The sequence below is a fragment of the Hemibagrus wyckioides genome, linkage group LG18, assembly GCF_019097595.1.
Source record: "Hemibagrus wyckioides isolate EC202008001 linkage group LG18, SWU_Hwy_1.0, whole genome shotgun sequence".
NCBI classification, from domain to species: Eukaryota; Metazoa; Chordata; class Actinopteri; order Siluriformes; family Bagridae; genus Hemibagrus; species Hemibagrus wyckioides.
The window spans coordinates 19,425,001-19,537,500 of NC_080727.1; the positions used below are offsets into that span (position 1 = coordinate 19,425,001).

General features: G+C 39.9%; 5 protein-coding genes and 1 long non-coding RNA gene across 13 annotated transcripts in view; 3 read left to right on the forward strand and 3 right to left on the reverse strand.

Annotated features, from left to right (window-relative positions):
• ndst1b (N-deacetylase/N-sulfotransferase (heparan glucosaminyl) 1b) overlaps window positions 1-31,460 on the reverse strand; it is a 71,288-nt gene extending 39,828 nt beyond the window's left edge. The window contains exons 1-2 of one of the 2 annotated variants that reach the window (XM_058415295.1): window positions 31,257-31,460; window positions 12,593-12,689 (exon numbers count right to left, since the gene is read on the reverse strand). The gene's annotated coding sequence lies outside the window, so the exon portion shown is untranslated. The remainder of the gene's footprint in view (window positions 1-12,592; window positions 12,690-31,256) is intronic. The other variant, XM_058415296.1, reaches the window with a different exon arrangement.
• Window positions 31,461-34,842: 3,382 nt separating this feature from the next.
• On the forward strand, window positions 34,843-43,799 carry rbm22 (RNA binding motif protein 22). The gene is made up of 11 exons (XM_058416296.1): window positions 34,843-34,975; window positions 36,269-36,322; window positions 36,925-36,954; window positions 37,050-37,182; window positions 37,307-37,407; window positions 39,525-39,697; window positions 39,789-39,989; window positions 40,160-40,324; window positions 40,515-40,603; window positions 42,355-42,486; window positions 42,573-43,799. Exons 1-11 carry the CDS (start codon window positions 34,922-34,924, stop codon window positions 42,719-42,721), a joined length of 1,281 nt encoding a protein of 426 aa, XP_058272279.1. The 5' UTR covers window positions 34,843-34,921; the 3' UTR covers window positions 42,722-43,799.
• On the reverse strand, window positions 43,432-50,083 carry LOC131369539 (myozenin-2). 2 transcript variants are annotated; one of them, XM_058416297.1, is made up of 6 exons: window positions 49,936-50,083; window positions 49,698-49,779; window positions 46,929-47,083; window positions 46,562-46,712; window positions 46,291-46,471; window positions 43,432-43,588 (listed from the first exon to the last, which is right to left on the reverse strand). In XM_058416297.1, exons 2-6 carry the CDS (start codon window positions 49,762-49,764, stop codon window positions 43,432-43,434), a joined length of 711 nt encoding a protein of 236 aa, XP_058272280.1. In that variant the 5' UTR covers window positions 49,765-49,779; window positions 49,936-50,083. The 2 variants fall into 2 exon arrangements, with proteins under 2 accessions (XP_058272280.1, XP_058272281.1); XM_058416298.1 differs by lacking the exon at window positions 49,936-50,083 and adding an exon at window positions 49,867-49,915.
• Window positions 50,084-53,633: 3,550 nt separating this feature from the next.
• On the reverse strand, window positions 53,634-57,666 carry arl3l1 (ADP ribosylation factor like GTPase 3, like 1). Its single transcript, XM_058416069.1, has 6 exons — window positions 57,649-57,666; window positions 56,635-56,778; window positions 54,650-54,766; window positions 54,440-54,490; window positions 53,928-54,113; window positions 53,634-53,681 (listed from the first exon to the last, which is right to left on the reverse strand). The coding sequence occupies exons 1-6, from the start codon at window positions 57,664-57,666 to the stop codon at window positions 53,634-53,636; spliced, it is 564 nt and encodes a 187-aa protein (XP_058272052.1).
• Window positions 57,667-61,874: 4,208 nt separating this feature from the next.
• On the forward strand, window positions 61,875-85,768 carry rgs14b (regulator of G protein signaling 14b). 5 transcript variants are annotated; one of them, XM_058414670.1, is made up of 16 exons: window positions 61,875-61,978; window positions 63,899-64,021; window positions 66,850-66,871; window positions 68,151-68,320; window positions 71,443-71,535; window positions 72,693-72,836; window positions 74,165-74,356; window positions 75,211-75,334; window positions 75,428-75,471; window positions 75,590-75,787; window positions 75,877-75,953; window positions 80,281-80,407; window positions 82,213-82,294; window positions 84,332-84,381; window positions 84,606-84,708; window positions 84,777-85,768. In XM_058414670.1, the coding sequence occupies exons 1-16, from the start codon at window positions 61,919-61,921 to the stop codon at window positions 85,106-85,108; spliced, it is 1,941 nt and encodes a 646-aa protein (XP_058270653.1). In that variant the 5' UTR covers window positions 61,875-61,918; the 3' UTR covers window positions 85,109-85,768. The 5 variants fall into 5 exon arrangements, with proteins under 5 accessions (XP_058270653.1, XP_058270654.1, XP_058270655.1 ...); XM_058414671.1 differs by having other exon boundaries at window positions 61,876-61,978; window positions 84,792-85,766; XM_058414672.1 differs by lacking the exons at window positions 61,875-61,978; window positions 63,899-64,021 and adding an exon at window positions 64,397-64,550 and having other exon boundaries at window positions 84,777-85,759.
• Window positions 85,769-86,376: 608 nt separating this feature from the next.
• Window positions 86,377-92,411, forward strand: LOC131369441 (uncharacterized). 2 transcript variants are annotated; one of them, XR_009207267.1, is made up of 6 exons: window positions 86,377-86,523; window positions 86,790-86,885; window positions 91,489-91,577; window positions 91,671-91,742; window positions 92,101-92,157; window positions 92,374-92,411. It is a non-coding gene; the product is annotated as an uncharacterized LOC131369441 (long non-coding RNA). The 2 variants fall into 2 exon arrangements; XR_009207266.1 differs by lacking the exon at window positions 86,377-86,523 and having other exon boundaries at window positions 86,630-86,885.
• The last annotated feature ends 20,089 nt before the right edge of the window (window positions 92,412-112,500 follow it).

Sequence of the window (112,500 nt, forward strand, 5' to 3'; positions counted from 1 at the left end):
ACGTTTGCTTCCAAGGTTCTCCTGCTTTCAGAAGTAGTACAGGAGCCCTTAGCTTGGGTTAAAATAATCCAGTGCTCTCTGACGTAACATGAGAACAGAGATGACATGGATTCAAAGAGGAATGTCGAGTGTATGGAGCACATGACTGGAGGCTTGGACTAAGTAACCAGGCTGGAATAAGATGATGAAAACGTGGCCAAGTTCCTCACTGTGGAGCCTTGCAGCAGGGCAAAAATAACTAGTGTCAATCTTTTCGGCATATTCTGTAAGGCCCATTGCTCTTGGAAAATAAGAAGGAGGGGAGGCAAGAGAAAAGAAACAAGGGGTGAAGGAGAAAGATGGGAGGAGCGAACACAAAGCGAAAGGAAAGCCATGCATAATGCATCACGCTGACAGGAGCGCGGAGGAGAAGGAAGGTGTATTTACTCGATTGGATTTCAGTGGAGACAAATAGAATTGTCCTTCTCTGAAATTTATCACATCCACTCCCAATTACATGGGGAGAGTCACTCCAGGGTTCGATCTCTAACGGGGTCAGGCTTTACTGTATACCGTCAAGGGTCACGGTTATACAGAGGCTGAAAACAAACCCCTTATTTTATTAGCCAGTTGATTAACAGGTGAAGAAACTGCCATTGTGTGTGAGATTGCTGAGTTTTTACAGCATTTCTTTCTTTTTTTTTTTTTTTGGTCTGTACTACGAAGATTCCATAACTTAAAAGATCTAACTTTAGGCTATAGGAGACATGTAGCACAGATGTTTCTGCACAAATAAGCACAATTACTCCCGTTTAAGCTCTGATGCAATTATTCCTGTCTGGCTTTGATGCTAGGAATGTCAAATCTGTTTTTCCATGCGCTCAGAGCACCGTGTGGCGTTTGCCAACATCCGCATTTTCAGCATGTTTCGAGGGGGAAGAAGTGAAATAATCAGTACTAAAGCAGATGGAGCAAACATTAGCATGTCTACCTGAACCTCGCCTGCTAATCCGTTTTAAAGAAGGAACATTCAGGAAGTCTCGCAGCCCTGAAGCAGGCCAAAGTACCGCAAACTTTTGATTAGCTTTGCCTTTAACCTGAATGCACCACGCTTTGATCTCTGCTTTGACGACGGAAGATAAGTAGTAGTAAAACGGGGGTATAAACGTTCTCAGAGGTCGTCTGTGTGCGACTTTTGGACTTGTTCGGTGCGAGACTCCACCTTCTGATAGTCACCTGTGCCCCAGAGCATCACTCCGCATGACTCCACTGGCACTTGGCGATGCCTGGTGCTCCGATGCCAAGCCCTGCCAGCTCCGCCAGGTGGTTAAAGTCAAGGGTATAAATCTGTCCGTGAGGAAAGCTGTGTGTGTGCAAACACTGCTGCAGAGAATCTCTAATATACACCATCAGATACAAAACAGTGGTTCGGGTCCAAGACAGGTTCATCGTCTGCCCTACAGCCATAAAAAATTGTCGTCATAATGATTTGATGCTTTAAACAAATTATAAGGTAGAGTAAAATTATGCCCTGGTCCCAATGAATGGTAATCAAAGGCCAAGTAACTGAAAGATCCCAGATACACCTCACCACCATACCCCCATGTGGTTCTTCCTGCAACTTCATACATCAGAAGTCTTTCCAACTTTGCAGCACCAGCTTTGGATCAGCACCAGCTTTGGAACAGCAGTGAATCAGTGTATCTGGGGTCTGGTTAGGATCGTATACCTCTCACAGCTTTGTTTATGGAATTCATCTATCGAAACCCTCATCAGACCTCGTTTTCTGTTTGACTAAGCCCCCCCTCACCAAAACAATGCTCATGAACCACACAAGAGTTCTTGATGTTACATAAACGGCCGCTTGTATAACAAGGCTGGTTAGTGCACGTGTCCTCAAACGCATTTTTTCGACACCTCTTCATATTTTTTAATCCCCAGCAGGATGCTGAATGAATGGCTTTTGAAGATTAGCTCGATTATCGGAGCATCACGTACGTAACTGTCTCTGTGAATCTGTGAATACCGAGGCACCGATTTCAGAAAAGGGCATCTTGAATCTTGTATCCGAGAGGTCCGAGGACTAAGTGGTTCTAACGCAGATAGTGCTGAGGTGTCTAGTCCGGTATATTCAGGCTTTATCCGAGGATGAAGCAGGAAGCAGAGCCAGTGGAGGGAAATGAAATTAATAGCTCCTCTTGTGAATGCTCAGAGCTCACGCAGGTGAAGGATGGCTCTCAGTGAGCAGGCCTAAGGACCTCGCTCCCCTGCAGCATGCCAAGAATACCTAATGCACAGCTCCATTATGAGAGGAAAAGAGGTTACTCAGCGAATCAGATGATTGAGTTGGGACCAGAGAGGGTTAGAGAGAAAGAGCGGCAGCATTTCCACCGAACTTTGCAGGAAAAAGGGATGGGGGTGGGGATGGAGGATTTTATTCTGTACCCGTCATGGCCTCTTTTCTTTCCTACGAGAAGCATGTCGCAGTTCTGAAAGCATACACACGGCCTGCCAGCCACTACAATGATTTATGAAGGGAGTGGAATGAATTGTTAAAGCGTTCATATAACAGCTTGAGGGTCATTATTTCATTCTCTATGTGAATGTATTTACTTTTGAAATAAGAGCGCTGGGGCGGGATGTGTCGAGAGGTGCCAATAATTTTCACAACAACTACAGTGTTCCGCACCCTCGTCAAGCTGTTCAACAATCAATGGCTTTTTATTAGGGAATGCGGAATTAAGACATACTTTCCTTGTGTCCCTCATTCATCTTTCTTGTTTCATTCCTTATTTCTTTCTCTCATTCTTCCCTCTATCTTTCAGTCTTCCTCATATCCTTGTTTTTCCTTTTTTTTCCCTATTTAATTCCTTGTTTCTTTCCTTCCTTGTTTCCTCTTTTCACTCCCTGCTTCCTTCTTCCCCAGTTTCTTTTTGTTTCTTATTCATTTCCTTCCCTACTTATGTTTCCTTTTTTTTTTTAATTCATTCCTTTTCAGTCCTTAATTTTTACTTGCTTTGCTCCTTCCTTCTTTTGCCATTTAATCTATTTTTCTTTCCTTGTTCCTTTCATTCTTTCCCCCAGTTCAGTCGCTGTTTCTGTTTCCTTTCTTTCCATATTCTTCTTTCTTTTTCATCCATCCAACAATGAGTCATAAAAAATAGTTTTTTTTATTCAATTCCACAATTTATAGATATAACGGGAGGGAAAAAAATGAGACAGTAGAAGAACTGTTCCATTAGGTTTTCATTACAGTGAGTGAACAGTTGAGTCATCAAAGCACTGATAACTGATGATCTGATCTTATGAGAAACATCCATCAGGCAGGTTTTCTGTCCATACGGCGAATAAAACGATCCTGAGCATAAATTTTAATATGCATAGTAACCTGGGAACTTTGTGCATCAGGTACTTTTAGCTGCGAATGACTGTGTGTGTAAATGTGCAACTCTTGACACTTGCACTCTCACGTTGGCACTAAAACTGTTTTAGCACCACGGGGGCAGTTCGTCACGCTCTCCGAACCACACGTCCCGAAGATCTTTTCTCCGATCAGTGCAGTTTTTTTTCCCCGACGGCTCGGGGTTTAACCGGAGCAGAAATCTGCATTGCTCGAACGCCGCCAGTCTTCCTTATCGAGTCGGGCAGCTGCACTTCATTTCTATTTTAGCTTCACTTATTCCATGCATCCGTCTGTGGTGGAGTTGTCTTTGTTAGTTTGTCAGAGCATATAAGAAACGCTCAGACGGGAAAGTACCCGAGAGCGTGACTTTGATTCCTCACTGAAAGAGCAAACGTTTTAGCTCTCTGTTCAAGGTTTGTGCAACAAATGATTAATATTGCAGAACGGATGATTCAGACGAGGATGCAAGACGGCAGAAGAAAATTAATAAATAAATAAATAAAAATCCTTCATTCATGATCATGCAAAGGAAGGAAGGACCCAATATAATCGCGGTCCAATGAGGCCGGAATAAATATGTCTGTATTTATGGCATTCTGGCCAATAACAAATTGGCTGCACTAAGAAAGCAGGCAGGTCTACAAATTTTAATAGGAGTACTGATCGATACCAGGTGCTTGCTCCATTTACGGAGCCAAAAATGGACATAAAACAAGTTGAAGCACTTGCAAAAGTGGGTCAGAGTCCTGTTGCTTTACAGCGCCTGGCCAGTTGGGGTGAAGTGGGGAGGAAAGAGGGGAGAAGGGTTGGGGGATGTGGTTCTGGCAGATGCCTTGCCCTCGTCTCCCTCGGTATTGCTCAGAACAAGTAGAACGATCCGATCGAGACGGAGCCGATCAATTATGTGGGCACCAGTGGAGCCAAAGGCCGGCGGAGCGGGCTGACGCCAGCGGCAGGCGTAGGCTGGCATTCCTCCTGTCACAACCACGCTCCACATGGAGACGCACCATCTGGCACACTCGAGTACGTTGGCCAGGGTATGCGGAACGCTGCTGCCCAAAGAAAAAGCTCTGGGATCTCTCCCATCAGTCATCCGTGTCCGTTTTAAATAAACGTCAGAGCGACTGATGTGGTGTGGAAAAGTCTATTAAATTCCACTTAAATAATTGTCTGTTGTACGCCGTGTGCTGTGATTTATATACACAGCAGCTCCAGGAGCTGGCTCAGATTAGAGGAATCTCCATTTCCTCTCTCCCTCTCCATTCATCTAACACACCGTCTAACAGGACTTCTTCGGCTGTGTGATTAAAATACTCGACTGACGAGGTTGTCAACTGCTTAATTACAGCACAATGACAAACACGAGACTGTGATTAGTTCATTCAAGAGCGGCGCTTGTACTATACAGAATCGTGGTCGTTCACTGGGACACGAGACATTGTGGTCTATCTTTAACCAGTCAAGACAGATTTGTTCCACTTTACTGATTATTTGTTGTAGAGTTATAATAATATGGATTTGCACCGCTGTCCATCATGTCATGTTAAGCATCCTCCTACGCTGTTTATTGTTTTAATTTGAAAATATTTCCGTGGCATCCCTAATAAATATAATTATCCTTTGTAAACCTCATATTTGACTGATATTTGCCATGTCACACACATTGTTGGATTTTATTTCAATTTAAAGAATTCAAAATATTCTCCTTTTAGGTTGAGCGTGAGAGTGACATGTCTAGAGCATGTGGGATGGGCGGGGCTTCCTGGTGAGATCGGAAAATGACCGAGAATCTACGCAATCCTCGCAAGCACGTGAGAACAAACTGCATAAAAGTTGGTCGGTCTGATGACCAAGCTTCCAAGTCCTGCATACATTCCACAATAAAACTGAACAAAGTGATAATTAACAGACCATCTTTCGAAAGCCTAATCTCATGTACACGTGTCCATGGTTGTGGAGGGAGGTCATCTCCTGCGGTTGCGTAAGCCGGATTCAGAGCAGCGCTCCACGAAATGGCCTTCGCTCAGCTTCAGTTCTTTTCCCCTGTGCCGTCAGTGTGGTTTATGCAGCTGAACGTTTAATCCAATCCATCTCTTCGATGATCTGTTTAATCTGCATTTTCTCCCGCATGGGCCACATGAGGGCGGATTATCAGCCGTGGATTCTTCTAGGAGTTACGAAAACCGCTGAGGTTAAGCTTGGTTGAAGCTTTTAAGTCAGAGGAAGTGGTTCTGTGATCAGTCCAAAAATTTTTTTTTTTTAAATTACGTGAGCTGTAAAAGAATCTGAGCCATTCGCTAGCTATCATTTTAGTCACCGAACACAAACATTTTCCACGTAAGGCTTGTTCAACAGATTTGGTTTGATTTCAAATGAAAATCAGAGAGTAGAATGCTGACTCAAAATAATCACTCTTTACAGCCGTGGTGAGCAGAAAAGCATCTCAGAACATACTTTAGCTTGATGTTCCGAAGTAGTGGATTGTTTCATGCCCAGTGTAGCCTCAGATTCCTGATCATGATTGACAGAAGAGGAACCTGATGTGTTCAACACATTCAACATTGAACACTGTCCATTATCCACATCTTCAGCTTCGGAATCTGGTCCAAATATGCAAAAACCAGCCTTGCGTTCGGAATGAATACAGAAAGAGAATCTCATCAACATCTCCTACTCCTTCTGTCAGGTTCCTGCGCTGATGGTAATGTCAGCTCGGGTATTGGGCTGTCAGCAGGAAGTGTCACACTAGGCCTTGCACTTTACAACCATCACGCGGTGAGAGAACTGCTGCCACCTGGGTCCTGTCAAGATGCTGCTCGTACAGAACATGTCTCTGTGGTGTGTGTGTGTGTTTGGTGTGTGTACGGTGATGAATCTGCAGGGCTGAACTACACCGGCGAGAGAAAGCCAGGTACATCTGTCTGCTCTCTGGTGCATATTGTCCTGCTCATCAGAGTCAGCAGAGTCACACCGGACAAACCCGAACCCACCTTCAGACCCCCAGGTTGAGAAGAAGCGTCTCGGCTATACACCCCGCCCATGAATTACACGACGGAGGAAAGAGATAAGACTGCAGAAGAACATAAAGGTGTCAGGAGGAACATAAATCAGCGTCCGGGCCGTCAGCAGCGGTTGGCGCTCTTAAAGCAAACGCCATCAATTCTGTGAAAGGACGACGGGATTAGTATTCACGGACACATCCTGCTCTCTGCGCCAGAACACCTGCGAGTCTGCATTACATTTTCAAAGATGAAACAAAAAAAAAATAATAATAATAAATAAGGACAACACCAACGGTACCTGCACCGGTTATCTTGGCAGAGCACCAGGAGTCGTATACTGAGACGGTGGAGGGGAAAAAAGGCACAAAAAATCTTCTTATTAAAAAAGTTCTTATGTTTTCATGGGCAGCTTGTCTTATGGTACAAAAAGACGGGTCAATAAAACCTCGTTAACAAACAAACGGTAGGAGCTCCCTAACGAGCGGTACTTTAATAACGTGACGAATAAAGGCTTCATTCCTAAGCAATGATAGGAATTTTACACATCCACAGTGTATTTACAGTACATTACTGTTCTGCCACTCATTCATATTCATAAATATATTTTTACATTTTCTTTATATATTTTTCCTTCGCACATACAAATAATTGTATTCCCATTTTTATTGCAACTATTTTTATGTCGAAAAGCATTTCACTACATTTACAGTGGTGTACATATATATATATATATATATATATATATATATTTTATTATTAAGAATTATTATAACTGTATACTTATACACATACATTTTATTATATGAATTACTACTCCGCCCACTTTCGCAGTGCATGAGGACTCTGATTGGTTTGATGCATAATAAATTATTGTTCAAATCATATGCTCAGTCATCAGAGCTCAAATGAACTGGACAGGAAGGAAAATTTTGGAGCAAAGTGTTAGACAACGACATCATCACCACCACACTGATATCACAATGTACAGATCCAAAACTATTTATAATCCACGCTAAGGGCTACTGAAGCTGTCCCTGAACGGACAGGATGTCTGCCACCAGACGGGTGACAAATTAAAGGAAAATATAAATAAGCGGGTTTGTTTTTTGCTATCACATACATAGCAATTTAAAATGATAATGGGTGTGGTCTCGTCAGTGGTGACTCTGCCCACTTTTGCAGTGTATGAGGACACTCTGTTTGGTTGCATATTAAATTATCGTTCAATCATATGCTCAATCATCAGAGCTCAACTGATCTGGACAGGGAAGGAAAATTTTGGAGCAGTGTTAATCATCATCATCATCATCACCACCACCACCCAACTATCACAATGTTTATCCCTCAGTTACAGATCCAGATTTATAATCCACGCTAAGCGCTACTGAAGCTGTTCCGGAAGCACAAGATGGCTGAACTTTATGTTGCATTTTGTCATAATTTAATTCGTCACTTTCCTGAAAATCAAACAACTTCTGTAGCGTGAAATGAAGCACATTTAACACAACTCAGCAAAAAAGAAATGACTCCATTTCAAATTGCCAAATATCCTTCCTAAAGGTCCTCCTGGTGAATTTCACAAACAAATTAAACAAGGAAAGAAAATTACTAAATGTGAGTCATGCAGCAAAACGAACACGATGAGCTTCCCTGCTATGCTGTACGTTCAAAAGTATGTGGACGCCTTGGCATCGCACCCATGTGTGCTTTTACCCTTTTAATACAAGGCTACGCAATAATCAGGGCTATTTTTGCATCTTACTTGCACACTTACGGCTTTTTTGTTACTTCTGAAATAAATTTGGATTTTGGTCGATGTTTTCAATTTTGTTTTTAAACTTACACAAGACACGAGTTGCCTTTCAAAGACAGCAGCACCCTCACTACAAATCTGGAAAATACAGCTTTTATGTAAATTAGGTTGCAAGTGTGAAGTGTTCCTGATTCTCAGGGAAAAAGTCTTTTTTTTTGTTTATGCTGTTAATGACAGAGCTGTTAGTAAAAAGAAGCAGAGTAAAGTGGTAACAAAATGGAAGACACAAATCATAATGAGAAGATGATCTAAAGTTGCACTTTATGTTCTATCAAATTATCTACATTTCTATTAAGCAGATAACATTTAGCGAAGCATTGAGGTTAATATAGCTGTAGGAAAGTTTTTCAGTCAAAAAATAAATAAATAAAAAATTTCTTTTGGTCTGTTTTCTCTGTGGGAATCCTGAAGGCTTTACGTTTGACCTAGTTTATATAAAATCTGTATTTTTTACATTTTTATTTCGAGTGCTACTTATCTCGAGCAAGTTTAAAACAAAATAATCATAAAAAACCAACAAATTTATAGTTACTGAAAATTTTAAATGTTTCTGAATGTCACGTGTATGTAAATATTACATATTAAATTGTACTTAAACACTTTTGTCCATTTTCCATCTTCCAAGCCAACTTGGATACATCAGAGGTCAGGAATGAATAGTATGTTTCAGTGTACACCCTAAACAAAAGATTATTGTAATGCAACCAAAGCAGCATGACAAGACACACACACACACAAAAAAGTGCAACAAGACCTGACTGTTCACGCCTTCAAGCGGATTCAAGCCAGGAGGATGAGATGCAGATCACACCGTCAGCGCGGCAATAAGTAATGCCTCTCTCTCACCTATAAATAATTCAAATTGCACCGATTGCTTTGAATTATTCATTTAAGTTTATAATTCATCTTCTATCGCAATTTCCCTTCATGAGGGGAGAAGAAAAAAAGAGGTTTATGAAAGATGAAATGCTACGAGCAGCGACACGGGATCCGTGCCCGCCGGCTCTGTGTGGGGAGAAAGCCGTAGGTCCTCACATCACCTTTTGGGTGATGGTTATTTAAAAGAATGGACAGGATGTCTGCCACCAGACAGGTGACAAATTAAAAGAAAAAATTATAAATAAATAAATAAGCGAGTTTGTTTTTTGCTAGTATGACTGTCACATACAAAGCAATTCAAAATGATAATGGGTGTGGTCTTGTCAATGGTGACTCCGCCCACATTTGCAGTGCATGAGGACTCGCTGATTGGTTTTGTTGCATATTAAAATATCGTTCAATTATATGCTCAGTCATCAGAGCTCAACTGAACTGGACACTGAAGGCAGATTTTGAAACAAAGTGTTAGACATCATTGACTACATCCATCATCACCACCACCAATATTACAATGTTTATCCCTCAGTTACAGGTCCAGACAGATTTATAATCCACGCAAAGGGCTACTCAAGCTGTCCCTGAACGGACAGGATGTCTGCCAAAAGACGGGTAACAAAATAAAGGAAAATAAAAATAACTGGGTTTGTTTTTTGCTAGTATGACTGACTGTCACATACAAAGCAATTTAAAATGAAAATGGGTGTTGTCTTGTCAATGGTGACTCCGCCCACTTTTGCAGTGCATGAGGACTAACTGATTGGTTTTGTTGCATATTAAAATATTGTTCAATCATATGCTCAATCTTTAGAGCTCAACTGATCTGGACACTTAATGAGAATTTTGGAGCAAAGTGTTATATATCATCATCATCATACCAATATAAATCCCAATGTTTATCCCTGATTTATAATACACGCTAAGGCCTACTGAAGCTGTCCCGGAAGCACAAGATGGCTGAACTTTATGCTGCTTTTTTTCCTTTAATTCGTCACTTTCCTGAAAGTCAAACACAACTTCTGTAGCGTGAAATGAAAACACATTTAACACAATCAGCAAAAAGGAAATGACTCATTGGCATCTATCTGCACATGGTCCTTCCGGTGAATTGCACAAACAAATTAAACAAGGAAAGAAGATAACCAAATGTGAGTCACGTAGTACAACAAACACGACGGGCTTCCCTGCTACGCTGTATGTTCAAAAGTATGTGGATACCTCAGCATGACACCCATGTCTGCTCTTATCTGCTAACATAACGGGACTACACAATCAGTATTACTTTGCATCTTACTTGCACACGCCATATATTTTGCATAGCTTTCATTTACAATGAGCATCTTTTATTCAGTACCTCAATATACTAATTATCTCTTGTACCTTTAAATTCTAGTTTTTGCACACTACTTATCTCTTATACCTTTAAATTTTTAGTATTTGGTATTTTTTGTAATATTTATTTATATTTTTTGTTATATTTTGTACCCTTAAATTCTAGTATTTAGTACTTTTTGTTATTTTATTTGTTATATTTGTTATATTTTGCACCCTTAAATTCTAGTATTTAGTATTTTTTGTTATATTTTATTCTATTATATTTTATATATATTTGTTATATTTTGTATTTGGTTATTTTTTTAATATTTTATTTTATTACATTTTATTTGTATTATTTTTCATTATATTTTGTACACTTAAATTCTAGTATTTAGTATTTTTTGTTATATTTTATTTTATTATACTTTATATATGTTATTTTGTATCCTTAAATTCTAGTATTTGGTTATTTTTTTTTATATTTTATTACATTTTATTTGTTTTATTTTTTTGTTATATTTTGTACCCTTAAATTCTAATATTTAGTATTTTTTTATATTTTATTTGTTATATTTTTTGTAATATTGTTTACCCTTAAATTCTAGCATTTGGTTATTTTTTTTAATATTTTTTTATATTTTGTTTGTTATATTTTTCTTACATTTTGTACCCTTAAATTTATAATATTTAGTATTTTTATTTTATTTTTTATTTATTACCTTATTACCTATGCTTGTGGATACTGATGGAAGTTGTAAATTTTCCATTGGGATGAATAAAGTATCTATCTATGTTTCTTATAAATAGATTTGCACACATTCATATACTCTATATACTATTACTATCCTTAAATCTTTTCCTTTCTTTTGTTTAAATTATACCCCTACAGTTTGCCTGAGCCTCACCTAAGCATTTCATTGTACATGGGATTTAGTCCCCAGTAGAAAAAGCTCCACTCTTGTGGGAAGGCTTTATACTAGATGATGGAGCGTGGATTTGTGTTCAATTCAGCTACAAGAGCATTACAAACTGGTGCGCAGTTCAGTCAGGGTTCTGTGCAGAAAACTCGAGTTCCATATCTTCACGGAGGTTGCTTTGTACAAGAGGGGTATCATCGTGCTGGAACTGGTGTGTGTGCTGCTTAGTTCCAGAAGAGAAACTGCGGCGCTGCATCGTACAAGGATGTTCCATACGACTGTGTCATGCGTTGTGGCTACAGTTTGGTGAAGAACCATGTAGGTGGGTTTCGATCATGGATGCGTGTCCATATATTATTATTTATATCTGATCTGCACTGTAATAAGCTGCTGTGGTATAAGAGAAATAAAACAATCATTTTCCGGCTCCGTAATTTCTCGCAATATAAATATCGTATTAATCTCTTTCACACGTACGCCAGACGTCGAGTGTTGCGAATGTTCCTTCTCCAGCTTTTGCTCTCGCTCACTGCTTTTGATTTCTCTCAGCTCCAGCACAGTGAGCAGCAGCCCTTTTTTAGGTCATTCAGGTCATCAGGACATTTCAGGTCTCTGAAAGGCGTCTTTCAGGAAGTGGCACACGGCGTACCCTCACACCGATGTGCCAGTACACGGCTCGGTGTGAAATTTTAAAGCACCTGGCTACACATTTGTTTGGGTCAGGAACTGTGTGGAGGAGAAAGACATTGCTGTGGGATTTTTTTTTTTTGCTGTGAATACAGAGCTGCTTAAATTGGCATCAAGGAGCAAGGTCAAGAATTATGAATTAGTGTAACTGCAACTGATCCTGTAAAGCGCCGAGCGTCAATGAAACTTACTAGTGTTTCACTTTATTTCTTGTTATTAGAGAAAACCCTTAGGACGACAAATACGCTGGCACTCTCGGACACTCGCAATGTCGGGTTCTACTATTGTCAGAATCCGAGGCTACACAGGACACCAGGACACACAACCCGGACCGTTGGAAACGAGATAAAACTTCTTGCTGGTCCATATTTATTATTGTCTAAAATCTCAAAATATACTTTCCCCATACTCTGTATGTGTGTTGTGATCTTTAGCTACAATGACTGCGAGATTGGCTAGAGATATTTGCTACTGTGAGTCATTGTAATAAAAAAGAACCCAGATTCTCAGGTCATCGTAACTCCTCACTATCCCAAACCAATAAAGCTATTCAAGCTGCTTGGAGATTCGCCTCCGCATCACACCGGCTAATACCTACCTCCAGAAAGTCCTTCTGCTCAGATCTCATCAAAAGTGTCTGCTCCTGGAATTCTGGGTCTGTACTTGAGTTCTGGGAGCCTCCGCAAAAGGCATTCCTGCAAGAAGAGAAGAAAAAGTAAATCAATTAAACAGAGGAGCATACAGACTTCAGAAAGATTAGCGCACAAGCGTGAAAGACGTGTAACACGGATGTATTTACAGCGTGTTACGCAACGCCTCGGCCTTTGTTTTACGGAGAAAGTGGAAGTGATAAAGACAACAGTACGGGGTATGAATCACGACAACGTTCACCGCTGCAGAGTTGCAAGTCTCAGTGAGATCCAGGCAAGACAAACAGGAAGCGGGACATGAGGGACAGTTAATAATTCAGATCTTGTGTCTTGCTCTGATGCTCGACAGCAGCGACGACATCGGGTCAATTTCTTCCTTTCCCAGCGAACAGAAAGCGTGTGGGTTCGGGCTTCACTTCAACAGACATGAGAACGAGACGCTGGGCGTTTATCTCGAAAAAGATACATCATAGACGGGCACATTACACACGAGTGAAAAGCCGAATCGGAGCAGCTGGAGCAGGGCCAGGGCTGGACTGACAGATTCACTGGAGCATCGGTCACTCTGGAGAAAAGCCAGGTCCTGTTCTCACAGGAAATCTGACAGTGAGGTAAGACCACCACTCTCACACACACAAACACACTTGTACTCTTGCACACACACTCACCACACAAACACACTCACACTATGGCATGCACACACTCTCGACACACAAACACTCTCACACACGCTCAGGACACACAATCACACGTATATGCAACGCACAAAACACACTCGCACTCTCGGATGCACACACTCACACTCGCATGCACACACTTGACCCACAAACACACTCATACTCTCGACACACAAACACACTTGCACTTGAATGCACACATTCAGGACAAACACACACACTCATCACACAAAAGACACTCGCATTCTGATGCACACACTCACACTCACACACTTGACCCACAAACACACTCACACGCACATACTTGACCCACAAACACACTCGACACACAAACACACTTGGACTTGAATGCACACATTCAGGACACACATTCTTGGTCACACAAAAGACACTTGCACACTCGACGCAACAAACACACTTGTACGCACACACTCACAGTCTACATTTTACTAACCTTGTGAGGACCTTCCACTGATACTTGTCTAAACCTAAACTTTCAAATATCCCAATTACCTCAAGATACAACAATATTTATTATAGATCGGTCAGGAGCCCCCCACCCCCTCCGAATTTCTCTCCAAGGAAAGCGCTATCTGCCCCTTTCCGCACACATGACCTCACGTACATCCAGGATTGTCTCACATTGCTGTGACTGAAACATCAGAGAGACTAGACCTTCTCTCTCTCACCCAGGGACCATGGGAAAACTTGGCTTTGTTCCCGAATTTGTAAACTCTGGATGCTATGCATTTTTTTTTTTTTTTGTAGGGCTGTTGTAAGCAGGTTCACATTACATTGTCACACTTACACGTACAGGGCTACAGAGAACGGCGTGACTTTAGACATCACGGTTTCAATTCTGACTTGCGCTACTCTGAGGTTCTCGGTATGACGCTGGATGCAGTGCTTTCAACTCGGTGCTCAGCTCCCTTTTTTTTTCTGAAGTTGGAATAAAAGTATGGAGGCTTGGTCAATGGTTATTGCAGCTGCCCGAGGGTCTTATATCTTCAGCTGGCATGTGTCACAGCTTCAGAAAACAGTGAAGGTGAGCTGGGAGGACAGCCAACAATAACAGAGTCACACTTCACTGGTGCCTGTCTGAACAGCTGAGGCCATCCTTCTCTCTCTCTTTCTCTCACACACACACACACACACACACACACACACACACACAGCAATGCAGCTGTTTCAGTATGACTACAAAGACCAAAGATGCAGGTCTGCTCCAAAAGATTACGCCGTCTAAGCCAAAAATGCTCCTTCTTCTCTAGCATAAACAACATAAAAAAATTGAAAAAAAATTCTATGTAATTAAATTAAAAGCAACTTTTTCACGGGAGGATTACCTTTCACTAAGGTTGGACTAAGCATTGTTAATGGTGACACTGCTGAGCAGCAATTAAAGCCTGGAAGAGCAGAAAGCGAATAACAAATTAAACATAATCCCCCGGAGAAGCCGAGATTAAGATAATGAACGAAAATAAAAATTCCTACGGACGCGCAGAGGACCGTGTAAACGCGAGCATGCGCGTAGAGGTGGCAAAAACCAAGCAGATGCGGGTGTTAAGTAATCCTGAGAAAGGTTTTCTTGGTAAAAAAAAAAAAAAAAAAAAAAATTTGGGAAGTATGCTTCTTGAGCAATTTAGAAGCAGAAGAATTAAGACTGCAATCACCTCACACACACACACCCCCTCAAAATGACGACCTTATTATCGTCTTGCAGCGGGATGAAGACGAGAAGAGGATGAGAGAAAGCACTTCACCCTGTTACGACTTCAGAGAAGAGTTTAAGCTCAGGAGGCATTGTTAGGATGCTGGAATGTGAGGGTTGTATACTAGATTTACTTTATTTTCCTTTTTTTTTTTTTTTAAAGAATTCTTCGAAATAACCTAACAGGAAAAACAGGCAAGAAGCCACTTATTTTTGTTTTTCTCCTATTTTTGACCTTGAGCTGGTTGGAATAAAATTTGATTCCTGTGCCAGTTGCTGATATGATGATTCCATAATATTTTATTTAATTTTTTTTTATTTCTATGGGGATAAGAATCATCTTGAAGGAACAGAAGGATGGATGGACAACCCAAAAAACATGGCAATAAATAAATAAATAAATCAAGTCATCTTTCTAGACTATTTGCTAATCGGTTTAAAAATATGTTCCTTACAAAATAAAATGTAGTTATTTTTTTAAAATTTCTAATCATATTATAATTGCCGTATGAGATGATGCAACAATTTCTTTAAATTCATCCGGGAACAAAACGTGGTATGAATGTGAACGCTCTTCATGTGTTTACTACATCAGCAGTAAAACAAGCTGCAGTGATCTTGACCCCTGTGCAGGACAGTCCCCAGGACAGGAATTGGCCGACAGGCTGACCGGATTAGACCGGATATGGCGTGGCCATGCGTGGTTTCTGAAGGACGTTGAGAAGACGGGAGGTTAAACACAGAGTCAAAGCGAAATCGTCAAAGCGTTTCTCTAAAACGGATGCTTATTACTCGTGCTGCGCTGGAACGTGCCACTTTTCCCCCCGCTGTGTATGAGCCAAGGCTGAAAGCAGTCTAGCCGAGCGCTGGAGGATGTCTCGGAGGGGGGCTCAAGACTAGAGCTATGTTTGGGTGCGAAAGCTACAACGGCATCAGCAAAGCGTTGCCTCGAGCGAGACTTCCTGTGCCTTTGCACATCAGAAAGGCATTTTAACTCACAAAAATGTCATCGACGGTATCCTCGGGCTACCATTTGAAATTCCGGCCGCAGCGGGCCGCATTTTTCATTACATACTACTGAATGACCGGAGCAGGACGACTGAATAGGGACTGAGGATAAAACAGCAGTGTAAAAAAAAAAAAGAAAAACCATATATGTGTCATGAAACTCATCTGCAAGCATGCGTGTGAGAATACAGATAGATATTAAAGTATAGTATCAACTCATTCCTGGTGCGAGGAGCATTCTGGGATATCAGGCGGAGAAGACAGAGTGGAATTCGTCTCCTGGTTGTCTGGATGAATCAGCAGCCGTAACTGAACGCGATTACCGGCTCTGACGACGGTGTTGGATTTCTCTTCCCCTTTTCCCTCAGAACTCTGCGATGTGGAGTGGACTGGACTGACCCGCCTCACGCAGGTGCTGAAAGCTCTTCTGGGATATGAGAACATTGTCAAGTCCCAGAACCAAGGCCAGGTTTTTTGTTTTTCCCTCTTTATGACGGTGCCTTGAAATGGAGACACGTCCAGACGGAGGTGACTTTAGAGCTGTAGGCGTCAACACGGCCTCAGCATCCCGGGTGTGTTAACGCCGCTGAGGATAATAAAACAGGGCGGCAGTTTATTATAGTGGTGATGTGGAAGAAACAAACGCTTCGTAACACGGCAGTTAAACGGCCAAGACCACAGACTCTCGCTTCTTTTTCACCTTAAAGGAAAAATCTGACAATTTAAACGTGGAAATTTTGAATAATTATAATAATTAAGGCCATCAGATTCCTTGTTCTTGGTTAAGCCGATCTCAGATGCTGTGATCTGTTCACCTGTGTCGAGTTTCGGTGTTCTCAGAGATGCTTTTCAGCTCAGCAGGTTTGTAAAGAGTGGTTAATTTGAGTTTCCGTGTCTTTCCTGTCAGCGCAAACCAGTGTAACAGTTTTCCTCTGAGGCTATGCGTTTGAATAAAGCGACTAGTGACCAATTTGATCTGTAAAACAGAAAAAAAAAAACAAGCCATCTAACATTAATGTTATATTTATGTTCTCAAAAGTGTCAACTGTACGAACACTGATCAGCCATAACATTATGACCACCGGCCTAATATTGTGTTGGTCCCCATTTTGCTGCCACAACAGCCCTGACCCGTCATGCACGGCGTATTCTGACACCTTTCTATCAGAACCAGCATTAACTTCTTCAGCAATTTGAGCAACAGTAGCTCGTCTGTTGGATCGGATCACACGGGCCAGCCTTCACTCCCCTCATGCATCAATGAGCCTTGACTGCCCATGACCCTGTCTCCGGTTCTCCACTGTTCCTTCCTTGTGCCACTTTTGATGGATTCTGACCACTGCAGACCGGGAACACCTCACAAGAACTGCAGTTTTGGAGATGCTCTGATCCAGTGGTCTATCCATCACAATTTGGCCCTTCGTCAAACTCGCTCAAATCCTTACGCTTGCCCATTTTTCCTGCTTCTAACACATCAACTTTGAGGACAAAATGTTCACTTGCTGCCTAATATATCCCACCCACTAACAGGTGCCATGATGAGGAGATAATCAGTCATATTCATTTTACCTCTCACTGCTCATAATGTTATGCCTGATCGGTGTAACCGTCATGTTATGTTATGCAAAGTATGTTTGTTTTTCCGCCCGATCATTATCCTGTGGAAACTCTTACCCTAAAATCTTATCTAATCTTATCAAAAATGATCCCTCCTGAAGATCGACAGAAAGCTTCTGTTCTGAAAATAAAGATGAAAAATAAACCCCACGGCAACGCAGAACCTCTGGACCACAAAATAAATAAATAAACAAACAAATAAATAAATAAAGAGCCAGGCGTGCCCCTAACATTCAAACCAAGTTCAAGCTTATACCAGACTTAGAAGAGCCTTCGTTCTGTGCCATCAAAATTTCCACGGTCCGTCTTTTCAATACACTTGCGTGGAAGCGTGCATAAATTAAAAGCCTCTCCTGGATGCGTGTTCATGAATTAATTAGTTTTCAGTAGCGCCAAAGTCGAAGAATAGCAACTCCTCGCCTACGCCTAGCGTCCCCGCAGAAATTTTCCACCGGATCGCAGCGGTGCAGTATGATTAAGAAGTCAGCACTGCAGGACACTGGGGAACAGCCAAGACCAGCTCTCCACAAAGTCTCTTCTATTAGCTAATGCCTCGTGGAGACGTTATAGATACGGGGACTCAGCGTCTGCCCTTCCAAATGACTCATCCTTTTTTTTTTTCTTTCATTTTTTATTCCTTGCCACATGTCCCACAGGCCCAATCTTCCAATATCACCAGTAAGGTCTCCTCACGAGCAGATCTCTAGGTGAACGTCTTCATAAAGAGAGATGCCAAAATATTTTTTTTTCCCATTTCCAAGCAAGAGCAGGAGCTCAGATTTTCAAATAAACTCTGTAAGCCTTTTCTTTTCCTCTCCTCCCTCTACTTTTTTCTCAGATTTATACTTTCCCTAACAAGAGCAGGCAGTGGAGGAAGAGGATAATTGACCATTTCGTGCTGATGCTGTTTATATCGGACGTGTCTGTGCGTGCGGGATGGTGAAGCTCTGCTACGATGACGATTGATATCCCTTAAAATATTCTGGTGCGAAAAAGACGACAGTCCTGGCGTCAGCGGTTCTGAGACTCGCTGCAGAGAAGCGACTTGGACAGCTGTGTGGTAACAGTACACGAGAGGTGTTCTTTGTTTTTGCAGCGTGCCGAAACTTTTCATCATGCTCAGGAATTTATATTCGAAAAAGTTTCGGGGGATTTTTGTACCCGTCATCGGTTGTTCCTAAAGGTAAAGGGTAGGAGGACGGAGCAATTAGATGGGTTTTTTTTTATTGCTGAACTCCGACGCTAGGGCATCATGTCATGGTAGGCATTATATTTATAGCATATTATCTGTATTAATTTAAGTGGGGCTTGTTCGAATGTTTCTATTTGGTGCCCCACAAAATCCCACTTCACAATCAGAGCAATATCCGTGATAAAATAAATGAATAAAAAGTTCTCCAAGTTGCCCCAAATCACGTGACCCCATGTAGTGTTGTGGAGAATCCAGGTTTAAATGAAATTTAGCTGATTTTCGTGTGTTTGCAAAAAGGTGCTAAGGCTGAATTTTCCCAGAAATGGGAAATTGGAATTTTTATGGAAATTCTACATACATTTTGAGAGCATTCAAGCTACAAATTCGAGAAAAACAAAAAACACTGATGCCTCTGATGGTGTGGGTGTTTGCAACAAGCTAGCCGGCTAATGATAACGAGGATGAGTTTATTCTGTATTTACCTTCTGATTTAACTAAATATTTGATTTACTCCTGAGCCTGTAAACGCCTATGTTGACGTGTCACATCAATGGATGAAATACTGACATGAGACCTTTCCGGATAGAATTCTCGAGTCGAGTCGATGTTTTCTTTAGTTTGGTGAAAAAATGCTTTTAGTTGGAATCTCCACTGAAGATGATGAAGCCTTTATCACATATGTTACAGCACAGGGAAATTATTTTTTTCCATATCCCAGATTAGGAGGTTGAGGTCAGAGCGCAGGGTCAGCCATGATACAGCTCCCCTGGGGAAGAGAGGGCTAAGGGCCTTACTCAAGGGCCCAGCAGTGGCAACTTGGCAGTGCTGGGCTTAAATCCCCAACCTTCTGATCAGTAACCATCTGAGCAACCACTGCCTCCAATCTGCTGATGAATTCAGTTAAATACGCATGAAGAGCGCCGACAGCCGGGCCCCTGCAGCTCTGTCGCTTTGAATACGTTTAATCAGCTTGCTTTGCCCAGGTGGCTTCACGGCTCTCAGTTCCAGCGTGAGGTATGGGTTATGGAGTACAGAGCGGCGTGGGAGAGACACTAGAGGAGTTCTGTTGCGGAGAAGACAGTTGCAGCGGACTCGAACACCTTTTCATCTCACTCCCCAGCTCAGCATGACAATTCACCGACTTGTCTGCTCTCTGGCAAAACATTGGGGGCAAGGCAGAAAAACAAGCCACTTATTTCGCCGGCACTCTTGACATCTGAGCTTCAATCTTCCTCCGTGCCAAAGTAATCAAAAGTGCGGCTGTGCCAAGACCCTGCAAAAAAAAAAAGGTCTCGACACTTGGACACGAGGAAGAAAGTGGGGGGGGGCTCTGACAAATCGGTACTCTTATTTTCCAGGCTCCTTGGGAATAAAGATGCACATTACGCTTTGTTGGGTTATTAAATATTTGAACAAGGTGCTGGGCGTATTGTCCTTTCGATTTCTCGGTTTTTTGATATCCGCTTACTTTAACGACGAGCGAGTCCGCTGACCTTTTCCACGGTAGTTTAGGATGCTTTCATTCCTCATAGCCATTGAGCTGTTTACACACACACAAACACACACAGATTTAGATCGCAAATCAAGGTCACCGCCTGAATAACCGATTTCATCATACGTAGCGGAACCCTGCATAATGCTGATGCAACGTGCGATTAATTCGACTGGAACCCGAAACAAGGACGCTGCGACTCCGAGACATTAGGGATGCGATTGTGTGGCAAAATAGTTTGTGTGTCACGATGACGTGTCAAGACTGCGCTGCTGCATTCTCACATCCGGTCAGAAGGTCCTACAAAGGCATCTCCATCGAGCTGGAACTCGACCCCCGGGTTTAAAAGCGACGTGCTTGTTATTATACGATCAGCTGTTTCCATAGCAACAGTACAATCATTTGGACCAATCAGATAATCACAAGTTTCTAGTCCATGAAAAAGAGCAGAAGTGTTGACAATGTTCTCCTTGCTTTATGGAGGTTTATCAATCATTTAGGGAATGTGGAAGGAGTCTCCAGTGTCAGTGTTGTAAAAACTTTTTACCACTGGTCTGAAAAAAAGTTTCTCTGCAATGTAAGCCATGATAGTATTTTCTCCCAAACTTTAAAAAAATAAAATAAATGAATGAATAAATAAAGACAAAAATAAAAAGAAAGCTAGCTTACGTTACAATTTTTTTTTCTGGTCTTGCCCACTAATAAATAAATAAATAAATAAATAAATAAAATGAGCATCTATAAGGTTCTGACTGTTTCCAGCTGCTATAAAGTAAGCGATACCTTACACAACATTAAATCTAAATCTCTTAAAGTCGATTAAATCTAAATAAATGGCTTAAAATATCTGTTAAGTCTCGTTCGTTAATTATTTCAATAACTGCTACATGTTACAACCCTAATAAACTCCCAACACTCCTCCGTGACATCATGAGTTATTATCCCACAACAGAAAACGTTTTCCTTTACTCGTATCATAAATCATCTCCTGCTACACCTGGAGTAAACAAATATGGAGGACCGATAGGCCCATCTCGAAAACATTGCATCTGCAGACGACGAAACAAGAACGGGACAAAAGGTGGCAGCAGCAGCAGCAGCTTTGGTGGGAAAGACGAGGCACCGCACCGCAGCGCTGCCAATAAATAACCTGAGGGTATTTCATCAGTGTCCCATTTACGACAGACGACTCATTCAAGATCTAATACTGCGGCGCAAATATAAAACAAGCCCCAACAAGTCTCTGAATAAAGACTTCGCCGGCTCTGAAGGAGAGGGTGGAGAGGCGAGCTGGGTGGGGGGGAAACGACAGGCTGAAAAACGTGAAGCTATTGTACGCTCGTCAGAGGGGATGACTTGTGGGGTGAAACAGGGGTCATGGGCAGAATGAAAGGATGTGTGTGTGTGAGAGTGATTCCTTTATTGTGAAATGCTATAAAAATAGAATTTTCTTTTTTTTTCCCTTTACTATTTTTGGGTTTTTGGATTTGAGTAGTTAGTATGCTAGTTTATTAGCCAAAAAAAGGGACAAGCGTGTTGAGAAAAAGAGAATAGGACTTCATCCAGAGGAGAGCGTGTGGGTTTTATTAACCCTGTGTTCATGCTATCATGCTATAAGACATGGGTTGTTTGGGTCACTTGTAACCTTGACTCATTAAAATAATGGGCGATAATGTTGACGCTTGTCGGCGTACACCATCCAGTTTTGTAATTCTGGTGGGAGGGTTCAAGTGGTTAAGGCTCTGGGTTGTTGATCAGGGTTCAAGCCCCAGAACCACCAAGCTCCACTGTTGGGCAATGGAGCAAGGCCCTTAACCCTCCCTGCTCCAGGGGTGCTGTATCATACTGCCCCTGCGCGCTGACCAAGAAAAGAATTCTACTGTACTGTAATGTATATGTGGTGATAATAAAGGCTACTTGCCCTCAGTTCTATATGACCGTTATTCTTTGTTTTTGTTTTTTTTTGTTTTTTTAAAGTAAATGGGAACTAAATCCAAGTAGGCAATTAAAATTGTAGAAAAGTGTGGAAATATTTTTTAAAATAATAATAATAATAATAATAATAATAATAATTGCACAATAGGATTTGATATTGGACTGAACCCAATAGATTTCCAGCATAATTCTTCATTTGCAGAACAGCTGAAAACCTACATTTCGCTCTCTAATATGAACGTCACACCTCAAATACCACAATCGATATTTTATGACAAACAGCCAGCGGAGTGTTGTGTTGAATTTATTATTCCATACCGTGATGTATCGGCTCATACGATCAAGCGCATCATTAAACCTATCGTAAATGGCAGTCAATATCCCATCTCCCCGAGCAGAATTTCCATACACATGCCAGATCTTCCCAGTACCTCCGTCGGGACATGAAATGAACATGTTTTCCAGGCGTCTGAACATAACGGCGTCTGTTTCTGTGAGTAAAGAGGGTGTGTCTGCTGGAACCTACACGACTGACTGCATCCTTGTGCAATGTGATGTTCATGCAGGAGAAAGGCACAAAGGTAGCCTCATATTTCAGCTGTGAAACACATCAGTAAAGCTGGAGCAGTAAAGCTGAGGCCTTTCACTCGATTACACGGAGAGAAATTGAATTTTAACATTGTGTGAGATCCAATAACGTCGCTATCTGCATGATGGATCAAGTCCGACCGACGGAAGTCCGGTAAGCTGAGGCTGGTCCAGTGTTTCTGGTCTCCAAATCTTTGCTGATTCTCATGAGTTACTCTGAAAGCACTACAGGTTAGTAAACCTGTTCACAACCCTCGTTTTAATACGACCGCTTTATGGTCAGTTTGATCCGAAGTCGTTTTTCCACCCCGATGGGGAACGTAAAAGGGCTAAATTTAACCCGATCCTGATCGGTCGAGAGTCTCGTCTTAAGATAATGAATACAAGCTGTCTCAGAGCTCTGAAGGAAGAGTTTGCAGGAAACAAGAGGAAAGAAACCTGATGACCAGATGGCATCATTTGGACATTGTGAAGAAGAAGGAGGGGGGTTGAGGAGAGCTCAGGAGCTCAGCCAGGATTCGACGGCACCCCCGCGACCAAGACAAACAGTTATGCGGTCCCTTGTTTTGGCACGCTCGACTTGAAGATTAATTACTCTTTCCACTGGCTCGGCAGAACGCGAGCTGGCGAGGAAGCGTAGCCAAGGGCGACCTCGGACAACGGGCCCGGACTCCAACAGGCGGGCTCCTGGGGACCAGGAAGTCGAGCAGGTGCATTTGGAGATTAACACGGTGGCACAGGATATAGAAAGAGCTTTGGAATGAAGAAAGGTGTGTTGATATTAGCAGATATTCCTGGAAGATATTTTTGTATTTTTTGGATTTGTAACAAATCGGGCAGATTTTTCTTTTATTGGCTGTATTCAATTCAATACAGTCCTATTTGTATAGCGCTTTTAACAATGGATATTGTCTTTAGAGAACATGAGAAATATAGTAGAAAAAGTTCAAGATTAATATTAGACTTGTATTTAAATTTATTTACGTGTCAACCCCTAACCCCTAGTGAGCAAGCCTGAGGCAAGGAAAAAACCCCTTAGATGGTAAGAGAAAGGAACCTTGAGAGGAACCAGACTCAAAAAGGGAGCTTCGTTCTCATTTGGGCGGCACCGGAGTGTGAGATTATGAATAACGTCTTTTCTACAGTCACTTGGGATCGTGTTATACAGATACAGCATATGTAGAATGTTAGTGTGTGTATTGATTAGCAGGTTGCGGTCCTCAAAGTCCACATGGGGTTGGCATCTTTCTCTTCGAATGTCCGAAATCTTCACGAATCGGAAACCAACAGGAGCTGGTACATCTCTGGATGCCTCGGGATACTTGCAGGGTTGGCCTCTTCTCTTCTCACTGAAGGTACTAAATCTTAGTGAAGCGGAACACAACTGGAGCTGCCACAATCTCTGGATGCCTCGGGATGTGAACATATGTTGTGTTTTATTCCGTGTCATGTCTTATTCCTTGCACATTACCTACCTTTTTGTTTTGTCAGAAATCTGACTACAGGCAACCAAGTCAGCATTTTTAAATATCATCCAATACTATCAAATAGCGTCTAATAAACACAGAAAAGTCTTTTAAGTGCTTAAACTTATGAATACGATATTCAACATATCGGCTTTCGTTTCTTGGTTTGTAAAATGTTTCAGTCCACCAGAAAGCTGGAAAGAATGTGATTTCACAAACGACTGCAATTCAGTTAAAACATGCAAAAATGAGCTTCATTATCCGTACTGATCTTTCCAAAAAACAGTTAATGTAGAACTCTCTACAGGGCCTGTTAAACCTCTCGGACGGTTTTGATGTAAAAGCAATTGTTCTACAAATCCAAGCTGGTTCCCTTCATTAGTCTGCTGGAGTGAGACATCAGAACTCAGCTTGGCTGAAAGTCCCTGCTCATACAAAGATGCTTTTAATCACTGATGAGCAATTAAATCATGTCAGCATTCTGCCACAACTAATCAGAATGCCAGTAAAAAGGAAACATTAATTAGAGAAGAAAGCACTACATTATGCAACGGGCCAACATGCTTTTTAATTATGCAGAGGGAAAAAGAAACGTGCTCGCCTGCCTACGCCGGAACGGACCTGTTCGCGAAACCGAAGATGTATAACTACCATACAGTGATATCGCAACTCATTTTTAACAAGAGAGCTGATGACGTGAAGGATCTTTGAGCTGAAACTGAAAAACATTTCTTGCTGTATCTCAGTGTCGTTTTGAAGGCCATGTTCCACGTTAGCACAAAGAGCTTCATTCCTTAAAAACAGCAGTATTAAGCCTTATTTCAATTTATTGGACTTCCTCTTAAAGCAGTTTTTTTTTTTATCTATTCTATTAGCCATTTGCTGCTTAGTGAAGGGGGAAAAAACGTTACAAATCGGTTCAACATCTGCCGCTTCGTTTTACAAGCCAAGTTCTGGTTCAAATCGAGCCACATACTGCCACTGAAAAAAGAAAAGTAAGTATTAAAGTGCTAACACTTCTCCTCCATTCTAGTCTGTTCACACAGAACAAAGAGAGACTGAAATCGATCAGCTCCCAGCACAGCCAGATAATTCTCCTACAGGAAAAAACATGCTGAATCATACTGAATCTGTATCATATACCATGTTTCGAGATGCACATCATACACCCATCAGGCATAACATTCTGAGCAGTGATGGGTGACGTTAATAACACTGATTATCTCCTCATCATGGCACCAGTTAGTGGGTGGGATATATTAGGCAGTAAGTGAACATTTTGTCCTCAAAGTTGATGTGTTAGAAGCAGGAAAAATGGGCAAGCGTAAGGATTTGAGCGAGTCTGAAGAAGGGCCGAATTGTGATGGCTAGACCACTGGATCAGAGCATCTCCAAAACTGCAGCTCATGTGGGGTGTTCCCAGTCTGCAGTGGTCAGTATCTATTAAAAGTGGTCCATGGAAGGAACAGTGATGAACCGGCAACAGGGTCATGGGCGGCCAAGGCTCATTGATGCCTGTGTGGTCCGATCCAACAGTCGAGCTACTAAAGAAGAAAACGCACACCGTTACACGTCACAATTATTTTGCTCTATTCTGCTTGTACAGAGAAAAAGAGAACAGACGTGAAAAAACGGACAGGCACCTATAGCACCCATACAATAAAAATCCACCAAGCTGCGACGAAAATATTAACTTAAATCGCCACGCTGCTTGTAGGGTAATTACACTACTTGTGTGTGAGCGAACAATACAAGCAATTAGAATCATCAAGAGCCTTGGAGAACGACTCATCACAAAAGAAAAATGTAAAGAGAAAGCAAACTAACCAGTTGATTAACACTGGTAGCGTTACGTAGAAATCTGTAATTAGAAGCGTTTCGGTTTTCTGAGCCGAAGCTCATTACCCATGGCTTCGATTGCCTCAATTGTCACAGGAGCAATACCGATTCAAATGATTTCCTGTCTCTCTTATGCAACAGCCTTTTATAAATAAACTTCCATCAGAACATGAAGCCAGGAGCTGTGTTCTGCAGACAGGCAGCGTGAGAGAGCGAGAGCGAGAGAGATAGATTGAGAGTTGTAAGGAGAGCAGCGGGAGTCTCGGAGAGAACGCTCGGATTCCCTCTGCCCTGTCCAATTTGTCTGATTGCTCATGGTGGACTTTCCCCCTGTTATCATAAGGGCTAAACCCCGTGGTGCTACACAGCACGAGCTGAAGAGTATTAGCAGAGCTACAGATTGGAGGGCTGCCCGAGGTCATCTGGCTTCAATACACCATCAAAGACAGAGGTGTGTGTGTGTGTGTGTGTGTGTGAGAGTGGGGGGGTGATCCGAATATTCCCGGCGCTGTACCTGACACACATGTGTTTTTGTCATCTTTTGAAACGAGATAAAAACGCAGAGGACTCAAGTACCGACCTAAAGCCTAATTAATTCAGCACGGAAGCACGTAACAAAGCGCTGGATATTATATCCTCTAACAGGCAGGAGCGGAAAAAAACACCACACAGGCTCAAAGTTCACCTCTCGCAGGCCCTAGCTACTAACCTCAGGCAGTCTGGAAGCTTCCATTATTGACTCGAGGTCTTCCCCAGCATTCCCTCTGGCATCTTTGACAAGGTCTTTGCTTTCTTTATTGAAAGGCTGAGTTTGATTTTTTTTTTTTTTTTATATTCGCTCATTTCAGGCGCTCAGTCTCTCGTTCACCTTTCAAACGGAGAAGATTTATAGTGACACAAACCAGGCAGAGGCGTTCTTTTCTCTGTGTGTGTGTGTGTTCAAAGAGCTTGTCTTCTCTGACTGTGGAGTTTGTTAACCTCTTCAGCCTCGTGCAGCCTTCCGGTTAATGAAACGAGAGAGCTTCTATTGTTATCCAAACTTCGGTTCGTGAAAGAATCTGTTCTCCAAAAAGTGCTTTATATCCTGTTGAGATTTTGCCTTTAAACACTCAGAAGAATAAAAAAAAAACGTGTCCCGTCTGCACTACGTGCCCTGTTTCCTTCATCAGGCTCAAAACTCAAACCTTTACTAACATATCTTTGTCTTCTAATCCACTTACGAATCCTTAACACTCTCGTTACTTCGTCAGCGCTTCAAATGTTCAGCGTCTAATATGGCTTAGGCGTATTACCCGGGCAGCCTCGTAAGCAGAACGGTTAAGCTACATTGTTTTGTTATGAACATCTCATGACCTGACCTCGGCGACCCAGCATCGTGACCCGGTCTGACCCTGAAACGTACGTTCTTGTTTAGGTTAAGATCACAGTAACAAATATTAGACACAACATTGTCCACATGAGCTGAAATGACCGTATAAAGCTAATGGTAATAGATATAAACTCTTTTCCCTGATCCCTTCCAGCAAATTTTTACGTTACTAATGCTGATGTACATGTTACAAACTCAGGAGTTATGGTTATCACAGGCTACGTGATTTTACCCCCGATTTCCCAGTCACTAACTATTTCTCGCACCCGCCGTCTTCCCTTAGTGCATTCCTATTCGGGGCTCAAATATTTTCAAGCATGTTGGATTTTCTCAGTGGCAGATGGGGAAGTTTAAACTCTCTGAAACTAGTATCAGGAACAGTGCCTAGAAACAGCCAGTGAGAGTCTGAAAGGAAATGAATTGTATCTGCTGTCACGCGCAGCAGATCCCTGAATCCGGTTCATTATCCATCGATTAGAGCAGGAGTAAGAGGGCAATACAGAACAGCAGAACAGACGATCCTCACAGCCTACATCACTCTAACCAATCCCTTCCACCACATTTTTTCTTATTTCCTTTTTTTTTTTTGTTTCCACATAGCTCATGAGAAACCAAAACTTATCACAAAGCCTCCTCTGTGAATAATTGTGTAGTATGCACACACCTATGTCTACCAAACAACTGATCGCAAACAATTAGCCTAAAGCTGTGTCCTGTTTTTTCACGTCTATTTAAAATACACAACTGCCGTTTAACCATCATCCGAAATAAGCACGTCTCAAATCCACAGGTTTCTGTTGTTGTTTTTCCTCGGTACATGAAAATGTGTTGAAATTCCTGTCTGGTGTAATCGCAGGTACACTACAGATGGATGAGGATTACACTGAAAACCACTGGGGTATTGCTTCAGCTCAAAACAAACACACAGCCGCTGTTGTGTGTGGAATGCTTGATGCTGATTGGTCAGATGGTGGGGGTTATAAATTCAATAAAAGCACAGCTTGTTATAATACGCTACTGTTTCCATAGTAACAACTTGCACAGTGATGTGTATAGTGAATATTTTATATATATATATATATATATATATATATATATATATATATATATATATATATATATATATATATATATATATATATATATATATATATATATATATATATATATATATATATATATGTGTGTGTGTGTATATGTGTGTGTGTGATCACTGAAAGTGAAATTTTCTTTCTGAGCACAATTTTGAAAGGAGTGTCCAGTGTCAGCACATTGCAATAATCAGGGCTAAAGTTTTCAGAACGTTCTGTGCATCCTAAATATCATAAAACAATAAAATACTGTGAGATACACGTCTGAGTGGAGGTCGACTGTTAGAGCCGCACGCTGACAAGGGTTGTGTATAACGGCGTGGTCTGTAGCGTGTTATTCCGCATAGGACACAGCACTTTACTAGCGACTGCAGCGTTTAATTTATTACTGGACACCAAGTCACACAGTTTAGCGGTTTATAGTTAGATTTAATGTTGTGGAACATCCGGGAGACAAGTTATTTCTTGTTCTCACTTGTGTTAAAGTGGCGATTAACAGACATTACCCCTCTCTCTCTCTGAGAAACCGGACCAGAAAGCGTCTGTCCTGACGACATTTCTGATCAAAAGCACCATGACTAACAAAACATTTGCCACCTTTTACATTAACTAAACGCCTCCTAACAAAACCATCACCAGATCAATGAATAAAGGGTTAATTTTATTGACCAACACATCCATCCATCCGTGTTCTATACCTGCTTTATTCCTAATCAGGGTCACAGGGATCTGCTGGAGCCTATCCCAGCACACACTGGGCGAAAGGCAGGGGTACACCCTGGGCAGGTCACCAGTCCATCACAGGGCCACATATAGACAGACAACCACACACACTCACACAAATCAACCTAATGCATGTGTTTTTGGATTGTGGGAGGAAACCGGAGTACCCGGAGTAAACCCACACAGACACGGGGAGAACATGCGAACTCCAAACAGAAAGGCCCCCGCCTGTTCGAACCCGGGACCTCCTTGCTGTTAGGCAACAGTGCTAACCACCAAGCCACCGTGCTGCCTGACTAACACATACGTATTTTAAATCTGTTTAGCTGTTTATCTGAGAGCTGTCACTATAGAAACAATGATGTGTTAGAAGGAGCGCGTTAATACCTATCGTTAAATCGCGATTCAGCCGGAACTACTTTCCGAGCTTTCCATGCCGAAAATCAACCCACACCTTCTGACCGATCAGATACGAGCATTTAACAAACACTGTGGTATAACATGACAGCACTGACTCTTAAGTATTAAGCATCCCAGAGACGGCACTGGGGAAAAAATAACAATTCTACAGAAAAAATAAATAAATAAAAATTTCCTCATAATCAAGGCATTAATGAAATGCACCTAAGGACCATGTTTACTGCTACAGAGCTACTACTACAGAGCAAGACATGCACCCGGGGGGCGGGACACGTACATTCTCGAGCACTTTCTATTGGACGAACACAAAACTAGTACGAGATGACGGATAAAATGTTTTTTTTTTTTTGCTTCCTTCCCCGCAAACTAATTTGAGTACGCCGCTCCTTCTGATTTCAGACATATTTCCCTAATTTTCATATTCATGCTTCCAGGTGAAAGATACGAGCCGGACAGTTTGACAACATTTCAGTGTGTTTAGGGAAAAACGTTACGGGTCCTCCTCTTCCTAGAACCCTTTTCTGAGAGGGAACCTATTGCTGTCTAGAGAACCTTCAAGGGTTCCACTGAGGGAACAAACGTAGAAGGAACAGAAGAATTAAAGCTGCTGTAAACAATTCTTTCCCCACGGCACCACCTCAGCGACAAGGAGAACCTTTGGTACCTTCATTTTTTTGTCTCGAAGTTATATGACACCCAAACACACCGAAAGCTAGGATTTGCAAAGCCGGAGCTGAGGTATTTTAAATAACCGTTAGTTTCAGTTACTTCTGCTTGGATGTAAATGAAAACCTTTTGCTAACTTGCTTAGCAAACTAGGTGCTAAGGGGAGGGGAGGGGAGGGGAGGGTAAACTCGGCACCTATAAACAGAGAGACTAAACTTATCACAGGGCGGTTATAACCTAAATTCATCCCGTTATGTCTCGTTACATACGTGTACATGTATTTAATTCATATTTTTATTGAACGTTAGTTCAGCTTCAAACAAGAGTTCGCTAGCTAACTTAGCTCACTACCGAGACCCATTTATAATGCTACCGTGAGGGAGGGAGGGCAAATAAGTTAAACAGCACCGATGGACAGTTAGTTAAGCCTTTTATTTCTACTAACTGTTTGTTTGTTTATTTATTTATTTATCTAGACTTCTTAGCAGCTAGACAGTGAGTCTGCAGCTCCAGGCAGGCAGAGTGCTGCTCATATCTAGCTCGGATTCCACATGGATTCCTTCCGGTTGCTGCGGCTGTTGTTGCTAGTTGCTATTGAATCCCCCCCCTTTCTCTCTCTTTTCCTACTTAAATAATCCAGGTTATTGTGTTGTATTGGTTAATCTAGTGAGTTAGTTAGCAAGCAATCCGAGCCGCTAAGCACGGCGTGAGGTTTTGCCGTGTTGCTCAGCCGCCTGCTAGCAATTGAGGGCTAGCTAACGTTAAATACTAAATAAAGGATCAAAATCCATAGAAAAAAATGACACCCGTGCACTCACCCATTCAGCGGCGTGAAGCAGCAGTAGAGAAATGCCGGGATCGTAGATCCGGGCTCTTGGTGGATTTTAATGATTTATGAAGCGCATTGTATCGCCTGCGTGTCAGACTCTAGACTGGAGTGGAGCGTCCCGGGTTTTAATGTGGAGCTGGAAGAGCACAAGATAAACTCGTCTTCTCTCTCCCTCTCTCTCTCTCTCTCTCTCTCTCTCTCACACACACACACACACACATCCACACTGAATGCAGTGCACTGTCGTAGCCGCTAGAGGGCGACCACGCTTCTTCTTCACATTATTATTATTATTATTATTATTATTATTATTATTATTATTATTATTATCATCATCATCATCATTATCATCATCTTCACGATTTTCTACCGTTTTCTTTTTTTTCTTGAATTTTCTACACAAGAACATTTGCAAACATACCGAAACACAAAAGCAAACAAATAGTGGTACACTTATATTGCCAAAAGTTTTGGGACACCCCTCCAAATCATTGAATTCAGGTGTTGTTTTTCCGGGGGTTAGGTTTGACCCCTTAGTTCCACTGAAAGGTTCCACTGAATTAGAGCAGAGACTGCAAGCCAGGCCTTCTCGTTCAACATCAGTGCCTGACCTCACAAATGCACTTCTAGTGAAATGGTCAAAAATTCCCATAAACACACTCCTAAACCTTGTGGAAAGCCTTCCCAGAAGAGTTAAAGCTGTTATAGCTGCAAAGAACGAGCCAACTCCATATTACATTCATGTGCATGTAAAGGCAGGCGTCCCAGTTTTGGCCTGGCTCACAGTCGCCGCTCTAATTCATCCCAAACGTGTTCTCTAGGGTTGAGGTCAGTCAAGTTCCTCCACACCAAACTCGCTCATCCATGTCTTTATGGACCTTGCTTTGTGCACTGGTGTGCAGTCATGTTGGAACAGGAAGGGGTCATCCCCAAACTGTTCCCACAAAGTTGGGAGCATGAAATTGTCCAAAATGTCTTGGTATGAAGCTGAAGCATTAAGAGTTCCTTTCACTGGAACTAAGGGGCCGGGCCCAACCCCTGAAAAACAACACCTGAATTCAATGATTTGGAAGGGTGTCCCAAAACCTTTGGCAATATAGTGTATAAAAGACTAGAACGGGCTAAGCCACCCCATCTGTCTTTCAAAGATCCAAGAAGAAGAAGGGCACTTTCAAGTATCTGGATAATGTATTTATTTACCTGGAAAAATGAAGTATGGATCATTGGAAACCTCACACACTCAGTGCTTGCACCTTTCCTTACTTAGAGGAAAAGGGGGCGGGGCTACCAGGTGCTGGCATTGGATGAGAAAAACTTTTCAAGATACTCGACTTCTGGGAAACTTCCAGAAAACTCACACAAACATAGGTTATTGTGGGTTTCTTGATTGTTTGGTGTAGACTGATTTTTAATTCTACATCAAGTTAGTTAAACATTATTACATTGAGTTAAACATTATAAAACGAGACCAATCAAGGTAGATGGTCTAAATTGCTCCTAGGTATCTATGAATGTGTGAATCAGTGTGTGAATGTAAGTGTGCATAGTGGGATTCATGGTGTATCCCGGAATATGGACAACCCTGACCAGGATAAAGTGCTTCCTGAAAATAAACCCATGAATGATGACAGTGATGATAAATGATAATGTATAATTCATTTTTCTGATCTAAGTAGAGTATAAACTTGATCTGATCAGTAGACTCAATGTGGAAAAGTTCACCAGCTGGAAATGTGTTGGTAATAAAGAGTGTGGTTTGCGTGCGTTAGCCTACATTTCACGTCAGGTCTAATTAGTGTCAAGGCCTTCTAATAACCTACAGTGTGTAATTAGACTGCTTTGTGTTTGGAAACGGTTCGAAAAGAACACGAGCTGTGTAGCACATGACCTCGTCGCACAGCAGTGTCCTTCAACGTTCATACACAAATCATTTTCCAAGATATTAAAAACAAAATACAGACACAAAGAGTTCTTCAACTAATTCTCATCTTACGATGAGTTTCACAGAAATATTAATCTACTGAGTAAACAAACATGTTTCTTCACAAAGATAAAGCTCAGTGACTGGTTCAGTTTAGAGAGAGAGAGACAGAGGGAGACGGGGGGGGGCAGAGAGAGAGAGAGAGAGTGAGAGAGAGAGAGAGAGAGATGGCGAGAGAGATGGCAAGAGAGAGATAGAGAGAGAGAGAAATGTGAAAACAAATATGTAAACAAATGTGAAAGCTAGTAAGGTTTTATTAGCCTTTCGATTAGGTCTCCTTCTACCTTATGTGTTTTAATGTATAGGATATGTGCAGTGGAAAGATGTTAACAGTTACAGGACACTTTCTACTCCGATCACCTGCCTAATATTGTGTTGGTCCCCCTTTTGCTGCCAAAACAGCCCTGACCCGTCCTGCACTGTGTATTCTGACCCCTTTCTATCAGAACCAGCATTAACTTCTTCAGCAATCTGAGCATCAGTAGCTCGTCTGTTGGATCGGATCACACAGGCCAGCCTTTGCTCCCTATGTGCATCAATGAGCCTTGGCCGCCCATGACCCTGGTTCACCACTGTTCCTTCCTTGGACCACTTTTGATAGATACCGACTACTGCAGACCGGGAACACCCCACAAGAGCTGCAGTTTTGGAGATGCTCTGATCCAGTCGTCTAGCCATCACAGTTTGGCCCTTGTCAAAATCCTTACGCTTGCCCATTTTTCCTGCTTCTAAAACATCAACTCTGAGGACAAAATGTTCACTTGCTGCCTAATATATCCCACCCTCTAACAGGTGCCATGATGAGGAGCTCATCAGTCTTATTCACTTCACCTCTCAGTGCTCATAATGTTATGCCTGATCATTTTTAATATCTGTTAATTTAGTTTTTAACCTTGTAGGTTATGTTTGTTGTTGTATTTTATCACTTTTTTTTGTCTTTCAAAATTTCTGTCTATGCCAAATCACAGACCTGAGGCTAATGCTGAGGATCATGAACACTCACTCATTATAACATTTATGAATCTATTTGGGTGATGAGATTTCATGATTCTTGCTGGGTTTTTTTTGTTTTTTTTTAATAACCTGATAAGATTTAATGTGCTCATTAAATCTGCATGACAAAATAAACCTTAAAATGTACATATTATATGTATTAAAAAATGTATGAAAAACACAACATGTTCCAGATATATGGGTTTTACCATTTAAAATAAAACATTTTAATAGAGTTTAGCAGATTTAATTAAAATCTCTGCACTCAACTAACAAACTAGAATTTACCCTAACATCACTTCACTTCCAAACACTAGGGGGCGAGACTCCTTTTCCTATCAGCTGTAATCTTGGCTGAATTACAAATAACCACCAACAGACTATTTAGTGCACTATCTAGGGCGCATAAGATAGCATTTTACACCCTATATAGTGCACTAAACGTCCAATCATGTGTTATATTGGGATTTAGTCAGGGTTACCGCGGATTTGAGGCGGAGTCTCAAATAACTACATAATGAATATTTAGTGCACTATTTAGTGTGTGAAGTAATGGCTTATGAGCACTAGATAGTGCACATGTATACACAGAACGGTGATATTTGGGTTGCGGCTTGTGAGCGACAAGCAAAAGGTGCCCAGAAGCAGGGGGGTATTTTTTCATCTTGCTGTAATCGAAAATGGCGACTTCCTTAGGTTCTAACACGTACAACAGACAGAATTGGGAGGACTCTGTAAGTATAACACTAGACATTTATTATTATTATTTTTTAAAATTTATTTTCACACTTTTATCGATACATTATTTATCATGAATCTGAGTGGATAATTGAATAGAAAGCTCTTGCAGCAGGCCTAGCGGCGCTAGAAGGCTAACGTGCTGCTAAGCTAAGCTAAGCTAATTCGCCAAAACTAAAAAAATAAAATAAAAACTTTATCATTAATCATCAATGTGTATAAAATAAAACATTTAAAAACATAGTCTGTTTATTTTCATTGATTGAATAGGCAAATACCTTATATTTCTCGTATATTGTATCTGTAAAAGCTAACTAAAGCTAGCTGCCTTGACTAACTAGCATTAAAGCATTAGTGTTGGATGGTATTAGCTAGCTCGATAGCTACCGCCTTAAATTATGACATTAAAAACATTTTTTATTATTATTCTAAACTACTGACGGTTTTTGCACAATCGTGATGTTTTACCATATCGAGCGAGACCTTAAAATCTGACCTGCAGTTATGTCCAAGCACATTTAAATGATCACTATTTCTGAGCAATATTTTGGTATAAAATCTCGCACGTGCTTTAAAGTCAGTGACGTTTATGATAGGCAAAAATCATAACGTTTTCATTTATTTATTTACTTCACCTCAGTGTTAATGGATGAATTGAACATGGGGTTGTTGCTTTAATTTTCTCTCCCTATATGCAGACACAACGCATCAAAACGCTCGTTTGAAAATAAAGATATATATATTTTTTAATTTTATGGAAGGAAAATATTTTATTAACTTCATTAACATTTAAGATAGAAAGCGGCATTGCTAACTTTCAATACAAAAAAATTTCTTTGTAAGTATTTTTCTCTCTCAGAACCGCGTCCCAATTCGTCTAAACAGCATCCGGGATTCGAATGGGTGTGTCCCAAATCATGGTACGTTGTAATGACCAGTCCAAAGGTACCAGGATGGACTGTTATTCCCTGTTGATCTACAAAGTGTGGATCCGAGGACATATTTTTTTGGCTTATATTTACCCACAGCTTCATCTTCGTTCACTGTTGCTCAGTTGTATCCAAGGACATTGATAATGTGTTATCCTCTTAAGGAGAGATATTTGGGTTTGAGGATAGCGTTTGAGAGGAAATGATCTCATCTGAACTAGTTTAAAATGTAATGGCTCGCTGTATATCTTGTTGATAGTCATTTCTGAGCTTTCGTCAACTCTGTTCTCACTTCATTCCCTCTTTCAAAGTCTGAACACTGAACCGAAGCCACTTTGTCTCTTGTCGTTTCTCTAACAGGACTTCCCTATTCTCTGTCAGACATGTTTAGGGGAGAATCCATACATCCGAATGGTGAGTATGCCGATTTTATCATCGAGGTAAAAGTCTGTGCGCTTTATCGCAGGAAGATTAGTTGCATTTGGAAGTGATGTTTCTTCATTGTTTTAAGCTGATGGGAGACACATTTGTATGATAACGTTATTTAGTCTTAACCAGAATAAACACAGACACGCAGTTTATTCACTTTCTTGCTCTCCTGTGTCACGTGTGTTGTGAATTCAGCTGCCTCCATGCTGAATATCTGTGTACTGTGTCCTTCCGCAGTTTCACGATTTTGGAGGAACATACAGTTTTTGCACTTACACTAATTCAAGTAGTTTTTTTTTTTTCCCCTGCACCTATAAAAAAACAACAGTAAGTTCAAGAATTTTTGGGCAAAATAAACAGAAGAAACTTGGATTTCAGATGGAATCCATGAAACGTGAATAGGATTAAAGTGTCGCTCTTTTATTATGTCGCATGTCTGGTGTGAATTCTCTGTAATACTTCTCTAATGTGAACGTATCGGATAGAAATTACATAAACACCAGAGCTTCAATGATGGCAAAAGTGTGTAGAGGAAGCATGCAGGACTGACCGCTCCGTTTCTTTCTTTATCTCTTTGTTTGTAACAGACCAAAGAAAAGTATGGCAAAGAGTGCAAGGTAAGAGAACCTACTGCATTTTATTACCTCTGTTTTAATTCTTATCCTTTGAGGTAAAGTATTTAACACCGCCTCTGGTTTCGACTCGGTTCCAGATCTGTGCCCGTCCCTTCACCGTGTTCCGCTGGTGTCCGGGGGTCAGGATGCGCTTTAAGAAGACGGAAGTGTGTCAGACCTGCAGTAAGATGAAAAATGTGTGTCAGACCTGCCTACTGGATCTGGAGTACGGTAATGAACATCTCTCAACCGAACCGATTCACGTTTCCTCAGTCGCTTATCGGTCACACTCCCTCACTTCAATGACCTGCTTATCTTTTTACATTTATTTATTTATTTGTAATTGTTTTTATAGGTTTACCTATTCAAGTCAGAGACACAGGGATATCCGTAAAAGACGACATGCCAAGATCGGATGTGAACAAAGAGTACTACACCCAGAACATGGAGAGAGAGGTGATTATATGGCATATTGTTGTTTTTATTTGTTATTTATTAATTATTATGCAGCGTTTCCAACATCTACAGTTTAGCATTGAAGCATTGATCTTTTTTTATTTATATATATATATATATATATATATATACACACTATATTGCCAAAAGTATTCGCTCACCCATCCAAATAATCAGAATCAGGTGTTCCAATCACTTCCATGGCCACAGGTGTATAAAATCAAGCACCTAGGCATGCAGACTGTTTTTACAAACATTTGTGAAAGAATGGGTCGCTCTCAGGAGCTCAGTGAATTCCAGTGTGGAACTGTGATAGGATGCCACCTGTGCAACAAATCCAGTCGTGAAATTTCCTCACTCCTAAATATTCCACAGTCAACTGTCAGCTGTATTATAAGAACGTGGAAGTGTTTGGGAACGAGAGCAACTCAGCCACGAAGTGGTAGGCCACATAAACTGACGGAGCGGGGTCAGCGGATGCTGAGGCGCATAGTGCGAAGAGGTCGCCAACTTTCTGCAGAGTCAATCGCTACAGACCTCCAAACTTCATGTGGCCCTCAGATTAGCTCAAGAACAGTGCGCAGAGAGCTTCATGGAATGGGTTTCCATGGCCGAGCAGCTGCATCCAAGCCATACGTCACCAAGTGCAATGCAAAGCGTCGGATGCAGTGGTGTAAAGCACGCCGCCACTGGACTCTAGAGCAGTGGAGACGCGTTCTCTGGAGTGACGAATCGCGCTTCTCCATCTGGCAATCTGATGGACGAGTCTGGGTTTGGCGGTTGCCTGGAGAACGGTACTTGTCTGACTGCATTGTGCCAAGTGTAAAGTTTGGTGGAGGGGGGATTATGGTGTGGGGTTGTTTTTCAGGAGCTGGGCTTGGCCCCTTAGTTCCAGTGAAAGGAACTCTGAATGCTTCAGCATACCAAGACATTTTGGACAATTCCATGCTCCCAACTTTGTGGGAACAGTTTGGAGCTGGCCCCTTCCTCTTCCAACATGACTGTGCACCAGTGCACAAAGCAAGGTCCATAAAGACATGGATGGTGTGTCTGGTGTGGAGGAACTTGACTGGCCTGCACAGAGTCCTGACCTCAACCCGATAGAACACCTTTGGGATGAATTAGAGCGGAGACTGAGAGCCAGGCCTTCTCGTCCAACATCAGTGTGTGACCTCACAAATGCACTTCTGGAAGAATGGTCAAAAATTCCCATAAACACACTCCTAAACCTTGTGGACAGCCTTCCCAGACGAGTTGAAGCTGTTATAGCTGTAAAGGGTGGACCGACGTCATATTGAACCCTATGGATTAGGAATGGGATGTCACTTAAGTTCATATGCGAGTCAAGGCAGGTGAGCAAATACTTTTGGCAATATAGTGTATGTATATATAATATCCATATCTGTTGATATGGTGATATTGTTGAAACCTTTTTTTAATTTATTTACTTAGATTTTTTAATTTATTTATAAATAGAAAAATAAATGAAAAAATGTCACCACTATATTTTTGTATTTATTTATTAAATTATTTTTCTCATTTTTAAAATGTTTATTATTTATTTATTTTCTGATTTCAGAACTTTTAATATGTTAAATGTTTTTTTTTTTTTAATTTCCTTTAAATAATACCATGAAATAATTTCCATTTTCTGAGATTACCATGTATTCATTTAAAATCTGTTTAATTATAAGCCCTATTGCTCATGCTTTCTTCCACTCAGTCGCTGCTATTATCGATCAATTGTTAACACCTTGTCAACAAAGAGAATTTAATTAACGTTATTATCACATCATTTCTTGCTTTCATAGCAACAAAGTGACACTTAAAATTAAAATGTCATCCGCTGTACATGGCAGAATCGCTGTGAGCAAGACAGATGCGTCTCCGAGACATTTCCGGACATTTCCATTGTGCTCAGGTGTTTTGATAAATTGCTGCTGCACAAAAAAAAATCAACCTTTTTTGACACGTTTGACAGCAAGCATTCTTGTCATCCATTTAGATAAAAAGCAGCCACATTTATCTTTGTTCTCTCTGCCTTTCTTCATGTCTTACATGGTTCTTTGTGTACAGCTTTTTGTTTTAAAAAAATGGTTTAAACATCCTGTTTCTAGATCGCGAATTCGGATGGTACGAGACCAGTCGGTGCTCTGGGCAAAGCCCCAGGGGCCAGTGACATGCTGTTGAAGCTCGCCCGCACCACTCCGTACTACAAGAGGAACAGACCTCACATCTGCTCTTTCTGGGTGAAAGGAGAGTGCCGGAGAGGAGAGGAGTGTCCTTACAGGTGAGCCTCAGCTCCTACTGAACTCGTGTTTATGAAATCTCCTCACCGATTGACGTGACGTGACATTGTTGGGTGGGAAACTATTCCTTAGGCACGAGAAGCCCACTGACCCAGATGACCCGCTGGCTGATCAGAACATTAAGGACCGCTACTACGGCATCAATGACCCGGTGGCTAATAAGCTGTTGAAGCGAGCCTCCACCATGCCTAGGTTAGACCCACCTGAGGACAAGTCCATCACCACGCTGTACATCGGAGGCCTAGCAGATACCATTACAGATTCAGAGCTCAGGTACGGAACATGATGAATACATAACAATGCCTTTTAAAATGTTCTCAATAATATAACCATCTCTGTGACTGCCTTGAAGCTAGTGTTGGATTGTGTGAACTAGTAATTAGAGCTCTGTGTGGATTTTTATGATTATTATATTATTATTATTATTATTATTATTATTCCAGGAATCATTTCTACCAGTTTGGGGAGATCCGCACCATCACCGTAGTGCAGAGGCAGCAGTGCGCCTTTATCCAGTTTGCCACTCGTCAGGCTGCTGAGATGGCCGCCGAGAAATCCTTCAACAAGCTGATCATTCACGGCCATCGCCTCAACGTCAAGTGGGGCAGGTAAGGCAGGGTTTTGAAGCTTCATTTGCATGTCACAGAGCAGTGAAGTCGAAGGAAAGTGTCCGGAAGTGTGTGTATTTGATTCTCGTTGCGATTCGGTAGAGTTTGTCTTTAAGAGCAATAACATTGGGTAGTATGCTGCTGTTCTGTGTAATCAGTGTAAATAATGTTGTTTTTTTTTTTTATAAAGGTCCCAGGCAGCACGAGGAAAAGATGGTGAAAAGGAAGGCGTGACTGAAAGTGGAATCAGACTGGAGCCTGTGCCCGGCCTCCCTGGAGGTACGTTTTGAAGAATTACTCTCAGATGATCTATTACTGTTCACCAGATCAGATTTAGTTCATGTGGTCCATGCTTCGGAAAGTGATATTAACTCATTTTAAATTTTGTAAAGATCCTCAGAGGACGTTATTGTTGCCTTAGACCAGGTGTTCTCAAGCTTAAAATTCTGTGTAAAATAAATGGCTGCTTTTTTATTTAAGTTCATAAATTATTCTCATGTAATATTCAGCGGCATAAAGCTCTTTTTACACCAGATGCATCTTCATGTCATAATGTGATATATTCATTCCTGTGCTTTGTTGTGCTGGTTCAGTTAATATAACATGCATTTTACATTTCTGGCATTTGACAGACGCCCTTATCCAGAGCGACTTAGAATTTCTCATTTTTATACATCTGCACAATTGCGGGTTAAGGGCTTTGCTTATGGGCCCGGCAGTGGTAGCTTGGTGGACCTGGATTTGAACTCTGATCAGTAACCCAACACCCTGACCACTAAGCTATTACATCGTGATATGCAGGATGTGGTATCTGATATGCAGATATTAAATTTCATAAACATGCATCGGCTTTGCACAGGATCACAAATCGCTTATTCACTTTAGTGTTCTGTGGCTGTCAGGATTTTTAACCAGCACCAGTATGTGAGATGTTTTATAGTAGGTTACAGACTGATATATATTACCCATTTACTGCTTAGGTTATGTCTATAGACTGCAAAATCTAGCACAAATTCTGTATTTTGTAGCGTTTCTATATAGAAACCAAGGCTGTGCTGCACAAAAGTCATTTATCTTTTGACACTTTCATGCACAGGGTTTAGAAATGGACAGTCGCTTTGTTTTTAGGACAGTGTAGGATATAAATCCCCTTCGAATGACCTTGTAACTATAATTAAATTTAAACCCTGGTTTCTGTCCTCTATTGGCTGTTCTCAGTGCAGCGTGTCTGTGGTTTTTGAACTCAAAATATTTCTAAGAAGGGGGGGGGTATTTTTTGGTCTATAGCTATGAAATATTCTAGATCCGAAGTTTCTTTTCTTCTCCAATTTTCCCGTGTGCTTATTATTCACATTTTAACATTTAGAAAAACTGTTAAAAAGAAAATCCAAAAAATCTGGATTTAAAAATAATGCATGCATAGCCACAGTGTGCACAGCCCGTGTCCAGCATAAATTCCACTTTGATGACCATGACTGCATCTTGGACACGTCTGTGCTGTAGCCGTAAAACAGGCGTTTTAAAAAAAGGAGCTTCAGGAATTTTAATGATGATCTGATGATAAGTGAAAAATAAGCATAGAGCTATGTAAGCACTGTTGGTAAAAACCTCCAGAGACCTCATCTGTGTCTCCGTAAGCTTGAGAATCTGACCCTGATGGCAAAAAGTGATGAAGCTGAATCCTCCACATGCTGATCGTTTCTAGTTTACATTATAATGCAGAATTTATTTCTGCGTTTTATCACCGTGTTTGTGTTCTTTATACAACCTGCTCTTGTTATTAACCTACAGCAGATTGTGGTGCTGCATGTCTAGGCATACTTGTCTGAGCCTGCCACTGAAATGTAGTGAATAAATTTCATGCTTTATAAGTGGTTTATTTTAAAGTGAGACACAAGGTGTGTTTGTTTTAAATAAAACATATAAAGTATAAAAACAAAAAACAAATTTGTAGAGGAATACAGATCTGTAGTGATTAAATCACTGTCTGCAGTATATTCCTCGGCATTTAACGAGCTTATATTCCACAGCGCTGCCTCCACCGCCCGTCTCTACAGACGACATCTCGGCCAACTATTTCAACTTGGCGCCTAACACCGGTCCTGCAGTCATGAATTTAGGGATCCCTCCTCCCCCAGGAGTAGCCATGCCGCCACCTCCAGGTATGCTTTTCTTCCTATTTGCAACTTCCACAATTGATAAAATGTGAAATTTTTTTTTTGACTTCATGCTCTCACTCTCTCTGCAGGTTTTGGCCCACCTATGTACCCCTCTATGGATCCTATGGCCCCTCCAATGCCACCTCCAATGGCCATGAGGCCTCCAGGTCAGGTGCATTATCCATCCCAAGATCCTCTGCGTATGGGTGCACATGCCAGCCGCCACGGAGGCTCCTAGACCTGGAAGGAAGCTATACCTTTCTGTATGGATACGTATAGGAGTGACGAAGACTCTACCTTTTTTTTTTTTTTTTTTGCCAATGCCCCACCCCCCCCTGTTTCTGGAGTCTTTTTATATCAGTAACCTTTTATGAACTTGGTGAACTTGTTGTAGTGTTCCTACTGTTCTAGAAATAAACATCTAAACTAATTATAGCCAACTTAAAACAATAGGACATACCTCATTTGTAATGCTTTTATATTTGCAATCAGAGGTTTCAGAATGCGGAGAGGATTTAGTTTTTGTTTTTTTTTGTTTTTTTAATTGGAAGAAAGGTGGAGTTTTTCTTTTTCCAGTCCTGTGTAACAAGCAAAAGTAACTTGCAATGACCAATAAATACCACATGAGGCCATTGCTGACTGCTCTTTTAGTCCAACCAAAGCAACAAATGATCAGTACTGAGAACGGATTTGTCAAATAAGAGACATAACAAGATGGATCAAATATGCATTGTTTATATTGTTTGTCTTGTAATGGCTTCCTGCCTAATCCTGCTTTCTGTACATTTATATCTAGCTCTACAGCTCGAGTAGAAAATACTCAGTGTCTTTATTGGCTCAGTTTGCAGTTTATATCATGACATTTCATGCATGCTGATGACGGTGTGCGTGTGCCGTGTTTGAAATGCAGTTCTTCACCGCTTCCTGCTCAGAGGTCTCGGCCATACGTTAAGCTGTCCAGCCTCTCGGGATGCGGTTAAAGTTGGGCCGAGCGCACATCCTCTCCCAGGTGAGTGTGGGCTCCGTGTAGGCCTGCAAGAGTTCAAAGCCAGGCAGAGGCAGGGTCCTGGTGCCACCTGACGTCCCTCCAAATGGCATCGGAGCTCTGTGAAAACATCAGACCGTGACACAGCCTCATTGGGGCTTTGAGGGTCAGTAGGAATTTGGCTTGGTACGAGCTACATCGGCACCACCCGTACATCGCGATGGCCTACACCACGAGATGGAGTTTAGCAATTCGGACTCTGAAAGCGTTGTTTCTTTGTTTATCATGTGACTGTCATCTCGAATAAATTTCTTCCATATTTTGCATGGGCTACAGTCTATTTTTCAAGTATGCTTTACATGTTTATCCAAATAAAATGGATGGAATTTTCTGAATGAACTCAGATTTATTGAGAATTATTATGTACACTTCTGGTCATAATGAGTAAGGTATAAAACACAGCAACGTGTCATGACATTGGAAAATAATCCACATGGGGCAGTGTGGTGATAAAGCCAATTATTATCCGATAGCATTATTGATTTTCCTCTCCAGCCATTTCCAACACCTTGTAATTGTGTGGTAACAGCTTCACCATCAGCTTCCTTTTTTTCTTTATGTTGTAAATAAGACAGAAAAATGCAGTTTGTTGTGTATTAATGAAATGGGAAAACACAAATCTCATCGTTATGCCATTCCTCTTTCAGAAAGTTTCTACTTCTACTCTGTCTGATACTGGAGACTTCTTCCAGAAAATGCTAGAACATCTCCTTCACCATATGATTGCTTAATACCATATTAGTTATAGTGCATTAATATAAACCTGAGATTTAGGTTCTGACCAATTACACACTTTAATCTATTAATGTAGAAGAAATCGGTTGTTCATATACGTGCAGTTATTTATTGAGCTTTGTTTTTGCTTGATTATATTTACATTCCATTAATTTCAAAATCAGTCTCCACCCTGTGTTTTTTTATTATTAGTTCATATTTCTAAGGTGTTTCTGACATAGTCGCTATGGCTCATACTCACAGCTGGTGGCAGCACACTACAGGAAAGTAACTGTCTGGAATTGCTCTGATTGAGGTCAGTTACTCTCCACAGTCCTGACTGTAACATTGTGTTTTGTCTCTCAATTTTCCTTAAAATGATTTGATTGGTAGGTTACATGTATGACATGTATCCCGTCTAATCGTTCTGTTCATCGGTCATCTGTTTATCAAAGGTAGAAAAGAACAGTATAGTGTATGTGAAACCTCCTGTGTTTATAAAGTCCATTGTAGTTTTTTTTTCTTCCTATGAAAACTAGCTAGGCTGTCTCTCTGACCAAAAACACTATATTGCAAAAGTTTTGGGACATCCCTCCAAATCACTGACTTCCTGGGGTTAGGCACCTTAGTTCCAGTGAAAGGAACTCCTAATGCATCAGCATGCCAAGTTTGGGGATGACCCCTTCCTGTTCCAACATGACTGCGCACCAGTGCACAAAGCAAGGTCCATAGGGACGTGACGAGTGAGTTTGGCTGCACAGAGTCCTGAACTCAACCCGATAGAACACCTTTGGGATGAATTAGAGCAGAGACTGCGAGCCAGGCCTTCTCGTCCAACATCAGTGCCTGACCTCACAAATGCGCTTCTAGAGGAATGGTCAAAAATTCCCATAAACACACTCCTAAAACTTGTGGAAAGCCTTCCCAGAAGAGTTGAAGCTGTTACAAAGGGCGAGCCAACTCCATATTAAATTCATGTGCATGTGAAGGCAGACATCCCAGTTTTGGCCTGGCTCACCATCTCCGCTCTAATTCATCCCAAAGGTGTTCTATCAGGTTGAGGTCAGGACTCTGTGCAGGCCAGTCAAGTTCCTCCACACCAAACTCACTCATCCATGTCTTTATGGACCTTGCTTTTTGCACTGGTGTACAGTCATGTTGGAACAGGAAGGGGTCATCTCCAAACTGTTCCCACAAAGTTGGGAGCATGAAATTGTCCAAAATGTCTTAGTATCCTGAAGCATTAAGAGTTTCTTTCACTGGAACTAAGGGGCCGAGCCCAACCCCTGAAAAACAACACCTGAACTCAATGATTTGGAGGGGTGTCCCAAAACTTTTGGCAATATACTGTATCTTATAGCCCTGACAAAATGGCAGATTGCCTCCACTGCATCATGACAATCCATATTAAGGGCTCTCAAGTATTACAGGAGTATTAGGAAAGTAGAACTTGAGAGTAAGAAAAAGAGCGAAACCTCTCATCTTTCTCTTGTCAACTGCTTAAAGTCTTATAGCTAACGGTTTTCCACACCCTGTGTTCACACTATGATTCAATTACCTGGTGCTCTGGTGTGTGTTCACTGTGTGAGATTGAAACACTAATGAAAGTAACCCAATATTTATACACTAGCTGGCTGAGGCTAGTCTGCTAGCAAAAACACAAAGCCAGGTGAAGGAAAAGGCTTCTCTGTTGTAAATTTCGTACCAGAAATTTAGAGGCAGGTCTTGGGCTGTACTATGTTCAGGCAAGCAGCTCTGGCTACGGAGTACTACTAATTCCTATTCCAGGATTCAGAGAAACAACATATTTTAGAGTACATTTTATCTGCTGATTCATTGTAGCTTTCATGCTAATCATTCTTTCTTCTCTGAGCAACAGAGAAATGAATGGGAAATTATTTCATAAAAAGATCAGCAAAGCTTAAAATGTTATAGAAAATGTTTGTAAGAAGAAGAAGAAAAAAAAACTAAACAGCTGAATTAATTTTTAATATTAATTAATTAATTATTTTATTTAAATATTAATTGATTATTTTTTGAATGCTAACCTGTTGAAGCATCTGTAGTTAGCAGGGACGAGTTTCTGAGGAGGTTCGGGCAGATTGGAGCTAATGGTCACCAGCATGCTTTTGCTGTCGCTCTGTTCTTCCCATGGTGAGCAGTATGACTTGGGGATTACAGTAACGTTGAATTTCTCAGGAGGAATCTCTTTCAGAGGCCCAGAATATCCTGAGGCAGTAAGAGCGTATCAGCTTCATTATTATTTTGTTCTCAAAGACATTTTCGATATGTTCACAGACTGAAATTCGGTGCCGTCACCTGGTGCCAGAACGCTCGGACTTCCCTTTTTGGCTACGCTGTGATGGAGTTTAGCCAGCAGGTTGTTTCTCTCTGGTGGGTTGACCTTTGTGCTGCTGTGAGCTTTGTCTGTCAGCTCTTCTGTAGCCTGATGATATGATGTCTCGCTTTGCTAAAGTAGATAGAAATCCCAATGACATACAATATATCAGAATTCATTCAGGTGTTTCACCAGCAAAATCTCACCTCCGTGGCCTTGTTATTCAGATTCACATCTGTGAAACCATATAATTCGAACTAAAAGAATGAATTGTCATGGTTTACATTATATAAGTATGCCAATTGGCGATAATATATCATTTATATTATAAATATGTCATTGGCTTACATCGTCAGCTTGTTTTCCTGCACCTTCCAGCGTGAACTTCTCTGATCTCTTTTGTCTCGCTTGGAACATTCTGGATCCCTTGTTTGAGCGCAGGTTCAACTCCTCCATCATTATATCCTGTGGAACGCTGATCTTCTTTCCCAGGTCTAGGCACTCTGTCTCACACACATACATGCATAATGGATGAGTACATCATGATTACACTGTATGTATTCATTTATAATTACATGGTTGCACTCTTTCTATACTGAACTTGCCAAAGTTGAACAAAGACAACTGTTAGTCATGTCCCATAAACCAGAATAACTAAATACTCGAGCTTATATATGCATGGTGTGGTGTGTGCACAGTATACAGGTCTTTTTACCTGATGCTCATTTTGGCCCGTCCTTGACAAAGGACGAATGAGATATGAAGGCTTGAAAGGAAATCCACCCACATGAAGAAACAGCAGTAGAAGTATAAGAGCATATTATTATTTTTTCGAAGCTAAGATGTCTAGAGGTTTTGCCCAATACACAGGGCTGTTTTCTTAACAAGCATTTTTAGAAATGTCACTCTCTTCATACCTACAAGCTGTGTGAAGCTAATGAGGGTCAGGGAGGCATAAATCATTTTTGGCCATGTGTTTCATGGGTTTGTTGTCAGCTTTCTTGTTTATGAGGCGTCACATCCCTATCAGAGAAGCAGACGTTTTATTGTCCTTCCTTCCTGAGGCAGACTTTGAATAATTATAGTCTAATACTGGAGAGTGCCGCTGTTATCTCCCGGCAAATTGGCCACAAAGCATTTGTCTTCTTTCAGAGTCTGTTAGGTGGTTTGAATAGCACAGGAAGCTTAACATTTTCTCAGGAAAACAACATAAATACACCAGATATTTATTGTTGTATCTGGTATAAAGTTCTAGATATTTCAGGTGTTACTGTAATGTTTATTATTACTATTATTATTAACTTAAAAGCTTATCACCAACTGATAAATACTTTTGTGGAGTCACCAAAAATAACTTGATAAGTCAGTTGAAATATAGTTGAAATCTTGGGATCTGACTGGGCAATTAAATCACTGAATCATTGCAATTGACACGGGGGTCTGAATGGATTCTGATAAACTGTGCAAATGATTCATTGAATCATTAAATTTGACTCTGGAGTTTGGGTATTTTGTGCTGAAGTGAAGAATTATATCACTGAATCTTTACATTTGAAACTGGGGTCTGAATGAATCACAGAATAATTAAATTTGACAGCCGGGTTTGGATTAATTCTAATGAACTTAGCAATCGATTCACTGAGTTGTTAATTTTGACACTAGGTCTGAATATAGTCTGATACACTGAGCAACTGAATCACTGAATCATTGATTTTGACAAAGGGTTTGGATAAATTCTGATACACTGAGCAACTGAATCACTGAATCATTAAATTTGACACTGAGGTCTGAATGAAGTCTGATAAACTGAGCAATCGAATCATTGAATCAATACATTTGACACCTGGGTTTGGATGAATTCTGATGAACTGAGCAACTGAATCACTGAATCATTAAATTTGACACTGAGGTCTGAATAAAGTCTGATTAGCTGAGCAACTGAATCAATAAATCATTAAGTTTGACACTAGGGTTTGGATAAATTCTGATTAGCTGAGCAACTGAATCACTGAGTCATTCATTTTGACACAGGGTTTGGATAAATTCTGAAACACTGATAAACTGAATCACTGAATCATTACAAGTGACACTAAGGTTTGGATAAATTCTGATACTCTGAGCAACTGAACTGGATCATTAATTTTAACGCAGGGTTTGGATATAGTTTGATAAACCGAGCAAATGAATCACTGAATCATTAAATTTGACATTAGGGTTTAGATAAATTCTGATTAGCTGAGCAACTGAATCAATAAATCATTAAGTTTGACACTAGGGTTTGGATAAATTCTGATACACTCAGCAACTGAACTGAATCATTTATTTTGATGCAGGGTTTGGATATAGTTTGATAAACCGAGCAACTGAATCAGTGAATCGTTAAATTTGACACTTGGGTTTGGATAAATTCTGATACACTGAGCAACTGAATCACTGAATCATTAAATTTGACACTAGGGTGTGGATAAAGTCTGATTATCTGAGCAACTGAATCAATAAATCATTAAGTTTGACACTAGGGTGTGGATAAATTCTGATTAGCTGAGCAACTGAATCACTGAGTCATTCATTTTGACACTGGGTTTGGATAAATTCTGATACACTGATAATCTGAATCACTGAATCATTACATTTGACACTAAGGTTTGGATAAATTCTGATACTCTGAGCAACTGAACTGAATCATTAATTCTGACACAGGGTTTGTATAAATTCTGATACACTGATCAACTGAATCACTGAATCATTAAATTTGACACTGGAATTTGAATTAATTCTGATGACCCGAGTAATCGAATCAATGAATCATTCAATTTGACACTGGAGTTTGGATAAATTCCAAGCCTGCTCTAGACATCAGTGCCTGTTTCTGATGGCTCTTTCTCTCGCCCAGTTGGTCATGCGTGATGAAGATGAAAGCTTTTAGAGCCTTGCTGTGATATTGCATTACAGACAGTCATCCTGCCTCAGCCATCCACTTCCACAGGACCGAACGCTTTTTAAATAATAAATGTTTTGATGCAGTTTTACTGAGAGGAATGAAGCCAGAATTAAACTAGATTTTCTAAAAAGGTTTTGCAATTATTTCGTGTTATATTGACATCAATTATGCCTTACCTCCTCGTGCCTCTAAGCACAGCGCCACACCCTGTAGCTGTCTCTCTTTAGCAAGGTCGACAGGCATGATGATCCGAACCGTCTAGATACAAAGCATAGCTTAAGTTGTGTTCTCTCACCACGGGAATCATTAGAATTCACGACACATGCAACCCAACACTTATCGAACCTCTTCTGTAGCCTCTTCTAAAGGATAAATATGTGATTTACATGCTGTACCAAGCTCTCGCAGGCTTACCGGTTTATGAAGAAAATGCCGTTTCCTTTATACACAAGAGACTGGATCAATCTGACCCTAAGTCTAAAGTAGCAAAGTCTTATATTTGCCAGCTATGAAATGGACCCTGAAGTTTCTGCATGGTTAGATCACAGGCTTATTATAGAGAAGAGGGAGCAAGTGCTAATAGACTAGGATTAGCAGAACTGTTTTTCTGCATCCCCACTAATAAAAAACATGATCCTTAGACACGCGCGCAGATGGTCCAGAAAATTTGAGAGGCAGCTCTGTACTCTGAGTCATCCCCAAGTCTGTCGTTCTCAGAGTTCATAATTACGCATGAGGAGGGTCCCTGTGGATATAAATGCAAGAAGCCTGAAGCCAAAACATTTTACCCTGCCTTCTCTAATTTTTATGATCTTTTTAAGATTTTGACAACATTATCATCACTTCATCTCTACTGCCGAATTTTTTAATCTTTGACTTTTTCAGGCAAAAGAACATAGCTTCCATAATATCAGCAAAGTTTAAACTAGAAATAAAACTAGACCTCTTTTAGCTACCTGGCATCCTACTTTAAACAAATATCCCATTTAGCTGCTACTATCTACTTAAATAAATAAATAAACAAACAAATAAGTAAATAAATAATGAATAGGAATTATAACCAAATTCGGAATCTCAGTACACCTAAACCTTAACTGCTAACAGGTGAGCTAATCTTGATATAGCTAGCTAGTATTGCTACAATATACTCTAAAATTCCTTGCAAGCAAAAGTGAGCTTTCTTGGGAAAGCTACTCAAATGACAGGATTGCTTTGATAAACACATTTTATTAGATTTTTTTCTTAATCTATTTGACGATTCTATATTAGATAATGTGTGTATTTGGCACTAAAAGATAAATATATTTAAATAACGGTAAAAAAAAAAAACAGCAGCAGGAAAACTGCAGCAGTGGTTTTATCCTAATATACTGTTACCGAGTATGTAGTTCTGTAAAAATAGATTTGTTCTGTATTTAAAAATACACTACAACATGCCAGTACTGTAAAGAAATATGACACAACAAATGCTGCCAATGTAAATAGCATTAATTCTCTGGGGGTTTTTCTACAGATTAAACAGAAAATCATTCTGTTTGGGAAAAGTTTCCAGTTTTCCAGAGTAACATGCTGGAATAAAATAAAGTAAAAATGTCTTTGTGAAGTTAAAGACACGAAAAGGCTCCATCTGTTACTTATCTTCTACCTCAAGCAACTAAACAGGTGAAAGTTTTACTTTCCAAAATGGTAAAAAAAGAGAAAGGAGTACACATACACACACACACACACACACATCAGTCACTTTATTAGGAACCATTGCTTATTAGTGCAATTATGCAGTCAGCCAATCATGTTACAGTAGCAGCAGCTCTCAGTGTATAAATGTCATGCAGATACAGGTCAAGAGCTTCAGTTCATCTTCACATCAAGCATCGAGTGTTTCCAGAAACTGCTACTCTCCGGGGATATTCATACACAACAGTCTCACAACAGAATAGCTCAATAAAATAACAAGTGAGCATGGGTTCTGCAGGCGGAACAGAGAGGTCAGAGGAGAATAGCCGATTGGTTGAAGCTGACAGGAAGGTAACAGGTAACTCTTTACAACCGTGCTGAGCAGAAACGCATCACAAAATGTGCAACACACCAATCCTTGAGGTGAATAAACTACAACAGCAAAAGAACACATAGGATTCCACCCTTCCAGTGTTTTTCCAAGGACTTTTTTCTTATTCTGTTGTTTGACATGACCTGTATCTGATGATATGATTGGTCGATTGCATAATTGCATGAACGAGCAGGTATACAGGTGTTATGGTCAGTGATTATATCCACACAAGCATCCATTTTCTGTACCGCTTAAACTGCACTGGCTTGCTGGGAACCAGAAGCTCATCCCAGTGATGCAGGGCATAAGGTGGCGGATACCACTGACTGAGTGGCAACCCACTGCATCTGTGGGATGTGCTGGACAAACAAGTCCGATCCATGGAGGCCCCACCTTGCAACTTACAGGATTTAAAGGGTCTGCTGCTAACATCTGTGCCAGATACCACAGCACACCTTCAGGGATCTAGTGGAGTCCATGCCTCGAGGGGTCAGGGCTGTTTTTGCAGCAAAAGGGGGACCAACACAATATTGGCAGGTAGTCATAATGCTTTGTGGTACGGTGCATTATCCTGCTAAAAGAGCCCACAGCCATCAGAGAATACTGTATCCATGAAAGGGTGTACATGGTCTGCAACAATGCTTAGGTAGTTGGTACGTGTCAAAGTAACATCCACATGGATGGCAGGACACAAGGTTTCCCAGCAGAACATTGCCCAAAGCATGACACTGCCTCCGTCGGCTTGCCTTCTTCACATAGTGCATCCTGATGCCATGTGTTCCCCTGCTAAGCGATGCACACGCACCCGGCCATCCACGTGATGTAAAAGAAAACATGATTCCTCACACTAGGCCACCTTCTTCCAATCACCTTCTTCCATTGCTCTGTGGTCCAGTTCTGATGCTCATGTGCCCATTGTTGCTGCTTTCGGTGGTGCACAGGGGTCAGCATGGGCACCCAGACTGGTCTGCTGCTGGTGCAGCCCCATACGCAACAAACTGTGATGCACTGTGTATTCTGACACCTTTCTATCAGAACCAGCAATACATTTTTGTACCAATTTGAGCAACAGTAGCTCATCTGTTGGATCGGATCACACGGGCCAGCCTTCTCTCCTTATGTGCATCAATGAGCCTTGGCCGTCTATGACCCTGTCGCCGGTTCACCACTGTTCCTTCCTTGGACCACTTTTGATAGACACTGACCACTGCAGACCGGGAACACCCCACAACAGCTGCAGTTTTGGAGATGCTCTGATCCAGTCATCTAGCCATCACAATTTGGCCCTTCATCAAACTCGCTCAAATCCTTATGCTTGCCCATTTTTACTGCTTTTAACACATCGACTTTGAGGACAAAATGTTCACTTGCTGCCTAATATATCCCACCCACTAACAGGTGCCAGTGTGATGATGTGATAATCAGTGTTATACACTTCAGCTGACACTGCTCATAATGTTATGCCTGATTGGTGTATATATTTATTTATTTATTGACAGTATATGCTTTAATGACTTCAGTGTTGATGCACACACACTCACAGGTTATTATAAACGGTACACAGAACCCACGAATATAACGGAAGGAACACAAGTTCAGGTCAGGGTAGAAGGTTCTCTGTTTGAGATGGTTCCTCAAACAGAACAAACTACCTACAAAGCTTTAACATGGACACAGGACTCATCCCTTTTTAGGTAGTGACTCTGTTTCTATCATTATTTGCTGCTAGAATGAGTCACAGATCCTGTCATAGAGATTTCTGAAATGATAAAAGCAAAAAAAAAAAAAAACCTTAAGAAAAGAAGAAAATAGTTTAACCATCACAGCTTTTTTTTTCCTTTTCTTTCACTTGCCTTCAGGTTGTAATAATTCTCTAAAGTTGCTCCATTCGTATATATAAAAGAGCAGAAGGCTGTCAGTCATTTTGAATTGAATTGCTATGACATACAAAATATTACAAAACATTACATTCTGATCTATCTGAACACACCTGTATTTGTAGAGAAAGATCAGAGAGCTTTTTTTATTTTTCGATTAAAAAAGAAAGGTATTTTTCGGGGCAGCTTTATTTCTTCTTATTTACAATGTTGTTGCTGATCCAGTTCATTCCATCCTGAGAGAAAGCAGAAACACAGAAAGGAGACAAAATGTGATTTTGGATGCACGGCTTTCGAAAGGAGTTTATGTAGAAAACAAAATGTCTCTCTTTGCCGGGATAATGATGTCAAAGAGTGTACTAATCCAAGTTATATACGGTGAAAGGATTCGTTTTTACCATACATTGTTTTATTATAACAGTTGACAGGCCCAGCTCTAGCTCTATAGCTCTAGTGTTTATTGTCGAGCCGTATGGACTCACCTGGACTCCTTCACCAGAAATAGCCGAACAGGCCTGGATCTGCCACTCTCGATCCCGGTAGGTGTGCAGGTTGAGCCCCTCGGCGATCTCACTAGCTGTAGACGCTGTGGTCAGATCCTGCTTATTGGCAAAGATAAGCACAGGCACTCCCTTTAGATTCTCCTCATCGATCAGTTCAGAGAGCTCCTACATGGACAGGAGATGACAAAAATGAATTGTGAGTTGAGGAAGACGCTAAAGCCTTAACGTCTCGTGCTTGGGCGGCATCTTAACGGCTGCTTTAATTATACGTCGAAACCATCTGTCAGATGAGTAACTAATAAATGGTTGCACTTGTTTTTTGTTTTTTTTAACCATGGACAGCTGTCTATGCAACATTTATAAGGCACCGTTTACAAAAACAAGCTTCAGATGCTTGTGCGTAGCTCATGAAGATGTTTGTCCAAAATCTCTGGAAACATTTCCTCATGTGCTTCACTTCCCTTCAATTCTATATTGTTGTTGGTTCTCACCAGGCCTGTTTCTTCAAACCTCTTCTTGTCTGCACTGTCGATGACGTAGATCTGGGAGAAAATAATAGATTGAGATACAGAGTACAGGCTTCTCTATCTGCTTTGGACAACTTTTGTATGACAGTGATTGTACGCTGTCCAACATAGTTGTGAGTTGTGATCTAGCTTCGCTCAAAAACAAATGCAAATGAAGACTCTTAAAACACACACCAACAAGTCTGTGTTCTCCAGATACTTTTTCCAGAAGGGGCGGATCTTCCTCTGCCCCCCAATGTCCCAGACGTTCAGCTTCATACCATGACAGGTTACACTCTTAATGTTGAAGCCCTAAGATGTTACACAGGAAACAGAAACAGTTACAGGAAGGTACTGACTATATTTAACTGACCCTTAGCTAGGCAGCAGGGCATCAGTTTATGGTTAAGTAAGCTTCAAGCACAGGATTAAAGACACTCCTCGATCCCTTGTCCTCGAAGTGTAGGCCTCCTGTGTGGTTCATTATGAAACTGGGTACCATATTTAATTCGAGATTTCGGGTCAGAAGTTTGGGTTTAAAGCTCCAGTCAGTGTGCATAGTCCATTAATATTACTAGCCATAAGGAAGTCATTAAGAAGGTCAGCTAAATATGGCCTTTGCTGACTCTACTTTGGTCCAGAACATGACCAAAATAGACCACATGGCCTGCTATCAGCATGACTTCACTAAAGCGAACAGATAGACGATCAGTCTATGACCTATATTCGATGTCTATACTACTTTACTGGACATATTGAACAAAAAGTACCAGTCTAGCTGCCATTTTTAAATATCTTTGTTATTGTTCATGTTCTCTATAGGTAGCGGTTAACTTCCACCACGATTCCCAATACAAAGCTCCATCCTGTTCTTCTCTGTGTATAATTCGATACACTAATGTAATTCCTGTCATGTGAAGAATATCTCTCTACTCAGGATAACTTTTGCCTCGCTCTTTTATCAGCTTGTCACATTTCATCTCAGCTTAACTCGACTTCTTTTCATGCTAATGTGACTAGAATTTCCTATTAGAAAATTCAACAGAAACTTCAATCCAACAGCAATACAAAGAACTTGTGGTTTTTTAAAGACATAAATCAATAGCATAATATATGCAATATACACAAAGATGCTTCACTGCGACAGAACAAAAAAAGAATGTCTTATGGGTAATATTTCTTATTATGAAATTATTCCGGCTGGTTTTTGATTCTTTTACTCATTTCAAGCTTCAGATGTTCTTACTCTATTGGTAGATGCATTACGTCTTTCTAGAAATAACTTCTAAAATGAGAAATAAAAAGATTTGGAGTAGGAAATGTCTAGAAATAGGTTGAATAATCATATATTTAGGTTGCTCTAATCTTGTAATAGGAAATAATAGACTTGATTCCACTTGCTAACTTTTTTTTTTTTGTAATTTCTTTAGTCATTTAGACAACATATTATTTTGTCAGAATACTAACTGTTCTTTTAGTAAAAGTTTATGTTATATGTGTTGTTATACACTGATCAGGCATAACATTATGACCACCTGCCTAGTATGCCTAGTGTTGGTCCCCTTTTTGCTGCCAAAACAGCCCTGACCCATCATGCACTGTGTATTCTGATACCTTTCTATCAGAACCAGCATTAACTTCTTCAGCAATTTGAGCAACAGTAGCTCGTCTGTTGGATTGGATCACACGGGCCAGCCTTCACTCCCCACGTGCATCAATGAGCCTTGGCCGCCCATGACCCTGTCGCCTTTTTGATAAATACTGACCACTGCTGACTGGGAACACCCCACAGGAGCTGCAGTTTTGGAGATGCTCTAATCCAGGGGTATAGCCATCACAATTTGGCCCTTCATCAAACTCGCTCAAATCCTTACGCTTGCCCATTTTTTCCTGCTTCTAACACATCAACCTTGAGGGCAAAATGTTCACTTGCTGCCTAATATATCCCACCCACTAACAGGTACCATGATGAGGAGATCATTAGTCTTATTCACTTCACCTTTCTGTGGTCATAATGTTATGACTCATTGTTGTATTTAGGCTGTAGGTCACACTGATTTCATTACTTAATGTCTCTCAGTTATCTTAAATTGTATAATCCAAGGATTTGCAGCAGCACACATTTGAAACCAGAGCAAACTGCATTACAGTTTTTGATGGTGAGCAGAACTGCCACGTACCTGAGTTGGTGTGATCGTGTTCACATCTTCTGAGGCCAGCTGTTTCAGTAGGGTGGTTTTCCCAGCGTTATCCAGACCGAGAAGAACGATCCGGAGCTCCTGCTCTGTCGTGCCTTTTAGTTTCTCAATGACGGAAAATAATCCCTGGGACGAACAGCGCGTTCGAAGGGTTTAAAAGAAAATAGGACATATGGAATGAGAAATGTGGGTCTAGAACTAATTATGTCTTATTCCTTTGGCAGATTACAGATTCTAGAATCATAGACTTATTAGGAATAAGAGAAAATATGTATCTTCCGGCAGATTAAAATCATTTTAAGATTGAAATGTATTTCATTGTCTAGAAATAAGCTTAATATTCTCATATTTGGTTAAAAACAATCAGAATATAGAAGGTATAAACATATATTTAAAAAAGTATGTACAATACAAGATATTTTTTATTTCAGATTCAAGATTTCACACTGCAAACAAATTACCTTAAATATTAAGAAGTTTTAATGAAATTAGATTACAGTAAGCAACATATAACAATATTAAGCCTATTTATAGCCATATTTAATCATTTTAAGCTTGAAATAGATCTAGTTCCATAAAATAAAACAATGTTAAGCTTGAGATTAGTACGAATGTTTTGAAATTTGGTTTCATCATTTTATATTTGGTTTTGGAGAAAATACCGGATATATTTGACTGTATATTCAAGATAAATTCACTTACTAAGAACTAATTTTTTTTAGCATTTTTTCAGAATACTGGTTCATTAGCTGAGAGAATCTGGGCTGTTTTGCTTCAAACATCTCTGAATAAATAGAAAATAGATGAGAGTGACCTCGGAAATGATTCTTCAAACCAAATCACAGCGAAGAACTTATACAGATAATATACAGCGCAGCAATGAATAAATTCTTCAAATCCACCCATCTGTGAAAGTAATTATGGACTCCCTATCACAGCCTTGGTCCTGCTGGATTAGCATGGCGATGCCTGATCCCCAGATTTGAGCATACATACCTTTTGGATTTCACCCATGATGATGTGACTATGCAGGCACAAAAGAGAGAAGGAAGAAGAACCCAGCTACATGCTACGAAATATATATCCAGGTGAGTTCGAGTGAGCTGTGGTCAGGAGATCCTGACCGTCCTCAAGTCCTCAACCTGTAATGCTTGTTTAAGCCAAACTTAGCGAACTGGAGTCTTTTTCTGGCATGCTCTTCTTCAGAAGAGGAAGAGTAGGAAAGGGTGGTGGTGGTGGTGGTGGGGGCACTGAGGACGGATTGGATTAACCTTCCACAATTAGCAACCTCTCCACCTTCCTCTGTTCTTTTCTCCCCCCCCAGACTGCATTAAAGTCTTACCTGGATTATCCCCCCCTGCCACCTGCTTCGTAACAGACTCCTTTCTCTCAGTCTTGCTCTCTGTTTCTATCTCCGACTCTCAACCATTCATCCATTCATCTTCCTGACATCTTCTCTTCTTTATTCATCTCCTGGCTCTGTGGTATGGCATCAATCTTCTGGCATGTCAGTTTATTTGCTTGTCATGTAGAGTAGATGCGCTTGTCTTTGATTGCAGTACTGCTCCTGTTCAGCAGAGGGCGATAGCGTACAATTTGAAATAACTGGATTTCCAATATGGGGAAAGAGGGGCTTGTGTTTAAGTCAGATGTCACAATTATTTCAGGTGTGTAAACAATTAGGAGTAGATTTTTATATATGCTCTGAATGTGAGGAGATGAGATACATCATGAGATGCAGGATACTGTTGTATATTCTGATGCACCACCTTTTTCTCTGTAATATTTTATTTTGGAGTAAAAATGTTTTTCATGTTCTCCCCGTGCCTGTGTGGGTTTACTCCGGTTTCCTCCCACAGTCCAAAAAACATGTACATTAGGTTGATTGGTAATTCTAAATTGCCCATAGGAGTGAGTGTGTGTGGTTTTCTGTCTATATGTGTGGCCCAGTGATGGACTGGTGACCTGTCAAGGATATACCCCTGACTTTCACCCAATGTGTGCTGGGATAGGCTCCAGCAGATCCCCGTGACCCTAATTAGGAATAAAGCGGGTATAGAAAATGGATGGATGGATTATTTGTTTTACATATAATTTTTAATTTTATATAATATAATTTTGACTTAATAATAGCATAAAAGCTATTACAGATTAAAATCTAAAACAGATTCAGACAGACAGAAAAAATCAGACTAAAGGAAGACGAGGCACTTTTCAGCGCTGAATATCCAGCATTTGAGAAATCGAATACCAGAAACTTATTTAAATGATTTTTTTTTTGGCAAACTCTGCCACAGTATGCAAATTTAGCATTACAGTGTACCCACTGTAGCTATACAGCTATCTAGAATTAGCTACCATTATAATCTTTGTCGTACCATAACCATAGCCATGTGTACTAGCTGTTAGATAGCTAGCTAGATAACTAGCAAGACATAAAGCAACACAAAGTTTCATGAAGTGAGTTTTGTTAAATTGTATGTTAGCTTAGAAAGTGTTGTTGTTGTGCCTCTAGTGAAAGGTTGTTGAACGTGGATCCTCCTTTTTCCGGCATTTTTGTGTGCTTGAAGACTTACAGAAAAGAAGAAACTAACAGAAACTATTGAACAGTATTAGGTGCTAACATTTATTTTGCTGATTAAAAGTTAGTAAATATGTATAATGCTGAGAAAGAGACATGCTTATCTCTGATAAGATCATCCGTCCATAGTCATACATCTCTCTCATCTTCAAACTCATACACTATGTTGCCAAAAATTTTGGGACACCCCATCCAGGTGTTGTTTTTCTAGGGGTTGGACTCGGCCCCATAGTTCCAGTGAAGGAACACTTAATGCTTCAGCATACCAAGACATTTTGGACAATTTCATCCTCCCAACTTTGTGGGAACAGTTTGGGGATGACCCCTTCCTGTTCCAACATGATTGCACACCAGTGCACAAAGCAAGGTCCATAAAGACATAGATGAGTGAGTTTGGTGTGGAGGAACTTCACAGAGTCCTGACCTCAACCTTTGGGATGAATTAGAACGGAGACTGTAAGCCAGGCCTTCTCGTCCAACATCAGTGCCTGACCACACAAATGCACTTCTAGTGGAATGGTCAAAAATTCCCATAAACGCACTCCTAAACCTTGTGGAAAGCCTTCCCAGAAGAGTTGAAGCTGTTATAGCTGCAAAGGGCGGGCCAACTCCATATTACATTCATATGCATGTAAAGGCAGACGTCCCAAAACTGGTGAGAATTCTACATATTCCTGTTCTGTGAAAATGTTAAATAATAGACCCGATGAGGCTCACCTGTGCTCTACAGATCATACATGCTGAACGTGGGGTATAACACAGAACCACTTCAGAAAGTGAAGAATCCTTGAGAAACCCTTTTCACTTTTCACCTCAGTTCACTCGCCCACCACATCATTGTGTAGTGGTGCTGTGAACGCCATGCTGTGAAGCTCCTGAAATGTATAAAACCTTGTATAGAGCGCTCACAGGTTCATAGCCTTACATCATTGTTGTCGTCTGTTCTAGTCCTTCGGCGCTCCAGAAAGTATGTGAAAAGATAAACACTATACAAATCTGACCAAGGCTAGAAAAAGTCTCAGCTAAGGTTAGTGACTAAGCTGCTTTATTGATACCTCATAGTTTAAACATAAAGCATAAAAAATGACCCAGGTATTAGACGGGAGAATCTAATAGACTGAATTCTGTGGCGCTATTACAATTACACAACACTCTCTTGCTCTCACACACACACACACACACACACACACACAAGTAAAGACAGATAGGCAGCTTTATTTGTAATGTTTCAGATTTTCTTGGCGGTAATATTCATGTTGTCTTTACATGCCTGTGACAACAAAAAAGACCAGTAGAGACTCCTCATTAAAATGGCGCCTGATCCGATCATCCTATGATGTGAACACTATGCTGTGGAGCTCCAGAAATGTATGAAACTTTGTACAGAGCACTCGTAGCTGCAGCTGGAAGCCCCGCCCCCTTACTTTCATCCACATGTTTGATATGAAATGAAATCTAACAATACATGTTCACCCTTAGGGATGTCTCTGAATAATTGTAGCCTAAAATGCTCCAAAATGACATTTTCTTTTCAGCCTAATGAGAAACACAGACAAGGATTCAGATCTAAACATGCCTATAGCAAAGTTAAGAACGTTAACAATGATGATCACGATTAGAAAGTGATTCAGTATTGTATTTTTTTTCCTTTTGAATGTTGGAAGGCTTATATTGAAATATTTCTTTATTGCTCATTAATAAAGAACCAACTAAAAATCCATCATTACTTGCCACCGCCAGCAAGCAGTTCCCGACCTCAGACCTGGTAATATTTCTCCCTGAAGTTCCCTCCTTAAACCTGAACTAAAAAATGCTCATTTTGCTATCATTTCTTTAGCCTTTTGCTTCTGGCGAGTATATTTTGTGCAATTTTTAAAGTTGTAAATCAGGAGCAGGGAAAAATCCTAGCCCTTATGACAAAAAAAAGCTGTTCTTCGTTTATAAAGCTAAATATCCTCGTTCTTCATGAAGATCTTTCTAACCAATTTCATCATGAGCTTTCGTGCCACAGCACACAATGGAACCAGTATCATCGATGGCCATATTTGCTCTCCAGAAATGCACAGGAAAGTGAATGCCTGCGTTACCATCCAACCTCGGCAAACCGCAAAATGGCACTGCAAACTGGTTTAATGCTCCACACATGGACCAGTGCACATATGATGATTGGGGAACAGGTGTTAGACTCAGGACACAGGAACTGAGGTGAGAAGAATCCGGCTGCCTCTGGTTAGTTGTCCGGTCTTGACTTGCAGAGGCTGGTTCAGCTCCATGGCACATGGAGAGAAATGCATTCATGTGTTGTAAGGGTGTTACTATCTACCAACGTCTTCGCTCAGGGTTCAGTGTCCATGTGCTCTTGAAGAATAATGTACTGATAATTAACACTGTATGTGAGGGCTGCATTAGTGAAGTGAACGTTTTCTGAAAGAAAGAATCCAGTGTTTGTAATAAACTGTCCATGACTAGCCTCGACAGGATCACTAGCTTTAAATGTCTGCAAGGTTTCTCAGGTCACCAGTTGCACGATCAGTATGTTTTCCCACTGAGTGACTTTTATACCCAGCAGAGCTGTGTTTTACAACAGGTCTGGTGTTTACACAGTGATAGGCGGCTCATGTGAGCTGAGGAACTCACCATACCTCTCTCCCGGTCTTCAGCACAACACCAGATTACTCCGGCAGCATGGACGCATCTGTTTCCTTTCACCACAGACCGAATTTTACTCCACCTTCCAGAGACAAGGTAAGTGCTTTCCCATTGCTGCTGTAAGGTTCTAATGACATTATGTTTACATTGAGGTTTCTTCATGTCAGTGGTGATATAATATACAAGATCTCAAAGCTTCTTAGCCTGGTTTTGGAAGTTTTATTGCTTTGTTATGAATTTCATCATCTTAAATGGCTCAAATTCGTTAACCAGATCTTTGGATCTTATAGTTTGTGTAATTCTGTCTGAAAACTGTAATATCAATTTTCTGGTTATATCACACCCCAGAGTAGTTGAATTCTTACATTTCAAGATGTTTCTTAATTTTCTATAATGTGCAGAACTTTGCTGCAATATAAAATGATGACGATTTCTCCAATAACAGCTCATACACCGGGACTTATATAGCAGAATGGCAGAAGCGGCAGATAATCCAAGTCTAATAATAAACGGATTTGATATGATGAAGCTTTCTATAGGAGTCTCCAGTATTACAGCTTTGTAACGGTCAGTGTGACTCAGTGATAGGATGAATTTTGTATTATTAAATTTAAGAGATAGAGAAAAAGAACCTAAGGAACATGAAGAGGAGATGCAACCTGGATAGTACACCATCTATCCATCATAAGGCATCATGCCCACCCACTCATCACTCACTCATTCACTAGGGGCGATATTTAAAATAGCTATTTCATCTACCGGCATGTTTTTGGGGAGTTGGAAGGAACCCAGAGGAAATCCAGAAAAAAACATGGGTAGAAAGTGTAAAAACTCCACTTAGCCCAGGATCAAACCGGGGACCCTGTAGTTCTGGACTCTGGAGTTGTCGACTCTGGAGATGTGGATCTGTGAAGCAGCAACGCTACCAGCTGCAACACCTTGCTGTTAATTTATTTCAGTGTAAAAAAGTAAAATATTCACAAAAGTATGCAAAGTATACACCGATCAGCCATAACATTATGAGCAGTGAGAGATGAAGTGAGTAACAAGGATTATCTCCTCATCATGGCACCTGTTAGTGGGTGGGATATATTAGGCAGCAAGTGAACATTTTGTCCTCAAAGTTGATGTGTTTGAAGCAGAAAAATGGGCAAGCGTAAGGATTTGAGCGAATTTGACAAGGGCCAAATTGTGATGGCTAGACCACTGGATCAGAGCATCTCCAAAACTGCAGCTCTTGTGGGGTGTTCCCGGTCTATCACAAGTATCCTTTAAGTTCCATAAGTATCCTTTAAGTCCTTTAAGTTGCGAGGTGGGGCCTCCATGGAGGGGTCCTGTTCCAGGTCTTAAAGGATCTGCTGCTAACATCTTGGTGCCAGATACCAAAGCATACCTTCAGGGATCTAGTGGAATCCATGTCTCGACGAGTCAGGGCTGTTTTGGCAGCAAAAGGGGGACCAACACAATATTAGGCAGGGGGTCATATTGTTATGCCTGATCTGTGTACTCTTAACCTCATTTAGAACAACATACAATGTCAGGTCACTGTATTACTGATTGATCTGAAATGCTTTTCTGTGCACCATGGTGGTTATTTGACCTACCATATCCTTCCCGTCAGCTGAAATCAGTGCTGTAAAACTCTTGATAGTGCTACATGCTTTCTAATGACTGGTGATCATTAGCTGAAGCTCTTGTATCTGTATGATATTATACATTGCTGCATTGCTGTCGCCACCTGATTGGCTGATTAAATAATTGCACGAATGAACAGAGGTGTTCCTATTAAGGTGTCTGAGTGTATAAATATATATAATACACTTATAAATTTCTAAGCCAGATTAGGATATTCAACCTTCTTGTTTCAAGGAGGCTTAGAAACAATCCACTGATCTTCAGAGTCCATAGCAATCCAGTGTTTTTCACAGAGCAAACAAAAGTTCACAAATGTTTATCTCATGAGTCCTTGAAATGATGATGACTATTTATTCCTGACCTCGAGCTCTTTTCCCACAGAGAGCCATGCCTTTTCAAGAACTCACCAGAGGGCTGTCTCACTTCGGCCTACGTGCTTCTCTACGTAGACGTCTGGGGAGAAACCACACGCTGACGCCGAGCAGGCCTCTCATCCTCACTAAGGTAAAGAAGGCTTCATGTAAAACGTTTCTTCTGTTGCCTGTAAAATATTCAGAGAAACTCGTAGTAGTCTTTTCTCAACTTTATGAGAAATTGAGTTTAAATCATACAACGCAGCCTCCCCCCCCCCCAGGGCTTTTGCACTGTTAATAACTGTATTGGACCAGATTCAGGAGATTGCTTGTTGTTGTTTTTTATAGCTGTAAATTACGTCTATATGTCTAACGTCACCCTTTTTGCCAAGTCTAATTATATCTTGTACGTTTTCCGTTGCTAATTCTATAGCATTGACCAGCACTACAGTTGTTTCGCAGCAAGTTTTTCATTCTCTGAAGTACACACACTTCCTCCTGTGGCATGTTGCTATAGCAAGACTTCCTGGTTTACCAGGAAGTTTCATTTTAGTCATAGACGAAGAAGTTCAGACATATATCCGAGACAACTCATGTTTTTGTAAAGTACCTAAAGTTCTTCTCGTGCTAAGACTATGTCTCTGAAACTGGGCGATGCTGGCGCAGCTGGTGGACTCCAGGTAGGAATCCAGAGGTCTCGTTTGTTTCTGTGAGTGTGAATGTGAAGTTGTAACTAGCCTGAGAGAAAACCAACTCGAAGAATAATTATTTGGAAGAAAGGAACTTTAGTGAAGAAATAGTGACATGATGAGGAATAGAGGTCATAAGGAGCAGAGTTTAATCACTAGATGTTCTATAATACACTTCTATAAATTTTTACAAAAGGCCTCGGTATGATGTATTTCTTAGCCGATTTGGCAGACGTTAGCTTTATCCCATGCTTTTGTGAGTTCAATAATGTACTGATGTTATATGGAGGTTAATTTTTTTTTTTTTTAATTTGCCTAGCTTCTCAATTCTTCCCTCAACTTTATCCTTCTTTAGCCTTGAACAGTTAAAACTGTTCTATTATATGGATCTTAGAAGCTTACACACTAATTTAAATAAAAGTATTTCCTTTTCTCTTGCCTGTTTAACAAATGTACACAATTGTCCATGTGTTTTCTGTAAAAAAAAAACAAACAATAAACAAAAAACACAACAACATATCATTTGAAACACACAGAAACACACATTTTATGGAAATGAGGTCCAAGCTGGAGCATCTGGGATCCCCGGGGAAATGTAGATGATTTCAAATCACAACATTTTAATGTTTTTTCTCAAATTGTGAGTTTTCTACAATGATGTTCTACACTCGATAAACAAGGATGATTTTTTTCAATAACGTTCTAGATAGACATGCTGCATTGTAGTAGTAAAATTTTTTAAAATGGCAATTTGCAAGTTGTATTAACGTCATTTCCCACTTCAACTGGTTCAACAAAGTGGGGGAAAAATAAACACAGGGCTCATAAACGCTGCTTGAGCAGCACTTTTTTAGACATAGGCCTAAGCTGTGATTCATACTGTTCTAATATAGTAAACTTTATTAACATTTTAGGCAACATTTTGGACTTAAACACTGACAACAGCAGAGCAGCAGACTATACAAGTAGCGTTAGCATCAAACTATCCGGAGAAAGTTAGCGATATCACATCATGTTCTTGATTGCCTTCTCAAAACCGTGATTAGTTTCGTCTGTGTTATACATTTAACTAAATATTGTGCCTATTTATTAACCCTGTCTATTTAGTAACCATTTCTTTATAAAGTAAACCCCTTATATGATATATGATATAATCTCATTTAAAAATAGAGGAGAAGTTTACATTTTACTGTTCACACTGCCAAAGGCCATGTTGATTTTACGTCGCTATGGTAACAGGGTAGGAAATGGTAGTTGAGCAGACTAGCCCAAACTGACAAACTAAAATTTTACATTTTCGCTGTTTTTTATTGGTCAGAAACGTCTTCTTGAACGCAGCATCAGGCTACAGTAAAGTTTTGGATACATCCTGTCGGAGTTTCCTATTCAATTCAATTCTGTATAGCGGGTTTAATGATGGACGGAAAGCAGCTTTACAGGAATATAAAAATTCAGAATATAAACGCTAACGTTTGATTTAAATGTAAGTTTATACCTCATAGCCTCATATAACCTCATTATAACCTCATTATAACCTCATCCTCATCTGGGTGACACTGGAGAGTGCGATGATATAGAATTCTCTTTCCAGATGCTTCTGAACAACTTAGGAATATGAGCATCAGGATAATGTATGAAATTATAATGGTTATAATTGAATTTTCTGTTAAAGAGATCAGTTGAAAGCATCTGCTTTTCCCTGGAAACCTACGCAGCTTCATATTTGGACTAATTTTCTAGAAAATATTGGAGATTTCGCATTTTTTATTTTTTGCATTATTTATATTTAAGGTTCTGCCACAAATCTTACTCCTAGAGAGATCAACACAAAGACAAATCAGCACAAAATACAGTACATTTAGTTAATATGCTGAACTATAGATAGTGAAGCTAAATATGTGTATCATTCATATATGCAAAATTCATATTCAAACACTTATATCAGTGTCCAAGCTCCAAATTCTGCTGTGTGCTGAAGCATGAAAGCTATTTTCATTTGAATCCGAATTAAAATCTCTACCATTTACTTTCGTCTTGCTGACTTTCTGTCTCTTCTGTCTCCTCGTTCACAAACCTTACGTCTGCTACATTAACAGAATCTCTCAAAGTTTTTTGTTGTTCTTGTTGTTGTCGTAGGAATGTGTCTATACTAACCCGAGTGTTTCTGAGCACAACAATAGTGTGCCATGCTCCTATGAGATTGATGACTACAATCATTAGGTTGATATATAGCCATGACTCATCTAATCTGGTCTCTTTTTATCCACTGTCATTTTCTCCCCACCTACAGACACTGGCTGTCTCAGATGGAGGTGAGTTATGAATTAATAATGCATTAGCAATGAGAACAAACAGCACCCTGTTATTGTACTTCCACTTTACTCGGAAAATCATCAGCAAATCATTAACTCTGTTATTGTTCATCAGAGAGCGGTGTGTGTATGTATGATGTGAGCTTAACTTACATTTTATATATATTATATATAAATATATATATATATATATATATATTATAAATATATATACATTAACTCCTATAATTATATTATTAGCAGTTTAAAAGTTCCTTAAGGTTACTATTCGGTTCTCAATGAAACTGTGAAGACTTTTTTTTTCTTTACTGCGTGAAAACACACAGTGTTTTTGTGTCTCACATGTGACATCCGCACGCTGGAAGTCACAGTATGAGCCTTTGAGTCTGTCATTGACCTGTTTACATCCTGTTTGGTGTGCAGATGTTACCACAATGACTTCCTCCTTTAGTTCATTATGAATGTAAGGGAGATAATGTCAGAAAGACTGGAAGTGTGATAGAGCTAAAAGAAACCATGTCACTCCCCAGAAATGAATCCATCCTCGTCGTAGCACGGCTCGAGCTGTCGTGCGGTGCTACAGTACCGTACAGATTTCTGTTAAAGCATGTCTATCAAGTTATCGTGCAAGACGTGTGACTTCTGTTAATCTCAGGCTCGCGTTAGAGCTTGTTTTCACAGCTGTCAGCTTTTACTTTAGCTTTTACTTCCCCAAAACGAAGTCATAAACAAGCCTGAAATCGGAGGCTGAAATCGAAATATCATTCAATAGAAATGTCGAACGAAGTCCTACGGTGCACAAAATAAATAAATGAATAGAAAAGTGTCACATGTGAGTCACCAATAAGGAAATCAAATGTGTCGTTATTATGATCTCGTCATGTGTGAATGAAATGGTGCATTCCACAAAATTGTACATTTTTTATTAAATTGCTGATTCACTTTATTCGCCATTACTGTCATGCCATTTTGTTCATGGTGAGTTGTGAAGTAAAATCATTTTAAAAAATGATAGAAACATCATTAAACCCAATACAACTAGTCAACAGGTCTAGCTTTACATTTCTCCTTCTTGTAACAAAATACCTTTGTGATTAGATTCACTACAAGTGCAGAATAAGTCGTTGTTGTCATTGACACAGAATAGCAAGCCAGACAGAGAGGTTTAGAGATTAAGGGGTTAAACAGGATGGCATATTTGAAATGATGTCATCTTCAATAAAAAACGAGCTGACACACAGAGTTGACACATCTCTCTCTCTCTCTCTCTTTCCGTCAGAGCTGAACACGCTGGAGTCGGTGAAGCGCACAAGCACGCAATGCTCCAACAGTAACTCCAGCCTTCCCAGTGTGCCGAGCGGCGGGGCCAGAGGGGTGGGTCAGGTGGCCAGCTGGGCTGTCAGCTTTGAACGGTTGCTAGAAGATCCACTGGGAGTGCTCTACTTCACCGTGAGTCCAAGACCTCTGACTGGGGTCTTAGCCAAACAGATGCTACTGAATAAAAAAAACCCCAATATATCCAAAAAGAAATTTTTGTGATGTGAATGCTTGAGGAGATATTTTTTGCTCAGAATTGATGCTCATTCTGCTAATATTCGAGTTCAGAATAGTGTTTATAGAGCTTCATAAGCCGTTCATGAGATACGGAGCTGTAGATGGGTGTACAGATGGCGTATTTTACGATTTGCCTGCAGTTTTTGTTGTGACAACGTCGTGTTAGTTGTTTTTAAGACGTTTTCCATGTGCTGTGTGACGATGATTTGAAAGTCACACATCAAAAGCAATTTTGGGTCAAAGGGAAACAGCCATAACCTTGTTATTACAGTGTCAAGGCACTGATGTTTACAAGGCAAGAAAAAGGCAGTTTGATTTAAAGCCATAATGCTTTAATTTTAGGTTAAAATGAATGCACTTTAAATGAGTTCTGGAGAAAATAAACATGACCACATTATGGCAGCACTGTGTCATAACATTACCTCGAGGATTCATGATACTTTATATACATGAAAATGATTAAAAGAGTCTTATAAGCAGGAATAAGAAATGTGCTTTCTGCACTGGCCACCTGCCATGAAACTTTCCTCTTTAAAATGAGTCAAAACAGACTTTCTAAATGATGCACTTGTCTCCAATACACCACTTGACTCCGTGTTAGTTTTGATTCATAAAAAAAACAACAACTTCTTAGCAGGAACAAGTGATGCGTTTTACTTTAAACTGAGAGAAATGTTGCTGTTGTTAAATTTACAATGAATTACCAAATCGGTGTTATAACACTCTATATAACACCGATATGACAGTGTTATATAGAGTGTTATATAGACATCATGTTTCTACCAAGTGCGAAGAAGAGGACAGAGCACCGTTATATTCATCTTTTTACTCATTAGTTTGAGTTTTCGATCTTTGCAAGCTTTATTACATTGTCAGAATCTCATCACTGGCATCTGCTGAGCTATACTTAATGTGAAAGTCAGCCTGGAAACTGTTATAACATACGCTTATGTCAACACAGAAATATGCCATTTCACTCTGTTATCTCTGGTTAACATCAAAAAAGCCCAGCGTGACTGATGCTGTGTAGACTAACGTTATAAATGTCAGTTGTCAGGGCAGTGAGGTGGGTCTCAGTGCTTTGCCGTCTCACAGCTCGAATCAGGTACGATTCCCTGATTCGATCCTGAGCTCAGGTTACTGTATGGTCTGTGTGGAAAGTTTGTGCTCTCTGTGTCCTTAGGGTTCTCTAGTCTCCTCCCACCTCTGAAACACAATTAGTGTTGTGTTCACTAAGTGTGTGTTGTTTGCATTTGTGTGTGTTTGTGCCTGTGGATGGTGTCCCATCCAAGCCACATTCACACCTCATATTCGGTGTTCTCAGGATAGACCTCGGATCCGTTCGAACCCTGAACAGGATAAATAGGTTACGGAAGATGTCAAGGGCTTATGTAGTCCAGTAAACATTACCTTTGAGTAAAATGTCACCTACTTTGTTACACTGAACCTCAATAAATAAATAAATAAATAAATAGATAAAAAATTTAAAACATATATATATTTACTAATTATTAGGCAGGTCCCACCCGCCTAATATTGTGTTGATCCCCCTTTTGCTGCCAGAACAGCCCTGACCCGTCGAAGGCATGGACTCCCCTAGATCCCTGAAGGTGTGCTGTGGTATCTGGCACCAAGATGTTAGCAACAGATCCTTTAAGTCCTGTGAGTCTGGAAGAGAACCCCCTCCTTGCAACTTAAAGGACTTAAAAGATACTTACAGGATTTAAAAGATAGATACTGACCACTGCAGACCGGGAACACCCCACAAGAGCTGCAGTTTTGGAGATGCTCTGATCCAGTGGTCTAGCCATCACAATTTGGCCCTTGGTCAAACTCGCTCAAATCCTTACGCTTGTCCATTTTTCCTGCTTCTAACATCAACTTTGAGGAAAAATGATCACTTGCTGCCTAATATATCCCACCCACTAACAGGTGCCATGATGAGGAGATCATCAGTGTTATTCACTTCACCTCTCACTGCTCAGAATGTTATGGCTGATTGGTGTATATACAGTTATATTGACCTATACAGTAAATTCCCCAGATTTACACAAATATTATTTAAATATATACAATAATACAGTATTCTAGCTGTTGATTGCACTCCTAATTTGTTTTTATCATATGGCTAATAACTATAAACAAAAAAGAAATATCCTAACATTGAGAATGGCGAATTTTTTTATTTTCACTACTGTATCCCAGAGCCCAGATCCACTGCTGGAATCTATCCAGAACTTTCCAGAACCCTATAACCGTATCCGTATCTATATGGCAACATCAGGAAGATTCCTTCTGGTGTGGTTCTAGCTGAACATTGGTTCTTAAACACAATGAATTAGAAAGGAAATGCATCTTGTGTATTGTGCATTAATCTGGAGCAATTTTATGACCGTAAAAAGACCATTTGCCAGCAGGAAGTGGAGATCAATCAGTTTAATTCATTTCGAAGTGAGCGTTCGAACTGAACCCGGGCGCTTGCCAAGAAAGCTTCCTCATCAAAGTGAGTCAGTACTGGATTTCTAAATGATGCACTTCTCCATACTTTACCACTTGACGGTGTGTAAGTTTTGAACTGAGATGTTAAGAGTCGTCTGCCTCCCTGCTGAGGCAATCGACTCACATCAGCAGCTCTTTCAGATTAATACACGTTTTCTCACCAGGCCTTAGGCACTCAATGAGAAGTCTTTTTTTATTCCCAAACGGGCGAGAAAAGGAATCAGCCCACATTATGAGTCACGTTAATTGTTGAAGTATGTGGAGGTGTGCAGATTGCTGGGGTACCAGTTGGGGAGAAAACATGCTCAGTGTTCAAGTGTTGGGTCTGGAGAGCAACCAAGACTAGATTTTTCCAGCCAACAAATCTGAAGTGTGTTAAAATCTATTTACGCTGCTGCACTGTTTATTTACAGATCATGTCTTATTTATGGATCATGTCTTATATCTCTTATATAAAGAGAATAATCCGGAAAGTAAATATGGATTATTATTCTTATTATATTTATTATTACTTGCAGGAGTTTTTGAAGTCGGAGGTCAGTATGGAGAACATTCTGTTCTGGCTGGCGTGTGAGAATTTCCGCAAGATACCAGCCCATAATACTGAGAAGGTATGTTACTGGGTGTAATGTTTTTTTTTACTTCCATAGTAAGATTGATTAGTGAGGTGGTTTTTCGCACTGCGCACATTTGCTGCAGTCCGAATCCGAGTGCAGTTGCTCTTGACGTCTCTGCAGCGTTGCTCAGGTTTTAGACTCACTTGATTGTATCGAACCCTGGTGTATTTGAGTTCATGTTACATCACAAGTGTACATGCAAAACACCCATGCATGTTTTTAAAAGTATTATTATTATAATAATATTTTGCTGCTATTATACACAGTAAGGCATCTTGCCTCTTCTCTTCTGTGTCCCACACCGTTACCCTGGCACTCGGGGTACACATGTGTTAAATAAACTAATGATGCCACCATCAACTAAAACACACACACACACAGGTTACTTTACTTCTTGATCACGTCCGGATATGAGTACGAGGTGCGTTCACGTTCATTGACATCGCAGTTCAGTTCCGGTGAATCAGGTTTGGTACCACAGTGGGCTTCACGGACCATGTGACAGCTTTCACATCACCGTCATCTGGTTCAAATTAAACCACCAGTCTGAACAATCGTGGTGTTACAATAGAATGTGTTTTACGTATTGTTAAGAAATCCTGAAAGAGGCAATGACCTTGAATGCCAGGAGTCCAAGAGAGCAAAGGTGGGCATGCTCTTGGTGTGGAAGGGCTTGCATTACTCCTTCCTGTCAATCAGAAATAAACTAGCCAATAGCAGACATCTCTGAGCTCCTCTATGTGGAAAAGAGTAATGAACTCTTTCCTTGGAATGCATTACGCTGACCAAGCACTGGTTCGAAGTGCAATATTCTAATATATAATAACTACATTGACTATAATAACTTCTGAGATATCAGTGTTAACTGTCCTGTGTGTTGCCCCCCACCACCACCCACTCATACTCAAAACATTCGCAGAGGAAGCGTGGGGCAGCGTCTTTCCTGCCTGCGTTAGTGCTGGTTAAAGTTCCAAATCTAGAAAGATCCACAGATCTACATAATATGAGCTCATATCAGTCAAATTTGAATTGCTGATCATTCAAAACAGATAAGAAGCATTTCATGAGAACTGATTTCATAAAATCATCATATGTAATACTGCAGTAGATTCATTCCACTTGCTCTCGTTTGCTTCATTTTGTCCTCTTAGCTGAACAGAGAGGCTCTCTCCATCTACAACAGTTACCTGTCCAAATGCGCCTGCAACCCTATCAACATTGACGATAAGGTTCGAGTGGATGAAAAGGATGTACAGCAGCCTCATCCCGATATTTTTCAGAAAGCTCAGGAACAGGTAACATGTTTGGACACGTATGTGTAATTTGCTGTATAAGCTAAGCACTGTGAAAGTCACACACACACACACACACACACTACCGTTTCAGTTACATTGAGAAAAACCCGTATTTTACACCTTGCCTTAATCTTGTGGAAGTATCTTATCTTTTCTTTGATGTTCTTCAGTATTTCTTGCTGTCACATGTGTGACTGCTTAACCCTGTCAGATATGATCAAGACAGAGCCATTTGTAGCACTGATACACAGGATTGGGTTTAGGATTAGACTTCTATCAATCTCGGAGGCTGCTTTTTACTACAAACTTCCTATACCATGTTTCATTGCAGGTACTGTTTGAAAGATGATTATCATTTACTGTACAAGATAGATAGATATAGATAGATATAAGTACACTATAAACATAAATATATTTATACTTTATATAATACATCATTAGGCCTCCTGGTGGCCAAGCAGGCGGATCCTCATGCTTTCATTGTCATGGCCTGGGTTCAATTCTCAGGCGGTAAGCTAACCCAGTCACGGAAGAGTTAACTCTCAGCACCAGTTCCAAGCCACGATAAAATGGAAGGGTGCCAAACCAATATATGCGGACCAAATGATCCGCTGTGGTGACCAACAGGAAGCACCCAAAAGAAGAACCACAACATATAAAACTCCATTTACACCAATCAGGCATAACATTATGGCCACCTGCCTATTATTGTGTTCCCTGAATGCGTGCTGTGGTATCTGGCATCAAGATGTTAGCAGCAGATTCTTTAAGGATACTTTTATTAGATACTGACCACAGCAGACCGGGAACACCTCACAAGAGCTGCAGTTTTGGAGATGCCCTGATCCAGTCATCTAGCCATCACAATTTAGCCCTTGTCAGTTTTACTCAAATCCTTACACTTGCCCATTTTTCCTGCTTCTAACACATCAACTTTGAGTACAAAATGTTCACTTGCTACCTAATATATCCCACCCACCATTCTGTTCATTATCTTAACCAATGAGCCGCCACTTCCCTTCCCTGATTGTGCTGATTCAGCAGCATATGGTATAAACCACGGGGGTAAACCTAAGAATGCTAAATAAGGGCAACAAGATGACACAAAGATAATCTTTAGGATACTCACTCCTGCCTAAAACGCTACATAACCCTACTATGGATTGTATAACTGAACAATCCTGTAACATACCAAAACACTATTTCTGCTCTAAATAAAATACTTATTTTCAGTATCAATGATAAAACTGTGCTAGATCTGAGGAAACCATTTTCTCTCTCTCTCTCTCTCTCTCTCTCTCTCACTCTCTCTCTCTGTCTACCCACAGATCTTTAAGCTGATGAAGTTTGACAGCTACACTCGCTTCGTCCGCTCACAGCTCTATCAGAACTGCATGCTGGCTAACGTGGAGGGCAAATCCCTGCCAGAGCTCGGGCCGTGTTACAAACTGCCCCTGAGCGCTAGACACAGCAGCCCTGTGATCAGGGAGCAGCAGAAATTAGAGCAGAAATCCAAAGAGGTACAATATAAAGCAATAAGCTATAATTACATACAGCATATCCTGGAGAATGGATGATATGAGTTTGGGTTCTTATTCAGAGTGAATGCAACAAAAATTTCTTTTTGGAGCGATTCATGGGCATAGATTTTGTTTGGGGCAGGATGATAATACGGACATACAGTGGGTTTTAAATCTCTCATAATGAATGAAGTTACACATATGTTGATTATATCGCTGTAAGTCTCCAGTAGCTGTATTATGAAGTTAGTTTCAATGCTGTTTTGATCCTAGCTTTATTATAATCAGATATTTTCATGATTTTTAAGGAATTAATGCAATTATGATGGCTAACAACCTAGCTAGTGACATCGCAAGCTAGATAACAGTGTAGCTTAAACGTTCTAAAGACTGAAAACTAAACAATAAAAAGATAGCAGTGTTTATTTTGATAAGTTTACATGAATTATTTATAAGTTATTCAGTGTCAGGTGCGGTTCCTGTCCCCCTAACAATATGTGAGATAAACACAAAGGATATTAGCGTTAACTGTCTTGTGTGATGCCTCTCCTCCACTCATACTCAAAACATTCACAGAGGACACGTGGGGCAGTGTCATTCCTGCCCGAGTGGGCCTCTGTTAGAACAGGTTACAGTTCCTACATCTAGAAAGATGCACGAATCAACGGAATATGAATGTATATCAGTCAAATTTTAATTGTTTGTCATTCAAAACAGACACGTAACATTTCAACAGATTTCCAGAACTCAATAGAGTCGTGTAGGAAGATTTGCTCAATGCTAGTACACTGTATATGGTTTATCTTTGCCTCATCTTGCATGTACTGATTAGCAAAATGACCCTTTTTTTGCAGAAGGCAAAGGTAAAGGTAGGCAAGACTGCAGGAGAGACAGATAATGTGGTAGAGAGGAAGAAGACCACCCTGCAAGGGAAGATGAGCTGGGAGAAGCGCAAGGAAAAGAGAGGATCCTGGGGAGGTGAGTTACCCTGTAAACAGCCAAGGAATCCATACAACATGACAGAGAATCAAGGTGAGGTTAAATGATTTGTTCATCTATATTTTATTACAGAACCACAAATGACAGGGAGACCTGGATCTATTCACAGTGCAGAGGTGACCTGACATGAACACACACACATACATTCTAAAAATCATAACTGTTTGTTGAGAGAGACTTGATGTGCCATGCTTTGATGCGTGTGTGTGTGTGTGTGTGAATGTGTTGGTACAGCTGGAAAAGTTAGTACCTCGTTCAGCTGACTCAGCTGGTTCAGCTGATAAGTACTGCTGTGTGTTTTTGCCCGATGGCACGGCCTCTCTGACCCCTGCCCGCCCCGGGATTACAATTCGCCACATGCTCACGGGCCTGTGTGAGAAAAGAGGACTTCCTCTCTCTGACATCATCATCTACCTCCAGGGTAAAGACAAGGTGAGTTGTTTCTTCTCATCTTTATACATTCTCTTTTTTTTTTGTGCTTCTAATTCCTTACTGGACTAACACGAGCTCGAATTCCACAGCAACCACTTTCTCTGGACCAAGATAGCTCGGTGTTAAAGGACCAGCAGGTTCATCTGGAGCTGCGGGTGACGTTTGCGTGAGTGTGTACGCCCTTACTTTTTGGTATCATGTAGTTATTTATTAACTTCTTGAGCTCAGAGGATAACAAGTAGATCTATCAGAGAAGGCAGGCAGCTGGTGGTAGCTCAAGTCCTTAATGCTATGGGTAGTTGATCAGAAGATCGGGGCTCAAGCAACGGCACCACCAAGCTGCCGCTGTTGGGCCAATGAGCGAGGCCATGGAAAACCCTGTGCTCTGACCCCAACCCTCCAAGGATGAGATATGCAAAGAAAGAATTTCACTGTGCAGGAATGTATATGTGACAAATAAAAGCTACTTAACTGCTTCTGTAAAGTAGGTCCAAGATTGATGTGAGATAAACCTTTTGGTTCTTCAGTTATGAAACAGCCTAGCAATGGCTCATGGGGAAATTGCCATACATATCTATCAACAAAAAGCAAAGAAAAGTATTTTTTGATCTCCTGCTCATGCTACATTACATTACAGGTCAATACACTAAGACAAACGTGCTTTCATTCCTCTTCAACATACAGGCTCATGATCGCTTATTACCACTCTCATTGGTAGGGCAGTGGAGATGTAGAGGAAATTTAAGTTGACAATATTGCTATTAGAAATAGAAATGCTGAGCCCAGGTTGCTGTCTTGGACTCTCGGCTGTATCATTGGCTGGCTGTAGTTTTGTCAGGATTCAAACTTGAGCTTGTGCTTTTCAGTCTTCTGCCATCTGGAAGTTCATGGCGTATTTTATCCGAATGTTTTCCTTCATGCAGCAAATTCCAGACTTTATTCAAACTTAAATTCAATGGCTAAGTAGAAAATGCTAATTGTGTAATTGTGTAATTGTGTGTGTGTGTGTGCGCTGAAGAATCCATTCACCCGGAAACAAGTTAATAATTTAGTTTGTGAAATATTCCTATATCTATAACAATTTTTCAGATATCCATAGCCATCATTATTACCATACTTTTAGCTTTTAAACGCAAATTTGCCGCCACCACCACCACAAGCTTGTCACATCATCCTGAAAACTCGACGTTCCTTCCCAAACTCCCGTACACACCGTTTCATTGACAGGTCTACCTTGTTGACAGTGAAAATGCAAATGGGTTGCAAAGGTGGTCTATTTCTGCCCGTTTTGTTGCACAAGGAATAGAAAGTGCAACCCTAAAAGAGAGGATTGATCATTTTACATATAAATCAACTAGGCTGATAAAATCTAGCCGACAGACGAAAGTAAAAATAATATACAATACGAAACCATAAATCGTACATCAGAAAATGTTATTAAATTTAAGCTATAGTACAGTAGATCACGTAACAAGATCAGTCATGTTTTTTAAACCACCAGATCTTCTGAATATTAACATTTATAAATATTACCTACAGTATTTTTAAAATCTATGGAGCTATGTTTGTAGAAAAGTACTAAAAGAATAAAAATTCAGGATCAGGATATTCATTAACTGTAACTAAATTACAGTTTTTTCCAACTCATCTCAAATGCCATAGACATATAAAGTATATTTCATAGGACCTAAATTTGAACCCTGTGGTTCTCCAAGATCCAGCTACACACTTCCTCGTCCAGTCTAATTCAGAGTAACCTTTTCAACGACACTGAGTGTTCACTCGAGTCCATCGCTTTAGGGCAGAAATGTTCCATCTGGGGAACATTGTGTCTCTGCAGTAAAGCTGCTGCGTCCAGCTCTCGGCCTGATTAGACACTAAAGAGGTAGAACTAAAGCAGGCACTTTAACAAGGACTTGATGTTTTGCCAGACGTAAAAGTGTTGACATTGGCTGATAGTAATTCAGATTAATTCTATAAGCTATTAGGTTGTGTTAACGGTGTAATTATTAATGGAAACTCTAAGAGGTGGCCATCAGGGATAAGAGATTTGTTCGAGTCAATGCAATTCAGGATATTTAATAATATTTAAGTCACTGAAATGCATTCAATAAATAAATCCTGCAGGCTGATTACACACCAAGCAGAATTTTTTTTTATTGCAATGTATATTAGCAAGGAAACAACTTCTACATGTGGCTTTTCAAGAGCAATTTTATAAGCTTCAAGCCAAAAATATCCACTTTAACGACTCCTTCATATCACCAGGCTGCACCACAGAGCATCTGAAGTTAACACCTTTTCCAGTGAGCACATGAAATCCAAGCGAAATGCATTAAAATGGTCTGAAAAGCAGATTCTGGAATAGCAGTGCCAGTCTTTCAGCCATGTGTGCAGTGAAAAAAAAAAAAAAAACCCAACCCAAACCGTCTGCTATGATTGTGAGGCAGATTTTATCAGTCTCACCACAGTATTTGCTAATCTGAAAACGGTTCTTAAACACTTCAGGTTCCTCTTAACACGTTATAATTTGCGCCCACATGCACAGCGGCTGTTTACTGCACGTTAATCTCCATAGGTGCGCTCGAAAAATAGCAAAGCAGTGCTGTATTAGTGTTTACTTCACTCAGACGGCTACTGATTAGGGTGCAAGTGCTATTGTGTTCTGCGAGCAACAATTTTTATGCTTGTGTTTCCTTTGTTTAGGAGTTAAACTGTGAATATTGATTTATTTATTTTTTTGTTATTATTTTCTTCTTCTGTCCTAATTTCAATGCAAAAAAAATTATTATGAATTTATTAATGTTTAATAATATTTTTATTAATCATTCTATAATATTTATTTAATATTTACAATATTTTGACCTTAGTTTGAAAAACGTTTTTATTTTTTGTCTTCTTTTATCTACAGTTTTGATGATCAGATTGTCTTTGCTAAATGCCCCCCCCCACCTTTTCCCTTTTTTTAATTTTGGCCTGTACATTTCAGTGTTTTGACTAAAGAACAAATTCAGAAACTAGGAAGAAAAAGCAGACAACTCAAAAATAGTTACCTTGCCACAGAGCAACAAAAGTCACAGACAACAACCACAAAATGAAATTTGACAAGTAAGCAAAAACCCACCTGTTTTTTGACATTTAAGACAAAGTGCCAAAGTAAATGCCAGGCCACCAGGAAAATGCCAAATTCATCAGTACGAAAAAATTTGATTAATAGATAAGTCTTGGGGGAGCACTCATTTCCTGCTGCATTTCTTTTTAATTTACTTGCCAGTTCCTGTCATGTGACATCAAACCACCTGAGGGCGGGGGCGGGGTGAAGCCGAAAACATGCTTTGTCCAATATGTGTCGAAAACCAGACATTCACGTCTATCATCCATCTTCCACATACATTTTGCACATGGATACCCAGGATTGGATGCTCTCGGTCTGATTGACAGGGAGACATTATGTCCCGCCCACTTAGAGTGCAAGCCCTTGGCTTTGGGACTCAGATGGCTGTGGATTTAAACTCGCAACGTCTCAACAAAAGGGTGAACGCTTTCCTTTCTTGCGCCACTCACCAGCCCAATATTGCACTTCTTGAACACAGCATTTCCTGTCCATCATGAGCAAAGTAGCATCAGTTGCAGGCGTACTAAAGAGACACTCTTTACTCTTTGCACTCTTTGCATTCTATATACAACCCTGGGGTTCTGTACACTGTGTGGTTCTTTATTAAAAAAAACAAGTGTCCTGAGAAGAACCAAGAAAGCTTTTTCACAGTGATGCCATAGAAGAACCATTTTTAGTTCCCCAAAGAACCTTTCAGTAAACGGTTAGGTTCATCAAGAACATTTCTCTAGTCTAGTGCGATGGAAACAAAGAACCATCCATTTTCTATACCCGCTTTATTCCTAATTAGGGGAGCCTATCCCAGCACACACTGGGCAAAAGGCAGGGGTACACCCTGGACAGGTTGCCAGTCCATCACAGGATGACACAAACACTCACTATGGGCAATTTAGAATTACCAGTCAGGGATTGTACATGTTATTGGGTTGTAGGAGGAACCCAGAGTACCCCCACACAGGCATGGGGAAATGGAAACTCCACACAGAAAGGTCACCCAAGACCCAAACCCAAGATTTGAACCCAGGACCTTCTTGCTGTGAGGCAACAGTGCTAACCACTAAGCCACCATGCTGCCCTGTTGAAGAACTATTAGTTTCATCCAATAGAACCTTTTTTCCCAAAAAATAACGGTTCTATGTAGAACTCTTGGAGAGCGATGAAGCTTTTAAAGTAAAACGGATCTATAGATAAAAAAAGTGAAATAAGCGCCATTACTTTTCAGCATTGTATTTCTATGTAGATGATGTAGTTACTGTCTGTACTTATTGTTTACAGTCTTCTCACATCAGTGCGCCTCGTATCTTGAATCTTACTCTCTGTACATCTGCACACTGATGATTTCCATGTATTAATGTTACACATTGTGTGTCTTATCCAGTCTGGAGGTAGTGTTCACAGGTAAGAGTGTGGCTATGGTGGCCAAATCCAACAAGACCCTACAGGAGGCGTTGGCTTCACTCCTGCAAAAACACCGGCTCCGGCCCCAGGATGTCTCCATCACCATGGTGAGCTCTGCCTGCCCATGACGGGAAGGAAACACTTTATTTATTTATTTATTTATTTATTCATTCATTCATTCATTAATTTAACTGTTTGCTCATCTTTTCACACAACCAAAATTTTAATTGAATTTTTTTGTTCCACTGTATGCAGCTTAGGCTTCCAAGGTTGCCAGATATATATTTTTTAAGCTTTGGAGGTCTTTTTTTGCATATCTGCTCTAACACCTTTAAAAAAAACCCTAGAAAATATACACTCACAAAGCAAACAATTTTTTTTTCTGATGCAGTTTCGAAGAATAAGATTATATGTCTAATTGTGGTCTAATATGCTACCTATATATATTAAGCCTGATCGTCATGAACAGGAAGTTAAAATTACCCAATGATGTAATGATGCCTCATCACTGCAGATTTTTCAGTTTAACAATATCGGCTCCTCCTTTGAATGGCTGCCACTTTTTAAAATAGCACTTGGGTTAGAATATCAGATTTTTGACATGATGAACGAAAATTATTCTTTTACATCTTCATCACACCTTCTTCTCTAATGAACTGGATGGACAATTTAATACAACGATGAGATACAGTGCACTTTTGTTCGCAGTGTAAAGTCTGATGGATGAAATAGCCAAGCAGCCGAACTGCTTTAGTTGAGTTTAAGCATGCCTAAATTTAATTTAAGTTCCTAAATTTATTGTCATTTGTAGTGTGCCTTGAGATAATCGTTATTTCTAATTAAGATTTAGTTGACTGGTTTCCTCAGTGGGTGCCAAATTAAACGAACGAACAAACAAACATTAACTGATTCATTCATTAATAATATCCTCTCTATATATTAAATATTACCCTTAAGTCCCCTCCACACTTTTTTAAGTGTAGTTTCATTGTCCAGAACATATTTAAGTGTGAAATATTGTACATACAGCACACTGTCAGACAGAGCTGCTAGACTTCATATTGTTCCTCTCTGGAGAGTATATCATAAAGAAAAAGCCTGAATTTTCAAGTTAGAACTGTGTATATCTAAGAAACGACTTTGTTTGCTTTCTCATGTCCTGCGTAACTCATGCTTAAGACTGTAGTCCTAAATTTTAACATTGCCTCCTGTATACATGCGTGTCAGTCTGCATAGAGCTTAAAAAGTCTATTTCGTGTTTGTGGTTGCATTTTTCTGTTTGTTGGAGATTCTATATAAAACATACTGCATGTATATTTCACTGAGAGCATAAATGATGACAGTATACACCGATCAGGCATAACATTATGACCACCTGCCTAACATTGTGTTGGTCCCTGTTTTGCTGCCAAAACAGCCCTGACCCGTCGAGGCATGGACTCCACTAGATCCTTGAAGGTGTGCTGTGGTATCTGGCACCAACATGCTAGCAGCAGATCCTCTAAGTTGTGAGGTGGAGCGTTCATGAGCCTCCATGGGACAGGACTTAAAGGATTCTTACAGGGCTTAAAGGATACTTTTGATAGATGCTGACAACTGCAGACCGGGAACACTCCACAAGAGCTGCAGTTTTGGAGATGTTCTGATCCAGTGGTCTAGCTATCACAATTTGGCCCTTCGTCAAACTAGCTCAAATTTTTCCTGCTTCTAACACGTCAACATTGACGACAAAATGTTCACTTGCTGCCTAATATATCCCACCCACTAACAGGTGTCATGATGAGGAGATCATCAGTCTTATTCACTTCACCTGGCAGTGCTCATAATGTTATGCCTGATCGGTGAATATTGATATGTGTAATAAATAATTTGTTGAAACTGTTACTTCACATTTCATCCTCTCCCCTTTCAGAAAGAAAGCCAAGAGCCGATAAACATGAACACAATCGTCACCATCCTGGCCAACAAGACACTAATCCTGGACAAAGTAAAAGGTATTTGTTCAATGACATGCAGTCTGCATACAAAATCATCCAACCTGATATCATGATAATAGACCAGTTCAACAATCGTCTGATCAGTTTTATTTATACAGCACATCTAAAAATAACAATTATACAATATATGTGTTATACAATTAACTCTTTTTACCAAAGGGGAGAAAAAATGCCTGTTTTGGGGGTGTTTATGTTCAGCAATGAATTCCTTTGACTTCTTAATGGCTCATTTGAAAGTAGACACTCATGTCTATAAGAATTTGTAATGCTTTTTTTTTATTATTCTGTCTTTATCTAGCCTTCTATGGGCTAATGTATATATAGAAAAGTTCCCTAAAACCAAAAATGGTTCGTTTTTTTTTCACACAGGTGCTCTTATCATCAAAGGAAATGATGATATCAAACCCATTTTTGCACTCTCACATGCCCCAAGTGCTTGCTCATGAGCTAAAATTTGTGTTATCGTCACCCAGTAAAAGTCTGTGTAAGATTTTCGAACATTGGGAAAAACACATGTCTAAATCACTCTGAAAGCCAACAGAGTTATATCAGATTTCTGGAGACAAAATCATTCATTGGTTTATACTGATGTCCCATAAGTCGATTTCTATTCCATCGGCATCATGGAACGCTAGTGAACTGGTGAAAAAAGGGTTAAGAAATTGAAAAATAATAAAATACCAAGCATCATCATCATCATCATCATCATCACACACATACGGCACATACACTGACCAAGCATAACATTATGACCACCTGCTTAAAATTGTGTTGATCCCCCTTTTGCTACCAAAACACAACAAGCTACGATGCACTGTGTATTCTGACCCCTTTCTATCAGAACCAGCATTAACTTTTTCAGCAATTTGTGCAACAGTAGCTCTTCTGTTGGATCGGATCACTTGGGCCAGCCTTCGCTCCCCACGTGAACCGATGAGCCTTGGCCGCCCATGACCCTGTCACCGGTTCACCACTGTTCCTTCCTCAGACCACTTTTGATACATACTGACCACTGCAGACCGGGAACACCCCACAAGAGCTGCAGTTTTGGAGATGCTCTGATCCAGGGGTCTAGCCATCACAATTTGGCCCTTCATCAAACTCACTCAAATCCTTACGCTTGCCCATTTTTCCTGCTTCTAACACATCAACTTTGAGGACAAAATGTTCACTTGCTGCCTAATATATCCCACCCACTAACAGGTGCCATGATGAGGAGATAATCAGTCTTATTCACTTCACCTGGCACTGCTCATAATGATATGCCTGATCGGGGTACATTAATAACATGATAAACTCCAACAATCTATCAGAACAAATATCTCCAAGTTTCCCCCAGTTTATAAGCCAAAGTATAAACATTGCCTCAGGCTTAAAAATCTCCACTGATCTGACAAAATGAAGTTGAAATTATTCCAGGAGTTTAAAATACAGAGAATCCTGGTCAGCCTTTGACTTTTGCTTTAGACTGAGGATCAGCCAACATCTGATTTTAACATGTAGAATAAAAGCTTTGGAGATCTTTTAGTTTTAGTTAAAATGTAGACTCCAGAAAAAAGCAAACTTTCAATGTTCATTTTGCTCGCATAATAATATAAACATACTACTATGTACCAAATGACAATTGAAAATGAAATCTCATCTCCTTCACTGGATCTCCGGTCTTACCGCATACCACAGACCGTGAATCCTTTAAGCTCGGGTTTGTCAGATCTGCTTCCATCATTACTCACACTTCCTCAGACTGCATTGTCTCTTACCATTTTCTGTTCACCTCTTGCTTGAGCGGGTCGCTAGAACGACGACTGGATTGTCCCCACCATGCAACGAGACCAGAGCCTGTGTACATAACGTCTCTATGAATTTGTGTTATGTGAAGCTCTGCCACTGTTTTCTCGTGTCGTCTAATAATCTCTATTGTACCTGGAAAAATGATACTCCTTTGCCTTAAATTAAAGGGGAATTTGATAAAGTAAGAGAACTTATGTATAAAAAGTACTCATATTCTAATGAATTTATCTGTTATATAATCAGGTATGGACCAAAGCCTTGGCTCCAAGACAGCTCCAGTTCCGGCTTTACAGGTAAACTGAAGAATTTGAAATGGTCAATGAACTGACACTTTAATAGGAACTCCTTTACCCCCTGCTCAATCGTGTAATTATCCGATCATGTGTTTTTGGCTTTCCTCTTTTTTTTGTCTCTATATCTTCTCCAATAAGTTACAGATCATAAAGATCAATCTTTATGTGATAGTGAACTGGATAAATAAAATATGAAGTGACATCCTGTGATATTATTTCCCCAGGCACGTCGGGGCGCTGTGGATGTTGATGTGAGCGTTGCAGGTTTTTATCGATCAAACCCCAAACAGAAAAACCCTGCTATGAGAAGAGCCTATGATATGGAAGGTAAGGTTTCTTTTTAATGAAATGCCTCATGTAGTCTTCAGTCTGGAACATTTAAGCTTATCTTTTAGGTCAAAATGTTCCAGGTCTGGTGGAGCTGCTGAACCGAGCTCAGGGCTGCAGTGCAGACGATCAGCGTGGCCTCCTGAAAAAAGAGGACCTCGTCCTGCCGAATTTCCTTCAGCTGCCTCTGGAGGAACACGAAGAGGAAGACGATCAGCAGGAGGAGCAAAGGAGTGCAGACCCACTGGCATTCAGGTCTACGGAAAATCTAGGAGAACCCAGTTCGAACAGGGACGAAGATGCTGCAAATTCTTCCACGTCTTCGCTTTGCTCCACAGAGCCTGTAGACAGGAAGCTAATGAAAGAGTGTTCTAATCCAGCTCGGGAAACAGTGGTATGAGGTGGAGCTCTGCCATAATGGATGTATTTCTATTTTGAGAGTGCTTGCACTGAACACGAATGCTGCTTGGGTAATGCAGGACGCTTGGCTCAAAGACCTTTTTGGACTTGGCTGGAGGACAGAAGAAGATGTTTACAGTTCTTGTGATTCAGCACAGTGTTAATGTTCAGTGGAATGTATTTATTTGAAAAGGATTGTGAAATGTCAAATATATATTCAGTGCTTTATGAAAGACGCTCGATGTGTTTTTCCCCTCTATTTATTATCTCCAGAAAATTCCCATTCCCATTCCAACTCACCAGCCATCATATATCACAATTACCACGGCTAACGTGCTTCCTTCATACTTTTCTCGTTATCTGCTGCTTTTAGTTATATAGAGCGATGCATTTTACCAGTACACCGGTGTTTGTTCCAGTCCAGATCAGACCTTTTCAATCTGCATAAACAAATGAATGATTTTATTGCCTCAAGTCTGATATAAAATGAGTCAAGACTCTCAGTATGCTTTAGACGTATGTTTTTCCCTCTGTTGGATAACCTTACACAGAATTTTTTGTGATTGCCAATCCTGGTTCAAATGAAGCATTATAAACCTGATAAATTGGTCTTCACTCTCTCAGACATTGCTGCTAAGTATTTTCAAGGCTGACTTGTAGACTTTGAGCAACTTATTTTAATCTAGTCTCAAATTATAATTAATTAAAACGTGCACATATAAGAGTTTAATGAAGTCTTCCGGAGATAAATGCTTATTATTATTATTATTAATTTTTATAATCTGGAACATTGATCAAAATGAGGCAAGGTTGAATAGTTCATTCTTTGATTGAATAGATAAAGAGTTTTACATATAGTTATGATCATAATCATGAGATAGAAAGAAGGGTTTTTTTTTTTTAATTTTACAGATCAGATTACAGATTTCAGGGGTCACGCAAAGTGCTAGAGAAGCTGAAAAGCTTTTTGAAGAAGGTTGTCGTGTCGTTTCGTTGTTCCACAGTGGCGTCCTGTGTGTGGAGGCTAGACGACATGGAAAGAGAGAGAGAGAGAGAAAGAGAGAGAGAGAGAGAGAGAGAGGAGAGTGGAGGAGAGGAGATAATGGATGGTGTGTGATCTGTTTGGCCTCCTGATGCTGATGGATGCCTGTGGCTCTTTCCTGCCTCATAATGCACACACACACACACAACACACACACACACACACACACACAAACACACACACACATGCACACACGCACGCACACACACAGAGGAATTTGGACTTACACAATCATACATCCCTTTTTCTCTCTCTCTCTCTGTCTGTCTCTCTTTCCTCTTCCCTCCCTCTCTCTCTCTCTCTCTCTCACTCTTTTGGGAAAGTCACTTCTAGGAGACTGATATATGTCCTCCTGAACAGACAGTGAAGAGGAGGTAAGCCTTAATCAAATTCAGAGTAAGAATCAGCCATCACACGCTTTAGACGTCCAAGCCAAAGGAGGTGGGGGTTGGAGTGGGGGAGTGCGAGAGGGAGGTGGGGCAGGGAAGTAGAAAAACGACAGAGAGGGAAGACAGAAAGAATAAGAGGTACAGAAAGGAAGGAGTATCTACAAGCTGGGGGTTTGCTTTCTAACCGTTAGCCGTGGTGGTGTTTTTTTTTTTTGTGTGTGGAAATCAAACATTTATAAATCCTTCTTTAGAGCTGTGTCTGTACACAGTGGGGTGTTCCTGTTTGCTCTGCTGCCTCCATTTACTCATCAGGAGCGGCAGGCTAGACTCCACCAGCATCCTCCAAGGTAAGAGTTCATTTTAAAGCCCTTGTGAGGGGCAATTACACTATTTGTTCCTGCTGGAAGAAGCGATTAAGGAGTGTTTTCCAGCGAACATGCTCGCCGGGTTTCTCGTGATAATTGCTTGCTGTAATTGCTGCGTTGAATGGAACCATGCTGAGATGAACAGATTTCTGCATCGTTCCTCACGGCTTCACTTTTTCAAAGTTCAGAATCGAGCGATGGAACGCTACATGCACAACGGCTTTGGTTACACTTCACCCAGAGCTATGTTTTGTCGTATGGGTAATCATCTCCATTTTCTGATAAATGACCTTTAATAAGTGCTTCTGAATGGAATATGATAAAAAAAAAGAGAAACAGACGAAGACGATGAGTATAATCATTCCTTTTCGTTTTAGATCTATCATTTTATTAATATTAAAACTTGTTTTAAATGTAAATGGATCGTTGTATTTGCTGTTTGTCTGACTCCTCACAGGATATTCATTGATTTGTCGGTTCTGGAGTGGTTTTAAAAAGCTCGTACTCATTCTCTGCCAACTCAGTTAACCTCTTTTGGACTGTCTGGACTGTTTAAGATTCACTCCTGTACTTTAGATAACATTTTATTCTCATGATGCGATTTTGTAAATTCATTCAGATACAGAAAATACCAAAGGTCTTTATCTTCTATCTCGGGTTATATTTCAAGATCTGACTAGAAGCTGAAGTTTTGGTATGGATTCACTTCACCGAACATTTTCAACATGGTTTATTGAAGTCAAGCAGTCATAACGTATCGAGCGTTTCCTAAGAAATCAGACAAGCGCTCGATTTAAAATTAGAGGGCATCACACTGGCTTGGACGATTGCTAGAAAATCTGGAGAGAACAGCATTTTCCTTTTATTAGTCTAGAAAATAAATAAATTCCCCTTTAAATACCATTATTTATCAGTAATATGTGCACGTCCATGAGATTGATCTATTTCCGACCAAGATTTTTGAATCGCTTTCAAGGACGCTTGTCTGTTTTCACTTCACCCACAGTGCCTTAGGACTACCTGTTGATAGTGGAATGAAGGATGTTCTCATCTCTTAGCTCAATATTTGAATGAAGTATTTCTAAAGCAGTGAGAGATAGAAACAGCTTTCAGATTACTAGAGAGAGAGAGAGAGAGAGAGAGAGAGAGAGACAGGAAGCAGTGACAGGAAACGCATCGTGGAGCTCAATCGGCCTCTACACCTGGAGCTAGAGACGTCTTCAGTTTGTCAGCCTGGAGGAATCCTACCAGGTTCTTTGTAGATTCCTAGCCTGTGTTTTTACTAGATAAGATGGAAAGTAAACTTATTCAAAAACCTAGCTCTTCGAATATAGAAAGAACAGTTTCATCCAGAATCATGAATAAACCTCAGAAAGCTAGCTACCTTTCTAAAATATCTCCGAAACACCCCGATTTTTCCACTAATAGTTACTTAAGCTATAAAAATCATATTTTGAGATCAGACAGGTGGCTTCTAAATGTGCCATCAAGAGACCGTGCCTGACACTTACACCACTTCATCTGTCAGACACCCATTGCCTTCTTGTTGCCATGGCAATACCGTCTGGTGATGCAGACTGTTCAGAGAGTGCAGGAGTAACATTTGGCCGTGTTTCTTGGTTGGCTTTTGTATTGGTCGTCAACCTGACAATGATTTCGTTGGCACTTGCTGCGGCAACACAGAGACAAAATGCCAACTCTTTCTCTGTCTTGGCTGTTCGGTCAGGTCTGTATGAGGCAGTAACAGATGGATGGGTCATCGGTTTTCTGCATGCTGAAATACATACGAACCCCACCTCGAGACACTTTATTAACCTGTGGCATTCAGTTCTACTATTTAAACCATTAATTAATTCCATTTTGAGTGTTTTTTAGGGAGTGGGTGTGTGTGTGTCACAGGAACTTCCTGTTGACTTCCTGTTTTTTCCCCTGTTACACCTCTGTACTGAACGATCATGCTGTTTGAGATGAGTCTCTTTCATCATGTCTTACTACATTAAAGAAATACTACAATAACTTCATCAGTCTCAATCACAACACTACCCTTGATATGATAGTCAACTCTAATGAACTCTAGTGAACTCTGATGAAATCAGACTCCAACGCTCCTACTCAAGTTCCTGTGTAACACAATCAGCACTGCTTGACTCTGTACTGTACAGAAGAGAAATGATGTATAATCACATTATAATCCAGTGATGCCCAGATCATTTCAGGGTCAGATTTCCTTTCAGGGAGTTTTTCATTATCTATCTATCTATCTATCTATCTATCTATCTATCTATCTATCTATCTATCTATCTATCTATCTATCTATCTATCTATCTATCTATCTATCTATCTATCTATCTATCTATCTAATTCAGTTCAATTCAATTCAATTCAATTCAATTCAATTCAATTCAATTCAATTCAATTTATTTTACAATGAACATTGTCTCAAAGCAGCTTTACAAAAGAAGAAAACAGAGAAAGGGGAGGGGAAAATGAAAAATAATAATAATAAATTAATTAAAAAAAATAACTAATTAACTAGAAGTAAGAATAAATTATTAAATTCTATAATTAGACTATTTTATCCCTAATGAGCAAGCCTGTGGCAACGGTGGCAAGGAAAAACTCCCTGGGATGGAAAGGAAGAAACCTTGAGAGGAACCAGGCTCAGAAGGGAACCCATCCTCATTTGGGTGACACTAAACAGAAAATAATGTAACTGTAGCTGATTAATGTCCTTTCTACAACAGCAATCAATGACCCATGAGGAACTATTAGGTCATTGTAGTTTCTAAGGTCATTATAAACACTAGTTCTTTGCTTTCACGGGCTGACAGATGTAATGGCATATCTGTGATGGTGTGACTATCTATCTATCTATCTATCTATCTATCTATCTATCTATCTATCTATCTATCTATCTATCTATCTATCTATCTGTCTGTCTATATCTATCGATCTATATGTCTATCTATCTATCTATCTGTCTGTCTATCTATCTGTCTGTCTATCTATCTGTCTGCCTATTTGTCTGTCTATCTATCTGTCTGTCTGTCTGTGTCTGTGTGTCTTTCTACAGTATCTATCTATCTATCTATCTATCTATCTATCTATCTATCTATCTATCTATCTATCTATCTATCTATCTATCTATCTATCTATCTATCTGTCTGTCTGTCTGTCTGTCTGTCTGCCTATTTGTCTGTCTATCTATCTGTCTGTCTGTCTGTGTCTGTGTGTCTTTCTACAGTATCTATCTATCTATCTATCTATCTATCTATCTATCTATCTATCTATCTATCTATCTATCTATCTATCTATCTATCTATCTATCTATCTATCTATCTATCTATCTATCTATCAGTATGTCTGTCTGTCTATCTATCTATCTATCTATCTATCTATCTATCTATCTATCTATCTATAGATAGACATGGCATGCTCTTAATTGCTGGTACCACAAAACTCATGATTTTCCAATAATTCATCATTTTATTCCTCTAATACACCAGTAATGTCATATTTTTATTCATTCAAAAAACAAGACTTTTATCCGTTTGTAGTTACATAGATTAATGTGATGGAACATATGCAAGACAAGTTCAATTATGGCAGCTATAAATATCCGTTCCCTCTCCTGCCTCTTTTTATCATTTGATTTGATGATTTTTTTCATGCCGAGCTGCTACTATAGAAAATTCATCAGCATCTACTGAGCAGTCAGAATCGAACCGTCAGCAGCGCTGTAGTGTTTGTTGCTTTGTTTGTCTTGTAAATGTTATTACTCTTATGATTTTTGTGCCGGTGTTTGCCATCTTTGCTCTCAGGTAACTTAATACTCTTACACCAAGCTCGGTTTTAAGATACATCATCCTTCTAGTTCCTTCTTATTTCACATATTTCTTGTTTTGCTCTTCTGTGTGACTATGAATTAGGATTTATCCCTGAGATATGGGTTTTACAACCATTATTTTCAAAAAGTGTCACGATTATGCCGAAATCGGTGCTCGTCTACGTCACCCATCAGCCCTTGCATGTCACATGACCTGGTCACATGTCCTAAATATTACACACACTTGTTTTATGTTACCTCTCTAATCAGCGTCCAGGCTTCTGCAGGTTTCATTATCAAGCCTCATGGGTTTGGCTGTTTCTGAGTACACTTATTTGCTGTCTCTACATGACATGAAGTGACAAAGAGTTTTTGGACTATTTAGGCAGTATTCTTTAAAAAAAAAAAAATCAAACATCAATCATGCAATAAAACATTTCACAAATTCAGAAGAAGCTCAAGTTTCAAAACCCAGTTTATAAAATGGCGTATTGCTTCATGCAACATTAATGAAGGGTTTTATATATCCGCTACACAAATTCAGAGCTCTTGAAGTGCAATAAAAGGACAGCCAGGACATGTCTTTACCAACTTCCTCCCGGGTCACGTGGCAAATCCGGGATATGATGCAGGAGTCGATCATAACGAGTGACAATGCACATGTGAAACTCTAACTCAGCTCATCAGGCTACCCACTTTTTTACATGAATAAACACCAAATAAGGCTTTTTCTCTTCATTTCACTCCTTTTCCTTACAGAGAACCGCCTGCTGCGACATCGCAAGCATCCCGAGCCTCAACGGATTGATCTATACTTGAGAGAAGCCATGGACCAAGCAGAGAATAAAGTCAGTGCTTGAGTGCCTGAGGGTTTCATCTACAATGAATTATTAATGAAATATTTGATTAGAGTATACGTTTTGTTTTATTGTCTCTGACAGACCACTTCGCCACTGAAGCAGACGGTCAAAAATCGGTCCAAATCGACAGATGAGGTGCAGCAAGCGAAAAAGGTGCGAACTCTTGCATCGCAGACACTCCACCGAATGTTGAACATCTTGAACAACTTGAGCTTGTGAAAGTAAACAGGGTTTCATTTGTTGTGGGCCAAATTGGATATTTTTGTCATGATATTGTGTGTGTGGTCAGTGTCACCTTGTGTGTGTGTGTGTGTGTGAGAGAGTGAGTGAGAATCATTTCGACGGCTGTCCAGCACCACCTAGTGTATCATGTTAAACCTCCTTTGCTATATATGGGTGTATGTGTGTGTGTGTGTGTGTGTGTGAGAGAGAGAGAGAGAGAGAGAGCGAGAGAGAGAGTGTACAATCTCTTTAATGTTCACGCTTATTAATCTTTTGCCTCTTGCCTCAGGCCTTTCACACACCACAGAAGTCTCTTCCAGCCAAATCAGAGACGGAGAAGCTGGAGGTGAGCCACCACACGTTTATGGATTTCTGCCATATTACAGAAAATAACAATAAAAAAAATAAAAAATCACACAGACACAGATGCTGCTCTTGGCTTCTCTGTACACACGCCTTCAGCATTCTCAATCTTAGCCTGGAGCTGATTTATTCCGAGCCTTATGTCTGTCTGCTCTCGCTCTCGGTGTGCTTCGGCTCTAATGATCTGTCTGTCTTGCAGGCGGACACCGAGGAGCTCGGCGCTTCATCCGAGGAGCTCGGCGCTTCATCCGAGGAGCTAAAATAATGGCAGACTGATGTTATAGGAAACTTTACATGAAATGCATGTCGTTTACACCACCGTATCTAGTCACTGTATCCTGTCTTCTGCTTTGTATTGTTCATTAGTCAGGCAAAAGAGTAATCTATCACCATTCTGTTGCAAAACACTAAGAAGGGATTTGAAAGGCTTAAACACAGATCCTAGCCCTGGTCCAAACTCATCCTAGCCATAAACCCTGGATTTGATTTATTTATGACGATGAGAGAGTAGACAATAAGGCTGGAGCTTATCGAATGTTTCGTCTGTAACGCAAACTGCTTCAAATCTGCGCTTGTAATGATCTATAAAGCATTATGCCACAAAGTTTTGGTGGTTTGATTTGTAATCTTTTTACCCAAAATGAAAGGAAAGTGATAATGTCCGTGATGACCTGCCGAGCTGGTACACGTCACCGACGTTTATCACGTTGAGTGTTTAATGCTTGACACACCCCAAGGTCTGCTGCAAAGGCCAATTATAAAGCGTTGTTGTTTTGAGCTCATGGATTATCCCAGCACCATTTCAAGACACAAGCAGTTTGAGGCTCCTGCAGGAGGTAAGTGAAGCTGTGAAGCCTGATAGGCTGTCAAGTCACACACACACACACACACACACACACACACACTGAAAGCTCCTATCACTGGGATGTGGAAAGAAGGACAGCAGGCAACTCAGAAACCTGTGGGGATGTCAACGGTTCCTGTCAGTTCGATATTACAAAAAAAAAAGAAAGAGAAATTGAAAGCCGAGGTGTGTGAAGTGAATGAAAAAAATAATGCTTACATTCCTACTACAACTCAACTTCCTTTATAGTTAACTTCACAGAAATTCCCATTTCTCCACTAGAGACGGAAATTCCACACTTACCCCCAATTCCTACCTTTTATTCCACATTTCCTATCCCAGTGCCTACACTGGGGGGTCTGGGTATCTAGTGCAAATCAGAAACTGCTTACAACAACCAAGTTGTTCAGCCAAGAGTTTACAATCATCACACAATCACTCTTCGTGTCAGATGCAATATTTCCCCCAGTTTCCTACCAATTTTTTCAGCCACCAGCCGGCTCTCCTGTAACACAACACGGGCTTAACACAGGCTTAACACGGGCTTAACACAGGCTTAACACAGCCTTCCTCCAAGACATGTGAAGCATATTTTTAAAGTGATGGTCATTTTTCAACACAGAGCAGCCTAATACACTTGTGCTGTCAACCCTCTTCCACATAACTGAGCTTGGAGATGTCATTGATCAGAGAGAGAGAGAGAGAGAGAGAGAGAGAGAGAGAGAATATGCTACTCATCCCTCTGAGAACCCCAAAGATCTGCCAAATGCTTTGATAAATACATTTCTTCACATACTACATTAAACAGGGTCATCAGCTGCTGGGCTGTGGTCCTAATGAGCTAAATGATTGTCAGTTATTTTTCTGGACACTGCTTATCCAGAGGCTTGATACAGCTCCGCAGTGTGGTAGCTCAGTGGTAAAGGTGTTGGAGTACCAATCAGACGGTCATGAGTTCAAATCCCAGGTCTGCCAATCTACCACAGCTAGGCCTTTGAGCAATGCCCTTAAACCTCAATTGCTCTGTTGTATAAAATCTCTGGATAAGGGTGTCTGCCAAATGCCAGAAATACAAAATCTAAACACAGGTCAGGGTTTTCAGTCACTTTTGATTGAACAAATCTGGTGTGATTAGTATAAGGTTTCTAACTGAGCGTGGTTCCTCTCGATTCTTCCTCATATTATCTCAGGGAGTTTTTCCTCACCACTATCACCTCAGGCTTGCTCATTAGGGATAAATAGTAACCTTTTCATATATTTCTATACTTCTGTAAAGCTGCTTTGAGACAATGTCCATTGTTAAAAGCGCTATACAAATAAACTGAATTGAACTGAATTAATATAGAACAAAAATTTCAAGGTTTAATATCAGACTTATATTTAAATTAATATTTATATTTACATTTATATTTATCCCTAATGAGCAAGCCTGAGGTGACTGTGGCAAGGAAAAACTCCCTGAGACGACATGAGGAAGAAACCTTAAGAGGAACCTCATCCCCATTCGGGTGACACCAGAGACTGTGATTATAAATCATTATGAACATCGCAACATTTCACATGAAACAGACCAATGGATGAAGAAGTAAATTCACAAGTGATGTGTCAAATACTTTCAAACTAGTAACATGAAGCACCACTATGGAATAAACATCACTTCAAATGGTCTTTAAAGAAATTACTGCTGAAACCATTCAGTAATTTTATGTAGCTGCATTATTACAAATTTCAGTTGCAGAATTCTCCTAGAAACTTCAAAATATACATCTGTATTTGTTTACTGCTCTGCATCTGCACATCTCTGTCTTTCAATATAAACCAAAATGATGAAGTGGGCGTGGCTATATATGGGCCCACCCACCATGAAACTGGAAAACATGTAAAAGCTGGCCTGTAGAAAAAATAGACGATTCACGAATTCTATTGTATTATTATATTATATTATATTATATTATATTATATTATATTATATTATATTATATTATATTATATTATATTATATTATATTATATTATATTATATTATATTATATTATATTATATTATATTATATTATATTATAACTCAGACTAAAGCAGATGGAACATTCTGGCAATGTCCTAATCTAATCTGAGCGACTAAACAAGCTTTCTGTGATTCAAAACTACGCAAATCTGGGAACTGTTGTTTATATTCGAAAACCAATAACCAACTAATAATATTGTATTGGATGTAGGTTATTTTGGGTTTGTTACATTCCCCAAAAAATGTGTTCAAAAACAATGAGCTACAGATTTGGGATGTAATGCTGCTGCAAGTCCAAATGTTATCCTCTTCATTATAATAGCTGTTTTTCCAGAAAGTTTTTTTGTTTTTAGAAAAATAATGTTGAAGAAGAACAACAACAAAGCCCAGTGAAGATGCAAGCTAATATTTCTGTATATCTGATAATATCTGTTTTTTTAAAAAAATGAATTGAACGATGCTTCCTGTGAACACAGTGGATCGCGTGGGCTACGTGAAGCGTCGGCTGTGCGAATAAATCAGAAATGCGTGCGCACCAGTGTGAACTTGTTTCTTTCACACACAAAGACTGAGGGAAATAAAGCAAACTGTGTTTTCCAGTGCTGAAACATTTGAAATGTGTAGTCACGATGGGAATTTTGCCCACGAGCTTTGCTTTCAAACTGTACATGAAAGTAAAGCCTCATGCTTGCGTGTCATTTTGTTTTTGGGTTTTTTTTTTTTGGTTTTTTTTTTTGCACCGTCAGATCCGATTCCAGTGCACACACCTTCTCTGGCAAGCTTTCAAATAAAAAATAAATAAATAAATAAAAATTATACCCAGATTCCCTACCCACAATTTATAGCAGTTAAAACCACATAATCTTATTAGGAACACATCCCTAATAAGACAATTATTACAACCGTGCATGTCCTCGCAATATGCATGCACATGCACAAAAGAAATCGAGCTTGTCACAATCCGGGCTCATCTGAGATCATCAGCCTCACGAATCGGAGGCAGCGTGTATGAGGTCACCCTGGTGACGTATGCGTCTCCTTTCACGGGCGCCGTTCTGAGTAATGTGCTCTCTGAACTGTGCCATTTCCCAAAGAAATCAGGGGAATTTCAGCTCAATAAACCAGACAAAACAGGTGGCATATAATCCAAGTCATTATTCTAAATTATTCATTAAGGCCTGCAGAAATTCATTACCGCCAGAGATTTACTCGGTAAATTTAGCGAGTATTAGGCTGCTTGCTGGAAAAACACCAAACTCCTTTTTACAGACTTGCATTTTTTATCTAGACGTGATTACAGACGGGTAAATAAAATGAGATATGAGACACAATCTAAAGGAAAGAAGTTCATCCATCAGCCTGTTCATGTGCCGCCTGAGGATTTCATGGGAATTAAGAAATAATCGATATTCGCTTCCTGACATATGTGCACCATGCATGAGATGTAGCATCTGCACTGAATATAAAAGCTATATAAAGTAATCGACTTCACGTCTCCCAAAACGCAAGCAGCTCTCCAGACGTTTCTTTTCAAGCTTCTTGTAACCACAGACACCAGTTGAGTCAAGAAGCTTTTAATATTACAGTGGAACCTCGCCATACGAATGGCCTCCCTTATGAATTTTTTTTACGCCTTAAGAATTAAAATTGTGCAAGAAATTTGCATCGGTATACAAAGCATTTTTGGCATATGAACGAACCGAACTGAACCGAATGCTGGCTAAGTCACGCGTACGTCCGGAAGCCGTTCAAAACTTGTTAGCGTCAGAGGAAAGTTAAGTGAAGCCAACCGGAGCAAGTTTACGAATTTTATGAATTTTTTTTTTTGTCAGTGAAAGCTGTTTGGAAAGAGTCGACCCACGATACCAATGTTGCCTTCGGCATGCGTTCAAAAGCTAGGTGATTTTCCGGGTATTTTTTTGTTGACAGATTGATGGCGTGGGTGATCTGTTCTATTTTTAGCCCAAGCTTGGTGGCACGACTTCCTGTGAGGACCCTTGACATGGAATGTTTGGCTTGGGTCAGTTCTTTGTAAGCAGCCATACAGTTTACATACGCTTCGTATTGGTAATATTGCTAATATTTTTGGGTGGCTGGAACGGATTATCTGCATTTACATTACCTCTTATGGGAAAATTCATTTCGCAACACAAACCTTCACCTTAAGAACTCGCCTCCAGAACGAATTAAATTCATATGCCGAGGTTCCATTGTTTTTCAATCATATACAGCTGATACACTACACAGTAAAATGAAACATCTGTCCTTTATGACACACCAGGGAAATAATCAAATATTGACCACCTGTAGATAGTAATATCTATTGTACACACACGATGCAGCAGTGAATTAGGCATACTTCCAGGATTTTTATAAAAACAACACATGGGGAAAATAATAAGGGAAAAATGCATTTTTTGGACTAATTATCTGATTTATTATCTTAAAAATTTTCACGTATTCCTCTAAATATTATTAACGTATTATCTCAAATTTCTGAATGATTGTCTCCAAATCTCATTATCTTGACTTCTTATCTCAAAATTCTGATACATTTCAACATTGTGATCCATCCATCCATCGATCCATCCATCCATTTTCTACACCCGCTTTATTCCTAATTAGCATCATGGGGATCTGCTATTAGGCAGGGGTACATCCTGGACAGGTCACCAGTCCATCACAGGGCCACACATATAGACAGACAACCACACACACTCACACTCACTCCTATGGGCAATTTAGAATTACCAATCAACCTAATGTACATGTTTTTTGGACTGTGGGAGGAAACCGGAGTAAACCCATGCAGGTACGGGGAGAACATGCAAACTCCACACAGAAAGGCTCCTGCCTGTTCGAACCCGGCACCTTCTTGCTGTGAGGCAACAGTGCTGACCACTAAGTCACCATGCTGCCCTCAACATTGTGATGTTATCTAAAAATCTCAAAATTGTCGAGACACTAAATCAGAATTTTGAATTCTTTAGTCAGAATTTTGAGATAAGTCAACGTTTGTTTCCTTTTTCTCTGTCATACATTGTACTTTTACTCATCACACTATATGAGACGATCTCAATAAAAATTTTGCTGAACTTTATAATATATAATACGTGTGTGATACAAATTTTGGGTCAGATTTTAGTGACCAGATTAGTTCCAGAAAAGCTTTTTTTTTTTTTTTTTTACTTATACACGACAGATTGCTACCTGTCACTCATCCATAGTGTGTAGAATTGCTTTAATTATCCAAATGTGTCCAAATAAAAGTTACATTTAGGAAAAAAAACAGTATAGGGTATTTTGTTAGTTATTGTTTGCAGGTATTGCTCCTTGCATTTGAGAGAGATATTATTATTATTATTATATAAATCTATATTTATTGATAATCACTTTGCTTTTTAATGTTTTGTGCTGCAGCGGTATTTTCATTTACTCTCTCTCTCTCTCTCTCTCTCTCTCACAAACACACACACACTAGGTTTTATCTCACACATAAGCATGTCTTTGGCTTTTAAACCTATTTATTTGTAATATCATTGAGACGCTCCTCAAGAGGCTTTCCATCAGGATGAAAAAGGTTATCAGTTTCTCTCCCACAGACGCCGTATTACATCATTTATCATCATGAATCATGGGATTGATTCAATTGTTTTCTTGTTTGGACAGCTCTTTCTAAGTACGGTCTGCATTTTTAATGCAGCTCATCTGAAAATATAGTGGGAAAAAAAATCGGCAGCAGATGGGGCAGAATCCTGTAATCGTACGCTAACAAGTCCAAACTCAAATCTGTACTCAGTAAACATCTTGAATCTGATACAGCGATGTTCAGAGGCAGACGATAGAGACGAGGCAATGCGAAAACTGAATAACAAGTAAACAAGCCAAGGTCAATAAACACACTGTCATGCACAAATACTCACCGAGTAAACAGCAAGATTTTGAAAGAAACTGATGCGTGAGAAGAGAATATGCTAATGTGTTTCACGTGAGGTGAATAAAAAACGTTGGCACTCGGGTGACAGAGATCTGGTGAGGAATGATTCTGAGCTGACGTGATTCTTCTGACTGTATTATCTAATGTATCGTGCCACATGACAAGATTTAGATGGTGAACTTGTTATAAAGAAGTTTAAAGGATTTATTTCTCTGAAATCAAACTCCTTTTAAATTTGCCAAGAATAAAACACACAGAAAACACACAGATTGTGCTAGAAATCTATGGAAGCCCATTTGTTTAGGAAAAAGAAAAAAATAAATAATAATAAATCATTTATTAGCAAAATGTCATATTGATTTTTTTTTCTCTATTTTAGTTATATTATATTTCTTTTATTCACATTACATTCTCTTACATAAAATATTGCATTTTTTTTTACATATAGTCTACTATATTTTTAAAGGTTTATTATGTTTCATTATATATATATATAGATTAATTATGTGATTTATCTTAAAAATGATTAAAATCTGATATTATCTTAGAATTCTGATTTATTTGCAAATATTATCCTCAAGATTTTGATTCATTATCTCAAAATTCTGATTTAAAATCAACATTTTAACGTTGCAACAAAGTTCCATAAACATTTTCTAAAAATTGCAATACAATAATACAAATTTCTTAGACACAAATTCAGAATTTTAATTATTTAGTCATAATTTCAAGAAAATAAATCAATGTTTTCAACGTGCTGCCAAAAAACCGTCTCATGAATTTATTTCATTTATTTTCTCGCTGTTAAACATTGTACTGTAGAATGTTTTCCTCTTTTAAGACTTTTACTAATCTTAATAAAATCTGAGCTGAATTTTATAACATGTGTGATACACACCTTCTTCATGACATTTTATACAGTAAAGATCCTCTTTTTCAACCTGCTGCTAAAATTAGAAGCTAGTCTAGCTCTCTCAGCTAGCTAACAGCTGCATACCTATACACGTTTCCACATGTTGGATGTCGACCTCTTGACAGGTTGCCAGATCATTACCATATCCTTTAAACTACTCTACATTGAAGATAGTTGACAAATTGGTCTCAGACATTGCTGCTTTTGGTGCCTGAAGTGTTTTCCAACAGGAAGCTGTTTTATTTTCATTGTGTTACTTTAAATTTTGCCCATACTGTCTCTTAAATACTGTACATGGTTATCAAAAATGAATATAGCAAAGTCTGGATATTTTTTAAAAAATGTTTTAAAGAATACAAACTCAATTAAAGTACCATTCCAACCATGTACTCCAGTACTGTAATGACAGAATATATAGTTCATTACATTTTACTCCTGACTCGGAGCCAAGAAAATCTCCCAGCGCTGAACATCTTCTCTGAACATTTCCTTTTATTTATCATCGCTGGTTTTTCCAAGGCTAATTGGCCCCATGTGACTGTGTGCACAAGGGCAGTGTGGGGTCTGCTGTTCTGCAGGATGAGGTAATGTAACCCATGAAAAGCAAGAAATGTGTGTCCTCTCGCTCTGAAAACAGCCTGCAGATGAGAGCAAACAGAGAAACGACTTGTTTTAAATAACCAGTGAGGAATGTAGGTCAAACACAGGGCTGAAGCAATAAGAGCGCTAAGTGAAGTACAATGTTTGCTCTGTAGAGCCACTTTAATTCCACTCAATATCTACTGCTCGTATCTACAGTGTTTTCACTCCACTGCACCGCCACATCACACTTCGATTTGATATATTTTATTTTTATTTATACAGTTAAATTACCCATAGCACAACTCTAACTCTCTGTGCTGCTGTAACAGGTGATTTTCCCTCTGGGATGAATAAAGTCTATCTATCTATCTATCTATCTATCTATCTATCTATCTATCTATCTATCTATCTATCTATCTATCTATCTATCTATCTATCTATCTATCTATCTGTCTGTCTGTCTGTCTGTCTACCTCTTATTCTATCTGCCAGTCTGTCTGTGAATTAATCAATCAATCAATCAATCAATCAATCCGTCTGTCTGTTCTGTCAGTCAGTCAATCTGTCTGTCTGTCTGTCTATCTATCTATCTATCTATCTATCTATCTATCTATCTATCTATCTATCTATCTATCTATCTATCTCTTATTCTATCTGTTGGTCAATCAATCAATCTGTCTGTCTCTTATTCTATCTGCCAGTCTGTCTGTGAATCTATCTATCTATCTATCTATCTATCTATCTATCTATCTATCTATCTATCTATCTATCTATCTATCTATCTATCTATCTACCTACCTACCTACCTACCTACCTACCTACCTACCTACCTACCTACCTGCCTGTCTGTTTATCTGTCTTTTAATTTGTCAATAAATCAATCAATCAATCATCAATTAATCAATCATTTTGTCTGTTTCTCTGCCATGCATATGAATAATGAACTTGGAGAGATGTTGAATGATTTCTCCTGGCAAAGCTGCAGAGTTGCTTTAAAATGAAAATCACCTTCTATTTCCACACAAAAACATGACATTAGCATAATTCCATTCATTTAAAACTAGCTGTACTTGAGCGCACGTCTGACCAGTTTCTCCCACTTTATCTATACTTTGACTTAAGTACATTTTCTCACTATGTTTTTCCACCCCTGAAATGAAACCACATTGTTTCAGTACTCATGAGAATTCCAGTCAGTGAATATTCCGTGTTTTCATTATAGTCAAGCGTACTCACATTACTATCCTGTATTCACAGCTGTGCAGTTCTCAATTCCATCTGCCAATAAAAGTAAAGTATATTATCTTATTATTTCACCATAAACTCAGCCAAGCTCTGCACCTCAGGGTCCACTGCAAATACCCAGGCTGAATCAGAGAGCATTGATGAGACTTCTGCAAACATTGACAATGTATCATCAACCCAAATCCTTTTTTTGGTAAGTGTGTGTGTGTGTGTGTGTGTGTGCGCGTGTCTGTGTCTGACTAACCTCCCATAAGAATTCAGTATAATGTGGTAATTTGCTCTGCTACTAAAAAACAAAAAAACTTGAACACAACAACAGTCCATTACAGCATGCTCCTATGCAGAATTAAAGCACAGATTAGCTTTTTTTATGAAGGTGTACCTGACAGTCTATGAACAATACCCTCCGATCCAACTTCCTAATGGATTACATGCAGATAAGGAACCGGCAATATTGAATTCAGTAACATTTGGAACAAATCCCCTTTTTCTTTCTGGTGGATTTGTCTTGCATGAATATTTACTGCATAAATTGATGTGATTTCCAATTGAAAATCCTGCCTAATAATAAAAGCATAATCACCAGATAATAACAAATCACCAGCTAAAAGATAATACATGTCAATCATCATGTCGAGGAGCCTCTGTAAGCCATCCTGAACAATGAGATGAGTGTGTGTGGGTGTGTGTGGGGGGGGTGTTATACATTTTCTGATCGTCTTGTTTTTTAGAGACAGTTGAGGAAACTGCTTAACCAAAAGTTTACCTTTTGCTTTCAGAGGTTAAGTACTAATTAACACTAATTAGCTGCAGCAATAATGTTGCCAAAAGGACGCACAGTGCCACAGTAGGAAGCATTGGTCCCTCACAGCTCTAGGGACTACAGTTCAATCCTTAAACTACCCCAGGGACCACAGTTCTGACCTTAAACAGCTCTAGGGACCACAGTTCAATCCTTAATCTACTCCAGGGACCAGAGTTCAATCCCTAAACTCCTCCAGGGACCACAGTTCAATCCCTAAACTCCTCCAGGGACCACAGTTCAATCCCTAAACTCCTCCAGGGACCACAGTTCAATCCCTAAATTCCTCCAGGGACCACAGTTCAATCCCTAAATTCCTCCAGGGACCACAGTTCAATCCCTAAACTCCTCCAGGGACCACAGTTCAATCCCTAAACAACTCCAGGCACCACAGTTCAATCCCTAAACAACTCCAGGCACCACAGTTCAATCCTTAAACAACTCCAGGAACCACAGTTAAATCCATAAACTAACCCAGGGTCCACAGTTCAAACCTTAAACTACCTCAGGGACCATAGTTCAACCCTTTAACTACTCCAGGGACCACAGTTCAATCTTTAAACAACTCCAAGAACCACCGTTCAATCCTTTAACTACTCCAGGGACCACAGTTAGATCCTTAAACTACTCCAGGGACCACAGTTCAGTCCTTAAACAGCTCTAGGGACCACAGTTCAATCCTTAATCTACTACAGGAACCTCAATTCAATCCTTAAACTACTCCAAGAACCACAGTTCAATCCTTTAACTACTCCAGGGACCACAGTTAGATCCTTAAACTACCATAGGGACCACTGTTCAATCCTTAAATTCTCCCCATGTTTGTGTGAGGTTTCTCCATGTTTTCCGCTTTCCTCCCATGCCCCAGTTGGTGGACTGGTAAAGAAAAATTGCTCCTAAGTGTGAATGTGGTGCCCTGAGATGGACTGAATGAACAGGATCTGGATCTTTAGTGACCTTGACCCTGGATCATGTCACAATGCACATAGAAACACAGAGAGATAAATGCTATGAAAGAGATTCAAAATAGAGCATGGTGTTTGAATTCTGGCTTTGACAGCTTCTCAACCTCAGCTCCATCACTTAAGTCCATGATTGGTCTCAAATGATGATATGTACAGTTATGAGTTTTGTTTGTACCTGCTCATAATACTTACATCAATTCTATTTCTTAACTGAATTTAGGCTTTAGCTTAGCTAGTATAATTTAAACCACTGCGAAACATGAAGAATTTTGTGTGTCCCACAGGATCCCAGTCCAAAACTTGTTCCAGCCAGACGCATTATGAAATTTTCTGACAAACAAAAAGTTAAAAGTGCACCTACTGTTTGTTTTTGTATCCGTATTTGTTTACAAGATGTTAACTGATCATTCTGGATAATGTATTAAAATTTTATTACATCCCTACTAAACATTCAGTCTCATATTTACACACGTCTGTGTACATGCTCGTTGTATTTAACTGTCCTGATTGCAGAGCTGCTCCTATCACACTGCTGCTTATCTGCTTCTGTGTCCTGCTGGTCAAACACTTGCTCTTATTAAAAGCCTTGAAATAGTCAACTTTAGATCTTTGGTAATCTATAAAGAAAAGGTTGAATGCTTTAGAACTAAATGTCACACACTGGGTGTGAGGCTATTTATAGAAAGAAACACATACATTAAGGTCCACTCGCCAGCGGGCTTCCATGCAGCTGCTTGCCCACCTACTTGTCCACCCTGGGGGGAACATGGATTATTTTTTTCACCCATATTGTTTACAAACCACTACCAAATATTCATGATGCGTTCTTGCTGATTAGCTAGATTCACCTACATTCATAGCCTTTTTACCTGATTAGCACAGCTAGCTTAACTCATTATAGAGCTAATATTCTTCCAATAAATCTTCCAGCTTTGTTACAAATAATAAATCTAGCTCATAGATGTACTTGTATCTATATGTATATCTTGATCTCCTTAGCCTAAATATATGTGTCTGTGTCTAGCTAAAAGCAGCTACCTGTGACTAGCCATATCTGGCCAAAAAAAAAAAGAGCTAGCACAGGCTACCAGATTAGCCTACAACAACACCCTTTATTTAGTGACATTAATTAGTATTGATTCCAGTAGTTCATATGATTATGTGTGCTCCAGAACCTCAGAAATATGTTTGGAAATAAGATTAATTATTTTTTAAATCAGTCTAGCTATAACTTAGCATTTGGATTCGGCATTTGATTCTGTCTGCTGTTGTCAGCAAAGGTTTCTTTTGCTTTCTGCAATGTGACTAAATGCTGCAGTGAAATGAAATCGAGTGAAGCTGAAATCGAGGAATTAAGCTCAGCTTAAGTCTAATGGTGGTCAGATGTGAACTACACAGTAAGTGGATTCTTCAATGAACCACTGCAGTGAACATAAGATAAAACCTAGTATCTCTATCCACAGACTGGAGCTTCCTCTTCCTCCTCCTCCTTCTTATTCTTTTTGAGAAATTTGAATATTTTAAAGGATAAACACTAGCCTGAAGTCATTTGTTCAAGGGGAATCTTTCTCTCCTCTAAAATGTTCTTCATATTTCCATGGTTTTTTATGGTTTTATGTAGAACCCTTGGAGAGCGACAAATCGTTTCTATTAAAACAGTTCTATAACCCAGAGAATGTGTAAAGGTGCCATTACTTTTTGGAGGATCTCTATATAGATATGGTGTGTTTATGGATGAGAGATTTTAGTTGATTCAATTTGTGAAATATTGAAATCTGAAATGAGGAAACACTTTGATAATAGGGAGGAGTTTTGTGTTATTAATACTTCAGGCTAGTTTTTCATAACACAATGTTGTTATACTGTGTTGGAATTTGCTGTAATAATAATAATAATAATAATAATAATAATAATAATAATAATAATAATAATAAAATAATAACCCCTTATCCAGCAATTCATGCTCTACACCACTCATCCTTCTAGGTCACGGGGAACCTGAAGTCTATCCTAGGAGACTCAGGGCACAAGGCTAGAGAGACACTGGACAATGGACAGGATGCTAGTACATAGCAAGGAACAATAACACACACACCCATTCACACACTACAGATGCCAAACAGCCTACAACACATGTGTTTGGACTGGAAAGGAAACCATAGAACCCAGAGGAAACCCCTGGAACATGCAATCTCCACACACACACACACACACACACACACACCACAGAGGCATTAATTAAATCCCCAGACCTGAAGGTGTGAGGCAAATGTGCCCCCAATAATAATCCCCAAATAATTTTATCTTGCATTCAGACACCACTGGGTTCTTCTTATTGGCCCTTCAAAAAGGTTCTTGGAGTTCCATATATGCAGAAGGTGCTAGAACCATTTTAGATTCTATATAGAGCTATTGCTTTTTAAGAGAGTACTATAGGACATTCATAACACGTCAAGTCTTTTATAATCTTTCGAACACCTTGAAGTCATTAGCATTGAAGTGTTTACTGTGCGCTCGGTCAAACTAACAGAATTCTCATTACACTAGGAGACCGGCTGACTCCTACCTAACAACAGCAAGCGGTCCGCACCGAGCCATGCTTAATCGCTGGACTTTTCACAAAGCCGGTAGATAATTACTGACCACATGCAATTCAACTAGCAGATAATTAGACTCATTTAACACATCTGTTGCCCCAGTATGGTGTGAATGCCTCTCCTCTCACACATCTGCACGGTGTGCCCCAGCTGCCAGAACTAACTCTGATGCTATTATGGATAAAGTTCTTGTTCTGTGCCATAGTAGGCACTATTTGTGTAAAGCACTCCAGGATATGAAGCCGGGACTAGAAAGACTCCTGTGTCTTAAGATAACCCAGCTTTGATTTGATTTTGGATGAGGGTTTTTTTTCCTGGGGATTTGAGGCAGAACATAGAAAGAATGCTGTTAGATTATGTGAAGAAGAAACGAGGGAAGGAATGAGAAAGACCAGAAACAAAGTTCAAAAGATGGTCATTAGATGATACAGTTCTGGGTCCGTTTGTGCTTAGATTTAAAGGATCTTCGGTTCATTCCTTCATTTGAAGTGACTCAATTTCCTGCAACAAATTTTAAGAAGTTGTAAGGAATGCCCAAAATGCAGAAACACTAAGCTAATATTTGCCAGTGCAACACTTTTTAGGTTTGGATGACGGTAAAACAACACACATTCAGGCCAAAATGACATTCTACCATTAGTATCCAGTGATAATTTTAGAGAGGTGTAAGAAAAATAGTACGATGAGGGCATAAAAGATCTTAATGAAGAAGAAGATGTCTCTGGTGGTCTCCGGGCAGGGAACCAACCCAGGCACTAAGGAGTTAAGTCTCAGTGCCTGTCTGAAGCCTGGATAAAAAAAACGGGAGGGTTGTATTAGGAAGGGCATCCGGCGTAAAACCCATGCAAAAGTCAAACATACGGATCAGATGATCTGCTGCGGTGATCCTGAACATGGGGCAGCTGAAGAACCACCACAACAGTGTATACAGAATATATTTAAAAAGAACATTTAGTAAAGGCACAATGTCCCTTGTGGACCTTTTAACTATGACGTTATATTCCCAAATCATTTCTGCGCCGTGTGACATGATAGGTTGCGTGTTGAACGGAGCAGGACGAATTTGTCTGGAGCGCCGAGCGAGTTTTCCCAGCGAGTGAAGCGGAGAGCATGTGCCACCCGACTCATATTCCGTTACCATCCAACCCTGAACAGTGAGGAATCGAGACACCTTCTAGCTCCAATAACGCTTACTAACTCACGGAACGGAGCCCTGACTATATAAACAGTTCTTAGTAATTAATGTTAAAAAAAAAAAGAGAAACATCACTGGTGTAATCAAATTTCACTTACTTATGCATCAGGATATCGTACTGCTACAATACAATAATTACAATCTTTTACCAAGTGCTACGTTCAAGGCACGTAAAGGAACAGAGCAAAAACCTAGATTCACTGCATGTAGTATATGTCAGGTTGAATGCCAGAAAAGTCAATTAAATGGACTCACATACCATATCCGAATACTGTGATTTGGGGAAAGCTTAGTGCTGGCCGGGATTTTTTCAGGAAGATGTTAATAAAGTGTGCCTCAGAGGAAATGAAGGAATAACAGGAAATTGTGTTCTTTAATAAGTTACACATTATAACACCCAGAAAAAGGTGTAACTACGGTCCAGTCATAGAGCTACTTTTAGAGCACAGAGCTGCAAATTCAAGCTGAATCACAACAGGGACTTCTTAGTTAAAGGAGAGAGAGAGAGAGAGAGAGAGGGTGTAAAAAAAAGAGAAACCATCTATTTATTCTTTCTCATACAGTACATAATTATGTTTCTAAGAAAAAGAAACAAATTTTTATTTATTCCTATTAATTTAGACCTTTGTTGCAAAGCTAATAAAATACATTTTGTTCATATTTAAGTTTATGTTTCAGCATCCTGTTAATCAGTTTAGCTACATGATGAGTTAGTGATCCACAACCTATAGCTATCCGTTACTGTATTCCCAGAAAGATTTGTACAATGCCAAGCTCCAGTTTTGTCTCATCTGTCCAAAGGACAAGCCACAAAGCTTCTGGGAGAATGTCCTTTGGACAGATGAGACAGAACTGGAGCTTTTTGGCAAGTCACATCAGCTCTATGTTCACAGACGCTAAAATGAAACATGGAGTAGGCTCGGATATGTTCTGGGGCTACTTTGCTGCCTCTGGCACAGGGAGTCTTGATTCTGTGCAGGGTATAATGAAATCTCAAGGCATATTCTGGAGCGAAATGTCCTGTCCAGTGTCAGAAAGCTTGGTCTCAGTCGTAGGTCATGGTTCCTCAAACAGGATCATGACCGAAAAAACCCAAGAATGGCAAAGAACAAAACATTGGACTATTCTGAAGAGGACTTGAAAAATTGAAAGCTCCTTGGAATATCAGGAAGATTTCTGAGATGACAAAATTGTAGAATTTTGGAGTAGCTGTTATTAGCATCAGTTTAGCAATTTAAATAAGCTAGTTAGCAAGATTCTAGCTAATGGTAAACATTAGTTATTTAGAAAATAATTTGAATATTTTATTAGCAAAGTATGTAGCATAATTAGGCAAGCTTGGAGAGATTTCATGCTATTTTTTTTCCAAGACAAGACACGATCCTATTCCACTCTAGCCAAAGAGCTGTCCTCATGAAACGATTGCATCCTGTCAGATTTTAAACGAGATACCTGCTGGAGAGATAATTAAGCTCGGTATAATCGAATCAGATCTTCATTTAGTCTTGGCATTTGATCGTATTATGAAGCGGCTCCCTTTACATTTCATTTTCCTTCGCTAATCAGTATTAGATGGGGATTGAGTGAGACATGAAATTGTGAAAATTGCTCATCCATGAAATTTTTGGGGCGTGTGATGAGAAAGGCTAGGAGAAAAGCTTTTATCTGGAGACAGCACATGGGCCGCCAGATGGATTCAAATGATTGTGAGAAAGAAATCGATCTGCACTTTGAACCCGTGCGAGCTGCCTGGTGGTTGGATTGAGATGTTTACACTTGCGTAAAAATGACTGGATGGAAAGTGGGAAAAGGTTGAAGGAAAAACGCCTAGAGGAGTAGCATGATGTATTGCGTTTTCATCTGTTGTTCTGTGAATATGTCACTGGGTATTCTTCAAAATCTGCCCTACAGCTTTAATTGAAATTGTGTGTGGGCTGAGACTCAAATCTCCATTTTACAATGAATAATTGTTCAAAAGAACAAGATTTCCATAAACATTACGCAATTAAATAACTTTTCATTATGTCTACACCTCAGTCTTCTCTTATACTACATTAGTGCAAATATTTATATGGATTTTGGTCTCAACCTTAATTTGCGTTTCGGTGTCTGTGTGACTGCACAGGGAAGGTTCTCAGCAGAAAGGATTAGCATGCTAAATATTGGATTAGCGACTGAACTGAATCAACCCACTGGTGCCTGCAGTCTTAGTGATCACTTCATTCTCATTCCACATTACAGACTTAATTTGAATCATCTTCACCTCATAAAATAAATAAATAAATAAATAATTTTGTCCTGATCATAATGTTGCAGTCATAATTATCTCTGTTTTTTTGATGCTGGAATAGGTTCAATTTTCTCTCATTAGCATTGTCTTTGCCCGAAAACTAACCTAAAACTTCTAGAAAAGCAGCTGTCTAAATGTTGTTTCCAGTTTCATATGAACCTATATGATGCTCCCAAGTTTATGAGGAGTGATGGTAGAAGAAGAGCTTCGTAGATGCTGGTAGAATTTTATGGTCATAAGTTATTTTTCTTCTATTTTATTTTTATTTTTTATTTTATTTATTTATTTATTTATTTATTTATTTATTTATTTATAATTTTTTATTTACTCAATGACTCTTTAACAGTTAATGGTGGAAGTTTCTAGGTGTTAAAATTTGTTTCCAAATTATGTGAATTATATAACAACCTGTGCTGTGACTAAAACTCAGCTCCACACCAGACTCTTAATTTCCCACTCTGTGCGTTTCCTTAATGAAAGACTTGGGTGGTTTGGTATTTTTATAATTTAATTTCACAGCTGTTTTAGCTCACTACCAGGTTCGATCTAACAAATGGTGGGATTTAAAGTTACTTTAAAGGTGTTTTTTTGGCTCCGTCTGAGTGGCGTTAAATCAAAATTCAAGCCGTTTTTCAAGCTGTCTGAAAGATTCAGCGTCCTGTAAGGTTTTTAGTGAGGACGGGATTAAGAAAACGTTGTGCTCCGGTGATTCCTGATGAAGGTGTTGGACGATATTATAAATCTATATTATAAAATCTATTACATATTCTAGCCAAATATGCCAAGCAGTACATATCTGACATATAACTGACTCCTGTCTTTCCATTTCCTGTGTGTTCTCTGAGAGAGACATTATAATATATTCTATATACTCTTTAATATATATATATATATATATATATTAATATGGTAGTGAGAGCAGGGAGCAGGTGGAGGAAAACCTGGAGAGGTGGAGGTTTGCGCTGGAGAGAAGAGGAATGAAAGTCAGTGGTAGTAGGACTGAGTACATGTGTGTGAATGAAAGGGAGGGAAGTGGAACAGTAAGATTACAGGGTGAAGAGGTGAAGAAGGTACAGGAGTTTAAATACTTGGGGTGAACAGTCCAGAGTAATGGAGAGTGTGGGAAAGAGGTAAAAAAGTGAGTGCAGGCAGGTTGGAATGGGTGGAGAAAGGTGTCAGGAGTTCTGTGTGATGGAAAGATATCAGCGAGAATCAAGGGGAAGGTTTACAGGACAGTGGTGAGACCAGCCATGCTGTATGGTTTAGAGACCGTGTCACTGAGGAAGAGACAGGAGTCAGAGCTGGAGGTAGCAGAGCTGAAGATGTTGAGGTTCTCTTTGGGAGGTTGGACAGGATTAAGAACGAGTACATCAGAGGGACAGCTCATGTTGGACAAAGTTAGGGAGGCCAGATTAAGATGTTTTGGACATGTTGAGAGGAGGGAGAGTGAGTATACTGGTAGGAGAATGTTGGACATGGAGCTGCCAGGCAGGAGAAAAAGAGGAAGGCCAAAGAGGAGGTGTATGGATGGAATAAATGAGGATATGAAGCTAGTGGGTGTAAGTGTTGAGGATGCAGAAGATAGGGATAGGTGGAGAGAGATGATTCGCTGTGGCCACCCCTGAAGGGAAAAGCCGAAAGAAGAAGAAGATTTAACATATAATATATTTATTAATGCTTATATTTATGAGGGAATAAATCAATCATTTCTTTGTGTATATAATAGTATATATTTTTATTGTATAATACATTAGCTAATGATATTGATCGGAGGTCATGTGATCATGTGATGGTTGGAGTTGTAGGGCATGACAGATAAAAAAAATCTGTACAGAAGATTTGAAGGTCTTCTGATCGAACATTTTGTGTCTTCAAGTGAAAAAGCGGATGCTTGAAGCATAAAAGCAACACAGATCAATGAACCGACAACAGTTTACAAAAATCTACACAGAGACGCACACAAAAAACCCCCGAAACCTGCCATCCAGTGCAAACAAGCAGTCAGTAGACAAGCTCATATCAGAGCAAATAATTGAAGTATATAATTAATAATAAAGTGAATAAGTGAATAATTGAAGTTTCATCATTAATATAGTCATCATTTTTATCTGGCTATCCGTTTGCAATATAACATAAGGGCTCCTCACACTGCATTTAACCCCGGGTTAATTAATCGTCATTCTAAACGCTGCTTTTAACCCTGGGTAGAGGAGCATTTCACACGTGTAATTGAGAAGGGGAATTATAAAACATGGCTTTTTAGCCAAGGTTATGAAACCCTGCTCTGAATCAGGATCAGCTCGGCTTTCGCGGGGTTAACTCCACATTGTGGTGCCATATGTGTACAGTGTGAAATGATGGGTTAGAATGTTATGGCCGGATGCTTATCTATGAGAAACCCAATCAAAACTTAACAGCACGTGCTTCACATCACGTGAAAACCAGGACCTAGCAACAAGTAAAACAAAAGACTTGTCTGCAAAAAAAAGGAATAGGAATAAATGTGTGTGACGCTGAAAAATGAACAGAAGTGATATCAAGAAACATCTGGTCAACTACACAACAAACTTAAAAAGACTTACAGATGATTAGAAACAAGTAGAAGATAACAATACCTGCTCTGGTACCGAACAGCAAACCTGTCCTATTATCTTTTTCCTCACTGATGCAAAAGCCCTTTAGATATGCAGTGCAGCTTTTACAGATGGGTTGCCAGTCCACACCTTGTGCCCTGAATCCACTGGAAATAGGCTCCAGGCTGTCTGTGTAGGATAAGTGGTACAGAAAATGGATGGATGGATGGATGGGGCAGCATTAGATCACAGATTTTTCTCGCTGCCTCAGGAACTCAGCAGTATAGTCCATTAGAGAGGCAGAGAGACAGAGACAGAGCACTAGGCATACATCTGGTGTTTTGGTGTGAAGTAGACAGACTGGGTGATTAGTTCAGATA

Bases quoted from the DNA above. Each gene is read 5' to 3' on its own strand.
- rbm22 (XM_058416296.1), top strand. From the start codon at position 34,922: ATGGCGACTTCCTTAGGTTCTAACACGTACAACAGACAGAATTGGGAG. The intron at 36,323-36,924 runs GTGAGTATGCCG...TGTTTGTAACAG, and splicing joins AGAATCCATACATCCGAATG to ACCAAAGAAAAGTATGGCAA. The intron at 40,604-42,354 runs GTACGTTTTGAA...TATATTCCACAG, and splicing joins TGTGCCCGGCCTCCCTGGAG to CGCTGCCTCCACCGCCCGTC.
- arl3l1 (XM_058416069.1), bottom strand. The intron at 54,491-54,649 runs GTGTGTGTTTTA...ATTTTCTCCCAG, and splicing joins TGGAGAACACAGACTTGTTG to ATCTACGTCATCGACAGTGC. The intron at 53,682-53,927 runs GTGAGTCCATAC...GCTTTCTCTCAG, and splicing joins TTTCTGGTGAAGGAGTCCAG to GATGGAATGAACTGGATCAG.
- LOC131369539 (XM_058416297.1), bottom strand. From the start codon at position 49,764: ATGCCTGTCGACCTTGCTAAAGAGAGACAGCTACAGGGTGTGGCGCTG. The intron at 47,084-49,697 runs GTAAGGCATAAT...TGTGTGAGACAG, and splicing joins GTGCTTAGAGGCACGAGGAG to AGTGCCTAGACCTGGGAAAG. The intron at 46,713-46,928 runs GTAAGCCAATGA...TATCTACTTTAG, and splicing joins CAGGAAAACAAGCTGACGAT to CAAAGCGAGACATCATATCA.
- rgs14b (XM_058414670.1), top strand. From the start codon at position 61,919: ATGGACGCATCTGTTTCCTTTCACCACAGACCGAATTTTACTCCACCT. The intron at 68,321-71,442 runs GTGAGTCCAAGA...TATTACTTGCAG, and splicing joins TGGGAGTGCTCTACTTCACC to GAGTTTTTGAAGTCGGAGGT. The intron at 75,788-75,876 runs GTGAGTTGTTTC...CGAATTCCACAG, and splicing joins ACCTCCAGGGTAAAGACAAG to CAACCACTTTCTCTGGACCA.